The 144,179-nt window shown below is 41.0% G+C and overlaps 2 long non-coding RNA genes, 1 other non-coding gene and 1 pseudogene across 3 annotated transcripts in view; 1 reads left to right on the top strand and 3 right to left on the bottom strand.

The window, feature by feature from the left end:
• LOC132334397 (uncharacterized) overlaps positions 1 to 9,650 on the bottom strand; it is an 11,191-nt gene extending 1,541 nt beyond the window's left edge. The window contains exons 1-3 of the long non-coding RNA XR_009488411.1: positions 9,384 to 9,650; positions 3,094 to 3,246; positions 1 to 2,478 (exon numbers count right to left, since the gene is read on the bottom strand). The exon at positions 1 to 2,478 is cut by the window's left edge and continues 1,541 nt beyond it. This is a non-coding gene — a long non-coding RNA (uncharacterized LOC132334397). The remainder of the gene's footprint in view (positions 2,479 to 3,093; positions 3,247 to 9,383) is intronic.
• A 16,863-nt stretch (positions 9,651 to 26,513) lies between these two features.
• Positions 26,514 to 31,785, bottom strand: LOC132331259 (uncharacterized). The gene is made up of 2 exons (XR_009487534.1): positions 31,641 to 31,785; positions 26,514 to 27,314 (listed from the first exon to the last, which is right to left on the bottom strand). It is a non-coding gene; the product is annotated as an uncharacterized LOC132331259 (long non-coding RNA).
• A 33,245-nt stretch (positions 31,786 to 65,030) lies between these two features.
• Positions 65,031 to 141,955, bottom strand: LOC132326164 (chloride channel protein D-like; annotated as a pseudogene).
• TRNAA-AGC (transfer RNA alanine (anticodon AGC)) lies at positions 115,738 to 115,810 on the top strand. The gene has a single exon. It is a non-coding gene; the product is annotated as a tRNA-Ala (tRNA).
• Positions 141,956 to 144,179: the final 2,224 nt, after the last annotated feature.

The raw sequence follows: 144,179 nt of genomic DNA, 5'->3' as shown, positions 1-144,179 counted from the left end.
CTGTGGCCAAAATCTGAAGTCTTCCTTCAATTTTCATCACATTTTTTACATGGCAAACTACCTCTCAGCATACTTCCATGTAATAAGATACATACACGGAAGAGCAGAAATAAAAACAAGGCCAAGATGTCAGGACTGCTCTTTGGCATATTCAGGATGTACCAACTGGAAGCTGAAAATGAGAGCAGTTCAGGTAACAGACACTGTTGGACAGATGGGGTTTATTTACCCCAGGAGGGTAGAAATGCTCAGTAGGATCATTCAAAAGCAAAGGCAGATGGCAACATCATATAAATTCTACCCTGAATAAGGATTTCAGGTTCAGAGCCCTGATCTGAAGGAGCAAATATAGCTGGCTGCCATGACTCAATGTTTCAACTAGTTTTTAAAGCATTTTTATTTTTTAATATCTTCCTCACTGCTCAGTTTTGATATTCTGTGCTATGTCTCCTCTTCAGCCTTGAATATGGTTTGTAATTTCTTTGAGATCACAAAACTATAAAAGCAATGTTTACTCATACAAAATAAACACTTGACATTTTACAACCTCTAAATATACTTCTGAAAACATACAGTATCTTCTTCAGCCCAAAAAGACTTTAAAGGCTGTCTTCACTGAGCAATGAGAAAGGACTAAAAATTTTCAAGACACTGGCAGTGTTTTCAGTGTTAAAAAGCAAAACACATTTGAGCATGCATGTGAGCAAGGATCTGACTACTGACTGGTCTGCCTCTGTGTAAAGGGGCATAAAGCCCTACTGTTCTGATTATAAACAACTGCAAGTGACACTGCTAAGCAGAAGTACTGGAAAACTGGAAAACTGAGGCTATCAAGAAGGCAGTAAGCTATAACCAAGCTAGTAAGTCAAGCAGCTGTTTATCCATAGTCATATCTATATAAATACCAGAGACTTACAAATTCGAGAGCACAACAAAACCAGAGAACTGTCCTAATGCTTGACTTAAGAGAAAGAGACACTGTGAGATTAAAAACTGGTTAGGCTTTCTTCCCTTTGTCACTCCCCTAACAGTGTGGAGGTGCCTGTCCTCCATTTTGAGAATTTTTGTGTTCCCTGACATGAAGAGAGGTTTCATCTCCTTTCAGCTATCACGTTCACCTCTTTCAGAAGGTTTGCTTTGCCCAAATTCTTTGACAAGGAGTGAGTGAAATCTCAGCCTCACTGAAGGCAGTGGGAAATTTGCCATTCACTATAAGAGCCAATGTTTCAACAGAAAGTTTATATCCATAGAAGACCAGACTGAATCTAGTCCAGTGTTTGTGAAGTGCTTTGAAGTAGAGAGTGTTGCAGCACAGAAAGTATTGGTATTATTACTATTGCTATTGAGTGCATGACAGAGAAGAAAGGTAGAGACCTCAAAGTGAACTGGAAGGAAACACTGATTCTGGAGATCTTTCTCAGAGATCAGTTCATGGCATTTTTCTAAACAGTTTCCTTTAAAAGTGTCTAGTAAAATTTTCTTTCAACCTCAGTACCTTCTTGGCATGTTAATCAGAAGCAGATCTTCCTACCAAACCCAGCCATCCTTATGGAAAGCATCCTATCTTTTCCTTCACATACTTTTCCTGAGTTGTATAACTTGTCTCTAAAGATTAACAGAAATAAATACTCTACAGGGAGCTTTGGGGTTTTTGGTTTTTTTTTTTTTTTCAGAAGCACTGCAAAAGCCCACGCTGGAAGGGAAAATCTATGTTTTGCTTTCAGCCTGTTTGTTCTTCCTCTGAACTACAGTGTGGCCCATGCACTGCACTGGCCCATGGAAAAGAAAGCCTGGGATCCAGTATTGTTGGCAATTATAAACTCTTCCATTACTTGTGGTTATCGTGTATTTATTACTACCAGACAAGACAACGGTTGGTCATCAAGGAAAAAAAAGCCCTCTCCCATGATCTCATTAACTAGTTTATTCTGCCACAGACTCATTCAGAATTCTTTTCAAGTTACATGGACAACACTGCAGTCAGGAAATATGTTAGCTGCTACCAAAGGAACTATTATTTGGGTCTTGGCTGTTGCTTCCCCCCAGTATTCTCAGATCACAGTCCCTGCAGTTCCCTCAAACATCTTGTTCACTGGAAAAAAACCACTCCCTGTAGGGTTCAGACACCCAGAGGCTGATCTTCAGCTGGTGCAGACTGTCAGGGCTCCCTTAACCTCAGGCAACCCAAGGTTTTAGACTTCAGAGGAATTATCAGCAGCTCAGCAGCTGTGAGAAGAGCACAGTGTTAGGTCAGAGAAGGAACAGGCCAGCAGTTGTGAATCAGCCATTGGCACACTCAGCTCAGCTGAGAATTCCCAACCACAGCCTACAGAAGGGAGTTGTTACATCTTGATTAATTTCAAATCACACTGTCTTCTTTCAGTCTCTACCTTTTTTGGTTATCTCAGTACACAGCAATGGTCCCAGTGGTTGAGATCTGCACAGTTGTGTTCTTGACTCTGATCTTAATCATGTGGCCTGTGATGGAAACAGTGACAAATTACTTCCATCAGTCAACTAAAAAGAAAGGACAAGCTTGTATAGTCTTCTAAATTTAATCAACTACACTACAAGCCAAATAAAGGTGGTGCTACAAAATATGCTATTAAATACTTGACTATTCAGTAGGTTTAATTGCAGCTACAAAGAAATTTGAAATACCATAACCTAAGAATCTTCCAAAAACAGTTTCTTCTTCTGATTTTAAACCAGATGGCACTTACTAACAAGCAGCTGAGACACAAGATATTAGCACTGAATTAAGGCACCTATGCATCTTCTAGAATGGAATCTGGAATGGATCTGATTTCTACATGAACAACTGTGATCACATCTATCTACATGCAATCATGTCAACACTTCACTTGATGCTCATACAATTATTTTTCAAGAAGTCTCGTAGTCTCTCAGTGCTTTGGAAAATGAGACTACTTCTTTATAAACTGAAATATGGATCTAAATGCCCAAGTTTATACAGACACATTTTAAAACATTGGCAACAGTGAATAACTGCATTAACAAAAGCAAACCCAACTATAACCATCTATTTAAGTATTTGCTACAAGTATATATGTATTCCCTATTTAAACTTACCAGTAAAAAATGGAATCAGATGCAACATTTCAACCAATAAACACATTCCTAAGGGAAGATATGGCATGCTTTCCCACCACTTATCACAGTCAAACACACCAGCTGCATCTGTTCAGGGCAGTTCATATCTCACTTAGCACTACTTTTCATGGCCTGTGACATAGAAAAGAAGGTACCTGGGCTCACTCTCCATTCTTAGGAAGATCCACAACACTCTGCAAAACAGTATTTCCTTCATGCCACAGTGATTTTCAGCATCTATGGGTGATTCTAACACACACTGAGTTTTGACTCCAACAGAACAGGCAGACAAGGGGAGAATTTAGAAAAGGAGAAAGATGGACAGAGTATTGATCCCTTTCTGTGCCCTTAAAAACCACACAGGCAGCTTGGGCTAGAAAGACTTAGCAAAAGGGATAGGTTAGTGTTTTACCACTCTCTGAAATCAGCTGTAACATCCGTATGGATTAAAGGGGGTCAGGATTTCACTCACTCTGTTTTTTCCCGACAGAGTAAGCCTAGTGGTTTGCTAAATTAACTTTCAGTGGGGCTTCTTCTTCCTTTTCTGGAATTTGGGGCAGCAGAAGACCTGGTGCTGCTAAAGGCCTGTGACGTGCCAGCCCTCTAGAGCTTCCATGTCCGCTCTGCCTCTCGGGGTCACACCTGTTCACAGCCCCATGGCCGAGCAGTGCCTCACACACTCCTCCCTGCTGGTGCAAGCACACAGGCACCTCTAGCCATGCACCTCGCCTCCTCGGCAGCTCTGGAGGCCTGTGGTGGGTCAGCTCCACTGATCAGCTGGAGATTTTGTTTAGAAGGCTTCTTTATGCTGTTTATGCTGCTGTCAACACCACAAACCTAACACTGGCACCTTGTTGTTTACATACCTCCACTCCAGGACACCTTCTACTAACAGTGCCCAGTGTGTGAGGGTGCAGCTTCTCCTTTTTATTTTTATAAGGTTTGTTAACCACATCGCTATAAGATATTCATTCAGATTTCACCCAAACAGACCTCTTGCTGTCAGCATTTAATTATGCTTGCATTCCTATGTAAATAGAGCGTTAGCCAAAAAAGAGCTTTTTATAGAAGATAAGATCAGGCCCATCTTTACAAGAAAAGGAAACTTTGGAAGCTTCTGTACTTCTGACAAGAATAAATTTCTAAATGCAAGAGAAAAATGCATAGAACTGAGCATGTTCTGTTCGTGATAAATCACAGTATTGAAAGTAGTACTCTTTATATATCTTTATTTGGAGGCTTAAGAGTACATATTTAATGTGTGTATATAAAATATGTCCTTGTAGGACTGCAAAGTCTTTTCAGACTTCCATTGAAAAATACTGTGCACTTAAGATTACTCTTTTTAATGATTCACAGTTCAGTAGAGATTTCAAGAAAGTTTTTCTCCAGAGCTGGATATTAAATTATTTGACAATCTTTTTCTCAGTTTGGCTCATGTATGTAAACATCTGGAGAAACATTATGTTCTAAGCTTAACCATGGATTTTATATCATAAGATAAGCATACATTTTAAATACTAATTTAAATCTTAAAATACTGAAATCTCATAAATTCAAATAGGTCCCTAGTCTTCCAAGCATAAATGTCCATTACCATTTTCAAATAATTTTAAAATAATAACAGAATCCTTTGAAAAAAAATACCAGACCCCACTGTGTTTAGATTGATGGGAAATGCAGCAAGCCTCATACAATTTTTCCTCCCCAACATGAGTCTTAACTCAATTGTCAAGTTTGCTGTCACCTTCAATCTAGATTCCTGTGAAAGGTCATGCAGATCTAATGCATTGGCTCAACTTTTATTGTACTGGGACATTGTGGTTAACTTCAGATCTCCAGCTAGCATTCTCAGTAACCACACTGAGAGGCAGAACTGAAATCACATTGAACAGAGCTATTTCCATGATAACAGCATTTGAAGAACTTGTGCAAGTTTCTGGGTGATAAGAAACTGCATCAGCTATTTTGGCTCTTGATTTGGTCACATTTGATGCAGCTGAACAGAAATTAAATATCAGTTAACCTGATGCTGCTCCAGAAACCTATATAGAACACAATTCAGCATTCTCAAAATGAGACTTGACAAGCTATTTTCTGGTGGCAAATTTGCCTTGACAATACAATTTCAATTTGCCCAAAGGCTCCTATGTTTCTAGTATCTAGTAGTGTCAGAAGTAAGTATCACAATCATTTGGGGGCTGATAGTTCATATGGATAACTCAAGATCTTCTTTCTGAGACACCATTAGGAAATCAGAGCGGAATTTGGCTCACCATATTTTCACTTGCAAACCTTTAGGTACCCTAAAAATGCTTCATGAGGAAGACAATTAATGAAGCATTTGCAATTAACTTCTTTTATTGCTGAGTACCGCCCCAGTACTGTGATGTAATTCACCTGTGCTGTTTGACCTAAAGGGGAATTTGGCAGTTGAAGCTGAGATGTTCTCACGGATCTGCCCTATTACCTAACTTTACCTACTGCTGCATTAAAGAAGTGTAAAGTGATTTCCATATAAATACAAAATCAATTTTATACAAAGCACTCTGAACAAGTGTCTTCCACTATATGATTAAAAAAAAAAAAAAGATATTTTATTTGGCTGGAAATGCTTTGATAAACAACAGGTCTCATTGACTACGCCATTGAAATGCTCTAATGAATTTTTAATATCTTTAGTTGTTTAACTGGATCTTATTACAAAGAAGCTGAAGAGAGGAGCATGATGTTTCCTCCACTGGCACATTTAAGAAATCAGTAGAGGCATGCCAAGAGAATGTTCTGTTTTCAAAACAAGGCTCCAAAACTGAACTCAGGATCAAAAATAAAAAGCATTTTGTCGTTGTTTCTAGAATTAAACTACTGCTGCTGATTTGAAATGCATATATGACCCTTTCCTCAAACTTACTACACTTGGTTCTGTCCTTTACCTCCCTACAGGTACGATATTGCATCTGTGGCTGGCTGACAGAAATGGATCACATTTGAAAACAAATTAAAGGTGAGAGATCTCTTGCTGCACAGACAATAGGAGGGAAATTCTGCTATTATAATCTATGTGCCATTAACCCATGAAGTTAAAAACTTGATTTCCAAGATGCTGACATGCTTCACTTCTAGCTCCTATTGCACAGGCCTGCCAGCTGCAGAGATCCTCCCTGTCTGCTTAGTAACTCCATACTGATTAGCAAGATTGAACTGAGAAAGTTCACCTTACACACTTTTGTCAGGACCTTCCTTTACTACCAATGTTCTCACGTCTGCTGCAGGTTTTAAATCCTATATGCAGTCCTGAGCCATGGGAACTCAAGCACATTAAGATGATAAATCATTATAGACTCCTCTGGCATTCTGCTGTTTTTCTGGTGACCGACCTGCTGTGCCTTGAGAAGCCCCCCAGCTTGCATGGAGGCTTTCTTTGCTGTAAAAGCCAAAGTATTATCATCACCAACAAAACAAGGGAGTTGGCTGCACATGCAGTGGGAACCCAGTGCAGCACTGGACAGAAAAGCCTCTTGCAGATCTTGCAGAGCAGGGGTCATGAGGAGTGTAACACAATGAGGCCCACGGAGCACTAATGCACGTAGGGGTTGCTGTGCCAGGGCTCCACTCAACAGGTTGCATCTGCTGGCAAAGTGACAGGGGAGGATTAGTGCTGATCAGAAAGATGAGCTACTTGCTCAGTTTCCTCATGTAAGAAGGAGAGGAGTAATACAGCAGGGGTAGGAAGAGGTTCAAAGCCTGCAAGGACATGAAAACTGTTTCCACACTAAAAAAAATTTAAAAAAAAAAAAAAAAAAAAAAAAAAAAAGTAAAAGGTGTATTTTCCAGCAATTTTTCTGAGCATAGTGAAGAAGGTACCAAAGTTCACTCGCCCATAGATTACCCTGAATGAGAAAAAACATGTAGAAAGTGGGTGTCTTCTTCCCAGAACACACTCCAGAGTGTTTGAGAATGTATCTCATCCTCCCCCACATTTGTTTGTTTTATCCATCTGTTATTGCCCCATATTTGATTATGAATTGAAAGCATTCTCCTGGAGCTGCACTCTGAGCTTTTCAAGCTGAAGTGTTTGAATAAGGCTTGTCACTACAGGAAGGATACAGAGGGCATCACATTCCCCAGCTGCCTCCCATCACCCTTTCCCCCTCCCTGCACCTCATGGCCAGCAAGTAGCTCGGATGCAAAAGGGGAGAGCTCTAAGCAGCTGCTACCTCTTCCCTGTTTCTCCTGCTGAGCAGCTTCCACGCAGGAAAGTGGCTCTGTTGCTTGATTTCAAGTTGGAGGAGCCTGAGGGCAAACAGAATGGTTCATTGGGCTGTCTAAGCCTGCAGTGGCACATTAGTACAGGATGGATTCCCCCCAGTCCTACACAGCCACAAAGGACAGGCATATGAGAGAGAGGTCATGCGGCTCCCTGATTCTCCCTGCCCCAGCCACAATGCCTGATTAAAGAAATTATCCTAATTTTTCCCAGATGAGTGTCCCAAGGAAATGCAGTCTTACAAAGCATTTATTCTGGAAGAGTCTGCAGAAATAGGATTTTCTGGCAGTACTCTAAAGTTGGGAAGTTCCCCATCTTCCAGAGGACTTTCCAAAAAGGGGCATTTGAGTGTGATTTTCACTTCCTCTGCACTAGCTGAATTGACACATGAAATAACCTGTTTAAGTCTTGGGGTGTGGAGGAGCTTCTTTGCTCCAGCCAAGTGTCCTGCAGAACAGGTTAAAACTCTTCAGCTCAGCCTATCACAATGTCAGAGTGTGATAAAAACCATGGCAGAGCTGGGAGCATCCATATTGTTTGCACACTGTTCCTAAGTGAGAAGAATATAAATCTTTTAAAGGTATAGCCTGTTTCTTAGGAAATAGTTTTGGATTTTTTCCTGAATTACTCATATAAGCCATTTGCATTTGATAATTTAAATGATATGGGGGCTGTTTTAGGTAGCAAATTTGCTGCTTTGTTCTTCACAACACAAGGAAATTTATTTTAAAAACAAGTTTTCAACTTCAAAGCTTTATAAGCTGACACAAAACACAGCGTGCACACACACACACACACACACCACCCATGCTTCACATTAGCCGTTTGCAGAGCCCAAAAGCAGCGCGGAGACGGCTGACAGCGAGGGGATTGAAAGAGCTTTTCTGTGTGGGCTCCTACTGCAGCCAGATTGGATGATGGAATTAGAGGCAGGGTGCGGTTCCCACCTCCAATGCCTCTCCTGCAGTTCACAGACCTTCACACTGCGTTATTAACACGCACTTCCCTCTCTCCTTCCAAACATGCAAACTGCACCCTCTCCCAGGGCCCTCCTTAGCTTAAGGGTGCTGGCATGTTCTCCTCTGACTTTCTGGAACCCAGGGATTTCCAATTATTTCCACATCCTCCTCCTGTTTCTCTTCTGGCTGTGGTGCCTTTGGGCTGCCTGCTTGACTTCCCACTCCACAGGTCTGCAAGGCAGGGGCAGAAACGCCAAAATTAAGAGAGCGGAGTAATATTTGCACAAGGCAGAAGGGAAGAGGAGCAAATATAAATTGCCTGGGGCCAAATCTGCTTATTCTCTCTATCTTGCTCCTTTCTGAAAAGGCAGCCTTTGTGTCTCCTCAGGTTCTTGTTAATCTTCCCAGAGCATCCAGCTTTGTCTCTCTCAGTTCTTAGGAAGCAATGAGGAGTGTCTTCTTTGCTTTTAGGCGCAAAAGGCTGCATCAACAAGGTGAGGTACAGGCTCACTGTTTTATTCAAGTATGTGGCACCACGTTGCAGCAGATCTGAGAATCCTTGAACATACTATTGTAACATTTTAAATTCTTGCATTAGAAGACATCTTCTCAGAGCAAAAATTGACCCCAATCTGATAAGCAGCTGTTGCAGAGCCTGCACCTAAAGCTTGCCCAGCACTCAATCTAGCAATTCCCTGACAAAGTTTCCAGCTTGGCCAATCACACAGCCCTAAAACACTCCTGTGGCTTTCCAGTGCTTATTTAACTGCTCTTCTATTTTGCTGTGTGCCAGAGACACTCCTCACTCCACTCCTTCCCGACTGGAAAGCTGGTGGCTGTAAGCAGCTTCCTCCAAGCCCTTCCCTGGCCAAAGCTACAAAGGGCCTCCACCCTCTTGCTTGCTGGGGGTGCTACTACAAAAAGCCCCCTTTACCCTGTTCCCAGGCCAAGTATTGCAGGGAGAGAAGGGGGAGGAAGGAAAAGAAGATAGCAAATGGACTTATTGTTCACAAGAAGGGTGGGGGAAACAGAGAAAAGCTGACCTGAGATACAAGGCTCTGTCAGTTTCCTCCTTCTCCTGTAAGGATGATTTCTGCTGTTCCCATTCTTCCCCTCTCCACTTCCCCATGCTAATCCAGCTCCTACCCCTGAAGGGAGGGGAAGAACTGTGCCTGTCTTTTGCAGAAGTCCTGGCTTGATGCTCTTCTCTAGGAAGTAGTCAGTCCAAGCAGCTTTCCACACTGGCAGAGCTGGGCGTGCGGTGAAGGCTGAGGGCCAAGTTATCGATAGCGCTGCAGGTCTTCACGGGCCTGTCTGTAGGATGGCCAGAGTAAGACAGACACAAAGCATTTGTCTGGTTAATTACTCCCTTCATTTTCTGCATTATTCCTGTTTCAAAATCTGTATCCATATACTTGCAGCCCCTAACAATAGCATGTTTGTGTGATTCCAGCTGACCAAACAGCAGAAGTTATTTATAACTACAGATGAGCGGACTCTGCTGTATTTTCATTTATGTATTTTTCCTTAGATCATCCATTGGAAAGGGGTCATACTTTCATGTTTCTCACACGCAGAGGCCCTGTAGGTTAGCACGCAGGAGATGAACCTTGGCAGCCTGCACTGCTGGACTGCCTGAAGAAGAATGCTCACTGCAGCTGCCTGAACCAGGAACACACAGGGGCTGAGGGGGAGGAAATTGTTCTCAGTGCCACACCAGGCAGCAGGTGGCTGAAATGGCAGGACCAGTGTTTCTCAGATAGAAAGTTTTTTTAAATGACTGCTCATTTGTGGGTTTTTCCTTTGTCAAGGCTCTCCGGCATTTCAGAGGAACAGTCAGTGCCTGAAGAATTCCAAAATAAGTGAGTGGAATATTGAGAAGTGGCATTAAGTAAACAGGATAAGCAACCATAAGGTGAAACCTCTTATTCTTAGATGGGAAACAGAACCACAGCATGTCCATCCATGCTAACAGAGCATAATTTCCCATCCACATCAATGCACTGAATCAAAAAACACTTTTAATATTTTTAGATGCTTCTCTCAGTACAAGCTTAAATGGAGACAGGCTTGAATTTACTTTGGTAGTTAGGACATCAAAGGTTACCTCTTTGAGGCCCTTCTACCTACAATCTTTCCACATTATATGGAAGGCTTACAGTAGGTAAAGCACTTTCTGTAGTCACGTCACCATGCAACAATACTATCCAAGACAAATTATTCAAACAAACATGCTATGACAAAAAAAAAACCCCACAAGCTGCAAAATCCCTCATTTCTATCTAGTAAATAGGGCAGTTCTCCACAAGGCTTCTAGAAGAGGCAAGAGACACAAAGGGAACTGCTATGTCCAAGGTCTCCTTTTAGGGTTGCACACCAAGATTCAGAGCAGCCAGATGGAGACAGCAGCATATTTTACAGTATACTGATGTATGAAATAGGTCTCCCAAGTAATCCTAGCAGATACATACCCAGCCAGAGCATATCTATAAAATAAAGCTACAATATCTTTTCCTTAAAAGAGATAGTGTTAAGGAACTTGGTGATTAGAAATACACAATAAAACTCACAGATGGCAGTAAACAGGACAGAAATTAGTCATTGATGTTTCATTCCTTTATGTTAAAGCACCATAGGCATTTTTAATTGGTCCAGCCCAAATAACAGAGAAAAATGTATCTGAAGAAAAAACAGGGGACTTCTTTGGGGTCCTTAAAAATATTAAACTTCACTGAGGAGGCTGTGTCCACACAACTGAATAGTGGTGCTGTTCTCTAGTACAAAAACTTTTCCTGCTTACAGAGGGTTATCTTTCCCATTTGATTTTCTTCTTTATCTGTGGGAAATTTAGGCATTTGCTGAAGATTTCAGAAAAGGGAAGTCGCCTGGTATTGGGAATTCTGATATCACAGCCATGGAATGCCACACACTTATTAGGCAAGTGTTTCCATCCCTCTGTATACATGACTCTTTCCTCAAGCCAATAATTTTCATAACCTTTTGCCCTTTCCATGGCATCATAGCTATTTAGTAATATTTACTTTTTTCCCATCTTGTAAAATGTATGGCACCGTTGCCTTGCTGGTTCGTGACTGATCCCTGCATAGATCAACCCAAACTCAAGGAGTAGTTCACAGAGTTTGTGTTCCCAAGTATGTTAGTCAATAACCCCTAATTTATCTGAGGAGAAAGACATCCAAATGATTAAGGAGGAGGTACCACAGGTTTTTTAAGCTTCTGTCTGGTGCCATTAGTCTCAGGCACCAGTCTCACAACTGAATTTACTGGAAGAGCTTTTATCTTTTGGAAACCTGTGCCTTCTGGACTAATGCTGAGAATATGTACTTGGCAATATATCTAACATAGGGCTGTAATTAGCAGCCAGTATAGCACTTCTGTTCAGCAAATAACCAGTTTATTACTAAGGACCTATTTGTATTATCACTATCTACCAGAACGAGACATTATTGTAACTGCTACGTGGTCTAGGCCAGATAAAGATCCATTGTCATCCTTATGTCCACTTGCAAGAATCATGAAGACTAGCTAAAGTGCCAATTTGTAACCAAGTTACAGACTTTCTTTAGAGAAGCAAAGGAAAGATCCAGCTGCTGTACTTACATCAGAAAGAAGACTGAAGTTGCTTTTAGCCTAATTCCCAATGTAGAATGGATTGCGAATCATTTTTCTCAACATATGTATTAAAATGGACGAGTTTCATGAAGGACACTCAATTCATCAACTTAGGTGGCTACACCTTCAGTAAGAGAAAACTCTGCTGCCTACTGACTGTTGAGGAATCATCTTGTAGAGAATAGTGAAAATTTAAGAATGTAGTTATACATCTTCTCATCCTGGAAAGTTGGTACTGAAAGAAAAACTGATTTGAAACACGCACACCTAATTTTTACTGAGTCCAGAACATGTCCGCACTAATATGTGCTTTAAAATGCTTATTTTGCCAGGAAACTCCAGGAATACAGACCTTCTATATTGCAAATCAAAACAGAAGTGTCACAAATCTGCCAAGTTCCTCATGGTGCCCCGTGGGTACCCCAGAAGCTGTGTGCATTGCATCCTGTCTCCGCAGCATGAGGTCATCTGCAATCTCTGACTCTGAGAAAGGTCTTCCTCTCATTGCCTCTAGCAGACACATGTAAGATTCTGAAATACAAAAGCACAGTGTGTGAACAGAGTAAATCAGAGTACAACTATTATCTCTCTCCAGTGTATTGGATTTTCAAAAGTGTGAAAACTTTCTTAGAAATCTTGCAGACTAAAATAAATTTATAGAATGAAGTGTAATACTGACCCTCAGTCCTTCTTTTACCCTTGAGCAGAAAAAGTAAAGAAACAGTCCTCTATGGGGAGGAAGTTGTACAGACCAGGACCTGCATTTTCCTCCAGGATGCTCACACTGGATGACACACTGCTATGGTATTGCTGCTAGAGACATTCCTGAGAAGCCTGAAAGAACACAGCAAGTGTCTGGTAAAATATGCAGGGATCTCTGCAAGAGTCAGGCCAAGCACTGAACATTTTCTTCCTGCAACATTGCTGCCCTTTTTTAGTGTGATTGATAAAAACTGTAGTCATTCTTCTCTGTATGGTCAAAGAATAGAATCATAAAATCACAAAACCATTTAGATTTGAAATGACCTTTAAGATCATTGAGTCCAGCCATTATCCCAGCACTGCCAAGTCCACCACTAAACCAGCAAAGACTATTTAGGCTGCCCATCACATATGGGAAGCCTTGGGTAGGAAATCTGTCATACAGGTTTGTGTAGCACCTCTCCCCCAGCTCCAGATGTCAGAGGGGAAGCCATACAAGACACAGTTACAAACCTCAGAAGTATGCTTGGTCTTGTCTATCCCTCATCCGCCACCAGTACTAACACTGCAGATCTGTCCAGTGTGGAAATACGAGTTCAAAAGCCTTTCCACTCTCTCTGCTGACTTCAATACAGCTGCTAAGCTTATGCATGATATGTTTATGTTAAGGGTTTGGTGTAAACGGGGCTTGTTTTGCATAGCTGTCTGAAAATGTCCCATCCCCTCCTTTTCAAAAATGGGCAAAAGACCAAATATTTCTGAAAAGCTTTTAAAATCCTATAGTCTACAAAAGACATTAAATCTTCTAAAGCAAAATTGAAAATTTGCAGAGAGAGCAGGCATTTTTTCTGGGAGAATGTTACATTGTTAAAAAAGCTGAGTTTAAAAACTTTCAGATAATCCTAATCACCAAACTACACTAAAAAGTAGAAAGAATAATCCTGCATGAATTCTGCACCTTCCAAACAGTTTCTTTTTAAGATTCCTTTAAAGATTTGTCTAACACAGGCAGCATAGTGTGAATTCTTCGTAAAAATTAGGATTAGTAACAGCATTTCATGTAGTGAAGTCTTTGTAATGTGTCTCCTATTTATTTTGGTCTCAGAATCATCAGGAGAAGAGAAAGAGCTTGCAATTTCTTGATGAAGTAATTTAGTGAATGGGGGTCAGAGAAAGTAATTTAATTACTGGCTTAGATAATTTATGTGACAGCCATGCAGTTCTTTTATCTTCTGTTAGGCAATGTGTTCATTTTTTTATGTCCTAAGCTTTAACACAGTGTGTCACAGTGCTAAACTCAGAATGTGTGGAAAGCCCAGGGTCTCTGTGACAGAAAATCAGACTGCAAATTAATTAATTCCTCTGCTGCTTGGAATGGCACAGCTTTTTCCAAGTTGTTTCACCCTGAACTACATACATATACTTAAGACATTTTCCAGTGGGCAATACAGTATCACAGCAACCTTACACTGAACAGTACTGAGGAACTCCAGAGACAAGGTGGGGACTGGTGTGAGCTGGGCTCAGCACAACATTCTCATGCCTTTCTCTGGGCCAGGGAAAAGTCTGGTGAAGAGGGCCACATGCACAGCTCAATGAGACCTCATGGAAAGAAGCTAGATCACTGTAAGGAAATACCACAGGCTAATCCAAGGCCACAGGTGGCTGAAATCTCAGTTGGAATATCCCCCTGAATGTCATTAGGAATACTCATCACCAGCATCAGTGAATCTGGCTCTCTTTAGCTCCAAAACTTGCAGAGCCCTCTGCAGAAACAATTAATATCCAATTTAGGTAATTCTGGCCCATGGTTACTCTTATTCTGAAGTACACACACATTACATTCAGGAGGTCTTGTTGAAAAATCAAGGACAAGAAGCAATCCAGTGTTATTACCTCTGTATTCATCTTCTAGGAGGGAAAAAAAGGAAGCATGAGACATCAGTGAACCAAGCCCCTTTACCTCTCAGAAAAGATTACATGGGAATTCAAATGTCCTGGTATAATTCACAGATTCCTGAGTTCACATGAACAGCAGCAAAAGAGGAAAATTGCTCCATATCCTGTAGAGAGGAAATGAAAGGTATCTGGAAGAGAAGAATGTGCTGTGTGGTGCGAAAATGCTGTTTTGATTCCTGATGCTAAACATCTGCCATATTTTTGTGTGGAATCACTTGACTCAGTGAGAGAATAGCATCTTCAGGATCGTGAAAAGTCTATTCCAGGCTCGAGCTGTCTGAATTGGCAGCTGTGAGAACACCCACAGGAAGCATGGGACCCTGGAAGAAAAAGTGTAGGAGTACATCCTGTGGGGATAGATAAAAGTCAGAGCTGGGCTATGGGAACCTCTTCAGAACAAACATGCAAATACAGTTTCGCAAGTCAAAGTCCCAACTGTTTGTTTAGGGATTTTTCGGTTATTTGTTGCTTTTATTTGGCTTTCACAGAACAGAAACAGAGAAAGGTTCTTAGGGGGAAAAAAAAAAAAAAGATGAATGAAAGCAAACCTTAGATGTTTTCTTTACTGTTTGGTGTGGGTTTATGTGCTTCGTGTGCAGTGCCACAGCTTGCTCCATTTGCCTTGTGATAGGAGATTGCCATAATATACCAATTTCTGGTCCACTGAGTTTGATAGTTTGCACACATAGCCAATAAGAGCAATGCTAGGGAAGAGCTGCCTGCAATTCCTCACTGTTGCCCTTTCATGGACAAATGCCTCCTCTCAGCCATGTGAAATCTTACAGCTCATGAGGAAGTGCAACAACTGGAAAGAAGTTAATCAATTTCATAATTATTAAGTGCTCCCAGTCACCGAATTCAAACAGCAATCAGTGTCTTGGATAAAGACAGCTTCCCATGAATACTGACAGGTGACTGAGAGACCCCCTGCCATCCATAAGAACACTCACTCCCTGTGAGTGTTCCTGTCATTGTGGTAATATGCTTGTCTTTCTTCTACCTTTATGTGCCCTACTGAATAAAGTTAGATAGATTTGGTTTTATCTTGCCTACATGACATTTTCATTTAATATTTGTACAATATTTTTCTCAGTCTTTCAGGCAACTTTCTGCTCTTTGTACAAATGATACCCTGCAAAATCGATGCCCACAGATTGATTGCACATTGTATCAATTAATATTTCCTTTTCTTTCTGAACATTCCTAATTCCCATATCACTGAGAAGGTTGAAAAGGAGATTTAAATTGGCTTTCTGCATACTATCTATTATTCCTTTGTGTGACACATGCTGTATATTCTCTTGTTCTATTTACTTTCCTGCATAAATAATCTCAATATTTTCAATTTCTTCCTACAAGAAATATGTTCTATGTAGTCCTCTGCTATATTTGCTACCTGCCTGGAGTCTGTTTCTACTTCTGCATTTGCCTTTTTTTTTTTTTTTGGAATTGGGTTACTAAAACCAAATGAAATAATGAAAATGCGGACATGGCATATTAGATGCAGCATGTAATACTTTCAGTTTGATTGTCTACTTACTTCTAACATGAAGCTGAACAAGTTCTTTTTTCTGTCACACACCCAGAAGAGACACTGGCTGCGTTGTTCATGATAACTCCTTAAGCCTTGAAGTTACTACTACATTCAGGCATTCAGGACCCATTCATATGAAAAAATAATTAAAAAATTTAAAGTGTATTTTCCTGTCCTTCTGTTGTTAGTTTCATTAAAAAAAAAAAAAAAAAGAAAAAAAGAAACAACCAACCACCAGCTCAGTAGAAGTTTAAAGAAGTAAACATTTTACAAGTTATCATGCAGTGTAGAGAATTGGTGACCATCTCTCAAAGTGCCTTTTGATTCCCCAAATGCTGATGGGAAATATTCTGGAGGCACAAATAGACTGCAGATGTTGGAGAATACATCTTAGAATTCTGCTGAACATATTACCCTACTGGGAGGCTGTTTTGAGTCTCCAGGGACATTCCTCTGAGAGCCCAGCTGATTGTCTCATATTGAAAAAACATGTCCAAGATACATTCCAAGTAAAAGAAAATAGAACAGGGGTACTCTGACCAAATATAAATCATGGGGCTAAAGGGCAGTTTATCTTCCGTCCTTCTACCATTTCTTTTCTCCCCCAATGAATATTCCCCCCAGGGAAACAGACCAGTGGGTAAAGGACTGCCAAACAAGATGACTCAGACATTAGGCACTGTCCCCAAGTGCTTCACAGATGGTGTCTGGATGGGAAACCCAGATCTTTCGGCACCATGAGCCTTGCTACTTTTTTTTCCTCCTCTTTTTTTTTTTTTTTTAATTCACTGTAGTATTACTTCTGATCTCATGTCAAGCCCTTATAGCACTGTTGCCCCCCACAATGAATCCTGATCCTGACCTTGTAACAAGCAATGTCATTGGCACATAAAAAAGATAGGAGAGAAATCCTAGCAGACCTTGGGGAGTGGGAAAAACAAAGCTAAAATAAACACATTACTTAAAAGATTATCCTGTGTCCAATTGAAAAAAAATTAGGAAAGAGTCTGCTGCAAAATACAGGCACATTTGAAGTACAGTGCATTAGCACAATTGCATAATTGTAGGTACTATGAAAGAAAATGTTCTCTGCACAGATTTTATTGGTGTCTGTTTCTTTTTGTAGAATCCTGTTTGTTTCAGTAAAATCCTGTTCCTTTCAGTTTGCTTTATGTTTCCCAAAGCTAGCACATCTTGGGATGCACATCTGGACCTGGGCAAGCCTGAAAGCAATGGCATATTTCTGTGCTTCTCCAGTACTGTATGTTCACACTAGACACTGGAAAAGTCCTCTGTAGAAAAAAAAGAAAAAAAAATAAAAACTGCAGTTTTTCCTCCCAAGAAGACAAGCTGAAGAAATGCTCTGTAAAGCCTTACAGATTATGCACAGTGAATCCAGCTATCACAATCCCAAAGAAAACATATCATGAGAAATGTGAAATACCCCTTCCTCTCTGTCTCTCCATCTTGCACACACACACAAACCCAGTTGCAAAGGATAAAAGAAGAGGAATTGCACAATGAGAAGAACCAGATCCAGCAAGGTTTTGGTTTTTTTTCCTCTTCTTCCTCTCTTTCTGTTTTTAAGGTTTACCACCAGTATCATCCTAAGAAGCAAAGGAAGAATTGTTCACTCCAACTGGAAAGGATAAATATCTAGATGTTTTTGTAGGATTCATTCTGTTCCAAAGGTTATGCAGCAATTCATTGAAGTTCTCCAATTTACACAAATTCAGTGAGAAGTAATTCTATTTAAATCAATGGAGTTATTTTAGCATGTATAAAAAAGAAAGGGAACACAGGCATTTTGTTTCAATATTCAAATTATAGACTTGAAAGCAGTAACTCTTATGTCAGTTGATTTCTCTGTTTTATAAAAAGAAGTGTCTGATTAAAGTTGATAGCACTCTGCAGAGCCAATGTCCCTGAGCCAGGGATTTTACAAGCAGCAGGAACAGGGTCACAGACACTGGCCACTACGGGGTTCCTTATTTGGAGACAGTCACTTCAGAGTTACACCTGGAAAGATACACTTCTTAACAACCAGTTGTTGAACTGCTAAGGAACCGACAGCATAAATCAGCATAAAACAAGCCAGGTTTCCAAAATGTGCCTAGCAGGCAGTTTTCAAGCCCTGCCTGGTTTTGGAAGCAACTTTGTCAAAATTGGACCCTCTCCACAAAGTGCTTTGATGTTGATGAATCGGTAAATTCCAACGAAAACTTGTTTAGTCAGAATTTTTCTGACCAGCTCTACTTCCTCCTTCTGCCAAGCCTATTTACTCATTCCCAAACTTTCTGTGTGGCTTCAGGCTAAGGTTTTCTGCCACAGCCATCCCAGCTGCAGTGTTCAGGCACAGCTCAACGCAAGATCTTGCCCACCAGGATCCTCCCCTTCCATGTCCCTATGGGAGAGAAGCTCCATGCAGCAGCTCAGCTCCCAGCCTCCCTCACCATCCATAGCACGGCTCCATCCAGACCCATGATGCTCAGGAGGCTTTGTTGTGGGAACTAAAGCACCATCACTCAATTTTACTCCATTATCACCCCAGGGAAAGTGAAGCACAGAGAAATAACCAGTGTCACAGCAACATTAAAAGTATTGCTTGGTCAACATGATGCCTGGCTTCATACTGATCCCAGTGGTCCATAACACCCCACTGGCATGTTTTGAGTCACACAGAGGCTATTGAGAACCAGTGTCCACCACGAATGTGGGTGAACCTGTGCATAAAATGGGGAGGGAGGCTGGGAGACAATAGGCTAAGACTATATTAAAGCATTTCTATCCTGGGCTTGCAGGAACAATGCAGTGCATCGAGACGAGGTGTTATTGTCTGCTTTTAAGTGTACCCTCCCTTTCAAGTTAAAAAAACTTTCTTAATAAAGTATCTGAGGTCATGCTATTGTCATGAGAGCTTGGCGAGTGCTCAGCAGCTGTCACCGTGGCAGCAGGAGTGTGCCTGGTGCCAGTCCCCTTTGTCACGACAGCCACAGCAATGTAAGGAGAAGGGCCTTGCAGGATGCAGGACAATACTGGGAAGGAAAAGGAGGGAATCCTCGACCTTGGGCCAGGGCCTGGTGGCAGACTATTGAACCCCACACATCTCAGCAAAGCACAAGGAGTAAAAATTCTTGGAAGCTGCAAAGGTTGCAAGTGAAAACAAAAGATTCTATCATGTAGGAAATAGAACAAAACACAGAGAGATTTGTTTTGTTTTCAGAGATAAAATAAGCAAACTGCAAGGGTCAGGAGCACTGCACCCCGCATGCAGCACTCACGGAAGGGAGGAGGACAGAAAAGCTGGAGGGAATCTGGAAGCAGGTGGGCAAGTGCTCTCTGGAGCTTTCCAAATCTTGTGCTGTGAGCAAGGGACTCCCTCATGAGTAAAAGGGTGATGATGCTGTCCACTAGAATCTAGAACATAAAATTGTCTATCCAAACAAAAACCTGATTATGTAATAGAATCCAATAATTGTCTTTTGAGCCCATAGCCAAAACAAGTGATAGAAGCAAATAAATCACTGCTACTGAGTTTTGCCAGTTGGGTGCTTGGAAAAGACCAGAGCAGGATAACCAGCAGCAACTTCCTCATGCTTCTGTTAAAGCAAGACTAAAGCCTGTGCCCAGAAGTGGCCGCAGGAACAGACAGTGAGGATGGTGTTATTGGTCCTTGTAGGCTTGTTAACTTAATAAATGTTTCACAACTGACATGTTGGAGCATTTTGTCCCCTTTTTTATTTGTATATCAGCGACACCCTTGACTAGGAGCTGCTTAGCTATTTCTTTCCTGCTCACTTCTGTTCTGAAGAGCCACTCCAGAAATGCCAGCTATTACTAAGCTAACCCTCACCTAGCAATCAGTGCAGCCTCCCTGGCACTGTGTACTCTGTGCACAACTTTCACAACTTTGTGGGTGTTCCTTTAGGACAGGAAGTGAAGAAATAAATCATATCCCAGTGGAATCACTGGTGTAGCTCTGAACAGGCAGGATGCTACCCAAGCTGCAGTTTGGCTGGGATGCCTAAGCCAGCACCCCCGTATTTTGAAAAATACCTTGGCATTTTGAAAGACCACAAGCAGTCCGAACTTCAGCTTTATTCCTTATCCAAAAGAAAAACACCTCTTGAAGCAGAAAAGCCCCACAGTGGGTGAGCAGGACTCACAGTGCCACCTGCTGAAGCACCCAGGCTGCTCAGAGCCACAGCCAATGTCCTTCCAAGAGGCCCAGAAAGGCCCAGCTGCACGGTCACTGCAGTCAGCCTGGCACTGCAGCACCAGCTCATCCTGCCCAATTTCCTACATGTAAAAATCTCCTATTGGAAACAAAAAAAAATGCACCCCAGTGCATGAAGGGGACCGGGAGGTGGCACACACTGGGTGCTGTGACACTGTGGGAAGGCAGCAAAGGTTTGGGTTTTGTGACACGAGAAAGATGATCGCCTTTGGGTCACAGCAGTCTCTGCCAGCAGCCAGGCTGGTTATTACCCTGAGACAATACAAGTTGTTCTTTTCCTTTCTCTGTAATTTCTCAGTAATTTCACAGCTCCCAGCCCCTGCTGGAGTCCTTTGCTCCCATGTTCCCTGCACTCTGGTCTTTGGATCCACTCAAAAGATGGCAAAGCTCCCTCACACTTGAAGAGGGCTGGTTAATTTAAACAGACTAAGGACATATCTTTTAACCAGCTCCTTTTGTGGTTTTCCTGACCTCGCTCTTGTCAGTGTGGGACTGCAAAAAGCCAAGACCTGAAAAAGAAAGGGCACCTTTCTTTTTGTGAGGGAGTGCTCTCCCTCCCCTAACAGTGTTGTGTAGTCAATCACCAGCTCCCACAAGTTCAGCAGCAGCAGTAGGACCAACCCAACAGCAGGTGCATTATTCCCCTGAGCCATTTACTCCTAACAGCCCTCATGTAGACTGTCCCTCTCTAGTGCGATACCACTATCTGAAATGATACAAAACATCTGAAGAAGGGCAGAATGTCCTTGGTGCAGTCAGAAACAGACAGGAATGGACACCAGGACATGAATAAACAGGGCTGGTTTTGTCTAGACTCAGGTATTGCAGCCTCTCAAGACAGCATGATAAAACCTCAAAAATGAAGCAGAAAGGTAAACAAGCAGTATCTTCACTTTGAGGGTAAGCAAATTGCATGGACAGTCTACTGGATGAAATGGTGCAGGGAAAGGGGGGTCCAGTTGGTGGGTGATAGAGACAATTTGTTGTCCGAAATGACTTGGGAAACATGAGTGTGGCATGTATTTTTCCAGGCATGCTTACAGCAAAGAAGTTCACATGATATTCACAAATCAGCCACCCTTCCCCTTGCACCCTGCTGAACTTTGTTTATGCTTACCATCTTTCCCACTTTTTTTTTAAACATTACTAATAACCACAAAAAGAAAAAAAAAAAATATCATTTTCTTGGCTTCACATAAACTGTTCTACAACCTTTCTGTAGAGAAGAAACAGAAGGGGGAAGGGACGAGCAAATGTGGCATGGGCTCTGTGACTGTGGTTTTTGTTTCCATAAACCTTAGAGCACAAGAATCCATGAGATATTTACACAAATCTTTCCACAATTCCTGTGGCCTTTGGTAGCATTGCATTTGCATGACTTCACCACTGTGGCTGGTTTGTGCTTTCTCAGCAGCCTTTCCTACAACAGGGAGAAATCCTGGCTATTCCCAGTAGTTCTCTGTCTCCCACCCTCAGATACAGACACACCAGTGCATGTTAAATACAAGCTGTGTTAATGCAGGAGTTCCTGTCCTGCTTGTTGTCCAGTTTCCCAGGGATAGTACAGGAAGTTTCCCAATTCATCTCATAAATGCAAAAAGAGAAAAATGTTATACTTTAAGAAAATATTGGTAATTTAGATCTTGAGGGAATATCAAGGGATATGAAAGGGAGGAGAATGCTTCTGAAAGGTTACAGAAGTTGGGCAAATACATGAGGAAAAGTGCAAAACAAAGATTTTACATCAAGAACTCACCTTATACTTGCCTGTCCTCCTGCCATCGCAGGATGGTGGGAAGCTGTGTGAATGGAGAAAGTGTCTCCAAGTGAATAGGCTACTGAATAAGAGCTTGGCTACTGAATAAGAGCTTGGCTACTGGGGCTCCATCCTCTGCTGCCCTCATTGGGGACTTCCAGCAATCATTCTGTCTCAGTTTCTCAATCTAATAAAGGGATGTTGCTCAACCTTTGCAAAATGCTTTGAGTCAGTGCACAAAAAGTGTTATGTTAGGACCAAGGAATTTTTTCACTGAATGGGAGTATCTGGTCACTCAACAGACAGGCTGCCAGTTGAGGAAAAAAAGCCACGATGTCTTACAGGGCAAGGTGGTCTTGTCCCTTCTTATTATTGCAGCTGTGGCAGTCCTGGCTTCTCCAGTGTTAGGAGATGTCTTTAAAAGGGAGGTTACATCCTGGATGCTTGTTGTGTATGATTTGAGGAGGGAGACTAGTGAAGAAGAGGCACACACCACAATGCATAAGTCTCAGCTGTATTGCTGTGGACTGTGCAGGGCAGGTAGAAATTGCTTAAAATTGCTTTCAAGGCTGTGCCACACCTCTCTTCCCCACTCTGGCTGAGCCTGAGGGAGATACAGCCCAGAGGCAGAACTAAAAGCAGATTCCTTTGCAGGAGTTTAACACTTGATATCAGAACCAGTGTTCAATGACATAAGGCAGAAGCATAACCACAGACAGCTTGTAAAAATTCAGCTTTGTCCCTCACAAGTGAATCCATAATTAAAACTGCAACCCTAGTCCGCTGTATTTATCCAGCAGAAGGACTCACGCCTGCTACCACTTGAGTCAGCAAGTTTCTCTATTTGCAATAATCCTTTACTTTGACTTTCCTTCATTATTAATAAAACACTTTTAAACTCTTTAATGTCAGCCAAATGATGTTTCAAATTATATTTTCTAGGGAAAAGAAAAAAAGGATAGTTGAGTGCTCAGGAGAGAAAACTTAGTTGTGTTATAGTTCAGCCTGGGAGACTCTGGTGACTCTTAGAAAGTGTTGAAATTACAGGTTCATGACGTGCACAGTGTTGAAACACCATGTTTCTGCAACACTTGGTCCAACACGAACTTGCAATTTCAACACTTCCTAGGTCTTTTGTAAAACCTTATAACTGACCAGAACAAATGTAAATTCCCAAAAAGTCTAAAGCAATGTGCTGCACAATAGGCAGACTGGAAAACCCATTTAATTTCCAGTGCTGCTACCCTTACACAGGATAGTCATTCCCAAACGATGTTTAATTTGTAAAAAACCTGTCATCCAGGATTAGCTACTCTCACAGCAAAACAGTGGTCTCAAGGAACAGCTGGTCTGATCTGAAATGGTAATATCCTCAAACTTGCTAACTTTTCCCTTGGTGTCGCAGAAAAAAGAAAATCCATCAGGAAAGTACCTGCCTCAGCTTAAGCAAAGGATATTCACCAGCAACCGCCAAAATGTGCTGTCCTGGAGCTTAGCAGAGAACATAATAACAAAATGTTAAACACAGGGACAAAACCTTCTTGACCAAATGGAATCTGCAATTTCAAAACACAGCAAAATTTGATATTTAAAAATACACTATGGCATTATTTCAAAATACCATTTGTTAAACAAGCAGGAGGCAAGAGAGAAGGCAGAATCAGGGCTCACACAGTGCCTGTTTGGAAGATTAGAAGAGTACAGGATTTGTCATCAACAGGTTACACTTAGCTCACTCAATTTCATTAAAAAAAGGAAAATAATTGTCACTCAGGGGGGACACTGAGAAACAGCTTTATGCCCCAGCTCCTGTGAGCAGCTTGGATCGGGAGGCTCCTGCACCTGAAGCCATTGGAGATGCAGCCACCTGAAGTACTTGGCAGGTTGGGGATCCCCACATTCTGCTCCTGTGAGCAAACAGGGGACCATCCATGTGTGTCCCCACTCAGGCGTGGGAAAGAGGTCAAGTGAACCCTCAGGCTGAAAGTCCACAAAAAATCCAGGTCTTGTGTGGAGGCTAAGTGGGACTGGATGTGATATGTGCCTGCTAGAGGAGTCCAGGAGGAGCCCCAATACCAGCACAAACCCTTCTGAGCATTCACACAAATACCCTCCAATAATGAAGAGGAAATGGGAGTTTAACAATACATTTCTTTTTTCTTACCTGGCTGTGTTTTGAATATTTAATGCTAATTTTAGTACTTGGGCACTTGGAAAAGGGTAACACAGAATAAATATGTTGCATCCATTGGTCTGTAAATAGAGTCCCTTACATACCAGTCTGGGTCACTCTGCATCAATCAAACTTGGAAAGACAACTGAAACAGCAGTTTTGACGTTATATACAACTAAAGTTCTCATTTATTTTTAGAGAACATAATTTCTTAAGATAGCAGAGAGCTTATTTGTAAAATCATGATAAATTATTACAAAGGACTCTCTTCTCTGCAACTTCTTACAGAAGCTGCTTTTTTTTCTGGACCATTGCAGTGTGCTGCATACTAGGAAGAAGGTACTTATGACCGGATTTATTTGTAGCAGTGAGCCAAAATACATATTGCCTTAGACAAGAGTCAGTATTATCACAAAGAACCATGCTGGCTGGGGTTTAATGAAATTGGACCTGGGTGTCAGATTTTAGCTGGGTAAAGTCAGCAGCTGGGATGAATTGGACCAGAAATGTGCTGCGTAACAGGATTTCGCTGGAATTCTTGTGGGGGGAAAAAAAAAAAAAAAACAGAAAAAAAAAAGTATGTGGAATATGTCATGCAAACAGTTGACACTGTAGCTGCAACACCAAACATTAAATAAATAAATTCCATACGTAACACAGGCACAGAAAAACTTTTCAGGAAAGCGCCTCAGAGCTGCATAGCCTCGCGTCTATAAATCTCCATTAAATCAGTTTGAGTGGGGCGAGCGTTTGAGACAGAGCTGCCAGAAATAGCTCTTTTCCTGCAAGATGTAGAAAAGATTACAGCTGAGATTGAGACGGTGGGGTGGGGAGGGAAAGCAGGGGAGGGGTGGGGGAGAAAAGAGGCAAATGAGTTGAGCTGGAGGAGGCGGGGGAGCTGTGAAAGGCATCTCATAAAAGTCCCATTTGTTGGATGGCTGCAGGAAGTGGAGGCAGCTTTGGCACACGTGTCCGTGGTGCTAAATTAACTGTTAACACAAATAATCAAAGTGCAAGGCCCATCAAGCCGCTGGCGCCAGCGAAATGAGGGAGCGGCCAGGTCAGCGCTGCCTCTGGAGTGAGCCGGCTAGCAGGTGGAGACCAAGCAGGGACCCGACAGGATGGAAGTGCTTACAGAACACACTGACCCACTGACAGAGGAAAACAGGGCTGCGCTCCTGCTTTCCAGCTATTGTGTGCACAGCGTCTTATGCTTGTATTTTTATTTTGTATCTATTTGTTATATTTTATGTAATTTTTTCCCTATTTTATTTATTCTTTTTTTAAAAACTGTTGGTTTTTGTTGTTTTTTTTTTTTTTTTCACAGCCCGGGAGTGCTTGGACACCCCAGGCTGAGCTGTAGTACAGTTCAGCCTTTATTTGGCAGCATTGATGGAGGAACAGCTGAACAGGACAAAGGAATAGTTCAGGCACAAAAGCACTGATTGCCCTCCAGCCCTACCCTTTGGAAGGAAAAACTGCTCTTTAGAAAGAGATCTGAAAAACACCCCGGGCAGGGGTATTTCTACCTGGTTTGTTCTCTCTCACTATCAGAGAGTCCACAGCCCTACTATGTGCTGTAAGCATGATGCAGATACTTCGGGAGGTGCCAGGGCATTGCAGCTGCCCCAGCAGTGAAGCAGACAAACCCACCACAGCTCATGCTGCTCTGTGCAGAGCAGAGACAGACAGACAGACAACGTGGTGGTACTTGCTCCCTCTGAGTAGGATTAGACCTGTAATCAAGCAGGACTTCTCCAACAATCAATTTGAACACGCTGAGGTTACTGAAGGTCTCAAAGGATCTCACTGTTTTGTGCTGTGAAAACACAAATTGTTCCAACTATTGCATCTCAAGGAGATGCTCACTGGCAAGGATGTCTGGGGAACAGCTTCCCCCACACTGCAACAGCAGGAGTTCTGTGCTGAATTCATTGCCTGCTTCATTCAGCTCCCTGACACAAGGCAGCTGTAAACCCACTTTAACTGCCCAGTAAAGCCAGGTTTACAACTGCTTTGCCTGACCAAAGCAATCACAGTGCAATGGTGAATCAGACCCTGGAATTACTGGGATCTTTTGCCTCCCTGCCCAGGTAACAATACACAGAGCTACACACTATAATGAATCACACATATATCATGTACATGTGCTATGTACATGCATATTTACATCACACACTTTGGTCTGTTGTGGCTTTTATTGGCTATCCATGCATTCTCTACAGATACAGTTGTGGGCATTTATATTTTACAAAAAAAAAAAAAAAAAAAAATTGCAGTTATAAGGTGTTACAATAGAAAATGTGGATCATTCCTTAGCATAAAATTTGCTCCAGAAAACAAAACCCAGAAATGAACTCTCATGCTGAATCTAATTACTTTTATTTATAATTATTTACAATATATAATGAATAATCTGGTACAGAAAGGTATAATTTAATGGAATCACAGAATGGTTTAGGTTGGCAAGGACCTTAAAAACATCTAGTTCAAATCCCCCTGCCACAGGCAGGGACACCTTCCACTAGACCAAGTTGCTCAAACCCTCATCCAACCTGACCTTGAACAGTCCCAGGGATGAGGCATCCACAGCCTCTCCGGGCAACTTGTTCCAGACTTGGAACTTCACCCTCACAGTGAAGAAGAATTTAAGAATTATGAATTTTTTCTTAACATCCAATCTAAACTGATCCTCTTTCAGTTTCAAGCCATTCTCCCTTGTATCACTTGTAAAAAGTCGCTCTCCAGCTCACTTGGAAGGCTCCTTTAGGTACTGAAAGGCCACAATAAAGTCTCCCAGGAGCCTTCTCTTCTTGGCGCTGATCAACATCAATTCTTTTAGGCTTTCCTCATAGGAAAGGTGCTCCAGCCCTCTGATCATCTTCATGGCCCTTCTCTGGACTCACACAGATCCATGTCATTTCAGGGAGGAGACACATCTTCTGAGCATCTAAACCTTAATTATGTCTTTAATTCATACCTGAAAGTACAAAATTACCACTATCTTTAAAAAAATCTCATTATTTTTTTCTCAGCCCACAGAGAGTAAGATGCCCAAGAAAAATATGGAGAAGGTGGATATATAATAATCTCATCATAGGGCATAGTCATTGCTTTTAGTGAAGAATTTACTAATAACTAAAATAAAAACAAATATCATCAAATGTGGCAGAAATATTCACGCATCTCATAGAAACAATGTTTTAATGAGGTTTAAATCTAAAAAAAATCATATGTAATCATCCCTATATTCCACAGGGTCACTTTGACATTTACCAGATATGAACTCTGGTAAATCCAAAGATGTATCACAGTACTAACAGTAATTTAGACCAGCACCTTTAATATTAGAGGCCATCCTTAGTCAATGTTGTAAACTTTAACTGATCTATGGCCAACTGCATGATCTGTATGAAGAACATTCGGGAACGTCAGCAGCAGATGTCTGATGTGATCCAAGGAGCAGGTATAAAGATAATTTGCTCATAAGTCAGATTTGTGTAGACTTTTACAGGGCAGAAAATGTAAGATCTCTCAAGAAAATAATTTGTTTGAGACACAGAGACAGAAAAATAGACAGAGAAGGAAACAAAGCAGGAGGAAATAATACTGTCATAGGCCAAAATTACTTATTATTACCCTCTGCCCCCTTCTTGATAAGGGTTAAACCAACTTCAGTGAAACCTTCCATATGTAAAAGTCAACTTGACACAGGCAAAAGTTTTCTATAAGGGGAATGGACTAAGTTACAAAAAGACTGAGAGCTGTGATGTACACTAGAGGTTGGATGGCCTCTGTTTTAAGTTTATCAGATTTACCACTATGGAAACACTATGGACCCCTTTAAAGATCCCATTGTATGCGACTGGTTGATGGGTGGGTGAGTGCATGCATGTGTCATGGGAGAGTGCTATCACAGCCACCAAATTAATGGGAAAGTTACAATTACTCTGAAAAATGGAAGCCAAGCACTTCCTGAGTAGGCAGGAAAAGGGTACTTGAAAATTTTAAACACTACAGAATCTCTGTTAATTGAATAAGAAATTAAAAGAAAAAACCATTAAACAAAATGTGTATATTTTAAGAGCCCGTTTTCTGACCCTAAGCCAAATTAGAGGAAGAATGTCATTGTTAACAGTTTGATAAAAACTGTTGAAGATATGAAGAAACCAAGTCAGGAAAACAAAGTTCCAGACATATAAAGATGAGATTGCTCCAAACACATCAAGACTGAGTAAGAGCTAACTTGGCTCCTGTCCTATAACTCATAAATCCAGACAATTTGGTTTTGGAGTTTTCAGAGTATATTATAGATAGTGCTAGCTGTATAACGTTAGGCATTGCTGCCTGAATGGTTATCCCTTTTCCAATACACCCTTTTGTGAAGACACCCCAGCCTTGTTCCCTGTGGCGTAGGGCTCTCCGCAGCATTTGTCTCTCTTCTATGTCTTCTACTGCTTATGCCACCCATTGAAGCATGATACTGCTTCACTTTGGCCCAGGTTTTCTTCCAGTGAATACTCTGGCATGAGTAGACCAGTCCAACAAGAATTTGGGACATAACTGGGCCAAAATCCTGTGAGAAAAGATGGGCATGGAGGGAGGAAGATTTCCCGATAAGTGATGTGATGTACATTCCTTTGACCCTGCTGCTGATTTACACCACTGTGGTATAAGAATGACACTCCTTGCCTCCTTTAATGTTTATATTTCTAAGTTGTTTGTCCTTCCAACTGTCAGGAAGGAATTCTTCCTCCCCACTGCTCAAAGCAAAGACAACAAGAACTCACTTCTGTGTGAGAGAAGGGGAACAAAAATTTCTGCTTCTCTTTACAAGGACCTTAGACAAAATAACTCAGGAGATTGCTGTAGATCCAGACTGGGAAGAAAACAAATCACTCCTTAACACATAAGAAAGAATGTCTTCTAGTCTGAAAGAATAAAGGTTAGATAAAAGGGTAAAGTGAGCCAGGCCCCATTTGTAAATCTCAGCCTGGGATTCAGAGGGTTTCTTAATCATTATTATCTAAATATCAAGAAACCTCCACCAACATCTGTACAGAAAAATAATAGAAATTATCATTTGAACATTTCTTCTGTTCTTGACAAGACTCAAAATAATCAGAATAGGAAATATCAATGGAACAAGACATTCAAAACTATAAGAAACAAGGAAGAAAGAAGCAGTAAGAAGAAACAAAGAAGACACAAAGAAGTAGGTGGGAAGGCACAAAGTATTCTGTGCAGAAGTACGTTCTTTCCACTCCTAGTTGTTGATTGACATAATTTCTGTGTACCTTTTACAAAATCAGTTCTAAATTCTCAAGAATGCAGAGCTGTAACTGGAGAGCACACAGTGTAATGCAGCCAGTTCATTTGGGAACAATCTGTGATTTGGCCCTTATCTCCTACACCAGTAATGAATACCTAATCTGTGCAAGAAGAGTCTCAAGTTCCCTATGACACCAGCGTTGTGCAATGTCCATCCCCAGTGAAAGCTCTTAGGTCACTGGCAACCAAGTTCCTGAAGCATAGGGGTGCATGGACTGCAGAATTAGCATAATTTGGGATGAAGGCCATTTACCAACACACTTGCCAGAGAGCAAACAAAAAGTAGTAGCTTTCTGCTGATCATTTCTGTGTTTAATTTCCTTTAGTCATTCTCTAGACAGTATCACTGAAGCTTCTTCCTCTACAGGGTACTACAGGACCAGTGGCCTCCTGTTACGAATGAATGGATGCACCACCACACCCCCCAAAATTCATGTATGTTGAAACTGGAAGTTCTCACACTTACATTAAATCTTTTCACTCAACTCCTCCAAACAAATGTCAGTTCATACAACATACCATCCAAGGCAAGGAGATTTCCAGATCTAGTTCCAAGGAAATTTTTGCCAGTACACTTCTACCGTTCCAGAAATGGAGAAGCAGAGCAGTCAGAACCTTTAGCTGATACAGAGAGAAGCAAAAGCCAAAGGGAGATGGCTATTCAAAAGGCAGCTTCTGTTCCAGCACAGAGAGAGATGGATACACCCCATGGTACACTCACTGAAGTTCTTATTTTCCCAGGTCCTGCCAGACTGTAAACTGCATTTCCCAGTAAAGGTTTGAAAACTGTTTGCATTTGACACAGGAAAACACAGCAGAATGGATTTGATGAAGAAAGCTTTCCCCTTGTTCTGAAATGGTTTGACAAGAACAGGCTACAACTTTCAAAACATTACCATTTCCAGCTCAGCCCCATGTAAGTACACACATGAATAGAGAACTTGATTTAACTTTGACTGCTTGTATCTTCAGCAGAAGTCCAAATAAAAAATGATCACTGAGAATGGTCACTAAGACTTTGTTTTCCAGAGTTGAGAAACATGGCTATTCCTCTGGGAATTTCAGAAAGGCTGACTGCAAACCACCATTTTTTAATTTCTTTCTTCAAAACTGGCAATTCTTTAACTACTGACATGCAAATCCAAGAACTGCCTGTTTCATAACCTAGGTGTCCACCTACACTAACCTAATGTGGTTTGCTGTCTTTGGTTTCCAGGCTACATGTGATCTTAGACTAACACAATAGGCAGTACTTAATATTGCCCAAGTGGCCTTAAATAATCCTTTCATTTTCAGTTGCCATTAATCCATGAAAGAAAAGAAGAGGCTGGCTGAACTAGCACTTTCTCAGTTTGTTCTATCATGAACTGGTTTCTCTCAATGGAATTGTACACAAGCAGTAAAGATCAGTATGCCAGGAGACGAGGAGGGGAAAAGAAACAGGCTTTTTTCTCCTGAGGGGTTTTACTCTTTCCTCATCATTTTCTGCATGATATAGCTCCTCTTTTCATTGCTCAGCAGGGAATCCCAGAGGCCAGAGGAAAATTTTCCCTTTAGTCTTGGAGCATTCATGATGGATTCTTGTTTTAAGAAGAGGTTATTAGTTGTTTGCTCTTGAGTATTATATCATCACCATTACAGCAAAGCTGGTCTCATTCTAAATTTCGTTTATTCTTTGGCACTCACAAGATATCTTGGGTTACACAGCTAACATCCCTTTATGTGCCAAAGTCAATGAAACCCTTTCCATTGGCTCCAATGGTGGTAGATGAAAAGTTGCAAAGGTGCTGAAAAAATGATCTCTTTAGGGCTTAATTCTGTTTCCACTGGTAAAATTCCCTCTGACTTTGACAAGAGTTACTTCAAGTCCACTGACTTAAATAGCTTTTTAGAAATCATGAAACTATTCAGCTATCATGTAAACTTCTGCTTGATAAGGAAAGCTCACATACCTTGAGGTCTGTTTATACAGTACCTTGTTAATAGAAGCTATCACTTAAAAATGTCTTGGCTACTGTTTACATTTTCACTACTTGTACCGTAGTTCATATAAGTTCCTGTAGAAACAGCAAAAGAGGCAATATTTAGAAGAGATCTCCAGTTAGGAACAGTATCTAGTTCCATTTTTAAAATATCATTATGTTTCCATGTTCCTAATAAATAATGGAACATTGTTAGTCCTGATTAGAAAATTAACCAGTGAGGGCTTGTAGCTATATATCATCTTCTACAGCCATCTTTAGCCCCATTTTTATCTGCTTCACAGTTTGGGAAAATATAACCTTGTCTCCTCTCAGCACTTAACTTCTCAAGGCTCATACAGCAAGCAGAATATTCCTTTGATGCTTCTCCAGCTTTGTAATAACATTGATGTGCAGGAAAAGATCCATAATTTAAAAAGACACTGTAGTAGCCGTATGCATGGATTAAACATCATTTTCCTTTTTTCAGTAAGTCTTTGCTTAATAAATTAAGACATTTAATCACACACACAGAAAATCAATCTTCCATATACTTAAGATCTGGATAGGAGGAGCTTTCCTCCTTGTTTTAATTTTTTTGTTGTTGTTGTTGTGCCTAAAGGATTGTTCTCCCCATCCCAAAATAGTTTGTGTTATCTTGTATTAACTTCAGCAAGTTCAAGAAACTATAACCAGAAAACTCTCCATGTTCAAAGAAGAAAAAAGGCACCTTTTATCTTATCTATTCCACACATACTTTTAATTCTGAGTCTGACATCATTGCTGGCTAAACCTTCATAGCTGCCAGAGCACTAGCAAGTTCACTATGGTAATGAGCTTCAAAAAGTAAGTTACCAAATCTCTGCTTACAGATGTCAGTATCAAAGAGTTTGAAACTTCAGGCTGTTACCTGATATTTCTCAGAATACCAGTTTTAACATTTCCACTCTCCATTGCTTTGTCATCTCTATTAGCTCTTGAAATGGAGTGTAAGAATTCCAACTCAAATCATCAGGTTTAATTTGTGAAGAGTTTCAGATCCAAACACAATTAAAACCAACCTACCTGATTTCAAATTGTTTCAAAATTGCTCTGATAAAATTAACCCTCCCTTCAGTTCTAGTTCCACCACCACCCTCTGGGACTGGAGATTCTCACATTCCAATATTTTAATTTAGTTCTCTTCAAAGGAAGAGAAATGGAAAATACAACTTTACACAAATATTTCAACAGCTATTTTAAGGTGTTCTACACATCTCTAGGTTGGCCACTTGCAGCATAGATGGTCTTGCTATGCCAGTTACTTAGATAGATTGTTGAAATTTGTCACCCACCTAATTTTTGCAGGGAATGTCAAGTATTGATGCCTGATACTTGGGAATAAGTGTTTCCACAGAGAAAGGGTTTGCAGTGCCTTCAAAATTTCTCCTCAAGGTTAGCAGGATGAGGTCATTAAGGGAAATCTGTGCCTCGTTATGCACAACAGAGCACTTCCCTCTGCTTTCTCTGCTTTTGCACAGTATTCCTGTTCTTACACAGGTAATGCATACTGCAGGAGCCACCAGCCAAATATGCCTTGTGTGTTTACATCCCAGAGGATGTTTGGACAAAATTTTAAAGTGTGAGCACCTGCCACTACACACAGTTTTAAAAAAAAGTAATCAGCTTTTAAACACCTACTGAAGTGTTGGGATCATCAGAGCTGCCAGCAAGCAATCACAAGATTACTTATATCTGACACTCCTCCTTGGGCTGTGAGACAATCCCATGCTCTTGTGCTGTCTTCTACAAATGCTAAGGCAAAGCAGAAACACTGGCACAAAGGCCTGCAAAGGCAGAACTAACAGCAGCCTCCAGGGCAATTGGGATGGCACCACAGCAGAACAGCAGGTGTTCAGCTTTTCTTCTCCCACCCCGCCACAAAAGTTCAATTTCTGCCTTTATTAATTTTTATTTTTTCTGAGTTAGTCATGCTTCGTCTTGACTTTGTGTTTGTTTGTTTTGAGAAAGAACAAGGCAACAGCCTAGTCAGTGCTTCAAATACTGCTGTTATATGCCACAAGTGGGAAGAATCTGGTTAGCCTGTTGGAGAGAGAGCTGCCTGGGTGGAGGGGAGACAAGAGGGAATACAGACAGGAGAGAGAAGCAGGATGGTTGCCTCTGGGCCCCTCGAGGCTATTACACAAGCTCTCTTCTCTCTAAGCACCATGACCTTCTCTGGATATTAAAGAGGCTTGTTTTATTTTCTTCGAGCTAGGACGATTCCTGCCACGTATTTGATATTAGAATTTCTCTCTAGTGGTTTGCAAGTATTTGATCCCCTAGGGCTTGTGATGCTGGATCCACTAATGATTCACACAATGGCATTAATGTCATTCATGGATGAAACCACATTTCCTTACCCTACAGGGTGAGAGCAAGATGGGAAGACTGTGGCTAACATTAGGAAGGCACTGGGTGGGAAAGAAAAATTGAAGTATTCAGGTCAAAAGACAGTGGGTGGCTAAGTAAAAATCCATGATTTCTGATCATTCTGGAGGTGGGGTGAACAATAGAGATTTCACCCTCGAACGCCTGAGGACCCAGCACTAAAAAAGAAAAAAATAGACAATAAATGACCCCCCAAGTGAGCAATTTAAAACCATTCCCTTTGAAAACAGTTCTTGAAAACAAGTTGGCAGAACAGTTAGATCTCCCCACAGCAATGCATCATGAGATCACGTACAAGGAAACAGCAGAAGTATCAAAGCATGCTTTACTCAAGCATGCCCTTAGTTGCTCTGCTTTCTTAAGCTGGGCAGCCCAGACTAGTGCCTAACAGCAGAGGCTGCATGAGGGGCTGGGTAAACACTGCCAGTTAAATGGTGGCCAAATTCTTCTTGCCTTTGAATGGGAAATGGACTTTTAATTTTTAATTATTTAAAATCATCTCAGCAGACTGAAAGTAGGAACTTACATTTAATTGCTAATGTGCACACATAATTTGGAAGGAACATTTCACACACTCCTTTCCAGAGAAGCTTCCACCAACAAATGGTATGAGGAAGGTCAGAAATAACACAGGAATGTAGGAAACAACTTCCAGGAGGACAGAGGGACTGAGCCAGCCAATTGACGCTGGCATGCCAAATCACCTTTACCCAAAACACAAGAAAGTTTAAACAAAAGTAGAAGGAAAAAAAAAAAAGGAAAAAATAAATAAAAAAGGGTCCCTGAGTAAGAAGTACATCAGAATTATCTGCCTGTGGAGTGATGCTGAGCACCAGCAGAATCAGCTCAGAAAAACATGGCAGAGAAATTTCCAGCAGAAAGGCCCATTCCAAGGCTGGGACATAACTAGGTGACTCAGAAAGCCTTCCCAGCTCCAGGGGGGATGAAAGAGGAAAGATTTCCAGTTCCTCACAAGAGGAGAAAAAACACTTGGATCAGATACCAACCTAATAACCAAGGTGCACTTTTCATAATCTCAAAATGTCCAGACTAAGAAAATATACATTGTTCACTGGTTAACAAAACACAATAACTGTCAGAAAAGGGGTTTGCATCTTGATTTGTGGATATAATTTATACACAGGAGAGTCTCGGTTCTAGCTTCAGTTTTGTTGGTGCCAATCCTACCATTTAAGGATTTGATCTCGGAGACAGCTACTCCTCCAAGCCACGCCACTGACGTCATTTCCCAGTGAAGTCCCCTTACTCCCACAAATCAGGTGCTGAAGTCCCTTTGTGGGATAGTAAAAATGCTGGCACAACTAGCTGCCAATGTAAAATTATTTCTGAAAACGAGAGGGACAGGTCAAAGCCCCTTTAAAAAAACAAGTCTTGGTGGCTATGCAGAAAAGGATTATATTATGCTTAGCTAGTGTGTGGGTGTGGAGAACAAGGGACAGAGACAGTGTTCCTCAGCACGCCCTCCCCACAGCCCCTTGCAAGGCAAAATATATAGGCAACATTTCAACCTCAAATCCACAAACAGATCAGGATACACTGGAGGAGAGAGAGACAGATTCCTTGTTTTTTAATAAAAGGTAGGATTAGGAAAAGACGGAGGTGGGGAAGGTGTAAAACAAGCAGGCAGGCAGTCCTTACTCAGCTTCCTTCTTACATTCATTGCTCTGAAAAGTGGACAAGCTTTAGGAAGAAATAAGACACATGGCTGTGGGTAAAGGGGGGGAGGAATTAGAAACTGTAATTCAATCTAATATTTGAGGCTTGGCAAATGCACCTATGGGATTTCATGAAAACCCCCGAATCTTTTTCATTTCGGAGCAATTAACCAGATCCCAGCATCGCTGGCTCCAGTGAGCCGCTTAGCTCTCTGTTTTATTACCCATTTCCTTTCCCCCTCGCCAGCACTAGCTCCCATCCTCGCACTTGGGAAAAAAAAAAGGGGGGGGGAGGTAAAAACCCCACACACTGTTACAATGCCACAAAGGGGCCACCACAAACAAGTGCCAGCCAGTGCATTTCAGAGCAAACACAGAACACACATAAATGAGGCTCACATTTGGATTAAAACGCTGTTGTGTTCAGGCATTTATGTGTGGCATAATTAAAAACATCCAGCTGTAATTTAATAGTTCCCACCAAGCACAGACATAAAGTCTAGCAATTTTTTCCCCTCTGCATATTTAACCCTTAGAGACAGAAGGAAGAGGAGGCAGGGGGCAGGGGGAGGGAGCAGGAAGCTGGGGAGAGACAGAGGTCTTTTGAACACATTTTTTTCCCCTTCCTTTTTGTTATTCTAGTTTGCTTTTTACCTCCTCTGATCTTTAGCTTCTACAAAGAGAAAGTAACTGTCTTCTGGATGTCGTAGAAACAGGAATCACATTCTGAGAGCATTTCTGTAGTTCAACAGCAGTACAGCTGGGTACAGGATCCTTAGTTTCCAGAGGATAACATCGTAGCTGGATGCACTGATTCACGGTTTGTGAATATGCCAGATTTTTCAGGCTTAAAAATCAACTACTAAAAAGACAAATTTCACCACCATTACTCACCCTGAGTACAGTCTTTCTATTCAGAGCGGCCCTTCTAAATCAAAGGCAGCAGTGACAGGACTAAGTACAGTGTTAGGACAGGAAGGGTAAGCCAGCATTTGCAGCACTAGCTAAGCATCTGGGACACCAGGGCGGCTTCAGTCCCTGCTCTGCCACGTCGCTCATTTTCAGAAAGACATCTCTGGGGGCATTTTTAAAAAATGTTCAGCTACCTGAGTAAGGGCCCACCTGTACCACTGGAAACCTGAACGTTTTGAAGTTTTTCACTTCTCCCCATGTCAGTTCCCTGTAGGCAGACTTGGGAAGATAATATTTTCCTCCATCCAAAAGTATGTTGCAAAGTGAAATGTATTCAAGATTGGGATGTGCTGAAATCCCACAGCAAGGAAGAAAGCTAATAAAGAGGAGATAATCTTCTTGGCCCTCTATTTCTAAATGCATTCAGGCAACTGTCCATTACACTGACTCAGCTGAACAGCAGGACTTTACTACAGCAAGGAACACAGAATTCCACCCTTATTCTGGAAGAATGAAAATTGAATTAAATGCTCTGCATAAGTTCATAGTCATGGCCAACCGTGTCCTAATTTTCCAAGAGTGTACATAACAATTGGCCTAGGACCTTAAATCTATCAGTCTCCAGAGACAGAAGACTACCTTTGCACATAAAAGCCTACAGGATTACTATTGCCAGCTGTTCAGCTCTACCCTTTAAACATGTACCTGCCCTACAGAAGTCATGTTCAAAAATGCAGAGAGAAAGAACTTCCACAGGAGTGCTGTAAAGTAGAGAAAACTGGGAAAGAAGCCTCTTCTGTCCATATTATTTTGAATTTTAAGTTCATTCATACCTCTCTTCAGCTTTTTTCTGTCACATCCAGGTCAGTATCTACTGGTATGAAAACCTGCAAGAAAGCATATGTCATTCTTGCCATCCCGAGGAATAAGAGAAAGCATCCAACATATCCACACAGGATTATGGAAGCCAGCCATGCTGTGAACTTGTCCCAGCTCAGTCAGAAACATAACCTTGACAGGCCTCATACATAGCTGCAAATAAGTAATCAAGAAACCTGGTGATGCTTACAGAATGGTTCCTAATCAATGTCTAGAGAAAAGATCTGTGAAAGACACCTTTTTAAAAAGTAAAGAATGTGGAAAAAATATGATTAGTTCATGTCTCATTTGTATTATATGCCTATCAGTAAAAGATATTGCATCAGCTTTGCTCCGAACTCTTTGCTCACATGTATGAGCAGGTGAGCAGCACCACTGTCAGTATCAGCACTGTCCTACTGTGGGTGCAGCTGTGGGGTGAAGGAAGGGATTACCTAGGGCTGCAGCAACAGCTCTGCAGCTGTGAAATGTAGGATCCCAGGATCACAGAGTAATTCAGGCTGAAAGGGGCCTCAGAAGGTACAATCTGCTGCTGTGAGGCAAGTCACTTGGGCACGCCTGCTTTGTACATCAGAGCACCCAAAACACTCACAGCTCTGACCGCCCTGGATAGCACTTGGCTGTAGTACAGCACAGTGTGATGCCAAGACAAGAAAAATTCTCACTCACATCTGGTAACAAGAAAGCTTCCAGTCCCAGAACATCCCTGAGAAATCCAGGATTCTTCTTAGGAGGATCAGTTAATCTGGTTCACTGTGGCAGTGATGGAAATGCAACGCTCCTGAGTACTGAGTCATTACTGCTGTCTCTGTACCTGCAGTGCCCATATACCCTTACCTCTCAGCACTTCCCCTTCCCAACAATAAAGTATTCCAGACTGCTCTAAGAACTAAATTTAACCTTTTGACAGCCTTAAGCCCTCCAAAGAGATGACTCCTGTAGGTGCCTAAGATAGATAGATGTGTGGGAGTGGGTTAGGTAAATAAGTTCCAAATGAAATCCCACAAACTGTGGCTCAGGACTACTGAAGCATTGTTTTTGATTGCCACTTTATTACCTCCTTTATTGCCTCTCAAATAGATTGCAGAGCGCATGGCATGCCAAGAGAGAAGAATGAGCCTCCCTGTCCCAGTAAAATCGTGGGTTCCTTCCAACTAGAAATCCTAACCCAGATCTCTTTTTACATAAATAAAAGTCAGAGCAGGTCTTGCACTGTAGCAATTTCTTACAATGTCATTTTAAAAGTGCTCTGCTGCAAACTTCCCTGCAAATGAAAACAATCCGTCTTCCCAAGGCATCCTGCAGAGTGTGTGATTTTTCAGGCAAGGTGGGAGTGGGTGATATTGAAATGAAGACGGAACAGGGTGACACAGTACACCAGGACTTCATGAGATCTGTTTTCTGCATACTGACCCTTACTAATGAGAAAAAAGCTCCGCTGTGTCTTAAACATCATGAAATCACAGACAAAAACAACTAGCTGGTGATGGCTGCCAACAGCACTTCTGTTATGTCTCTGCACCTCCACACTTAGCAGTGAGTGCTGGGCTTCAGTAACACTTGTAACAGGGACTAACAACGTGGAGCACCCAGGCAGCTCAGCAGCCAATCTGCCAACCTGCTGTTTTTGGTGTTCTGCTATAAAGGTAAGTCCCAATCACACAATGTAGGACAATAATGTTTTATGTTGCAAGATATTGCTGTCATAAAGTTTCCCAGGTAAAAAGTACTTGAAGGGCACTAAAAGTGGGGAGAGTCACAGGATGAACAGTTTTCATGCTTGCCTGAGTCAGAGCTGATACCAAGGTTCTAATAAGTCCTAGTGAATAGAAAAAAAGATTTGTCCTGGTTTTAATAATACAGGCAAGCTGGAAAGGTGCTACTTTTGCACCACAGCTATTCTGCTTTACCCTTCATCCACCTTCACCTTCCACCATCACTTTAATGCAATATATTGGATCTATATATAGTACTATAAAGGTGCTAAGACTGTTACAAATAAAATAAAATAAAATAAAATAAAATAAAATAAAATAAAATAAAATAAAATAAAATAAAATAATAAAATAAAATAAAATAAAATAAAATAAAATAAAATAAAATAAAATAAAATAAAATAAAATAATAAAATAAAATAATATAAAATTTTAAAAAACCAAACCCAGCAATCATATCTGTTCTATACATCTTATGTCACCTCCACATGACTATGATGAGAAGCATTTCTATCATACAAGCCAAACCAGTGAGTCCTAATGACATCAGTGTCAGGGTTTCACCACGTAACTCAGCCAGTGCCCCAGAAATCTCCATCACCACCAAAATGCAACCACTGGAAGTCAAGGACTGATTCGAATCTTGCTGCACCATAGTTACTGTGGGACTTAATTATAGCCAAGCACTCTGCAGCTACTCCTAGGAAAGAGCATAGCGGCATCTTTAATGTCAGCACAGAGCAGATGGGGACTGGGTGTTGGGCCCTGCAAGGTTGACTGAGCATGTGGGTAAGGCTGTGAGCCACGACATGAAGCTTCCTGGCATAGTGGGGGCAGAAAGGATGACGGTGAGTTGTGAGGAGATGAATTCAGAGTATGGCCCTCTGGCACTGTGAGCCTGTAGGTACAACCATCATTCACACTCCACTGGAAGGCCCTTTCCCTTTGCCAAACTGGTAACAGTATAAATAGGACTCAGGATACAGGGCTTCAAAGAATGAACCATTGTTTTTCTAAAGGCCATGTTAAAAAAAAGATATAATAATCCCCCTAAGTTTTCTTCTACACTTTGCATGCTAGTCAGAATGCACTTTCCTGGGAAATGCATTATAATAACAGGCAATGTTTAGCATCACATTTGAAGTGAGCACATCCCAGTGATTAAAATCCAGGCAACGGAAATAAACACATCAGCAGGACATGCTGCACAGTACTGAATTGGGACTTCTTTGTTTTATGACTTTCTTGAGCGTTAAATACTGTGTGAGAAAAACATTGTTCAAACTTAACCATCTGTATTTGGTTTCTTTTGAGTGCATTACAATCATCAGTAAACATTTTAAGCCTAGAATCAGAAAACCTGCTTGTACTTGTGGGAGAATAATTGTGACAGTAAAAGGTGTCTTTGTAGCAATAGAATTGTTTTATTTCTTTTTAAAGTGAATTTATTAGAAAATTGTTGTTTTTAAATGGGGCTAGTTCATGTTAAAGTGACATAGTCCATTATGTTAAGCTGAGAGAGAAACAATTTCCCTGTAAACAGTTTTCTGCATATCAATATCCCACTTCAAAGTGGGAGGAAAGTTTTAAATTATTGCAATTTTGCAAGCTAAAGACCTGGAGCAAAGGAAAAAACCATGGAGTTCAAGGTCAGAATTTCGCTTTGATAATTTCAAAACATATCTTTTAATGCAACTTCTTAAATATGTTATTAGGTTTAATTTTCAAAACAAAAAGTATTTTTAAATGACAAAGCCATTCAGTTAGAAACTACCAAAACATTCTGATGGTTCCAAAATTTTATTTCCACAAGAGTTTTCAAGTTAAGATATTTGTGAAAGCCAACTCTTTCCCACAAACAGTCTCAGTTTCTGTGAATCAGCATGTTCTGTCTCTGAAGACTTTATTACCAGCATGACACAAAGGCTCCCACCTCACAAGACCTCTTCTCCAAGAGCCTGTTACTCTCCACCCTCCTGGGAGCTGCCACTGCAGCAAGAGCACTGGGTTTGGCTTCCACCCCTCGCTGAGAGACAACATCCTGCTGCCAGCTGTGGTTCTCACGTCTCTGCTGAAGTCTGCTCTCCCTCCAGCCAAACGCCAGAAGATAACAGGAAGAGCACAGGGTAAGAGAAACACTGCACCTGCAAGCATCTCCTCATACCTACCTCTTGGGTAAAGCTTCAGATCCTTGGAAGCTCACTTGGAAAAGATGAGCATGAAGAAGAAGCTGGCCACCTCACCCACAGCTCCTTGAATTCTCACAGCCCCCTGTACAGAAGTACAACACTAGCCACCAGGACACAGGGTGGTATCAGATTCATATTTTAATCATCCACGTTGAAAAGCACTGAAATGGTCTCACTCATTATTTGTTCTGCCTCACTGGAAAATGCAACTCTGGCTTCCAACTCATCCTCTGGATTGCTCTGGCCAAGCCCATGGTCACAGAATGTCTGTTACCCCAGATACATCACCTCAAGGCTCCCCAGCCTAAGCCTCAGCACTGACCCCCTCAGCAGTCCAGCTTACAGCACCCCAGGGATCCTCTTGTTCTCCCAGTTCCCCGTTCTCCATATCACAGTTAGCAGCTGCTGTCGCTGCTGTTGAGCTCTGCTCATGGAAATCCTGGCCCAGGCACAGGGGCTGGAAAAAACTGCCTTAATCCAGGGTTAGACTTTCTGCTCCACACATTAGAGGTACTTGGGTGCTGAATTAGCTGATTGCATGTGCCAGCATCATTCTCCAGTCCTAGCAGGTTGACCAGCTGAGGCCAGAAGAGGCATACAAGAGATACAGGCAGTTCCATACCCCCTAAACAGCATAAAATCAAAGTTTGGTTTCTAAACTATATGCAGAAAGACTGCCCACACCATCCCACTCTTCCTTTCTCTAGCACTGTCAGCATCAGGGGCTTTCTGTGCCTCTTGGATGATTAAAGCCATGCAACCTTTGGCCTCATGCCTTACAACTCCACCCAAGGCATGCTGTAATTCCCTAGAAATGCACTGTTTGTCATGTTTTATTATTTAATTACACTCTGGCTTTATTTGATTTGAGACATGTCTGTTTTTTCACTAGCTATGTGAATTTTAAGCCCTTGAAGGCAAGACTGCAAGCACAGATGCACTGCAAACCTTGCTGATACCAGAACTGCTGTGCTCAGCACCTGTCCTCTTCCATTTGCCTTGCTCATGCTCCCACTAGGAGAAGCACGGCCCTCCCAACTAGCACAGTGCCAGCAGCAAAATTGTTTGCATACATACATTGTTTGTATCTCAGAGTGGACAAGGTCCTCATGTCACATTGTACATCCCCAGACACTCCCAATTAGGAGTTAACCTTTACAACACCTTGGTAATTCCTTAAATAAACAGCAATTAACAACGGGAGAAAATGAGCACTTACTGGAAAAAGTATCAAGTAGGGAGGTATTTTTCTTCATAGATTTTTATCCTAAGAAGTGACAAAAGCAGATGCCAAGAACTAATTAACAACATGCCTAGGATGTTAATCAGAAAAAGAAGAGGGGAAAAAAGAAGAAGAAAGGTGAGTGACTTGGTCATTCCCAGGTCTAGGCATGAATGTGCTTTCTAGAAGTATACAGTCCTTAGGATGAAGGAAAAGCAAAGCACCTTGATGTAGCTTCATTTCTCGAGGTTTGGCCTAGCTTAGCACATGCAAAAATCTGTGGTAGTACTAGACAGGCTGACAAGCTATCCAGTACAACAATAATTATTACCATATCATGAATGTCAAGGTCATTATTTGCATGAGTTCCCATGGAAGTTAGTTGAGCAAAAGTTTGGAAAATTCCCCCCAACATATGAAAATACCATAATGGTATTTACAGTAAATTGCAAAATATAATTAAAGTTGGCTGGTATGCTCTAGGACCCTTCTCATTCTCACTAGCCTCCCTGATCTTATTCCTCTCTTTTTTTCCTCTGTTTTAAACACTTGCTAGAAATATAAGTCCTACCTAGCTAAGAAATTCTCTCAAATAGGAAACTGCATATTTAGAAATGTGTAAGGAGGAAGGAATAACAAGTATTCTCTGTAAATATCCCTTACCTCCTTCCATTTTGCCCTTTCAGAGAAAGGGAATTTGCCATTTGGAGCCAGTGAAGTCTTTTCGTTGCCTGTTTCTGGGTCCCAGTTGATCAGTATTTCCCAAAACACAGCACTGCTGTTTGAGAGTTGCATGTTAGGCATCTAGAGTTCAACAATAACAGAATTCTTTTTGTTTTGGCAGAGCTTGCCTCAGTTTGGAAACTTTCTGCCTGAGTTTGATGTCAGTCAAACTGAGCAGTCAATATGGCCATCCAAAAAAGTAATGCTAAGTAAACAGAGTTACTGCAACTTCTGCTACGGCAACAGACATCATAAAGGGTTCCCAAATTTTTTGTAGGCCAGGGTTAACAAACAAGGGATACAGATTTCATTACTTCTATATGCATTTAGTTAGTTAGTTAGTTAGTTAGTTAGTTAGTTAGTTAGTTAGTTAGTTAGTTAGTTAACTGATGGATACTCCTAAATTTGTGTAACAGTCAGATCTGAAGCACAGGGAAGGCCAATTGTCCTCACCATTTCTGCCAGAGCTGATGGAATCTATGCTGACATTAAGAATTGCTTATAATAATCTAATCCTTCTGACTAACTCAAATCCTTCAAGTCTGAAACCACCAAATATCATCCAGGATACATTTGTGAATCTTAGAAGGAGATGCTGAAATAATAATCGACACAATGTCTCTTCTATGTTAACTCAAAGGACATCCCCAGGACAGGAAAATATTCATGTTCTTAACTATTTATTGCACAGGAAGGGGAGGGAGACATGAACATACTTCAAATCCCCAAAAGCATGGGAATGAGAAAAGAAAGCTAAGGTAACTGTGATAAAATTCTGGCTAATATGCATGACATTTGCATGACTATACGTCTCCGTTCCCTCACAAGAAAACCTTACTGCCATTTTTCACCTTGCATCTTTCTTTATCTTTCATCCTTAATAAAAATTAGCATTGAAATTCACTGTATTTAAACTAATGATTTGCACATGAAGTGTCATTTGCCACAAATCAATTTTTAGAGTTAGCTTGTAACCTGTAACATAAATAATTTTTAAACATCACTCCATACCATTATGTGTCAAAAAATACAGGGATGTCTGCCTGTTTGGCGGATCACAGATTATTTTAGGTGCTGAGAGATACTGAAATGGCTCTGTAAGGATTATGGACTGCTCACTAGACTATTTTCCCAAAAGCTTGATGTTTCTTGGTAGTTATGGTATGACACATCAATAACAATTCTTTTTTAAGTAGGAGGCTGTGAATCCCACAGCTGCAAGAGTTTGGAGAAACAACTTGCAATGTGACCTCAAAAAACTTCATTTTTGAGGGGGAAAAGTTTCATTTAGACATTTTGACACTTGTGTCATTCTTTGGGTCTGCTGTTTTTAAAGTGTATTGGCTTACTGTGAAAACACTCAATACATAACTGCAAAGTAACCCTTAGTACAACATCTATTTACCTGCCTTGTTACAAAGAACAAGAAATCTGCCCTTCACTTAAGCAAAGTCAGGGATGTTTTCTGTTTACTTGTCTGTCCCCTTTCTATCCATTCCTAAAATTTACTTGGTTTTATGACTGGCTGTGAGCTAAGGTTTGCATAGACTTGCCTGCAACTATTTCAAGGTGACTTCCCAAACAGCAACAGCTTATGTGGAGTCTAGCACTGCATAACATACCATCACAGCTGGCTTTCCATCCTGAGTGGATTATTTTGCATTTATTAACATAGAATTTCGTCTACCACTTTATAGCTCAGTCTTTAAGTGTTATGAGCTTTTTTCTGCTGACCTGTAAAGGACCTTCTTCTTGAACAAGCCTACCTTGTCCTTCATCCTCTCATAAATACAGCAATAGGCCCATGTATGCAGACTAAACTAGTAAGACTTTAGCGGAAAAACCCTTTACTCTGCAAAGTTACATTTTTACTTCTCACATCATTCCAAGAAGGGAACTTTCCCACTTACTGAACAACATCATAATTTTATAAGAGGAATGGTGATGACTTTGGATCATGTTTCTTGGAGCAGCTCACAGCATCCAACCAGTCTACATTAACTCCTTCCAAAAAAATGGCAGAACAGCGAGGCAGTGCTACAAAACCACAATGTAAATTTTTCATAATGCATATGCCTGTGCCTTCTCACCTAATCTTTATTACTTAGCTTCTAAAACTCTGCCTACCACAAAACCAAAGACTGTAGACTGGCAGCACAACAGCCACTTTCCACCCTCAAACTGCTAGGATGCATAGTCCAGTTAAAAATCTGGCAATTTCACATTTGTGTCATTTAAACTACTCTGTAAGCAGTGCTTTTCTTTAGAATAATATTAAAATTATGCTATACTTAGCCTAAAGCTATTTTAACTCAATTTGAATATATTTTCTTTCCTTCCCTCCTGAAAACTGTTACAATAAACTCTCCTACAATAAAAGCTCCTCCATAGTGAATATCAGTAACTGCTATCACACTGTTATCATATTCTATAGATTTAAAAGTAGACTTTCAACTTCTAATGTGTTTGAGATAGAAAAGTGAGTTTATTTATTTTTTTGTCTTTCATAATTTTCTTTAAAATCCTTTTGGTGTACCTTGCTATGTTTTGGCATGTATCTTGTGAAAGTTAACTCTCCTTTGTATGCTCCTTATTCGCAATGACTTCCACATATTCAATTATGTCTTTTATTTCTTTTATTCTTTTTAGGTCTGTTTAAAAGCTAATTTTGCTAGGGAAAAAAAGCACATTACCTCTCAAAAAGACCCTAGGATGATGCTAGGTCCTTCCCAGCTGAAAGGGAAGCAAAATCCCATACTAACATCATTGGCATAATCTGGAAGGGCCCTTATTCCTGCTTCCTGAACTGACAGCAGGAGCAAAGAAAGGGCGAACTCTTTAGTTTCTTAACAGTAAGAACTGAGGTCAGGACCTGGACAATTTAAAGAAAAGAGAGGGAAGGAGCTTTCCTCTCCTACACTACAACCTAAGCAAAGTCTTCCAACAGTGCTAACCAGCACATTTTAACAATTAGACATCATTATCATGTTTTTCCTGAAGAGAGCCTAGTTAAGAATTAAATATGGCAAAAAGCCCATAAAGTTTAAGCATTTATTATTCTTGTCAAGTTGCAACCCATATTTGGCCTATTTGACAGAAAAGTCAGAAGATATTAGTCACTTAAAAAGAAAAAACTTCCCTTTTTCCTTACTGCTTCCCTGTGGTACAACCTAGAAATTCGACAGAAATCCCCATCTCCATTTGGACCAGCCTCCTGATCACACAGACTGTAACTTCTGGTTGATTTACAGTTCATGTCTTTTAGATATCTTGTTTTAAAGGCATCCTTATAGACAGTCTATACACCTTAGCAATTTTCCACTAACTACTTACCCTTGCATAACTTATTTTTCAGTTTATTCCTAGGTTAAACCTGATTAGCTTTAAATATCCAGTACTTAGATTTTGTAAAACCATTTTACCGAAGAGCCCTAAAGTATCACCTCTTTCTCCTCATATACATACTTAAAAAATGGAGATCAAGCCATTTTTAGCATTTCTTTTTTTTTCTGCACAGACTGAATTATGATGGTCTCCTGCTGCTGCATTGAGGAAAAGAAGTGAGAAGCTAAAAGAAACCAGAACAGAATCAAAGTGGGAGTGAAGATGAACACTGATGATTCCAGTGTTGATTTTCTCTTGCTTCCCTGAAGCAACTACTGTCCCAGTGTCCCACGACACTGTGAGATGTGGAACACAACCAAACCCTCCAGCTGCTTCACTAAGTCCTTTAGGTATCAAAGCCAAAAACAACATCATGGGTGTGTCAACTTCATTAGCAATGATTAGAACAATCACACAATTGAAGCATTTTGTATGGCTCAGCAAAGGACTCTTCAACGACTTAAATCCAAATCAAAAACATCTTGTTTTACTGTTAACTGTTTGGCTATTATCAATTGCTTATGCGATTACACCAGTGAATGTAGGATTTAAAAAATACAAACAGGATAAGACCTGTTCTTTACAATGAAACATAATTTTAGCAAAACACCTGCAAAACAGAAATGTTTCCACATTCAAGGAAACTAGTAATGAACCTGGTGACTTAACAGCAGATTCTGGAAATAAAAACAAACACAGGATCTCATCTCCCCCAACCCTACAGCGCATGCATTATGTGTACGTGTGCAAAGGACAGTTCTATGTTACATCATTTGATTAAAGAAGGCACCTTTCATCTGCTGATGCAACACAAAAGAAAAAAAAACAATAGCAGACTTGTTTGACTCTGTCCCAAATTACCTTGATGTGCCTCCTTCTTTGGCCTCTCAAAAGAGGGCACAGACTTTGCAGTCTCCCTTTACTGCTCTTCTCATCATGCACATAGTTCAATGAGACTTCAGTAACAGAGCAAACTCAAAGAGTGGTTCTGGAATCCTGATTGGTGATAAAGATTTTGATGTACAATTTTCATGTTGTACCTGGACAAAGAAGCTCAGTGATTTCAGCTTCAGTTCTCTAAAAGACAGCATACTCAATCTGGCAAAACCCAAGAGGTAGTTCCAGGAGACCACCTGTTGAAATTATGAAAGATTTTTCCAAATAAGGACTGAATAGGAACTGCAAGATTGACCCAAAGTAGTGGGGGGAACTAAGAAGAACTGATGACTATAAAATCTGCAGATTTGGGAGGAAAAAAGTAAAGTAAGGTGGGAGAAAGTGTTGAGTATATAAGCAACATGACAGAAATGTACCACAATAAACAAAATAATGTTACACATGTTCTCAGTAGCAAGTGTGTCTCCTTCTCTATCAGTCATGCAACAGCAACCAACAAAACAAAGCAGATAAAATAAAATCTGTACTGATTTATGTCTTTGATTTATTGTTTTTTATAAAATAAGAATCCACAAATAAACCCAAATCAAGTCTGTTATTGCTCTTCAGCAGCAGGAGGGCAGACTGTAGGATTGGGAATTTTCAGATGTTATTTCCCTGCAATGCCGGTGGTCTTAGGTTCCTGGCCTTTTTAAACTCTTTGCGCAAGCCAGACCAGCAAAACAGAGACTGGGAAGAATTAACACCATTACAATAGTAAGAGTCCAGAGCATTATTAGCTACACTTCAAGAAATGGATCATATTTCCAAGCTACATTGACATATAAGAATATTTCAAGGCAATGTGTAGAATCAGTTTAAATAAAAATCACCAGTCACCATAAAGCATGCTGTTTTTTTCAAAAACTGTAAACTCAGTTTAAAAAAAAAAACACATAAGAACATGTAATTTTGCTAAAAAGAAAAGAAGAAAACATAACCAGGGCTTCTGAAACCACTCTTTAAGAACAACATCTAATTTACAAAACATAGAGATAATATATTTATCTGTTAATTATTTGCTCATGAAGACTTAACTCTGCTTGACTTCTGCATATACAATTCCCAACAACAACAGTGGAGAGCTGTGACAATATATTGAGAGGACATTAGTGTAAATAAAATGTTGATACAAATGTTTGTTTTTCCAATAATTTCTGCTGTCAAGAAACTAAGTTTTACAAAATTCTTTAATTGACTATACTCCTTCTTGGATATATGGCTGATTTTAACAACTGCAAAAATATAAAACTAAGAAAATTAAATTCTTGGGCATAAACCATGTGTGTCAAGGTTGTAAGAATGATCTAAAAGACAACCAGTGTACACCAATGCTTTACGATTCCACCATAACTTCAGGGCTGTCATTTACTTTCTAAGTACATACCTCTTTCTAACAATTCATGCAAGTTGTGCTGAAGCAGCACTGCTTATCTTGTTACGTGCACTCTGCAACCTCTAAAACTGTCATTTTATCCTGATGAAAATGCAACATAAGAAAAACTTATTTTCTCACTCTCTACTCCTAGACCTAAAATTATGTGCACTGAAACAAGGACATGCCTTATTACTTCTACATGCATGGATGTCTTTGAGAAAAGATGAACAAATATTGAAATTACATTGCAAATTCCTGGAATCTTAAACTGTAGTTTCCTTCTCTGCATTTAACAGGTTTATGTTTTAGGCAGATGGCATTCTGGCCTTCCTATTTCACTTCATGAGAACTGCATATTCTACCAGATCTTCAGGTACTTAAGCAAAGATTTGATAAAATGTAAGTTATTTAACTTTTTTAATTATTCAAAAGTATTCTAATGAAATTTCATACAGATGACTACTGTTAGAAAATAATCATCTGACATTTCTCTCATTTAAGATGTAGTTCAAAATTAAAACACCAGTTCACTAACAATAACCATAATTTACCTCACGCTTATATTTTCAAAGGCTATTTAGAGCATATGGCCCAAACAGGTTTGATTTGGTTTTCCCACCATGCTCAGAGAGTATCAGTAACTGATTCACTTTTGGGGTTAGTTCACTCAGAAATGTAAGGCTCAGCAAGCCTTCTCAGAATTTTTCTGCTATCCTTATCCTACATAAACATCTTAATCATGATATATCACTACTAAAAGCTAGACAATACTGAATTATTTTCTGCCCAACATGCAAAACATAGATGATAGACTAATAGTTAAGGCACTCTTAAGTCCTCTCTAAATCAATGCCTGTTTTAAACACAGATTTCCACAGTCAAACTGGGGATCATTTTTTATGTCTGTGGAAAACTTCTGTCCGTCCACTGTAGGGAGAGTCCAGACAAGTGAGATAAAATCAAAAATAGTGAACTCCCCTGTGGAAGCTGAGAGAATAAAAACTGTGTTTTGCCATATCAGCCAGAAAACATTGCTGAATCTGGATCTGTGTAATGCTACTTTCTCCAAATAAGGTAGTTTCCTCAAAGGGGAGGTTAAGCAGCAAATGCAGAAAGTTGATACAGGAATCAGAATCCTGCGGTCTTCTCTTACATCATCAGTCCCAGAGAAAGGGCTTCACAACTGTCCTGTCAGGAATATGAACGAACTTTATCTGTACAATCACTAGAGGTGAGTTGAGCCACAAAAGTGTCAGCATAATAAGACAGATTCAGTGGAAAGCTTTATTTTTATAATTTTCCTCAAAACATTTGTGCTTTTTGGAAGTTTCTTGGGTTTTGCTTCTTTTAAACACAAAGAGAAACACACATCTCTTAGAACTGCTTATTTCTGTGATAATAAGAAACCACTGAATTCAAACAACTTATAATATGCAATTTTAGTGACCACCTGCATCTAAGCAGGTGTTATCACAGAATCACAGAATATCCTGAGTCAGAAGAGAAGCACAAGAATCATGGAATCCAACTCCTGCCCTTGAACAGGACAAGCCCAAGAATCAGATCGAGTGCCTGGGAGCATTGTCCAAACACTTCTTGAACTCTGTCAGGCTTGGTGCTGAGACCACTTCCCCTGGGGAGCCTGTTAAAGTGCCCAACCACTTGGGCAGAAGAACCTTTTCCTGATAGCCAAACTACCTGCCCCTGACTCAGCTTACAGCCATGTCCTCAAGTCCTGTCACTGGGCACACAGAGAGAAGAGATCAGCACCTGCCCCTCTGCTTTTTCTCACAAGGAAGTTTCAGACTGCAGTGAGGTCTCCCCTCCTCTCCTCCATGCTGAGCAGACCAAGTCACCTTCCCCTCCAGACCCTTCACTATCCTCACAGACCTCCATTTGATGTCTCCAATAGCTTTAAATCTTTTTTTACATTGTGGCACCTAAAACTGCCCCCAGAACTCAAGGTGAGGCCATCCCAGGGCAGAGAAGAGCAGGACAATCCCCTCCCTTGCCTGGCTGGCCATGCTGTGCCGAATGCCTGCAGGACAGGGTTGACCCTCTGGGCTGTCAGAGCACTGCTGGTTCACATTTAACTTTCCACCAACCAGGACCCCCAGGTCCCTTTCTGGAGTGCTGCTCTCCAGCATCTCATTCTCCATCCAGGTTTGCCTACTCCCAGGTGCACAATCTGTCACTTATCTTTGGTAAAATTCATACAGTTGCTGATAATCTACTAATTTAGATACATATAAATAATGCTACTCTTATCTTGTTCTCATTTCTTGGTCAGATGACTAATAACAGACTCCAGTCCCACAAGGGATGGGACTGCCTTTTAGTTTTTCCTTCAGTGTTTACAGCACAGAATATTCATTAGAAACGACAATAAAAATTTCATTAAAATCACCTAACATACTTCTGAGACACCTCAAGGGGGGAATAATAAAAATATGGAAATTCAGCATCAGACAAATGACATGTTTTCTTGTTCACATGGAAAGGTTCACTAGCTCTCTAAAAAAAAGTGCATCTGTCATAGGTCCTAAGCAGCAGCAGAACCACCACAAAACACACCAAACATCCATCAACACAACACAACCATCTGCCAAAGTCCTTGAAGAAGACATGAAAGCAAGAAGCTCCCTGTTCTGCCTTTCATAGTCAAACTTTCTCCTCCTCGCTGTTCTGGATACCCAGAATTGTTCTTTTCTGCATTACAGCTGGTGAGACAGAGCAGATCTCCCTGAGCTGCCCTGCTCACTGCAGCTGGGGAGCAGCCCTGTGTCTCTGTGGTGGGCTGGTGGAGGGCTCACCCAGGGACCAAGGTCTCCCGGGCTGCTGGCCCCTGCCAGTTCAGACGGGCTGCTAAGGCCAGCAGGGCAGACCACACAGGCTGCTGCAAGCACTGCCACAGAAAACGTCGCCACTCTTGCAACACACAAGATTCCCATGCCTGGGAGTTGCTGGTGTAAATAGGCAGTTGCTTTTCATCCCTGCACCCTACCTCAGCACAACATTTACTATACATAAAGAAGTGCACACTTAAATAAATTGCTATGCTGCAAAGCAACATATTAAAAATTTTCTCAATCAAAGATTTACTTAGATCAGTTAAAGTTTCAAGCTGTTCGATTTTTTTTTTTTTTCAGGAAAGATTAAAACAGTAAAAACAGTGAAAACATCACAAGGAAGAAAAAAATCCATAAAACTGCAACCAGAATCTTGCAGTAATTATTTCAATAGTGATCAAAATACTACACTGGATACTGGGAAATGGGGTGAATATGCAGTTGTATGCAGCTGGTCCCATAAGCTTGTCCATCTAAATTAAGCTTTAATTTGTAAAAATTTGGCCTTTAGGATGAATATCCTAAAAAGTTCTGGATATTTTGCAGTCTCTGAATTAATTAGCTCTTCATCTGCCCCAAGTACTCCTTGAACAGCTTGGGTGAGCTGAAGGCATGCCTCTTATTTGTTTTTTATTCTGAGCAATTATAAAAGGAGACAAAAATCAAAGTACTGATGTTACTTGGCACTTTATCATTTTAGTTATCAGAGACTTGAAAGCATCTTATATTTGCTATGTGAACTCTTTCATTCTTATATTTTTTGTCTTATCATACACCACACATCATTTCATGCCTACAACTGTGCATGGAATCCACAAATATCATAAACCATTGCTCTTTGTCTGCAAACTGCTGTGTGCCAACTACAGTGTATAAGATAATGAAACACTTCACATATTATTGGCAAAGTATATGAGCTGTTAAATATGGGACCTCACAGTCTTACAGCCAAACACCTGGCAAAGCTGAAATGAATTCCACAGGTTTGGTAAAAGCTTGGGGTTTTTGTCACTTATTCCGTGTCTACTCACAGGAATTTTGGTTGTATAAAAGTCAAATATTTATGGTTCAGTGCCTGGGGAGGAGCATCTTTCCCATCAGCCTCCCCAAATAAAAAGCAGTCCAAAAAGCATTGCTTAACATTCTGCCAAAATAAGCCTTCCTTGGAGGCTGAAAAGGTTTGGCAAGAATGGCATCCCACAACCAGCATTTTCTCTCCTGTTTTTGCCCAGTCACTGAACTCAACTTGGATCAGCAGAATATGAAAAAGGTCTTTCTAAACTCCTTCTGTTCAAGGCAAGACAGGAAGCTCTGCCATATTTTAACCTGCTCATTGCTTCCTTTTTTCAATTGAGAAGTTCAGACAGCCTGGATGAGTCACAGAAGTTAACAATGCCTTCTGGGGTATTCAACCAAATAAATTTCAAATTTCATGTCCTGAAGCCTAACCATCTGAATGAGGATCTCTTCAACAAGGCTGTTTCTCTAACTTCAGCATGAACATTCCTAGGCTCCTTGATATAGATGGATAATTTGCAGGATCAAGTGTTTTGAAATTCTCATTTAACTTCAGAAGGCCTGGAGAGTGCTAAATGCATACTAACATTAGCAAAAAGCACTCTTTTTCCAAGTCTATAGTACCCTTCATTGCACAGGTATCCTCAGTCACACCCTACTGTCACTTTGAAAGCAACACACATGTCCATGACAATAGAAAAAAATTTTCAGAGATCTCAGCTAATTTGCCACAACAGTTACTTGTACTGCCGTCTTGAAAATCCTCTTTTCATAGTTTTATGGCTTTCAGACAAAATCTTGAACAGCATAATGCATCCTGTCAAAACTAGTATCACAAAGTCGCGAAGAGATGGGACTCTACTGGTTAGGAGAACTGAGTGGATCCGCAGTGATCCAATGAACTCAATGCTCCTGTCTAATCTACTTGAGCTCTGTAGAAAAATTACATCCAGCACATTCTTGGGGATTACTTAGAGGTCTGCTAAGGGACTGAAAACATATAGCTCAGAAGGATCTAGTCAAAAAACAGGTAAGTCAGGCAAGGATAAAGGCATTCAGAACCTGTTGAATCTAGAACATTGGTTAAGACATGGGACAACCCAAGTCATTCCCATCTGACAGCTGTTCAGCAGCCCACACAAAATGAACACAGTGGCTACAGTCAGTTGGCAGACAGATGTTTACAGTGTAGCTGGAACTACGTGGCAAGCTCAGCAGAGTAGCCAGGCAGTTTTGCTAGGTTTAACACACCAGCAATAACGGAAGAAAGCATCCAAGCCCAACACTGCTCACCCTGACTTGCTGTTCATGGGGGTCAGTCCAGGTCGCAGCCAAGAAGCTGTGCAGGAAGTGCTTGTGCTTCTGCTATCTGCTCTGATTGCAAATACAGCAGTCCAGACAATGCGGCAATCCACGCAGATGCTAAATTAGCAATTGTAAGCAATTTTTAAGTAATACAAACCTCTCTCATAAAAAAATCCCCAATAACTACATGTGACTATTGTTTACATTCCTTCAGCCTCAAAACAATTTTGTATTTCAAACTGGCTTTGAAATATGAATAATCCCAAAATCTCAATGGCCTTGGCCTCCTTGAGAGCCATCCTGGAAGTGTGGTCTAACTGCTCTCGACTTTTTCCCTAATGAATGCACACAGTTAGTGGCTGTTAAAGCACAGGGCTGTGTTCTTCAGACAGTTTTGCTCCCAAAAACCATGCAATCAATGTACTAGTTCTTTTAAGGAGAATGCTCAATGAGGAAAAACCAAAACACACAAGGTTCAAAAGGGCAACACAGTCAACTGCTACTGAAATTCAACATCCAAGTTACTTGCTGTTTTGTTTTGGTTCGTCTTGAAAAAAATCATTTGAGATCATCACCTTTAATGAAAAGAGTGCTTGGGTTTCAGTTACGAGCACCTATCCCTCTGTCACCATAAAATAAGGTCAGTGCCGGTGGCTCTGCTCTCCCTGAAGAAGGCTGCTGAATCCTGGCCAGTGTCAGGGTCCTGAGTGCTTGAATTTAGTGGCCTCACCCAGCTCACTAGCAGTCACCCCCAACCTGCCTGCAGCCCAATAGAACCGTTTCACCAAGATGATGAGGTGTCTGGTGCATCTCTCTTATGAGGAGAGCTGTGGGAGCTGGTCTGTTCAGTCCAGAGAAGACTGAGAGGGGAACTCATTAATGCATATAAATATCTCAAAAATGCACATAAATATCTCAAAGGCAGATGCAAAGACAATGGTGCCAGACTCTTTTCGGTGGTGCGCAGCGACAGGATGAGGAACAAGGGCCATAAACTGCAACAGAGTGTTTGGGCATTGGAATAGCCTCCTCGGGGGAGCAGTCACAGTCAGCCTGTCAGAGTTCAAGAAGCAACTGGACAACACTTTTAGGCACATGGTGTAACTCCTGGGCATGGTGCTGTGCAAGGACAGGGATTGGACTCGATGGTCCTTCTGGGTCCCTTCCAATTCAAGCATATTCTGTGATTCTGTGAACTTCTTTACATTTAGGGCAGCAGAGCACTGAACAGGCTGCCCAGGGAGGTCATGGAGTCTGCCCCTCTGGCTCATCCAAAACCCACCTGGACGCCTTCCTGTGTCACCTGCTCTAGGGGACGCTGCCTTGGCAGGGGGGTTTCTACTGGATGCCCTCCAGAGGCCCCTTCCAACCCTAACAATTCCCAGGTTCTGAGAGTTGAGCTGGACACGGCGCCTCCTGCGGAACACGGCGGGGGGCGGCGCGCCGCGGCGCACTGCGCCCCGGGAAGGCGGCACGGCGGCGGCCGGGTCCGGCCCAGGCGGCGGGGAGGGCGCTCCGCGGGCGGCCGCGCAAGGCCCGGGGCGGCAGCCGCGGCCGCCAAGGCGTTGGGCAGGGCGGCATCTTGCGGCCGCTGCCGGCGCTGCTGCTCCCGCCTCCGCCGGAGGGGCCCGCCCGGCGCCGCCGCGGGCGGCCGGCTGCAGCTCCGGGCCCAGCGGGGGCCGCGGCCCAGGCGCCGGGAGGCGGCGGGCGGGCGTCTGCCGGAGCGGGGGGGCGGGAGCAGGTGGCGCCTTTCCGCCCCGTCGGCGCGGTTCGCTCGGGGGTCTCCCGCCAGCCCCGGCTGCCATCAGGCTCCTCTGGGCCGTAATTCGGTACAAAGCGTAACCCCGTCCTGTCAGTTCACAGCGGCGAGTTGAGAGGTGCGAGCGCGGCGCGCATTCCAGCTGAGGTGCCTGTTCCCAGCTGCGATCTGACCGGCGGCCTCAGCCTTGCTGCTGCCTGCCCGCCCCCAGAATCACACGGTCACAGAAGGGATCAACTTGGAAGGGACCAGATCTGGTCCAAACTCCTTGCTCATGCATGGTCTTCCTAGAACACATGGCACAGAATTACATCCAGATGGTTCTGGAATATCTCCAGTGATGCAGACTCCACAGCCTTTCTGGGAAATCTGTTCCAGTGCTTGGTCACTGCACAGTAAAGTTCTTCCTCACATTCAGGTGGAACTTCCTGCGTCTCAGTTGCTGCCCTTTGCCTCTTGTCCTATTGCCTGGCACCATCAAGAAGAGCGTGGCTCCATCTGCTTGGCCCCCCTCTTTAGATACTTACAGATATTGACAAAGGAATTCACCTCACATACCCTTCTAGTGAGCACCCCTGCAACCACCAAATACTACCATTGGCCCCCTAACAGACAGTTCTTCTGCTTCTGGTAAGCCAATCGAGTGTTACAGAGTAATGTGTATTTAGCAGAAAAATACAGCTATTTAGCTGCCGTGCAAGACACCCCTGGGCCACCAGCCATGCAGTGACTTTGACAAGAAGCAAGGTGGGTGCATAAGAGGCTTGCAGCACCAGGAGAGAGAGCCAGGCCAGGCAAGGAGGCATGGAGTATCTGCCACTGCAGAGAGGGACAGCTACGGAGCACAGGCAGCCACCCATGCTAGGGATCAGAGCAGATGGGGGAGCTGAAATCCATACTCTTGAGGAGAAACCGCACGTAACACTTGACAACACCAAATGGTCATGACCCAAGTTTGAAATCTCTTCTGAAGGAACAGCCTCTCTACTAATCCAGTTCCCACTCTGAGCACACTAGGGCAGTGGTTCAAGGATGACTCGCAGGGAAGGCTGCCATTTCCTGACTCACCATCCCCATTTCCTGTAGCCTGGCCTTTCAAGTCTCCATCCCGTTACCAGCTCCTGAAGTGAACCTTCTTATCGTGTGAAGTGTGATGAAGTCACATCCCCCCCCCCAGACTGTGTCTATACATATTCTCCCTCTTCCATGTTTTTGTCTGGAAATTTGTTGCTCATACTGTTAATAAGAACATTTTTCTCACTGAGATCCAAGTGAAATTATTCATAAATGAATCAGGTTTGCCAGTAACTGCATGGATTATGAGACTTGATTAAAATATTTTGTACTTACTGATGCACTGATGCTGTAAAAAGCATTCCTACTGAGCTTTATTCATAAAAAGTTGAAAAGTCACCTGTTAGGGCTCCTCCTGTCGAAAACACAAGTAAAATGAAGACAGGTGTAAGTCACCTAGTAGTGCTCCTCCTGTCAAAAATAGAAGTGGAATGAAGACAGGTATTCAGTTAAGAAACCTCCCATTAACGACAGCAGATTTGAGATAGGGATAATACTCCCCAAAGTATTCCTCACTATCTCAGTGATATGGTGCAGTTTTATCTGCCTCCTCCAAAAAAACCACAGAAGAACAGACCTAAACAAGAACATACATTGAGAGATTTCACTGTGAGAGGTCACAATCTTATAGCTATAATCTCAGCCAATTAGTTGTGTCTGTTTTGGTCAGTTCAGGCAAACCTAATTAACAAGTTCAAACAGCATTTTGTAAAATGCCAGGCCTAATCTTAAAATATATAAATCACATGGGAAAACTGCACTCAGCCCCTGATCTGCTCTGTTTATTTCTGCAGAGATCTTTTATGCAGTTTTACTCAGTTTAATTCGTCTACAAAACTCTAATAAAAAAGGTGACATTCGCTGGGGTACATGTCACCCCCAGCAAACTATGAGCTTGCCTTGAGTAGCCTTAACAAGATGTATTCTGAGCCCAGTGAATGAGCAAGAAATTCAGCCCCTCTGACTATGCCTGCAGTGCCAGGCAATGGCAGTTCAGAACCCTCTGTTTTAAAAAGAAAAACAGAAGCACTCAAAGCTTCACACTAGTGTGGAAAAATTACCTTCAAACAAGGGAAAACAAGGGGAGATAAAAAGTGATTCATTTTCTATTCAAAAATCTTAGCTGTGAAGTAAAGCAAGCAAAATTTCCAGAATTTCTGTAAATAAATGTATTTGTATGCAAAGCAGTCAGTAGCAAAAGTGAAGAAATAATGTCCAGCAGAAAACAAAAGGAAAAGGGGAAGGGAGCAGAAATATGGAGAGAAAATAACGTGGAAAAATGCTGTTAATGCAACTGCATTGCAACTAATACACAACTAATAGGAAATAAAAAGGTGCTGTATGAGAGAGAAAGAGCAAATGTTCACAATACTGAAGAGAGAGCCACAAATGAACTATGAACCAATAGGAAATCAAAGGCATCTGGCCTGCAGTATGCAAGAATAGTAGTTTTAGCAGGCTGGTCCATGCACCTATCTTAGCAATATCCCAAATCCATGCCTTGGGAAACTTTAGTGACCACCAATCCTAGACAATAATTTGGACTCATAGGAAGGAAATGCAGACACAGGGGTCAAAAGGGCACTGCAGATTGCCTAGATCTGGCCTCCCCCTATGCCAGTAGCTTCTTTTCAGAGGAAGAGCCTTACCAAATGCAGATGGAGACATAGATCTGCTTCCTCTTGAGGTGCTCTGTAAACTCTTCTGACTTGCAGTGCTGCAGTCACCCAACTGGAGATCTCCCTAGTGGTGTTGCAGCCTTATTTTCCATGCCACACACTGGATGGATCCCATTTTCAACATTTACTGTGGATCATTTCTTTATTTTCTTTGGTCTTCCATCTCTGTTGCCACCAACATGCAAACAATTTAAGAAGAATTCTTTCTGGCTGAGGGAAGCAACATAAAAAAGCAGGGAATAATAGATACAAAATGAGCTTCTGTGCTGAGAAGGGTTCCATGTTGGGCAGACATAATAAAAGCAGCAAGCAAATACAAAATCAATTAACCCATACCACAAAAATTACCAGAGACTACATGGGAAACAAGTTGCAGAGGTACAAAGCTCAGTCTGTCCTAAGAAAGCCAGAAAGGCTGTTGACAAGTAAGTTTATCATTTTGTGTCCTGCCAACCTCCTCTTACAGCATCCAGCAGCCATCTGCCCACCCAAGTCCTACTGTCAAAAGAGCTGTATGTTCTTGCTGACAAATGTAAGGAGTCGTGGAAAAATATGTCCAAACCCCAAAGCCTCACACACAGCACCTTACGGGTTTTAACTGTTATAAAACCACCCTGAGTAATTTCCAAAATCGCAGCCAGACCCTAATGAATAACTTTTCATAACAATGTTGTGGATGTTTCTGTTAACATGTTGAGTGTATAATTCTTAATTTCTTCATTTGAAGCTACTCTGTGCTAATAGACATTATGTTCCTTTCAGGAGACAGCAGACAACAATGTGGCTGTACTCAGGGGGCATCTTCGGGAAGGAGGAGGAAATTGTGCTTTTCCAAGAGCCATTGAGCAACTTCTTGGGGAAAAAATTTCTGGAGTGAAGAACAAATCTTGACAGAGTGGTGAAACACACAAGGAGTAGGAGCCTTCAGCAGAAACAGAAAGGAGAGGTCTGAGAAACAGAGAAGACATCAAAACCAAGGGCCCAAGTTGACATAAATATTTTTTCTCAGGATGCTGAGAGGGGATTGTGAAGACTTCCTGTCAGTGCAGAAAGCCACTGAAAGTTGTGGGCTGAGAAAAAGACCAGAACATAAGAACACATTGCTTGCTAGAGGGGAAGGTAGCAATAGGTTAAAAACCTTACAGTTCCACTGTCCCCATGTTTCTTCCTTTAAAAATAATGAATGTTCTGGCTTAACTTATATTGAAATCATGTTTTTGTTGGCAGAATATATGCTAAAACTTGAATGATGGGGAAGATTAGGATGATGACTGCACAAGTCAGTTTGTGGATGAAGAGAAGTCTCCAGTACAGCAAAAATATTGACATACTGGAGGAAATCCAGCAGCAGGCCACTAGACTGGTCAGGGGGCTGGAGCACAGGCATTAGGAGATGCTTAGAGAGATAATTCAATTCAGCTTGGACAAGAGGAGGCTCAGAGAAGACCTGATTGCAGAAACTACCTGTCCTTAGGCTACCGATAAGACAGAGTCAGATTCTCCTGCATGTGTCCAATGATAGGCAATGGACTTGAGATGTAGCATGAGAAATTCAAATTAAGTATAAGCAAAAAATTTTACCATAAAGATGGTCAAATACTGGAAGAGGGGATGTGGGTTTTCTATCTTTGAGGGTGTAAACGGCTTGAATAACCTGAGTTTCCTGATCTAGCTAGACCTCTTTGGAGCAGGGGGATGGAGTAAATGACCCCAGAGGACCCTTCTAATGTAAATTCTTCTGTGATTCTGTGAAACCCAGCTTTCTAGGTTCAAAGAGCTGATGTTTTCAGATATTCATCACCTTAAAGACAAGAAAGATCCTTGTCAGAGACACAACCTGCCCAGGCTGATTAAAAAATATCGTGTCATTTTTGTGAACAATGTTTATATTCTATGCTGTGGTTGTCATATGAGAGAAGTAATACTTTTTATTTGTATATCCTGCAAGACAGTGCTCTCTTGGACCCTTGATTCTGTCTGTTATACCCCCTTAACTTGCACCAACACTAATCTCTATCCTACTGTTTACCCTTGAAGGATTAAAAAGGTTTCTATAGGTAGTAGCCTGTATAATTGTAGGATAAACAAGCTCCAGATACACATAATTTATTTACTCCTCTTTTTTTTTTTTTTTTTCCCCAAAGGAAATGTGAATCCTCATCCTTTGAGACAATGCTTTGCCTGTCTCCTGAATTAAAAATGTTAGTTTAAAAAGGGTTACGTTTTTTTACCTGCATATACATATATGTACATTTTCACATCTAAACATATACACACATGGCAGAGATATCAACTCTTGTTTATTTATTTTTTTACATCTCATGCTTTCACAGAAAGGCATCCTTTGCTGTGCTGACCCAGCATGTCTCAGGGAGACTTCCAAGATGCTTTCTCAATGAGAGAGAAAGAACTTTGACAGGACTTCAGTGTCTGCTCTGCAGGGGCAATACTTACAGTCCTCCCTGCTGCATGGGTGGCTTTGCTCTATTTACCAGGGACAGCCCTATCGCACTAGAAACACTTCTGTGTGGCAAAACTGCCAAGATGTGAGAGGACATGGGAGTTGCACAGCTTGCCATGCCTTCTATTGGTGCTAGCTTTGGGGTTCACTTTGCAAGAAAGACATTAATACTGAGAAGAAAAGAACTCAGGAGTCTGAGGTTCTTTTAGCTCTGCCACAGACTCACTTTCCAGTCCTCAGTAGGCTACTTCATATCCCACATCTCAGCTCCAGCATAGATAAGAGGGGCAATTATAGCAACACCACAGCAGAAGCTGTGGTACTTCATATCTACAGAAATCTTTGCAAGTATGAACTGCACAAAAATATAAATTACTTTCTGTAACTCTTCAAAATAAAATGTGCAGAAGCTGGTAGTTTTTTCCCCATTTCTCTGCTGTCAGGGAGTAAGGAGTAGCCTCAGTGGCAGAATGTTGAGTCTATGATCTATGATCTCAGCTGAGCAAAATTTACCAGTTTAATGAGATACTGCAAATTACTGAACCATTTCACTGCTTTGGCTCCTCAGAAGTGTCTAGGCATTGATTACAATCATGCAGTGTAAATAATTCTGGTTTGTAACTCCTCATGTGTTTGAACTCTGATGCTGGCATTCCCATGCCATACCGTGTTAGACATTCAGACAACTGTGCTGATCACATATTTCCTCTTACTTTAATAGGCCTTTCAGGAATGAACAAGCATTCCCTTGTATACTACTATGGTTCCCATCACTTGATGGTCACACTTAATTAAGCACTATTTTAGTAGAGAGCTGGTTACACTTCATTTCATTAAGTGATTTCATGATCACCAGTGGTACACTGACAGCTCTGTTAGCTGAAGCTATGTGAAAAGGGGCAGCAGAGACAACAGTAACATTTTGCAGCACTTCCTCATCAGTGATTTTCCAGGCGCTACCCTTGCAGAGCACAGCTACATTTCCATTAGCATTTAGATTTTTGGCTCAAGGCTATCTGAGCCTTGAGGTATGATAGACCATATCATATTACCAGTACCTTTAGCAAAGCTAGTCCCTGAATCCTTTAAGTCATCATTTTTATATAAAGTAGATACAAAGAATTTCTTCATCTGTTTTCCCTCCTTTAGGTTTTTCTATTCATAGTCAGCAAATATTTGTAATTAAAGGACAAAATCCCATTTAAAAAATGTGAGAAGGAATCAGTTGTGAAACAATGTTGAAAGGTTCTCCAGTGTGATAAACCAGGCTCTTTAAAAACACTGGGCAATTAACTCTAAAGTATGTAAGTATTACATGACAGGAAAAACACAATGTCACATAATGGACATTGCAGGATACCTGTAAAGCCATACATTAAAGCTGAATGCTAGAAAAAGCTTCTCACAACAGTTTATGTTCACTCATAGGGATATGTAATGCATATGTAATGATGTAGTGTTTCTAATGTGCAGGCAATTTTCCTAATTGAATTGGGAATTCTGCACAACTGTACTTCAATCCTAGATCTAAAGTTCAGTCTGCCTGTGCTTTAAGACACATTTCAGTTTAAGAGGGAAAGAATTGTTAGGAAAACATCATCATAATGGAGAGCGAGATGAAAGATAGATACAGGTACGTAGTAAAAGCCAAAAATAATGCCAAAGACTTGAATTTTGTTGTGAAGCCCTTTGGCATTGAAGTTTGGGTTAAAAAATTGTGAAAATTGATAAACTGTATCTTATATAAAATAGCATATTTGCTGTATCTAGCTTTTAGTTCAAAATATATTAAGAAATAGCAGAACATTTACCATACACTAAGGCAGACAAAAAGAAAAAAGTATCTTGTGCCCAAGAGTCAAATGATATGACTACACATTACTGTGATTCCTTAGATACCTGTTCTATAGAAAGATCATGAGAATGACATATCAGTGGAAAAATTCCTACCATTTTCATCTGTTTTCACTTTCCTGTATGTATTAGGCTATTGTCATTTGTGATGAGTTTGTCACTGGAGTCCAGAATATAAAGGAGTGACTCCTTTCAGTCCTGGAGGAATTCTCTTTTGAGTCTCTTCACAAACACATATACATTACAAAAAACCAAAACTAAACCCAAAACAAACCAACCAAACAAAGAAACCCTCATCTAGCAATGAAACTAGATGCATAATGTATGGAAAAATGCAGCATGCCATGCCCCACCCAACACAGTTGCAAGTTCCATGTAAATTGTGTGAACTTTAGCTTAGAAATTACACTTGGACTAAAAGGGGGAAGGAAAAAAAAGGCAACCCTGCTATGATTTTTACAACTGGTCAGCCCAAAATATTCTTATTAATAGTTTATATTCTTATTATATCTTTTGCACATATACTCGTCACAGTACCTGTGGTGGATTCACTTCACCTTTCCAAATTTAAAGGCAGAGTAAATGATGTGCTAAGCATTTAAGTGACCAGTTCAAAGTGGTGTAACAAGTTACTGTTATCCTAGCTATCTGAAGCTCTCATATTCTGCAAACTACACCCCAGCTACAATTTGTACTGAGTCATTTCGCCACAGACAGGGTAAGCAAAAAAAAATTACATTACTCAGGACTTAGAAAGGTGATACTCTGTGTACTCAATAAATCAAGGAGAAGGAAATCAGCAATGGGCTTTGAACCAAAAATGCAAATTCATGGCAAGGTTTCTCGGATTTCAGAATCCCAGAGTCACACAGAGTAAGTTCAGTTGGAAGGTGCCCACAATATTCTTCAAGTCCAGCTCCCAGCCCTGCACAGGTCACACCATGTTCCCAAGAGTAGATTTGGTTATCAAGAGAAGACATTCTCACTGCCTTAAGAGGAAATCACCAGGGATTTCTAGATAATTCTGCTATCACATAAACCCTAATTCATTCAAGAAGAATTTGGCTTTTTCCAGGTAGGTGAGGCGTGTCTCAGTAGTGACAATGACCCTGCTAGTGTACTAATTAGCAAAAGATTATAGATAGGATCTAAATAAACATCCATGTCCATATCTCTTAGATGGATGATTTGCAGAGCATTTCCTTTCCTGCATATGACATATTTTAAATGACCATTTAAAGAGCCTGTCTCTTGTGGCTTCAAGCATTTCTGGGCTGCCAGTATTATGCATTGACTGGACTCTTCAATTTAAGAGTGCTGTGCTTTCTCTGTGGTGCTACAGAAACAAAATTATTAATATTAGAGGCAAATTCCTAAAGGGAAAACTAGATAACATCCAACAAATCTTTGACTTATAGGAAAGTCAGAGCTGCATGATTCAAATACCAGAAATTCACTTTCAGGAGTTTTGGCAGTTTTTATAACCAATAAATTATTACTAGTTTTCCTTTGTATTCATTATAACATTAATAGTGGTGGATTCCTTCATACATGTTTGGTTTTAATGTCCAAAAATGTGGGAATCCCTCTGGTATTTAACAGAACAAAATTAAACATCAAAATCATTGGAGGAAATCTAAAACATTTTCCTTTTTAATAGGCAGATACTCAGGGACTGAAGATTTAGTCTTCACTGAAAGGCTTGGCCAACACAGCTGCTGCTGATAGTTATGATATTTTCTGAGACATAGACACAGCATGACAAAAGCGTTCTTGACATCCATCTTTCACATCTTATTTTATATGTCTTCCATAAACATGTGGATTCTCATGTGGTTGTCTCACAAGCATTTAAATTAGTGAATTTTGCGTTCACCAAGCAGCTAAAGGGACACACCTCTGGGGCTACAATCTCTCATGTCAAGATACTACACCTTTTAAGCGTGTCTTCTCTGGAAGGAATCAAGTGGAAAAGCTCTGATTATGTTTTCCTGAAGAAGAACATGGGCTCCAAAACAAGTGACAAAGCCTAAGAAGGCATGCATGGCCTTGAATCCAAGGGCTTGGCATCAGAGCTCTGTGGTGCCAGCTGGAGCCTGAGCCTCTCCTCTAGGAGGAAAGGCATCAAGTCCTTCCTGCTGATCATTCCAAACACCTGGTTCTGCAGGTTCTACAGGATGCAATAAGAACATGGATTCTCTCCCTGCTCCATATCTTCAATTATACCTAAAACATCAGGAAATGCCATAGTAAAAGAACGCTTTAGCTTTTGGTAAACCATAAGGTTCAACCTAAATAAATTTTTATGACTGGAATGCACTCAAATTTCACAGACTGGAAAAGCAAAGTTGAGGTCTACTTTCTAAGTCTAAGACTTTTCTGGTCTAAGATTTGCTTGAAAATAGTCAGTGACCCCGATGTTTATTGAGTTTTAATTTTTTTTTATTGCTGCTATCTCATTACAAAGCCATTTATGACATTCTATAATATTTTGTAGTACATGCTTATAAAAATCAATTCACATAGAAACATAGGCTGCAAGGAAGAGAAACAATCACGTGGGTGTAAGAAGTGGGCCTACCAGTACTAAACTCTGGTGACTGAAAGCTGTGAGGGCTTTGGTTGTTTCTTGAGAGGAACAGAGCTAAAGATCATTTTATTGTCGACCAAGCTGGTCTATACAGAGTATGTAGTTGTTTGCTAAGACTTTATTTTCCCCATAATTCTACAGCATAATTCCTGTGACTTGGCCAGTTCTGTCAAAGAAGGTGTATTGTGCCTACCAATCCTATGCTTCCTCAGACAGAGGAAGATTGGAACAAAGACATGAAAAAGCAACATAAATAAATGCACAGCATAGAAGGGCACATGTCTTCTCCCTCTCTCATTTACAGAACAGACCAGGCATTCAAAGACATAAGGAAGAAAACAAATTAAAAGTAAAGAGGTTTCCTCTTTCTATACCACATGTAATTTTGCTGTGGAAATCACTGCTGCAGAAAATCATTGCACCCAGGTAATTTACAATGGATATTTATGTGGATATCAGAAAAAGAGCTTTCATGAGTGATAATAACAAGTTGTTGAAAGGGATCACAAACTTTGTTTCTTCAGGGATCACATCAGTATGAAATGTAATTGAGTTCTATAGGTTTCCCATAATAAAGAAGTTGTGTGGCCCAAAGGCACAAGCACTGGACTGGGCCTCAGTTTGAGCTGGCTTCTACTTCCATGTCTGACCTCCTCTTGAACTCTGGAAAATCATGTGTCCTCCCTCCACCTCAGTTTTCCCATCTATTAAACAAAAACTCTCAAACTAAACTAGATAACGCATATTAGGAGTATTGCAAGTTTTGTAAATTTTCTGTCCTTCTAGCTATTCTCAAAGCAAGGGATTTTGACCAGATAGATCTCAAATGAAGTCTCATCATCTTTACACATGAATTAACAGGAGCAGATTTTATATCTTTTTAAAGAAAATCCAACTGAATTAGGCCTCTGACCTGGATTTCTCAGTGTCGCCCATCTCAGTTTCAATGATGGAAATTCACTGAAGCAGAAACTGCATTTATTTTGTTTATAATATATTTATTTTAGGCCCTACTCTGTATACCAAACTTATTATTGCTTTTGGACGCAGTATTTTAGTACAGTATTTAGGAAATAAATGTGGCGATGTCATAGCAGGGATTAAAAAAAAAGGAAAGGGAAAAGAAATATAGTTTTATTTATAAGTTGATGTATAGGCACTGTACTGTAATGGAGTTTAAATCTCAAAAGCGTTGCTTTATATTTGCTTTATAGGACTATAAGAGCCAAATAATGACATTTAAATGATCTATTCCATTAACATTGTATCATTTTGTCAATCTGGAATGTATTTTAATCAAAAGCCCCCTTGAAATGGGCTCCTTTGTTGTATTTTCTTTTTGGCTCATTTTATCAACATCTGTTATGTTTATACAATATGAATTAAAACTTCGGAATTCTGTTTGTACTCAGCTACTTTTGTTGAGAATGTAACGTCCCAGGATTGGCAGTGTTTATGTAAATCAGTGCGGCTGACACAGCCATCATAAACAAATGAGAAAATATAACAAACATATTGTTCATGGAGGAAATGTTTGTTTTTAGAGTTGGCTTCAGTCTTACCAGATTGATGAAGAGTTGCTGATACCAGGGATCTGTAGTGCAGCGATTCAGCAGCATGGCTGGGCGCGACAGACTGGGCAGCTTCTCCACCGTTATCTGGAAAAGGCAAGAACGCATTTCTCTTTCCTTCTGTCCTGCACATTAGAGGTTCAAAAGACTCCTAGTTTGACTCCTAACAAAAAGACTTCTAGCACAACTACACCAGCAGAACTTGTCCAAGCTTTATAAATTCTTTTGCCAGTAAGACTTAAATTAGCAACTGAAATTAGAGAACTCTTTGGTTATAAATTTTTGTTTTCCTTTACTGTAACTGTATCTCTGTTAAGACAATGTCATTTGTAGTGGCTTAGGGGTGAGGTTTTTTATGCTGTTAAATTTCACACACTAAGTGGTAATTACATGATAGTATAGTGCAGAAATATGCAGCAAAACTGGTATCAGCCATCAGCTGAGCTTCAGCCATTTTCCATTAGGAATATCTATTGGAGTGCTGGCACCTCATCATACATAACTGCCCTGATCCTTCTTAACATTATGTTGCCAGCCACAATCCCATGTGCAGACCAAGTTTCAGTAACGCATGATGACTTTCCAGTTGGGTCTGTATAAATTCCTTAAACTACATTACTAATCTTGCCTTAGAAACTCACAATTTTCTTCCACTATGCTTAACATTTACTATTCCTAAAAATCCTTTGGTTATCTGTCAAGGGGAAGAATGCTAGATGCTTTTCAAGTTTGAAAGCTTTTATAAACACTCATCCCATAGTGAATTAAATATTATAGCAATTCTGCTATCCATAGAGAAGTCAAGAAAGAGAAGAGTAGAATGGCCTATCTGAGTAGAGAAATTCTTTACCAGCAGTCTTGCCCAACTTCCAGACTCTGAGTGGCATTATAGTTTATGAGATATGTCCCTGGTCAGTAAGTTCTCTAGTCATCCTTCTTTATCTCAACCACATATGTTACATAATCTCTTCATGGAGTACTCATCCTAAATCACCCAAATATGCTTATTAAACAAGGAAAGAACTGAAAGAAGAGAGGTTACCTTCTAATAGGAGAGCAGAGATGGGGTGAAAGACTCATCATTTGTCTCCAGTTCAGAGATACGCTTTTTCTCCAGCAGTATGCACAGCCTTAACCCGAAGTTAGAGCAGACAGCTACATTCATTATAATGGGCAAATTTTAAACAGCAAGTACACAATGCCTTAGCATCATGATGACACCACAAATCCTGTGTGTAGGTTTGGGTTGTTGATGTAAGAAGGACATCAAACTATTAGAGTGTGTCAGGGGAAGGTAACCAGTATGGTAAAAGGCCTCAAGGACAACACATAGGGCAGTGGCTGAGGCTGCTTCTGTTCTCAGCTTGGAGAACAGAAGGCTAAGGGATAGCTTGTAGACTATGGACCCATCATAGTCTACAAGTTCCCCAAAGACAGCAGCGGAGTGGGAGGTGCTGATCTGCTCTCTGGTGACCAGCGGTAGGACACAGAGAAATGGAATGAAGCTGCATCAGGAGCGTTATTTATGGGTCCCTTCCAACTTGAGATATTCTCTGATTCTAAAGTTTTAGTGGGCTGACCACACATTTGGCTTTCCTAAACATCCATTAGCAATAGCAGCATCACACACAATATTTGCTGATTTAGGTTTGGCATATTAGCTTAAAAGACATCACCTATCCTACATGTTTTTTGACCTTTCCTTGACCTTGTCCTTGGCATTTCCAGCTCATGAACTGTGTAGTTAGCATTCAACAAGACAATACCTGTAATAAGCAAATACAATTACCTAGATGTAAGTAGGTAGACTGTTGTTGCTTCCTTCATCCTTCTTAAGTAATAGCTACATTAAAATAAGATCTGCCAAAATGTTATGTCCTGTTTTAAATCATCTGTGAAACCTTTGCTCTCAGTACTGCACTCTAGAGTTCATTAAGACATCTAATATTATTGCTGACTTAGTAATGTTAAAATTGATATTTTTATAAATTAATTTATAATTTCAAACCTTTCTTCAGAGTTCTGCCTTTCTGCATTACACGGCTAAGGCCTTGAAAAGCAAGATACATAAAATTGTTATTTTTATCTTAATGTTTGTTTGCTACACTCACACACAGACACACACACACACTCTCCATTCATACTATCCACTTCTCAGCTTTGAACTTACATTTTGATAACAGATACCTTGGGGACCACCACAGATCTTTTTGGTTTGTAGCATACTTAACATCGTGCTAGCCTTATTCTGTGATTACAGCTAGGAGCTAGGAGTTAATACAGTAGTACAAAGTTGTGCAACATACTGCTAAATTATGTGCTTGATGAACTCAGAGGAGAGCAGACACCTAATCTTCATTAGGGCATCAGAAGAAATATAAACAACATACCAAGTGCCTTTTGTGACTGGAACACCAAGTATAAGCTGGGAATTTTTAAACTGAGTATTTCTGTGTCCAAAAATACTGTTTTATTCAAACCAAAACATGTTATAGGGATTTACTAGTTTTAACATAAATGTTTCCTAGGAAAGATTAGTCTGCTTCAAGGTGTTATTAGCACTCCATAGCAGAGGGCTTACACTGAGGTCTTCAGCCATTTTAAAGATTCCATGACTCCATGATTCTAGGAAAACATGCCTGCCTGATCCAAAAGATCCTAGAGACTGCATATGGAAGAACTAGGTTCAAGTCCTTTATTATGAAATGCCATTTAAAGGAAGATATTTTGTGAGAAGCTACCTCTGCATTTTTGTAAAGATCTGGAACACATATTTGAAGAAAACTATCACTTCCACCTCCTGCAAGTTAATATTGGAGATAAGATCCCTTTCTCCTGAAATGGTCAGTTGTTTCCCTATGTAATCTTGAAATCCGCATTTTTTCAATGGCTTTGGTCTCTCATCTAAGGTTCTCAAAGGGATTTTTATAAATAAGTATGCCTGTGTGAGTATAACTTGTGGAAAAACATTCGCTCTGAAGGAAATAAGTGGCACAGCCAGAAATACTAGGAGTCTGTCACCTGCTCCCACCTTTAAAGCACATCCCATTCACAGGAAAGAGAAGGAATTGGGTATTCTTCGTAACTATTGAAACTTTATTTGTCTCAATTTAATATCTGACTGGCTTTGGTTTTAATAAAATCTCTTTCAGATTACTAAAATAATCTGCAGCAGAGCTAATGGCTGAGCAAATACTTTGCCCTGGGCTCACATCTCTCCTCCTGGGAAAATCACTGATCTTCCCTAAGCCTCCTGCCACATGCATGCCATCATACGGACATGCAGCATAGACAATTAATGAACTTGGTTTTGAGGACAATGTTGAGAACACTCTACTAAGGCATGCTACAACAGGCAGGACCTCTTCCACTCAGACTACGTTTGGAGGAGTAAATGGAGAAAAACACAATATATTCAGAGTACATTCACTGCAGCAGGGGGTATGGAGAAGAAACTAATCCATTCATTCCCTATGAATTACCTTTTGTGCATTACATACTTCATTCTGCAAGACTCTCTAAAGGTTCACATTCTACAGTATTTCACAAAAAAAGGTCTGTAATCATTCTAAGAGACATAAATACACAGATCAAAATTGTGCTCCGAGATCATCATGCACAGCTCCAAGAAGTCTACTTCAAGAAAGATCACTGGGCCAGAAATACTCCCAAGACTTTAATCCTAACATGTATAGACAGCAAGTGTGAAAGTTATGATCCACCCTGATCCTCAGCCAGACTCTGTTTGCTCAGGTCAAAAACACTGTTCAGGTCTGTAATCCAGACTGCACCATTTTCCACTTGAACATGATGCTGGAATTAAGGAAACAGTAACATTCACCATGAGCTGAAAGAGCAGAAACATTTGTTCGTCACCAGTGGTTTGCTGGCTGGTTTTGGCAGCTTGCAATTTGCTCAGCACCACTCTTAACTAAACCCAGCAGGGAGTCACTTAACAAAACTTTGAAAAGTGTGAGAGAAATTTGGATAGTCAAAAAAAAAGCACACACAAACACAATGAAGGAAATCGTTGGAACATTTCTGATAAGAATCCAAGCCTATTAAAAACTGCCATATTATGGAGAAAAATGAGCATATATTATTTCACTTGGACTTCCAGAAGTCAGGCTTCAGAGGTATAACAACATCATTCTTTGATGTTACATACAACATCCTTCCTATCACATCATCAAGCCTTAGAAAGCAGACCAAACATGTTTCTTGCACTATTTTGTGAGGTTTAACAGGAAGTGCTAAGATTCAGACTTGGACTCTGCAATTGTTCGTTTACTCTTTATTTATTTAAGAAGGAAGAAAACTCTTAAGTAGGGAATCTCATTTCATAGATATCCTGGCAAGGCATTGCAGTAGTTTCATATGCTCTATCTGTTATAAAGCATGTATCATGAAGATACACCTAATTAAGATAACACATTATTATTCCAATATCCACATGTCAGTTTTGGCATGGAAGTCAGGAATGAAAAGTATCTGACAGCTGATTCTGTCACTCTTCTTGTCAAGATGGCCAATTATGTGAGGAAACTACAAATTCTAAATATTGGGTGAGTGACATAAAAGCAACTACAGCTCCAAAGTAGCTGCAAATGAACAGAAGGAACATTAAAAGGTGATGCAACTGGCAAAAGCATTCAGGGCAGGACTCTCCTAAACAAACGGATAAAATAGCTACACAAAGGGACAAGGGGAGGAGGGAGGATTAAAGAACATGAAGCATAATTTTTTCATTTATTTTAGAAAGCTTTAGGCTTATTTCTCCTGCCTTAATCCACCAAAAGTATCTGGTTTTTGGATTTTTTAAAGCTGATTTTATCTGTTGTTTTGGCCAATATTCAATGCAATCATTTGCCTGACTTGAAATAGTGTTGCGCTTTTTTAAACGTGTAAAAAATACTATTCTGCATATAGTGAGCTAGACAGCAGATAAGGACTAGGTTATCACATATCAGGAACTGTTTTAAATCAACCAAGTCTTCATCTTACACAATAAAATCTCAGGGTTACAGGGTTGTTTCAGGTTAGGCAGACTAAATCATTACTGTTTACTTAATATTTCGTTCTTCAAATGAAAAGGGAGCATTGCATGAATTTTTGGCATCTTACCTAAAAGATGATAAACAGGTCACTATCAAGTACTAGGCTGAGGTTTTCCAGAGCAAAGATCAAATTCTGTCTATGCTACAGCTTTTCAAAGGATACTGAGCAAGTATTTAATCTCTGTACCTCAGTTTTCAAATCTACAATACAGAGATTTCATCTACATCAGGGCTGTGTTTTGAAGGTAATACTCATTACTTAAGTTGCCACTTGTCAGGTTTTATAGGCAACATCATAAGGGTGAATGAGCAGACAGCAAGTCCACAGCCTCAACATGAAAATGCAAAGGCCGCTGTTGATAAATTGTGAATGCAAACTTTATTTTTCAGACCTGCAGAAAGGCTAGATTTTAGAAATGCGTGAGGACTTAAAATCAGATTTGTATTTCCCTACAAGCTGGCTTGCTGCTAGGCAGACTTTGAATGTCAGAGGAGCCTACCACACATTTAAACGGCAGGACAAGCATGTGATCAGTCTTTCCATTCACACACCAGTTTTCCCCATGCCTATATTTGATTTCGACATTTAACAACCCTCTGCACTTGCCTAAAAGCCACCCACATGCTGCAGTGTGGCTGCATACGTTTTTAATTTGGCTTTTTGGGTTAGCACACAGCTTCTGCAACACTCCAGTTCTCCCTGCAAAGGGCTCCATCACAAAGTCCTACAGCACCTGCACAATTATTTGTAAGGCCAAGCAGGCCTACTTATTTTATAAGTATCACATAATGTTGTTCTTTGGAAGAAACTTTTCGCACTTTGGATATGAAATAAAACCACTGCCACAGACTCTATAAACCTTCCTCCATCTGTGTTATTCAAGAGCTACAGTGCCCCAGGACCCTGACAGTGCATGGGAGGATCGTAATGTCCAGGGCTTTTGTTGAAAGCACTGAATTCCATTTATTTAAGTAGGCAAGATTACTGTATAGTGTATCGTTGAAATTAACTAGAGCAGCTCTTCAAAAGCAGGAGGCTGGACAGTAAAAACAATCAATGTGCTGACAGACTCTACCCTCTAACATGAAACCAAGTAATCACACAGGCACTTTGGTATTGCCATCAGATATTACTGTCAGCTCCCTTGTCTGCACACCTAAAAATAGTTTTCAAGTCCTTAATGTACTTCCCCTCCCCTTTTTTCTTCTTTGCTGGCTGAGTTCAGATGAAGCCTTCAAACCACTGCCAAAGGTGTTTCGAGCTTTGATCAGACCTGGTAGAATCACCGTTGCCCAGAATGTACAGCAAGGGCACAGTGAAAAGGAAGGGGGGAAGTTGACCATGATCCTCTGGTAAGGAAAAAAACCCATTTTTATCTCCATTTATTGCATGAACTTAGCAGACTTCTGCGTTTGATTGAGTAACTTTGCATTCTTGTGATCTAAACTTAGCAATCTCTCCACAACAGTGCCAGAAGGAAAAGGCTCTCCAACGATCTTTCAAACCCATATCAGTTATTTTGAAAGTGCCAGCAGCAAGGCTGTCACAATATTAAGGTAGATATCACTAGTTCAGTAATTAATTTATGAATTAAATGTTTCAGGTCTCCATTCATCTTTAACTTTCTCTAAGCTGTTGCACCGCATCACTACTGAAGGCAAGTACCTCTTCTTTTACTAACGAAAATAAAAGTATTACCTTATTAAAACAGTGTGTGAGGACTCTATGAACACATGTGCATGCACAAGCCTTGAGAGCAGTGTTTCATTAGTCCCAGCTGGGAGTGCAGATTAAAGAAAAATGCCAGAAACCATACCTACAGTCTGACATATCTATGATATGTTGCAATGCCTGATATGTTCTGTGGGAAAGGAGATCTATATGCTATACTCAGTTTCACTGAAGTGCTTGGCAGAAAGCATTCCTGACTCACAACAGTGTCTGTTCACTGGACTGGCCAGAGGGGAGTCATACCTAATAAACTGCCATAAAATACACATGCACACACCACTTTGGATCATTGATTTCACTGCTAAAGGATGTTACTGTGTATTACAGCTTTAAGTTTTCAACTTTGTCATATTTTCTAAACTCTGATCTCTTCAATTTACTTTCAGTTATGTGACATTCCCCTTTAGCAGAGCAAAAGCATGCATTAGCTAAACAATGTGGTTTGGATTTAGCGTTCCCATGCATCATTGTGAAAATGTTTGTCTCAGCAATAGTGTCATTATTGTTACTGGGAACAGCTGCTCTACTATGTCTTCTGATTGAGGAGAGCGAAGTATCTCCCTTCCCATACCACCTCACAAGCAGGGAATCTAAAGCAAAACCATTGAGTAGAAGTAGTTCATGAGCACACACTGTTCTGTGCCTGGCTTCCTCCTACCACAAAGGAAGCAGAAAGTGCAGGAGCACAGCAAAGAACAGCAGCAAAATAAATATTGCCAATATTTAGAAATAAAAATAAATACAGAAATGAAGTTTGGCTCCCTCCTCTGGCAGTTCTTCTGGATCTGGACTGGGACTAACCTGAGGCAGAAATCCTCCTCACTCAGGTGCAGCTTTCTGGCAGCTCAGCTCCATTAGACATGACATCCTTTGAGCGAGAATTGGAGCAGGGAGTTTGCTGCTGATCAGGCGGATGTTTAATATCTCCCTTGAGTTTCTGAAGTGGAAAGATGTAACTCTCAGCATTCTTGCCAGCGCTCCCAGCCCCACTGAAGTCAGTTTCCACATCCAGATCTACAAGAGCGCTGGAGTCCCGCTGGGTTTGCTGGGAGCATCCCAGCAGCAATGCTGTGCTCTGCAGGCCTGTGCAGCTCGGCTCGGGCCAGCTGGACATTTTTAAGGAAAGCTTACAAAACATATTTGTGTGATTACACAGAGCAGCAGGCTTTAACTCACCTTTCAGAACAAGACCTTCAGAGGTAATTAAGTTTTATTTTAAGATGGATTGAATCTGGTTTCCAGGGTATTAGACCTTTTGAAATGTCTTTGGATGGGAGGCCATGTTTTCAGTCAGTAGGCGTTTCTGCAAGTCTGGCCTCTAATAACATTTTAGCTATATAAAGGCCAGAGCTTTTTGATGTATTTTATCTTTTGAAAGGATCTTAGATTCCCAACTTTGTCCTGAAAATTAAGTACTGTAAACACTTAATTTGTATCAAACAAACTTAAGTAAGCTAATCATACAGTCAATACACTCTTGCATAGCATATCCATAACATACAATCATAAAACCATAGAATAGTATGGATTGCAAGGGATCTTAGAGATAATCTAGTTCCAGCCCTGCATAGGCATGGACATCTCCCATAGACCAAGGTGGTCAATGACCCATCCAGCCCGACCTTCAATGCTTCCAGGGATGGAACATCCAACTGTGATAAAACAGTTTGAACAAGCATGGTAAAGTACAAGGATTTTTGACAACTTTACCTTCAATATTTTATTTAAATTTCTTTTTGGCTTCAAAGTACCTATTTCAATCAGCCACAAATGCTGAAGTTCCTGTGAACTTGATGGGTGAGAAGAGATGGGGTTTCCTAGGTGAAAGAATACACACAAAAATGCAGACACAATGCCAAAAAGTGTCCCACCCCCCTACAGAAGTAGCATAAAACCATAAAACCAAATTTTACCCATTTCTGCTTAGACAGTTATATTCTGTACAATCTGCTTACCATCAGAGATATTGTGGTTTCTGCATAATTACTTTATCCCAGTCAAATTAAATCAAGCAAAAAAAAAACTTTTCCTTCATCTAAAAGATAGACAAACAGAATGCAGAGTAATGGCTAACAGCTGTGTAGGTAAGAGTACAGAGGCAAGCACAGGGAATCCAGCCCTCAGCCTGACAGGAGGAGAGGTACGCATGGTACAGATCTGAGAGCCTCAGGCGTGAACAAAATGGCTTATTTGTTATGGTAAAATTCCCAAACAGGCTACTCAGTGGTATTTGTCAACCTCGTATTTTCTCCAGGAAAATTGTCTCGCAGCTGTGTTCGAGGCAGAAATTAAGATTGCTGGGCAGCATTCCAGCTCTTGACTCTCTTCACCATTTTTCCTCAAGGACACAGAGGGGACAGCTCCTGGTCTAACAAGACTCCAGCATGCACCTGCTTTACTTCAACGGACACCAGGAGGATTTAACCACAATACAGAAAAGCTGCTCCCTAATTTTCCTTGGCAAAAGTGAAGGCACAGGCAAAAAAGGCCACCAACATCAGAACAGTCCCTAGGAGGAACATGGTATTCATCAGTCACAAATATGCAGGAAACCTACATAAAACAAGGAATAAACAGCATCCCAGGAAAAAAAGCATCTAGGTAGAGAACACATTGTCATCCATTACACATGCCTGTAGAGGGAAGCAATCAGAGGATGCAAATCATGGCAGCAATGGTGTTGCTGCTGACCATGGAGTATCATCACCCCCCATGTTATATCCCAGACGTGTCCACAGACAAGGAAAAGAAATTCATTACCTACATCTTTTCTCCTTAAATCCTCCATGTCTTCTGGTTTTACTGTGCTTTACGTTATGAAGTAACCTCTGGCAAAGAAGATGGAGCAGCAAAACACAAGTGATGATATGTCTAATCTCTTCATCATGTCAAAAAACCACTTCATTGCCCCACAATGGCCCTACACCAGTACATTGTAACATATGTGGAAATGAAAAAATAGCTCTTTTTTCAGATTCGGTCTCACAGAAATTAGGCAGAAGCATAACTCTATCTTTTCCCACTGGAGGAGGATCTGGAGCCACAATCTAGAGCAGCCAAGACAAAAGAGAGCCAAGGGACCTCCCAACAACTCCTCAAAATGCATTTACAGCCTCATGCTGTTTCTCTGGCAGAAACGGCCTGGGAAGGAAGGCAGTGGTCCTATCCTCAGGTCACGCTGAAGAATGAATTCCACCTAGCCAGGAGGGCATGTCATTGAGGGCATGACATTTATAGCTCTCAGGAGACTCAGGGCTAACACATTCATAAACAGCTCAGCTCAGCTGCAGTCACTGGGGGGCAACAGGGGAGGCATTTCAGCTGCAGTGCGAAAGAATAGCCTGTTTTGTTCTGATGTACAAGTATCATCACTACTGTGGGAGAAACGAAGGGGGCCAGCCAGTTCCTCAACCCTCTGTGCTGCACACAGTAAATCGATCAACCATCAATGCATCAAGTCCACCACCAAGCTCTGTGCATGCCTGGGAAACCCTTGCCGGGTTCAGTTTGAGGAACGTGAAGCCACACGTTCCTCAAACTGAACTCTGCAAGGGTTTCCCAGGCATGCACAGAGCTCTTACTGTGGCAAAGTGTCAAATGTATTACTCTAAGGAGATCTGTGTTTTGGAAACTTGCTTCTCAGCTACAGCTTGCTTCCTCTTTAACAATTTTAAGGCCAAGAAGTTTTCTTTAGTAGTTGCTTTTGTTTTTATTTTCCACTGCTTGCTCAGCTGGGGAAGATAACAGTTTCAGATTTAGGTCACCCATGGAAAAATGTGTTTGGTGATCTCATGTCGATCCCCGGTGAGTAACCATCCTGATCACAAAGAGTAGGAGAAAAATCTAGCCCCACTAGGCAGATCTGGAAGATTTGGGGGAGAGGGGGAGGCACGTCTGTGTTTTTCTTTAATAAAATTGGAATATCTACATGTTTGCTACAGGCCAACACTAAGGTGCATTTGTAGGCTCATGCAAATTCCAGCCAGCATTGCTTGGCCACCATCCTTGCTTTTGTAGGAACTGGCATTGACCTTTTTTCTTCAAAGGGTCAGAATCACTCATATGTATTATGAAACATAACAACACTTCATCTGTATACAGCAACTCTCATTGCTACAGTTTCCAAGTGTGGCCAGGTACAGAATAACTTTTACATTTGGACCAAATTTACAGTGTTTTGTCCATGCTTATTTCATGAGAAAAAAATGGTACAAAAAAACATATAAATGAGAAACATTATTAAAAAATTATGAGCTGCCCCTGCCTTCATGCAAGCTTGGCAGACTGTTTGTTTCTTTCCCTTCATTAGCTTGTTACTCCATTCTTTTCAACCTAATAACAACATTTTTGTTCAAGAGAGAAAAAAACCCAACAACCATATTTGAGAATCAATAATTACATCCAAGACAACTCTCAGCAAAAACATCATGGCAATTATTTTTTACATCTTCCCCAAGCCACCTTTTTAAGATAGCAAGCCACACATCCTCCACTTTAACATTATTGATATACAAGATGGGTAAATAACTTATATACAGATGGGTAAATAACTTATCACTTTTCTGCTGTGGTCACATCACATCTGTACAGGATTTCCTTGGGTTGCATAGGGTAAGAAGTTGAACAGCACTCTTCTCTTTTAAGAAGTTCACAGCATTTGTCATCTTGGTCTTGAGAGTTACGTGCTGCAAGAGCTATAATTCTATGAGTAAGATGGAAAACCTAAACCCTAACTGCTCCTGGTCATGAATACACAAATTCCATGACACAAGACATTACTGGAGATTTCTTTCAGAGGATGACTGCAGAGCATTCCCTTCCCAGCACTGGTGAGAACAGCAGAACAGCAAAGTCACCTGTGGTCCCTGCTGGGGACAAGGCATTCAAAATTCATCATGAAAGTCCTCAAGCCACTGGACAAACACTGGGACAAGAAGGGGTATTGTCACAGCACCCCAGAACACAATTCTTGCACCCAGACAACCTCTCTGAATGTGTTTCACTGGAGGTACCAACTAGCCAAAAAAGCTATTTGATTCTTCTTTGTCGACCATTTATAATATTATCTTGGTTTTATTCAAAACAGTCTAGCAACAGCTCATTTATGCTGAAAGTGACAGGGAAACAAACTTCTTCCTTCATCCCTTTGAAAAAGCTCCAACAGAATGTATCACCAAAGAGCTCTGAAGATTGAGAAAACCACAACCCTACCAGAATTTTCAGGGAGCATCAGCCTTTCTCTGCAGGCACCTCTCTTTGGAGTGTCCTAGTATCAGCCTTCCTTTCCACCTTTTTGCATCCTCTGACACCAATTTGCTCTGCATTATAAAGCACGACAGTATTTACATGAACTCTGCATATGCCTCAGCAGCCTGGGCCTGTAAATTGAATTTTAAAGGAACTTCAGCTGTAGCTGTTGCTAGTGTGCTTTCTAGTTTTATTGCTGTCAACAGCTGAGAACTAAAAAAGCACACTAGTTTATGCTCTATAATATCTTCAGACTGGTACATACTGCAGACTACCACTCAGAAATTTAGGTTTTAGGGCCTTAGCACGTTTTTTAATTGTGTTTATGATAACATCATTGTGAGGAAACAAGTATATATATCACACACAAGTATACAAGACTGGACTTATTGATGTCATTACTCCTCTAGGCCACTGAAACTCAAAGAATTCCCACTGTACAATTCTCATTGCAAGAAGATATTTGTCTTCCTAAAAGGTTTATACATACTCTTTCACTTGTCACTGAAGCAAGTTTAAATTTTTTTTTAAATATTCATTCAGCTGCTTTTAGTTCATCCTTGAAAATTTGTTAGAAAGTAGGCAAATGGGCAAGGACTAATCAAATCTTCACCAATGATGCACAGATAGTTTTTTTCCACAATCCACATTGACAGAAAAAAAATACTTCTATCCTTGTATGCTCACAGGTAGCTCCAAGTACCATGCAGTTAAGGAGATAAAACAGAAGTGGATAAAAAAGGAACTCTGTACAAGAAAAGATTTGGAATACTACAGCCATTCAGGACAAAAGAAGCCATGAAAATGATGAAAAATTATAATATTGCTAAACAAAACCGGCCATCTGTTTTTATTACATGTGTCCACTTTTATTGTTGTTGGAAGCAGAATTCATAGGGCTTTGCTGTGTGAACTCTGATGCAGTAGGAGGTGCATATGCATCTTCTCCTTTTCTCTAGGATACTCAAAGTGGAAATTAAGTCACTGCCTCTCCCACTCATGACCCACCACTCAAAGGACAGTCTTAATATCCCTTCCTAAAAGGATGAATTCACTCTTGCTGTCATATGAAATACAGTACCACAAATACTTCATTTATCAGGAGATTTTATATGCCTTTTGAGAGTGCCCCATATGGCAAGGATTCCTTTAGTCTGATTCTTGTTTACCCTAGCATGTTACTTCCAGTGACTTTGTTGCTTATCTTGTCGGCAATATGATTTATGTTAACTCATTTCCTGTAAAAGCATACACTAATAAAATGAAAAAAAAAAAAAAAAGTGAAGAGCGGGCCAGCTTTGAATTGGCATGGGAAATGTCATGAGTAACTGGATTCAAATCCTTTAAAATTACTGTTTCAGTGAACCTTTAAGTCTCCAAAGGGCATTTTTCCCTTTTTGTGCTGTTCCCATAAGATCATTTCATTGTTGCTGTTTCCATAAATTCCTGATGCAATAGATGACTTTGTGCTAGAAAGGACCTGGGTCCTTTCTTTAAATGACACCTGCTTTTCATGCTAAAGGAAGTAAGAACAAGTTTCATATACATCCCAAATAATCTTCACAAACAGATGCTTAAAGAAAAAAAAAATCATCTGATGAGCAGCCAGAAACATCGCATGACATCAATTTGATACCATTTTTACCTTTTACTAGTTCCCTGGAACACCTCTGCACGTTCTGGCTTGGGCCTGCAAACCTCTGGGGTTCGGCCATGGCTTGTATTTGCAAGAAGCCAAGCCAAGGAGGCAATGTTTTCCTTCAGGTGGAGCGCTCTGACTCCAGGCTCCATGACGTCCCTGGCAGAGAACTCCAGGTTCAACCTGAAAGACACAAAGCAGACGGCCAAAGGATTACTTAGTAAACAGGAAATGGCATACTGCACCACGTTAGCATTTGACGAGTTTATAATGTGTTAGTAAATTACTTCAAGATGGAAATCAATCTGCTTTATTTGCAAATGTAAAAAACAAAAAAATGTAATTACCCAATAAAAGTGCTTATCAAGCGTTGCATTGCTTTGTGTGAGATACGTGATAAAATCTACCATATGCATGGCTTGGTCATCCTAGGCAGGATGTTGTAAGTCCCACTTATCAATTTGCATGACTTTTCATGGTAAAAAAAGATTTTTAATCTGAGCTGAAATCCTCTGGAATTCTGGATGATATCAAATAGATTAAAGTTAAGCACTTTGGAGAAATTCATGCTTACGCTTATCATTGCAATAGGGTTGGATTCTTGCAGCAGTAGCAGCAGCTAGAAAAATTACCCTTTCAAAGATAGTTCACAAATCATATACTGATTCTTCCAGTATGTCCTAATAATTTTCAGGTTCTAGGCAAAGTTTCAGGAAATATGAACGTACAAAATTGAAAAACATGTGTACCCCCTATTTCTGACAGTTGGGTGAAATGGAAAATAAAGATACTTTCTGCAAAATTTAAGAATAATTTCTATGGAATTATAGTAGGCCAGAATCTTACAACTGAAATAAATTAACTGCTCTAGTTATAAGCTTGTTTCATAGTTTCTATTTTCAAAAAAAAAACCAAAAAATTATTCTGACTGTCATCTGGACACACCATAAGCCAGAACCTCCTGGTCAGGAACAGGCTGACACAAACCACAGACAGAGACAACTAGAGCATACATTTGCCCACATCCTGTTTTACCATGGTACCTTTCATCCCTGTGGTAAAAGTAACTCTTTCCATATGCTATTAATTATTGTCCTCCCTCCTGACAGACATGAGGCTGTTTTTTCAAGCCAGTTATTCTGATAGCTTGTTATATGACAACCTGTCTAAGAGTAAATGAGCTGAGAAGACAATGCACTTCATACATGGCACCTACAAAGCTGAGGTAAGTTTCTTCTTCTAAACTGGGATGGATTTAAATGAATCCCCCAAAAAATAGTCTTATGTGCATCAAAACACATCATACCCATCCCCAGTTATATGAAACAGACTGCAGGCAATATAAATTTGGAACATCATCTTATTATAGAGCCACATTTCAAGGGACCAAGAACACCAATTTATGGAAAAAATGAACCTTTCTGAACTGCATTTTGTTTCTGAGTTAAAATGAGAAGTAATTTACCTTACAAATCAAAGTGGCTGGGTGGAGAATAAACAAAATTTTTAAATCCCCAAGAGATGGGTTTTTTCATTCTTAACCTCATTGAGTTCTACCAATTAATGAAGTACAAGTGGTGAAACTCAAAGGGAACCATAGATGCTGACAAGCTGCTGTCAGAATTGTGCCACTGTGGCTGCTTGTTGTGTAAAACACTCCACCAAAGGAATTTCATTGTTCCTAAATGAGTAGATTCCTGCTCATCCTCTGCCTCTTTTTTATTTCCATAGGCCAGATAAAAATCTGTATTTGTCTGCCTTAAGCTTTGTCTAGGAATATGATAGACCTAGCACAGTGAACACAATGTGAAAACGTGATTCGTGATTATAGCTACTTCCTGAATCATGTGAACTATGTACAAACACCAAATGGTTTTTAAATAAGAGTAGTGTGAATACTGTTTCCTTCTAGCAATTTCTAGAGTGTACTTCTTAGCAGAGTGTAGACTTTCAGTCTTCACAACTTCACAGTTTTTCTCTGTTGCATAGAAAGCAAATATTCCACATTATTGCAGAAACCTATGAAATATCCTTCTGTTCTGTCAAATCAGCCACTTCTAAAAATCTGAGGGATATCTCATTATATGCTTCTGTGGTCTTGGTTTTGTCTGGTATTATGAAGTGTGTCAATTTCCTACATCTACTACACCCCTTGCATTATCATCAGTGAGCTTTTGCAGAGGTAAGAACACACTAAGGACTGTGCTGATTCACTGCTCATCATCAGTGACATTTCTTTCATGAAGTCTCCTGTCTGTAGGTGTAAGGAATAACTTTGCTTTGGGGGTGTAGGAAACAAGCAGGCAAAATAATTGTTTTATGAAAGACTGTTACAAGGCCAAGGCATCTTTTAAAAGAATTGGCTAAAGAAAGCCTATACCAATACATCGCTTCTCAAGTGAACACCAAGCCAAACTGTAGTTGCACCTGTAGGATCATAAGAATCAGGGATTGTTCAAGTCAGAAGGGATCTCAGCAGTTCTCTGGACCAGCCTCCTGCTGAAGATGGACTCCACCATGAGCTCAAATGATGTGCATTTCTCCTGTCAGGTCTTAAAGACTTCCAAAGGATGAAGCCTGTGCAGCCACCTCGAGCAGCCTGCCCCACTACCCCACTGTCCTCATGGTGGGAAGGTATTTCCTCATATCCAGTATGAACACCTCATTTCAGCTTGTGCCATTTTTCCTTGTCCACCATGCCCTGTTGTGGAGATAGATCACGGCTCCACGTCCCCCATGGCCCCCCATAACTCTGGGGGTGAGGAGGAGGGCACACACGGTTAGGGGCCTCCAAAGCCACCTTGTCTCCAGGATGAACAAGCCCCGTTTGTGCAGCCTCACAGCATGAGCAGTCCAGCCCTGGCCATTCCAGTTTGTCAACACCTGCAGTTCTGCTGAAAGCACACTCCACTGTCTCCTCCAAGTCATTTACAGAACTGTTAAACATTTCTGGTGACAGACTCTGCAGTACTCCCCTTGTTAGGCCTCCAGGCAGTGCATGTCCCATTAATCAGCACCCTCTAAGGCAAACCACCCCACCAGGTATTTTACCATCTGGTTGTTCAGCCTCTAGACTGAAGACATTGGATACAAGAATATGGTGCAGAACAGTGTCAAAAACCTTGCTAACCTTCACAACCACAAGCTTGCCCAAATGCCTCCCAAAGGACACTTTGCTCAGCTGGGGAGTGCCACTGCTGCTGCACGCTTGTGTTGATGCATCAAAGGCCTTGGTTTTGAAATGCAGTTTCAAGCAAGGACATTTCATTTACCATGCTGAAAATGCCTTTTTATGGAATAATGCAGGGTACTTACATTCGGATTTTATCAAGTAGGCCTGTCTTACTTTAATAAATTTACCTCAAAGAGAGACAGAGAGCTGTAGCCACACTACAAAAATAGATCCAGTAAATTTTTCTTTAATAGGACTTGTGAGAACATTTTCTCCCAAAACGTAGCTCACTATAGTAGCATAATGTGTTAAAGTACTAAGGCTACTTCACCAAAGTTATGATATCCAAGTTTCAGGTTGCTTTCAAGACCACATCCATGGGACTGGCTATACCATGGAATGAAGACAATCTGCCTTATGATCTAACTAAAAAAGTCATTTGGTAAGAAGCCAATATTCCTGAATGGCAAACTGTCTTGAAATGATTCATGAAAATGTAGTTCAGACCCTGTTGCTATTAAATCCAATGGAAGTTTTCCCAGTGAAATAAATTGTTAAGGATCTAACCATAACAGATCTAATCCTAACACGGAGGTTTCCTTAGACAACATGCAGTACAAGAGAACTTTTCTTCAAATAGGTTTATTCCATGTTTTATGTAAATTTCAGATTATTAAAAGGATTTACAGGTGGGTGGGAGAGAAGCATAATCCCAATTCAAACACATGACAAGGACTGAGGTGCATGAGAACACAGGCAATACTGCTTGCTTGGATTTATTCACAGACTTTCCTTCATCTGTTTTAGGCTGTTTCTCCCCTTTCTTTCTTTCTGCACTGAGAATGTTTACCCATTGACTTGCCACAGGCCATCCTGCTCAGGACAGCTCTAGGTTTTATTTGGGCTTCTTGTAAACCACTGTTTTACTGCCCTGACTGACCACTGCATCTTGTATAAATAGTCCTCAGGAGGATGTTTTGGAGGTTGCTTAATACTTGTGGTGCTTTTTTGTCTGAGTATGGTCAAAAGTTTGAGCAATCAAGAGGACAGGCTCATTAGCTAAGGGGAACTTCTCAGGTTGGAGAATGTTAAAATTACTTACCCATGTTATGAACATTGGCAAGTATTAGAGTTATTCTGTTCTAGTCTCCACTATCCATGTCTTTTCTGAGACTAAAAAGTTCTTTTCTTTTATTAATACATTTCATTTTGCTGGAAAAACAGAATATTCGTTCTAGTATTGAATAAGCCACACTGCTATGATGACCTGTAGCTGCTACTACATTATAAATACAGTTTATTTATTTATAGTAGCTTTCTTACTATCTATCACCTTTAAGGTTATCCCATTATGAACAAACTCGCAACATCACAGGAAATTGCTTACATTTAAATACAAATGCTTTTTTCCCTTGTCTTAAAAGTCATAAAAAAGATTTCTACATACTTGTCACAGGCCCACCAATTTTCTTTTCAACAAGACATTTAGTGAAAACAAGCTATGAAAAAGCTTATCCAAAAATTACATGCCAATATGGATCTTACTATGTAACAGAATAGTACATATGCACTGCAAAAATGTTAATCATGTGCAGATGACTGAATTCAGTAGTTTTTCAAGTAAGGTGTGTGAAAAATAAAGGTTTTTTTTAGCATGTTCATAGAATACCATTGAGATCAATAAAGGGAAACAGAAAGGCCTATAAGACCTCCTTCCACTGAAAAAGAGCACCACTTTAATTAAATTTAAAATTGATTTGCTCCACTCAGTGCTAGCCCATGAAATAGACACATTTAAGCTGATTTAAAGTTAAATTAAACCTATAAAATCTCTGTGTGCTTTGATGTAAGTGCATGCATGCTATGATGGGCTTTTGTTTAATTAGCTCTATTGAAAATCACTCTTCAGTGGAACTTTGCACGGCAGACCAGGCCTTCGGCTACTTGCTGTCTCCAGTTTAGTTGAGCACTAAACTAAGTGAGAAATCCTTATGGCTAATTCAGGAGCCAGAAGTCTTGCACGGTTCAGACTCCCTTCAGAATATCTACAAATATTTACATTGACTGTAAGACAACAAGCTTCCCAGCATCCCCTGATCCTGGCTCCCTCAATATCCTTAAATGAGGGGACATTTAGCTATTCAGTCTAAAGGCTTTTTGGTAGAACAGCACTTAGTGTGAAATGTGTTGTTTGGGTTAGCTGAATGTCTCCCTGTCACTTATTTTCCAGAGAGGATTTGAAAGTTATGTATGTTTAACAACTACTGTACACTAAAGAAAAATGGATTTCCACAAGGTCTCATAATCTGCTGGTAAATTCTCTCTCTCTAATGCTTGCAAAATTGCAGAACAAAAAAGAAACAGAGGTCAGAGATAAAAAAGGTTTCTGTGTTTTGGAAAAGAGATGGAATGGTACAAGGAAGATGAGGGATGGGAAAGATTGGGAAAATGTTGAATGTTTGGAGATTTCCTTCCAAAAGTTTGCTTTTCTGTTTCTTTACCTTTTTTTTCCTTCATTCTTATGAAGCTTTTCCCACCAGCACCCTCAGTATCAAAAACTACTCAGTTAGAAGAACAGCAGCTTCTACCCACTTTGTATATATGCAGTTGTTTATGCAAGGGCATTTAGCTACAAATAAATTAATTAGGATGTGCATGTGACCTTGGGATAAACAGGTCATGGATCATGGAAGTGGATCCACATGCCTGAACTAGACAAACAGCAACTTAACCACTACAGCCTCAACTTACTGCATGCAAAATCATAGGCAAAAATATAAAAGTCATAGTTCTTGACTAAGTTTTCACCCTACAGTCCAAAAACAAATTACAAATTGTAATTCACATCCTTCATTAGCCGTGTCAGTATTTAGGGGAGTACAGGCATCTAAATACTCAGAGCTATTGACAATGCCTGCTCACTGCTTCCACCCAAACTTGAAGGCACCTAAACTCAGTTGGTGTTTCTGTCCAGAATTGGGCATTTCTCCATGTGATTAGTAGCAGCTGTGGAAATGTCTCATTTCCAACAAGCAGCTGTCTGGCACACATCTGGTCTCAACAGCTCTGCAAGTCCAACAAAAGATGCTGCACTGTGGCCACTGAAGAGTGGCATCCAGCAGACATGACCTGTAAAAGCCCGCTTCCGGCAGAAACATCAGAGAATCCAAAACGGGTTCTCACCTCACCTGTGGGGATTATGAGCCCTCACCTGGGATCTCCAAGACACGGGGGATGATGCAGCACCCAGGCTCTCAGGGGGCCAGGAGCAAACACCCTCCTGCCAAGACTGCTCAGCTGAGTGGCCAGGAGAGAAGGAGCCCTGCAAGTAATGCAGAGCCAGCTCCAGAGAGAACATATAAGAATGTGTGTAAGTGTCCACAGACAGAAGGATCCAGTGTCAGATTAGCTGTCTTGATGTCTAATGGGCTAACCCTAGAACACATTGCTGATTATTACTGTGTTAAGAATGGCAGTGATTCAGCTATTCTTGCATTTTCCAAGTTATTATCTAAGCCTGTACAAATCTTTTCCAAAACTAAAAGGGTTAAGCTTGTGTTAAATCCATCTGTCCTGGTATTATAACCAACAAGAGGTAAATAAAGTAATTTCTCAAAAAGACACCAGTACAAGCTATCAAAACTAAAAGAAATATTTCAAACAAACTTCCATAGAAATGGAGAAGAGAGAAGTGAGAGAAGCAAGTAAATTGAGCACTAAAATAAATGCCTTGTGAGCTTGCTTATAACCAAACAAACAGGGAAATGCATCTTCTCTGGATGGAGCACTGCAGAGCAATTTCCAAGGGAAATTCACAAAGTAGCTGGCTTTTGCAGTTTGAATGCAAAGACATGATGAGTTTCTTGCAAGTGTATGCCAAAAAACCTAATCCAAACTGGAAAGAAGAGAGGAAATCTCCTATGAGACAGTTTTTATAAAAGCTTCATTCAGGGCCTCCACCCTCATGTACTGCACCAGCCACCTTAGTTTTTCCACTCTCCCTGGTCCAAGAAAGCACCGACTAGTATATTAAAAATTCTGGCTTTAAAATGTTTGGGAATAGACAGTGACAGCTGTATCTGTTTTAATAATCAGGCACAGATTATCAGCTGATATTTTAGTCAAAATGGGTATCGAGATTTAGGTTTAATAGATTACAAAACAAGTAAACTAAAGTAACACGAATGGGAAAAAAAAAATATAACAAATATTTCAAATTTCTCAATCCCTCCAAAAATCAGACACTTTGTAGTGGAAAAGTGTGGTCAGGTTATTAAAACACAACATTAGTTACCTAGAGATACAGATTACACTCTGTTCCCAGTCCAGTAAATATAGGGTTTTGACATTTTTAACCAGAATTTCAAGCAAAAGCACTTCTCCTTCCAGCTGTACAATCAACTTCCTTGGGAAAGTCATTTAACCCCTCCAACTTCAGCATTCCCTTTTCTAAAAGACATATATCCCTCTTATAGCTCTTTCACTTTAGGAACCGTAAATAATTTTTCATAAAAATACTTTGAGCTACAAATTTCTACAAACTTTCATCCCTTAAAAATAAAATTCCTTTAACTAATCCCCCTGCTTTTTACATACCATTCACATGCAAGTTTTTACATCAGTTTACCTCAGTTATGACTTACAGCAAGTAAGTCATTCTACTACAAGTGATTCTCTACTACAAGTGCAGAATGTGTTAAAAATAGTGCCCTGGATGCTGGTATTACTTTCTGCTCTTCCGGGAAATAAGTGGCTGTCTCTGCACCTGGCAGTTTATTTATAGTGAAATGTGGTCAATATATGCACCTACAATTCTGGGAACTGAATTTTTGTGTGCATGACTTGCTTTCTCTTTCTCCTTTCTTCTTTCTCCCCAGCACCAGGATTCTGCTTCCTGAGGCTTTTTCTGTCTAACATGGCTTTTGTGTCCCCTTCCCCTACTGTCAGAACTCCATGTATTGAATGGCAGCAGCTAATAAAATTATGCTCATCTCTTTATGGCTTTTCATAAAACTACTCCATTCTATGTCTTTTTATTTTTGCCTTACTTTTGTTGTTGCTCTGTGTAGGCGCTGTGTACTCGCAATTGTGTGAGATAGCATTTGACACCTTCACAAAACTGGCATTTCTGAAACAGGTTTCTCAAACATGCTGAAATTCATTGAAGTATTTTGTGCCAACTGTTTCTTCTTTTTTAATAAATAAGTCTTTTCATCATGGCAACCATTATGACAAGCTACCAATATTTATGAGGACGTAGCAACACTCACAGGAACAGAAAAAGTGACATATGAACAGGAAAGAGACTCTGTTTCAGCTTAAGGTGTACTTGGAAGGAGTCCCTGGTGCCAGAATGAAGATGATATCCTTACATGCAACTCAGGAACACTGAGATGTAACTATCACATCAATGGATGTCTGTGTTCCCACATCCAGCAAAGACCCCCAGGGGATTCCAGCCTGCCTCGAATCAGACCCACCATTTCTTGAAGGAGTTCAAAGGGTTGTTCAATGACATCTTCATGAGATCAGCCACACAGCTGGCTTTCTGGCGAGGTTGGCTGGCTTTAAGTGGAAACTGTCAGTAACTGCCAAATGGTGGCCAGACACCAGAACAGAGTTTCCAATTAGTGGAATACCCCATTTGATGGCTGGATGTGATTTTTCCTCTGTGTGTGTGTGTATGTGCATGCTCCACCTGCGTGCTGCCACATCTGAAGGCTGCGGTGTTGCCCTTGCAGGGAGCCTGTCGTCCCAGGTGAACCAACAGGGAGTCAGGCAGTCTCCTCCTCACTGGGCCAGCAGAAGCAGTTTCAGATTTCCCACAGCCGAAAATCACTGTGTGCAGGTTTTACGTAAGGGCCTGTTGGAGCCGGAGCAGCTCCCTTGCTGCCCACCAGTGAGCTGTGAAACACAGGTTATTAGTTCCAGATGCTGCTTCAGCGCCTTTCCTTCTGCAGAAAGTGTGCAGAAGTCACTTCTTTTGGTTTCTCAGGACTCCACAGAAATAGAAAACACCACCAAAAGTCACTGTGGATTTGTTATCCCTCTCTCAACATCAGGCAGAAAGTCTTGTCCATGAGCCAAAAGGGATCTGTGTTACACTCACTATGGACCTTACAGGCAATTCACAATGGACCTCACAGCAAGAGCCAGAGCCTCATATTAAGTACCAATCCATTGTCACTGCTTGTCTAATACATGCAGCAGGTGTGCCAGCTCCATGACAGTTCCATTCACACTCTAACAGGAACCTTGTTTTGGACAGAAAAGAGAAGCGCCTTGTGACAGAAACCAGAGGAACACTCAGCTGCTGCAAAATTCCCTACACTTGATCTATGTCTTCATGCCTCCAAACTTTCACCCTGAGGTTTTAAAGAACTGCCTCAAACCTTTCAAACTTCTTATAGGTTTGTTTCTCTCAAAAATCTCTCTACAGAAAAGTTATTTTTCTTATCACTTCTTAATGATAATAGAGGCAAATACTGCAGATGCATCTTTTTGCCCAATTTATGGTACAACATTCCCTTGTAAATTCTAACAATTTTCTTCTTACTACACTGTGATCATAATCAATACATAACTTTAGTAGAACTCACCATTTACATTCTGCATATTTGGGGGTAAAAAGGAATCCAGCTTTAATTGTTCATGAGAAAAAATGGGCCAATAGAGAAGCTGAGCCTGCAGTTTTCAGACGTATCAGAAAATATAACTTCTTAAAGCCTGAAAACATTCCAGTGTTAAAACATTTTGGGCTCATGGAAAGGTAATTGTGAAAATATACAGGCCCTGTGTAAACATTAAAGTATTTATGAGGTCCTTCAAGGATTTCAATCCGACGGATTGTTGGCTCGTCTTCACTATCCCTGTATTTGTAACTTCTATTGTATATCCTTGGTTATGAGGACTGCAGTAACTACCAGTGCACTTCCAAGGGCAGTAGGTCAGCACTGTGCTCTAACTCAGCCTCCAGCCCTTCCAATCAAATCCCTCCAGCCCTTCCAATCCCTGACTTCAGCCAGCTCCTCACCCACCGCCCTGTGGAAGCCTGCAGCTCCAAACCTGAGGGCATAGTGCCAGCTCTCATCCTGGACTTTTTAGGAAAGGGAATGGCTAAGACTGGGAAAGGTTTGTTTTAGATTAGAGGAAAAGTTATATCTGTTGGTATTTACTCTAGCATGGGAAAGGCAATTTGTTTCATTTGTTCAGAGTCTGCTCTAAAAATAAACAGTAATGCAACTGGAATCTTGGGCTTGTTTTTATGGTTTCACCAACCTAAATAGATAAAAGCATTTTGAGTCATGTACTACCTTTAGGTAGTAGCTTAATTAAATAGTCAAAATGAGGCCAGGTGAAAAATCATCTCCTAGAGTTCACAAGAAATTTTGCCTTCACATAAGGCCAATTTCTTAAACAAAATTCTTTGTTTAAGAAATTGACAATACTTGGCAAAGACAATGGACACTGAAAGCCACATGAGACATGGAGGCATTGTTTTCCCCTCTGTAACTGAGAATTTGGAAAAATGAATTGGTTGGACCAAAGCAAAGAAAGAAAATGGGGCAGGCCTGAAAACAGAACTCCCTCCATATAGCCTTCTTCTCCCTGTCTCCTTTGAATAGGCACATAATACAATTAAACTGTTTCCATGTGACTTTTTCCTAATGGATTTAGACACTGAAATCACTTCATGAAAAATTTGAAATTTGGGGTGAAATGTAACAGTAGAAAACAGTGTCTCTGTTCTCTGAGGATTAAAGCTGAAAAGGCCCATTAGTTCATCTTTGTAGCTCATTCAGTGTCACTGACTTTTGGGTTTTTTTCCAAAACTCCTATGAAGAGAGAAAATCAGGTTTCCAGAAAACTACAGAGCAAAGTAGCCTTGTTTACCACCACCTATCAGAAAAGCATGCCTCCATAACATAAATATTTGGTGTTAATATACACCAGTAACTCTGCCCAGCTGGAAGTTTTCCTTCCATTCATGTTCAGATTAACTTTCTTCACACAGATGCATGTGCATCAACTCCTCACTTTGTTTTGTTGCTTTTAAGAGCAGTTCTGGATAACCTGGTGTCTTGGTTTGGAAAGACAGGTGTCTGATAAGGAAGGCAGGAGCCTCCCCTGAAATGGAAAAATGTAAACCCCCTGCCTCAAAATTGTTATAAATTTTAAATTAAGGGGCTCTCAGGCAAAAATATGAGAGCAGGAATAACAGTTCTTTATTAGGGAAGAAAATAAAAAGAAAAAATAAACAATGCAGTAAATAAAACAACACTGACAGAGTCAGAATTCAACCTGACTCCCTGTTGGTCAGGGGGTTGGTAGCAGTCCAGGTGGAATTGTGTGCACTCCTCCTGGAGTGTCGGGTGTGGTTCTGTTGGAGCAGGGATCCTGTAGAAAGGTGTAGTCTTCCTCTGAAGATCCAGTGGAAGAGGCAGCTTTTCCTCTGGGAAATCCAGTGGAGAAGCCGTGCTGGTGTTCCAGAATCTCAAGTTTATATCCAGGCAGGAATGCTTGGCTCCTCCCTCTGGGCGGAGCATCTCCCAATGGGATGCTATAGTTCTTATCAGTCATGCAGTGACATTCAACAGCCTGTTATCAGCAGATGTCTCCCCAGAGGGAAGAGTAGTTGTGGAAAAGATAAGGAAAACTGCCCACTTAACAGAAGACAACTGCCATACAGATGTCAAAGAGAATAGGCAATACAGGACACCTGGTTGTGAGCACAGTCTGAAAGCTGGTGTGCAGTGAAGCAAGCTGGCACCAACCCCTGGCCAGGTTAAGAGGATCATGAAGGGAGACACGCTAGACTGTCCCACAGAGAGCAGCTGTAGGTACAGGAGGCAGCAATGACTCCTTTCACCCGTCCCACATGGGCACCACCAACTGCACCACTCTGAAACCAAGGCAAGGCTGCACTGCTGCTCTGCCGTGCACATAAAGCAGCACCTGGCTCTGCCATAGGATTTTTGTCAGGGGTTCAATTCCACTGTTTATGGCTCATACAGCTGCTTTTCAGGTAATGGAATCACACCAAACTCAAAACCAGCACAGGAGAATAGGCAAAAAAAAAGGAATAAAAATGGTTCCTTGCCATGTTTTCTTAAACCTGACATAGGCTTAAAGCCCAAACATAAATTTAACAAATCTCACCCACATCTCAACACATTCTCTCCATCTTTTCTGTGGTAGCCAGGATTCTCCCAAGACAAAGCATGGCCTTGTTACAGCAGCTCCCTTTTTCCTTTGTGCAGCCAGAAAAGGATCCAGCTTCCCACACAAACACTCTAGAAAAGATGGGCTGGATGCCCTCTGATGCGAAAACTTTGCCAAGTCCACCACCTAATGATGTCTGTCAGTAAGAAAGCACCAAGCAGTCATAAAACACACATCTTCTCAGAGAGGCAAGACAGGATGCACCACATGTTGCACCATGTTGGCAAGCTGTCTTTGAGTGAATACTTATGTCAGCAAGACGAGAAAGGAATCTTTTCGGGTAGTAGTTGCTAATGCAGGCTCAAACCAAAAGCACCCTCCCAAAAGTCTGGTGATTTTCAAAATCTAAGGTATCATCTAAAAAAAAATCACTAATTACCCAAATTTTATTACAGGCCAAACCAAGACCTTGGATCCCAAATAACCCTCAGACTTGGGTTGGCTCACATTCTGCATCCAATGTCTGCAGTGTGGGCTAAGGCAAAACCAGAAGGGGGAAAGAAAAAAAAATTCAGCCTTGCTCCATGGATCTTTAATATAGGGCCACCTCTGATACACTTAAGAAAAATATAATGAGACCACTATAATATATATTCCAGCCAAAATTCTTGGCTCCTAAAACCAGCTTTATATGGTATGCAATACAGAAACACCCAGGAGACGCTATAAGAACTTTGACAAGGCTAATATTAAGCTAGAACAAAACAGAACTACTGGCACCAACTCCACTCAGCTCTTAAGTAAACTTGTCCCATTAAAAAGTAGCCTCTAAGATATTTTCTCTCTGAAGTGTATAGTAGCTTATAAAAAGCAGGAAGGGTTGCCAAGTCATAGATGTGTTCAAGTACTCCTTACCCTCATTAAGGAACATTCCCTGGCAGCCAGCAGCTTTGAGTGTTCCAGTGAACCAGATTTTATAAGGGGGGGGGCCCGGGGGAGGGGGGGTGTTTACAGTGGTGTGCAATGTAGCTGGAAATCATAGTGCACTGTAGCAGCCCTGCACTAGATATAGCTGTGTTTGGAGCCTTATCACCCAGAGCACAGAATAAAACAGGCAGGGTGATCAATGAGGTTCCAAAAATATAATGAGTATTAAGAAAACAAATCTTAAGCTTCCCTACTCCTTAGGAAGCAGAGCATCCAGATGACAATGCCTAAATACAAATTAGGTAGTGAAATACCACTGAAGATCCAGGTCTCACTTCCACCAGTTTTGTACAAAGCAGTATTTAGAGATGTCTTCACAGTCAGCATGCAGATAATGTAGCTTCTCAATGAACCCACTGACTTCTGCAGCAGTTAGGAGTCACATTCCTTTGTGGAGCTGGACCTTAATGCTGCCCCCCACCTTGCTCATCTAAGGGCTGATTTTGCTTCTCCATTCAGTGTGTAACATATTTTCTGCCTGGGGATTTAGTCCAGACCTGTAAGAGGAATCAACAAGATGATCAAACACAGAAGGTCTTATCATCCTTAACACCGACGAAGAACTAAGTAAGAGAAGATCCACACTTTGTCAGTACCAGTGCTGAGGACCTAAAATCGTGTGCTCTCTTGAGTCTGTCACTTTTCCTCTCTGCTACCAACCAGGTGCTGTTTACCAAAGGTTTTTCAGTTTCCTTCCTTGAAGAAGGATCCAAATTTATGTGGCATTTAAACAAGATGTTAGTTATCTGAATCTTTCACTCTGCATACACAAATATAACTTATCACCTGTTTATAAATACATGCTAGCTACCAGTTCCTACATAGCTGACCCCTGTCCCTGTTTTGATTTGGGGAATCCAGCAATGCACAGTTTATACATCTTGTGATCTTTCAGAATAATACTGAACAAAGAAGATGGAGAATCTGGCACAAATGTAACTGTGTCACCCACACTTTCACAGAGCAGCAAACCCCCAACCAAGCTGACACAACCAGAGGAAGAGGACAGTCTCTGCAAAATTACATCTGGGCATTTGAAGATTAAAATACTACTAAAGTGTAGCAAATAAGTGGAACTTAAAAACAGCAGAGTCTTATATAAACTCTGTGGTCACTGTGATAAAAGACTAAAAAAGCAAATAGGCAGGCTCCAAAAGCACCTTGTTAGATGCAGGATCAGTCAGAGAGAAAAAAGAAAGGGAAAACTTGGTCCACAGGGAAAACACATGGAAAGAAAAGTTTATTACCAGACACCTTTCTGTAGAATTTCTGCTCCAGAACTTCTGCTAAACTTGCAAGGATGCTCAGAAGCATTGAGGAAAGAGATATAAGGTAACATGTAAAGAGACTAATTTTTTTTACTGTCTTATCTTAATATGTGGTTATCCCATATTAGGTGAAGTAACAAGATCTAAGGCTTGGAATTCTTACAAAGACTTAATGGTAGGCCTCATAATGTGTTTCAATTATTATACTTTTTACTTTAAGAGGCAGACCAGAAATCCCTTGAGTCACTATTCAGGGTTTGGGATGCCCAAGCTACAAGAGAGCTGGGGATCAATCCAAATCCCAGAGGTCCAAGGTGGCTGAATGGTGAAGCATCATTTGTTTGAGAGGATAACAAGGTAACAGAGCATCCACGAAGTATGCTGGGGAGACCAGGGACATAGAATGGTATACTTATAGAATGGTTTGGGCTAGAAGAGCCCTTAAAGATAATCTAGTTCCAACCCCAGGCCATGGGCAGGGACACCTTCCACTAGACCAAGTTGCTCCATCTAACCTGGGCTTGGATACTGCCAGGAATGAGACATTCTCATCATAATAAATATCTTCCTTATGTCCAATCTAAACCTACTCTCTTTTAGTTTAAAACTGTTGACTCTTCTCTTATCACTACAGGGCCTGATAAAAAGTCTTTCTCCATTTTTCCTATAAGCCCCTTTAAGCATTAAAAAGCTGCTATAAGGTGTCCCCAAAACATTCTTTTTTCCAAGCTGAACAACCACCACTGTTTCAGCCTTTCTTCACAAGAGAGGCATACCAGCCATCTGATCATTTTTGTGGACCTTCTCTGGACCTGCTCCAAGAGAGCCATGTCCTGAGGATTCCTGAGCTGGATGCAATGTGCCAGGTGGGGTCTCACAAGAGCAGAGTAAACCTGCTGGTTTACATTTCTTTTTACACAGTCCAGGTTACAATTGGCTTTCTGGGCTGCAATTACACATTGCCAGGTCATATCTGATTTTTTGTCAACCAGTATCCTCTGGTTTAGTCTGCAGGGCTGCTCTCAGTCCATTCATTACCTTGTCTGTGCTGGTGCCAGAGATTGCCCCAGCACAGGTGCAGGACTTTATTGAACTTCATGAGGTCCACAGTGGCCCACTCCTCAAGCCTGACAAGGCACCCATGGATGGCATCCTTTCCCTCAAGCAGATGGACAGCACTACTCAGCTTTTTGTCATCCACAAACTTGCTGAGGTTACAATCCCTCTGTCTATGACAGTTGCTGGGGTCTGCCTTTATATCCTTCTTCAAAACGGGTATGAAGTTTCCCTTTTTCCAGTCACTGAAGACTTCACCTGGCTGTCATGACTTTTTAAATATGATGGAGAACAGCTTAGCAACTACATCTGCTATTTGAGATATATATCAGCCTATTCAGACTATGTCTAAGAGGATTTAGGCTGAAACTTGGCAGTCTGTAAAATGTCTAGCTATAAAATCCTTACCAAGTTGTGATGCTATGTATTTTGCTTTAGAGTATTGGTATAGTCTGTGATCAGGTTGTCCAGAAACCTTCTTTAATGTGCTTGGAGAGGAAAAAAAAAGAAGGAGTGGGAGTTAAATGAAATTTTATATATATATATAAATGTATATATATGTGTCCTTCAAGTGAATAGGACCTCATTCTGAACCAGGAAAGCAGTTATAATTCTTTCCATGGGCTTGTCATCTAATTGGAATACCATGGGAAACTTTATGGCTTCTTCCCCTCTGTTTTATCTGCCGTGGTACATATAGAAGTCATCCATAATGTCACAGATTGTTTTTATTTCCTCCTACTGCATTGCTGGCAATTTTTCCTCTCATGATAAACACAGTTAGATTATACCCAGCATTCAATGTGCTTGTTAAAACCTTTCAGACATGGCTACATTTGGAAGAAAATGGGAACAGAGTGAGTCACCAACATTTTATTTTTCTAGAGGGTCATTTGAAGCTAAAAGATTGTCCAGTAGACCTCAGTACTGGGAGAAAAGTGAAGTGTCCTGCAAATAGCTTTGGCTGTGGATATATACCTAATTAATTCCTAGAGAACATCTCAAAGAATCACCATTTCTGCTAATTATTTTATAGAAGACAGTAGTACAGAGTTGTCACTAGCTAGGATAAATACAGACCCAGCACCTACACCTAGGAGAGGAAAGGTACTTATTACCTGGCATCAATGCCATGAAAAAATGAAGAGCTGGGTACTGGTTCATACACTGAAAGATACACAGGACTTAATGGATTTATGTAGATTAAAAAAATAAAGGATGCAACTTTTTTTCCAAGTTATTCATTTAGTCTTTAGTTAATGCAAGCACTTCCAAAAAACAATTCTTACCTCCCTTTAATTGCTGTCCTTGGATGGCAGGAATCACCACCTGAAAAGGTACATCTTATGGTACCCAACATACAGGAAGCGCAGACCAGTCATCCAGAAGTCAAACCACACTCCACCATACTCTGTTGTTGTTCCTCTGTTCTACAGCTTTTGCTCACAAGAAACTGTGACAATGGTCTGTGAAAACCTCCACTGGATTCTCAGTTGGACCATTAATAAACAGCATCCAACTGGGCACTGTGGAGCATTTACTGCTCTCAGGACCCCAGGGGCAGTGGTAATTCAAAACCTACCACAAGCCTGAAGAGAAAAGGAGTCTTTCATTCTCTTTGTACAGCACATCACACCATGGAGACCTTGTTCAGGATCAGGGTCTCCATTTTCCCCTTTTTCTCTCTAAGCTCCAGGTCTCAGAGAAGCCACAGAGCCGCTGTGGAAAACATGACACAGAAAAATTACACATCAGCAACATGAGAAACCTCACCATTTCCTCCTGTAACGAACAAAAGTTTCCACATCCAAGTAGGGAATGCATTCACCTTCATGAGGGAACCCTACAGAGACATGTTGAACAAGTCACCAACTTGTTCAGAAACACCCAGGAGACACTATAAGAACTTTGACAAGTTCTTTGACTCCACCATGCTCTGTTGTTGTTCCTCTGTTCTACAGATTTGCTCACAAGAAACAGTGACAATGACATCTTGGCCGGCATGACAGCCAGTACTACCAGTGGGGAGGGCTGGATCATTTCTGAGCTCTACCTAAAAAAAAATGGAGCAAAGGACTTTGCATTTTTTTCATGTATCTGGAGATGAAGGCAATGGTTACACAGGACTACCTACTTCTTTCACAAGGGAATGGAAAGCAACTCAGTCCACTGAAAGGGGAAGGGTGCTCCCCTCCTTTGCCAGGTATAGGTTATCAATCAACACTTCCACAAGAGAATCTTGGCTGATGCAGTGACAGCTCCCCCTCCCATCCCTGTCAGCTTGAAGCATGACTCTTACATAAAAATTCACATCTGATTCCCATATTTCAGGTGGCTTGTGATAATTCAGATGTAGAAGAGAATAGTAAGTAGAGATGAAGTAGCCAGATTGCTTAAAATAGCTTGGCATTGTGACAAATATTTTAAAAAGCAAACAAATTCAAATATTTTTTCTTTCTTGCTGAGCTCAGGAGACATAAGCTTGTTTTCCCTTACTCCTGCTTCCTGACAGAACAAGCTCCTTGTACAAACGTTGTCTTGAAGGATGCCAGAAAAGGGATGAAGCTGCTTCCAACAGAAGTCCAGCTCAGGAGATCAAGCAGCAGGAACATCAGTTACCACACAGAACAATGTTGGTCAGTACAAGGCATCCCTGTCCCCACAATCACAAACCTGTGAATTGGCATGAAGTTCTGCTTGTAGGAAATCATGTGCACAAATTATGGTATCTCACCCAAAACACCTCTTCTAAGTGTACTTGTCCTTTTTCCCTATGACTGTATGCTCAGAAGAGTGGTGAGGTATGTAGTATGTTTTTATACTTTATTACCCTCGAGCTGGTTGGTTTTGCCTCCATGGTTGCATACAAGCACTATAACTAAGCACAAAGGTAGACCAAGTTCACCTGACCTGCTCCTGCAAATGTCTCACAGCTGTGGGGGAAGAGACTTAAGGCACACCAGTACAACTGCCTTTGAATAAAGGATTCAGAGTGAATTCTCCCACACAAAATAGAGAGTAATGTGAATGTAATTAATGCTGTTTAGACCCACAATGAAGTGGGTCTCACACTCAAAATTGTCAAACACTTTTCATGGTGAAAACCACAGCACAGAAATATTGTCCTTACGATACCTTACTAAGGTTTTTTAGTAACAATTGCCATCTCCTTTCACATCCCACTATTTCCCCTATCATTGCATCCCGTTAAACAGGTGTATTTATCAGCAATTACCCTGGAACTAAATATGCAACCTTTCCTCATAAGACTAAGAGGCTTTTGCCCAGGAACTTTTCTCCAATTCAGACAAAATGAATTACAGCACATGGCTATTTAATAGACCTCATCAGTTAGAGATTGTTAAGCACTTCAAATATCTACATTCAAAGAATGCCAATAAACACATTTCTGCATGATAAGCTGTAGGAAATTTATCCAGACTTAAATTTTCACCCTCCTTCTGTCTCTGTTCTGGGTTTGAAAAGATAACATTCAGGATGATTTACAGCATATCCCAACAAAGGACTCATATGGCATGGTCAGCCATGTACAACAGAGTCATGCAACTGTCCTTTCTGCTTGGACATAGCCAGAGATTTCCAATAACACCACAGCATTCTTTGAATTTCTCTTTAAACCTAGCAGTCAACTGTTTTATTTAAAAACAGGAACATGTCAGTTGAAAGGAAAACAGCAACTGTGGGATTTTAAGAATTGCTTCATCGTATCCGCTGCAACTCATTCACACAAATGGAGTATCCTAATTGTGAATTCCTTTTAAGGTTTTTTTTTATGTATCATGCTACAGGAAACTCTTTTGGAATAAAACCAACAGTAAAAATTACTATAAAAAGAAGCTATAAAAGCACTCTGAAACTCTAAATATAAAAACTCTTGAAACTCAAACTCTAAAAAAATACTTTCAAGTGATTGTTTTAACCTATACAGAATATCTTCAGAACAACAAGAACCAGAGCCTGGCTCACCAGCCACCTCTTCTTGTTTTTCATCCCATTTTATGCCTTCCTCCTACCCTTCTATCCTCTAGGAGGAACAGTCAAGCTGACCTGGCCCAAACCCTCCTCCTTTGCTGTCGGAAACATTCAGCAGCGCCTTACATCTGTGACTGAGAAACCCTGAGGCTTGGGCTGATTTTCCCCTGTAGCCCTGCAGCCTTCCTGTGCGCTGGGATCTGCAGGGAGGACGGCTCCTCTCTACAGCAGCACTCGGAATGCTCAGAGCAAGTGCCTCTGCATTCAGCGTTGGACTTCACTTCCTCCAAGGGTTAACGCCTGCCGAGCAGAAATGCTGTTTATCTTTGGCAAGCTAGGATGGCTGAGGTCATTTCTAAAAAGACATGTTAAAAGCATTTTGAGCAATATCTTTTGTACGTAAGTAAATTTAAACTTTGGCCACAATAGTGCTGGTGGAGTTGTTCAGAACTCTCACTACAGATGGAAGTTGGAGAGGCAATTTCTGTGATACAAAATTTTCTTGGATATAGGCAATACTGGAGTAAAAACATAAAGAAAACATGCAGATGACTTATAAATCAGTGATATATTTGAAGCATAAGCATAAAAAACAGATAAAATAATTTATAAAATTTCAAGAAAACTTTGCACAAAAATTTAACCCATTATGTGATCTTAAGATAAAGTGAAGTTGTACAGTAATTGTAGATCAACTTATTTATGAATCCCAGCCTAAAGGAAAGTTTTATCTAAAAATTGACTTGATTTCCCATCCTAGTACTTAGAGACCTAGAGAAAGCCATTAATTGGAGTTCAAATAAATTCTGGGAAAGGGAATTGCAAAGAAAATTCAAGAATTTGAATTCAAGAAAGATTCACACCCGAAAGACGCAGTCATTCGTATAACAAAAAGTATGCTGTCTTGGTGCTGATGAAGAAGGAAGAAATCAAAACCTGCAGCTAAAAGTGTCTACTAATGACAAGGATGATGGCAATTCAGCAGAAAAGTTCACCTTAAACTATCTTAACAAAAATCACGGGCACAAAAGTTAACCCGAGAACTGTGATAAATCCAAGTCATCTCATATAAGCGCATGGACAGGCACGAATCTTCATGCACACAATATCTGTGCTCTTCATAAGGCTTTATTGGTATTCCCTGTTTAGAGAAGGGCCATCTGCTCCCTGCTGAGAGAGACAAAGTGCAGAGCCTTGGGATTCGGCTGCATGAGGAAGTTCATGCTCAGTGAGCTTGGGTGTGAATTTACTGCATATTAGCTACTCGGCACTGACTGCCCATTTGGGTACCCTTGGTGCTTGGGAAGTGAAAAACAGCGTATTTCACCTTCAAAAAAGAGCCTGCCTAACTCACACAAAAGCACTCTTGAAACTAACCTGCACAAAAGCACTCTTAGTAGGTACTAGAGTCATCCACCCAAGGGAATTAGTGCCAAGTAACTAGCAGGCTGTAAATCCACACTGGAGTTCCCTGCATGCTAATTCTCCCAGCAGACAGACCCTTGTGAGCCCAGAGCAGCAGCCAAGCAAGCCCAGCCACAGCCCAGCACCATCACGAGCCCATGTGGTCCAGGGCTGCAAGCTTTTACACCCTCTCCTTTAAAAATACCTATGTGTACAAACCAGTTCCTAAAAATTCTCTGAAAGGAACAAGTTAAACAGATTTTTACAGAGGGAGAGAGAAAATGTTGGTGACAAAAGCAGAGAAAAGAGGGCTGGAAGTTGGGGGCAGTCACAAAACACCTACAACTCTTCAGCCATAAAGCAGAATGTTTCATTTATCAATATTCATTCCAAGACTGCATTCTAGGGGCTGCTCTTTAGGATGCAATTTACTCTCTGTGCATATTGCCAGATTTTTTTTTAATTTTTTTTTTTTTTTGGTTCCTTTTGATCCTACGGGTGAGACAGGCTGTGCCAAAAATGTCTTTGCCTAGGGCACCCGTCTGTGCAAAGCCAGCAGCTCTAATAGGCACTGGAAGCACTCGGTGCTGACACTTCATACATCAGCAGCCTAGTAAATTGTACTTTTTTTTTCAATAATCTCTCTATATACAAAATCCTGAAAAATGTCATTTACACACAAAGAGACCACAATTAATTTATCAGCACAGTTATTCAAACCTCTTTAGACATCATCTTTGTCACCAGAGGAACTTTTCAACAACCCCCAATAGTCTTTAGTTTCTCAGGCCTCCACATCATTATAATCTATTAGGCACCTTCATGTTAGCTCTGTTTTATTATGTAACACATAATTATGCATTTCATTAACAGCATCACCAGGCACGGTACATCAAAGAGAGAAAAGCAGCTGCCCAGGAAATTCAAAAAGATGCAGTTTACTTAAAGCCCACTGTTAAAAACCTCCCTCAGTTTCAGTTAAATTGTGACTAACATGTTTCAAAGATTTTACTCTGGCTCAGAGAGCAGAGTCCAAACAACCTCATTAGATGCAAGGCTGCTGACACAGTGAATACTCCCTGAACCCTTGATATTTCCAATAATATAAAAGGAAAAAAATCATCAGCTAGCTACACAGTGCAAATCAATTTTCTTCTACTGAAAACCCACTTAGCTGGAGATCTCTCTTGCTACTTGCAGCTTACAAGGACAAATGCAGAAGTGAGGGCTCATCAAAAAGAGAAAAATATATATATTCATTTTGTATTTTAATTAATTTTTCAAGATTTGCTCAAACAGAAGAGCTATCTGGCCAACTGAACAGAGAAAAGGCAAAATCGTCTTCCTTCAGATAATATAAAAATCATCATCCTTGGAAGAAGCAAATAATCCAGAAGAAATTATTTTGTCATTTTTCACAAGGTTACACTAAACCAAAAAGGCTTGGAATTGAGAAAACATTTAGGGAAAAAAAAAAAGCAAGTAGCTGCAGGACAAAGGTACAAGACAGTACGTATGGGAGCAAGTTTAAAAAGGGGGTGGATGGGAAGGGACTTGAAGTCTCGGTAGTATCAGCCAAACCAAATAGTTCTGGAGTTGAGGCTGCAGCTGGCACAATATTCTACTCTGGGCACAGTTTCCCAGTCTTCTCCCAGGTTTTGTGGAAGAGTACACACTCCCCCTGGAAAGCACCTTTCAGTTCTCACGTGTAGAACCAGAACTTCCCTCCTTGGAAATTTTTGCTCCTATTTTTAAAAGACACCAAGAAAAAATGGTTCACGGTCAAGAGAACATTTCCAAAGGGTGGAGGGCTTGTAGCCAGCAGAAAACTTTTGATCTTTCTTCTCTTGGAGCAAATACGAGCAAGGCTGCAAGCTAATCATTTGGTGTAAAGAATGGAAGGAGGCTACAATTCCCTAGTCACAGAAGTAAAAGAGCTATACATGGAGCTTTCTTGAGAATAGGAGTTTATGGAAGTAACATCAAACAGGATTAAGTTACTTGTATTTTCACAACCATTTCATAGACAATGTAGATCTGCATTTCAATTTCTTTAATCTTGGTCTTATCATCTGCTGGCCCTCAGCAACCTGTGAGCTGGAACACTTGAGTCACTTTAATTGCCACTTAATAATGTCCTGACAAACCATGAATTAAAATGCTGTTATCATGATCCACTATTTCCATCTGGGATTATGCCAAAAGAGGCACCTTCTTCACATATCGATACAACTGAATACTCCCTTCCTGAACTTGCATTAATCTCTCTTTAAAACAAAGTGAAAAATATTCCTTTCCTGTGCACTTCACCTTTAAAGAAATCCTTTATAGTCTTAGGACTACATTCATTAACTCAATTTGCTTTACTGTCTCCTTATCACTCACCACCATCGCCGCTAAAAATTTTTGGAAAAGTGGGATGCTGCATTACAGTAAGCATAAATCTCCCGAAAAGTCACGATTGTCATGCTAGCCCTGAAAAGTTATGCACTAAAGTTCCCTCACCCTGCTGAAAATGATTATTTCTTGCAGCCTGAGGCACACGAAGCTGTGCATCACGCTCTACAAAGGGCGGCACGCCCAGCGTAGGTTCACTGTGAGGACGTCCTGCCAAACCCTGGTGCCAGGAGGATTGCACAATTAGTGGGATTCTTCCTCTTCCAGAACTCAACGCCATTAACTATTCCAAGCCATTACAAGGAGTAGGCAGCCTCTAGTACCCTAGAGCTTAACTGCTGCCAAGACAGAGCACGAAAAAATATCTCAGTGCAAGGCACATACTTTTTAAGCAAAGTAGTTCTAATTAATCACACTAGCACACTACTTCTTAATTTAACTTAATTGGTAGTGTTAAGTAAGCTCTCATGCCAGTTTTCTCTGATGTGAATTTAAATGTTTTTGTGAGTTTTTCTGAAGCCAACCAGCATTTTGTTGATGATTTCGTTGGTAGAAGAGAGAATTTTTTTTTTCTAAGACCTAGAAGTGGGACATTGACTGCAAAAGAGAACGTAGAAATAGTCAGCACAGCTAAGTAATCCCTGGAAACAGATCAAAATCCTTTGAGTCTCAGTCCTTGGGAACTTGATGGAAAATGCTATGCAAATGTTTGATTTCTTGTTTCAGTCCCTCAAGGCCTATAAATACACCTGTTTTTACAGGTTGTGGCAATGGATGCAAGTGATACCAGAAACAGTATTGGTGATAGCAGTGACTCTTGCCAAGATCCTCTGGAAAGACATCTATCAGTGATTTTTTCTGTAAGCTGGCTCTTCACCTTATGTACACAGCAGACCTGAAACCCTGAGAGGAGGCTTCAAAGCCATCTAAATCTGTGTCAGAAAGGTAACACTGGTGTCTGTTGTGTCAAGTGAACTTTCTATTAATAAAAAGAGCAGCATTGTGTATGTGTGTTGCTGAATATGCCCAAACATTCAGCAGGCTCACAATTAAATCTTTTCAAAACAACCTCTGTACTGTATAATAACCCAGCTAAGCAACCTGGTACCTTTTAAACTCACTGTATTGCAGAATGCTTTTAATTATGATTCATAAGCATTTTTTAAAATAAAGTAGACAACTGCAGTGAGTCTCTGTCAAATTTAAGTGAAGCTGAAAGCAACATCTTCAGAATGCCAGAATTCTGAATGTTCCCAGCTCCTGAGGTGTAGAAAAGGCTGGAGAAGAAAGAGACACTTAACTACAGACACTGCAGACTACACAAGGTTTTTACCAAGGCTTTTTGATAAACTCTGTACACCCCAGGCTGAGAAACTCATTTCAACTTTAACTTCAGTGGGAGATTAGACCTCAAATAACAGAAAACTTACAAAATCCTGCTGTTGTCTAAAACGAGCCTAGATATTCATTCACTGCCAGCTTCCTAAAGAACTGCATTACAAAATCTGAAGTCCTGAAACCATTCCCCATCCCCTTCTCTGTGAGAATAGTTTCACTTATTTCATTTTCCAGAGAAGCTACTGCCAAAAAACACACAGTGCTCTTCCCCTAGTTGGAGTAAATTCAACAGAAAATAGTAGGACCTAGTGCATTGAACACTAGGTGTTTGCTGATTACGCCGGGTTACTCCAATTATTTTGGGATTATTTTGAATAAGGCTAGAGTCTGTACCACACTATTCTGCCTCTCCTCTTCTTCGTAAAAAGGTTGAAATCTGAAAAAGTGTAAAACATACCATTTGAACACACTGGGCTCCTCACCACAGGCAGTGGAAGGAGAACAAATGCTTACCCTATTAGGAGTATCTGCAGGCTTGAAGATTTTGAAAAATGGTTTTACTAGGGTTTAATCTCTTCATTAGAAAAAAATATCAGGCAGGTCAGTAACAGAAAGTTAGGTCCTGTCAAAACAACTTCTGTGAGCCATCCTAGGTGTAACCAAAAAATGGTAAGTGATCCCTAAACTGTTTAAGTGTGACGGGCTGATGCATTAAACAGCCTAGCACTGGGAAGAACCTGCCAAATTATTTTCCAAATAATTATGCACTTCCTCTGCCTTCTTTAAGGAAACACAATGTGAAAAATCTTGAATACTACTCATTTGTCCCAGCTTCTGCAAAAGATTTTCCTTTCCCCACCAAAATCAGATGGAAAAGCAGCCTTGTGGCATTCTTTCATGAGGAGTTAAAATGAAGACTGTGGCCATGGAGAGAATCCAAAGCTAAATTCACTATTGAGTAATCCTGCTGGAGTAACAGCATTTAAGGCATCTATTTTTGAACTGTTTTTAAGCAACTAAGGAGGAGACAATTTGAACTTGCCTGTTAGGTGGGCACATATGCCTTCCTGCCCTTTCAGTGAGGACTCTGTAGCACATGCCTTGTTAGCCAGCAGTGCAAAAAAATGCTCCCTGATCCAGGGCATGCACATGTGTACTCATTCTAAAACAAGGGTCAAAATCTTCTCTCATCTACCCCTACGTAGCACAACATGACCTGTCATGAGCCTCTACTGCATTCTCACACAGCAATGCCTCCCCTGACAAAAAGTGTGCTCCCTATCATTTTCTCTCCACGTCTGCTCCAGGAACACAATGTCCCTTTCACGCCCTTCCATCTTGAGCAAGTCACAGGAAGGCACAATCAGAAATCTCCCAGGGTCTGTGCTGCCAAAGTGTGCTGTGAGGATGCAGTCATTTGTTACAGCCAGTTCTCCCTTGTCTTTGTCTCTTGCCTCCTGAGTATTGCATACACTCTGCTAAACAAGTGGGAGAAAGGGAAAAATATGACTCAAGCCTTCCAAATAAATTATCTTTTCTTTAAACAAGGGTCAGACTGAGGAACAGGGTGAAATGGGAGCAGTATAACTTGAGTGACCTGATGTCAACCATTTGCTACATGATCTGAAGCACCAGACAACATAACTCCAATTATCTCCACAGTCTGTACAACTTTGTCCTTTCTGAAATCAGGCCCTGCTGCTTCACACATTGAACCAGGCACTGCAGAAATCACCTGCTGCTGCACAACTCACCAATGGATAACAACCTGGTTGGCCACTGCCAGTTTGGGGTGTTAGTGGGGTTTTGTTTGAGAGATATAAGAAAAGAGTCTGCCTCTGCCAGCTCTGCTCTGCCACATCTGTCAGGCACTCGAGCATCACTCTTTGGTATTTCACAATGAGAGAAGAGCTATCATCAGGGCAGGTCCCACTGAATACCATTCATGCTCCTCTTTTCCTCAATGCTTCCACTTTTCCACGTGCCTTCACAGCTTCCCCTTGTTGCCCATCTCCATTCAGTCTTGCTCATGATAGCAGCACACCTTTCACCCACGTTCACTGCCACCACCATGTGTGTCCTGAACCCAGTCTTATTCCTCTTCCAAAACCACAGAGGACATGTAGAAACAGTAGCTACAAACCATGTTGCCCTGCCCAAGTGAGGACCAGGGTCCTTCCTTAGGGATTTGACTCTCTCAGGACCTACAGTAGGAGCCTCCATGCCACTGACACACCGTGTCCAGCCCAGCAGCTGCTGTGTTCTGTAACCACTTGCTCCTGTTTCAGCAGGGCCCAAAAATCAAATGGGGATCTCTGGCCCCAAGCCTCCATTCATCAGAGCACCCAGTTACATGGGGAGTTTCATTCAAAATTATTATGAACCCCTCAGGCCAGGGGAAAAAAAAAAAAAAAAAAAATTTATTAAGGTAGCTTTTGTCCCAGAGAAAAAGAATTTTCTCAAAATTTGCAAAAAACCAGTCTTGGCAGCATTATGAAAGTTTTACAGTTAAAAATATAACATAATTTAATGGTTTCAGATGCTTTTCATGTCAGTGTAACTGGGAAATACCTCTAATATGGAAACAAATTAAATTTGGCAAAGAATTAATACTTAAGACATCCCAAATGCATTTTGTAATTCAAAAGAACTGAAAACAGATAAGATACTGTGAATTAAAAATAACTCCTGCATGTTAAATTCTTGTGAACTTTCATTAAGGTTTGTGTTGCATGTCCCAAATGTACCATAGCATGTTATAATACACTTCAGCCCTTTATTTATAAAATACTTTTAAAGCTACTGATAGCTAGAGCCAGAAAAATGACTATATAAAAATGTTATCTTCTCAAATTACAACTTCATTTCCAATGTGTCTATTTAAAAGAGAGATGCAATCTCAATTTCAATATTTCAGATGCACAACAGAACTTTCAGTGCCAATTGAATCCATGAACAATTCAGTCATGTCTGTTTATTTTACTGATAAAACCTGGTACCAAAGCTGACACAGCTATATTAGAGATAAAGCTGGACTCTGTTCTAGTTTGGGAATTACCTGCAGGCTAACCAACTGTCCCATAGGTGCAGTTCTTCTATACAGATGATGAATGAAGGATTCAGAGGGGACTTGTTCTGACCTTCTTGGGCTGGGTTCACAAGGCTACCATCCAGAAAGAAAAAAAGAGTTCATTTCATTTTCCCTGCAAGCATACATCTTTTATCAAATGTTCCAGTGACCTGACAAATTGTTTATCATCCCTACAGAGCAGTATTTTTCAGGTTAGAACCCAAGAAGTTTTCATTTGGAATGCTATACTGTCATCTCTTGAGAATTTTAAAATTGGATTTGGCTTGGCCTCTAAGATTAAACTACATCTCCCACGATGCACCATGTATTGGGCCTCCTTCTTGAATGTACCGAGAAAGTTTCTTCGGTGTTTCAAGGCAAATGTTTCATTCCTTAAAGAAAAATGTTAATGAGGAACAACCAAGTTTATAGCAAGACAAGTAAATTTTTTTTAATTTTTCTTTTAGTTTGGGTTTTTCAGATGTTCAGCTTTCTGATGGAATGTCCAAGGTTTTTGTAAATAAAAAAAATCTGAAGTCCTCATTTTAGGTCAAAAATAGAGGAGAAGCAAACTTTTTGAAATCATTCTAAACCGGGTGATGGGGAAAAAACAAGCTCTTGCAGACTTCAGTGTCCACCATCACTCCAACCACAGAGCTATTTTACCATATCTGACCATAAAATCATACTACTCTTACTTCAAATCAGCCTGTTCTGCTGCTTCCTGGTATGCCAAAAGCATATTCATCTCTCAGAGAATTTTTCTCCTCACACTTCAGCCAACTACAATCCTTATCAAGGAAAGGATGGCACTTTGAATGGCTCCATGACTTTGGAAGGGAAGTCCCTCCTCTGCAACTAGCCAGATGTGACACCACGTTTTGTGTGCTGCAAACAAGACTGGTTTCTTTTATTACCAAAAGGACCAATTAAAACAAAATTTAATTTGACATCTTGCAAAATATCCTGCTTCCTGCAATTCCTCATGCCGTAAGACCTGCCCTGGAAACCTGTCCAAGATTGAATTGTCTCCATTTTCTGAATCTCAGAGCACAGCTGTGCCACAGCTCCTGAGCCCCATCACTGCAGGGTCAGCTGCTGCTCCATTTGCAACACAAGGGCACTGACACAGAGGCCCAGCTTTGTGCCAGCACTCACTTTGACCATTGAATAATTTACAAAAAAACAAAAAAAAACAAAAAAAAAAAAAAAAAAACTTAAGACAAAGTTGGTGGAAACTATATATTACAGAAAGGCACCTGCACTCTAGTTGACTCTAAAGTCTGCTGTTTGAAGAGTATTTTTATTGTTTCCTTCATGGAATCATAGAATGATTTGGGTTAGAAGGGATCTTAAAGATCCTCCAGTTCCAAACCCCCTGCCATGGACAGGGACACCTTCAACTAGACCAGGTTGCTCAGAGCCCCATCCAACCTGGCCTTGGCCTTTCTCTTACCACAGCAGGTTCTAAGGCAGCCAGTGCATGAACAAGTGTCACATAAGACATAGTTTGCACTGAAAACCTTCTGCACCTCCAAGTCCAGCCAGCTTTGCAGAGCAGAGCACCTCCTGGAGTAACCCCCAGCTCCCTTTGCAGGCTCTCCTCGTTGCCTACACAGCACAGCAAGCACCAGCAGGCACTTATAGACCAGGGAGGGACAAACCATTCCACACTGTGAGCTGCTTTCATCCCTACTTGCCAGCTCAAGGAGCAGACAGGAAGAGGGAAAAACTGGAGGTCAAGGTGGCAGAAACAGCCCTCACCCAAATGGAGGTGGGGGCTGCCCAAGGCTAACAGGCACTTCTGTTCACTTCTGTTTCACTGCAGTGAGGAATCACTGAATATCCCGAGTTGGAAGGGACCCACAACAAAGCTCAAAGGCACAGCTCTACAGGCCTTTTCTAGCATCCCATTTGTCAAGAAGAAACCAGAGAATTTACACCCAATTAATATTCACATTTAATCCAAGCCTGATACATATCACTATTTCCTTGCCCAGTTAATGTACAATTTATCCATCTTTGCCTGTAGAATAGAGCTCTCCTCCATTAGAGCTGGACTCCCTCAAGAGAAATTTAAGTCTATGAGGATTGTTGACCTCCTGATGGTCTCTTTAGCAGCCAGAGATTGTTTTCACTGTTGGTCTTCAAACATCAGCTATGAACTATTACCTTACTCAGTTCAAAAAGGAAAGACTCAGAACTTATATTTGTGCTAGCATTTTCAAAAACATCCCTCCTGCTTGCATCATCATCACTGCAAAGGGTTTCAAATGCAACATCTTGCATCCTACAACCACTGAGCAGCTCTGTGGTGAAAAACCTGCGCTGGTACCAGGCAGATTTGACATGCATTTTAGAAGTTTTGTGCTTATTTTTCTAACATCCTATATCACCATTCTGATTTTGTTATAACTTCCCTCTAGTTACCTGGTTTGGGTGGCTGTCTGTGCTGTATCCTCATGTCACATCCATAAAACAATGTCCCACTTAAATTTCTTGTGAAAGGAGGACTAAAGCTTCTTGAGAGTCTCTCTCAGAGGAACTGGGAAGAGTAACCTCAGAAATTCCAAAAATCCATCCGGCCTATAATTTCAGGTAAGTACATTTTTCCTAAATTAGAAGGACTGAAGGAATACACAGAGAGGGGAGAGGTAAAGATTTAGTTGTTACCACATGCTGTCCGAGCTATTTCATCACACTTAGTCCAGATGACCTGTGGCAATACTGTGGAACATGTCAGAAGTACACATTACAAGTGGGGTATTCAAATTACAAAAAAAGAAAAGTTCATTTCCATGACTAATGGAATGTGTATAACAAAGACATATCAAATTTCTTAACTACAGGACAGTGGTCACTTACAGCAACACTGTTTATTATATACAGCATGTTTTAATGTAGGTGTGAAACAAAAGAAAGCATGGACAAACCTCATTTCTGAGCCTTCATTACTGTCTTAAGAACCAGATAATTTTACATAAAGCTTTTTATTTCTGCCATATTACAGACTCAGACATTAACTAGTAACTTGTCATAATGGTCTGAACCCCCATCAGATGGCCATTTTTCAGTACCAACATCATGCCCATGAGCACAGCCCATTCATTGACAGCAGCCACACCCACCATTCCCAGAGGAGACTCTGGGACAGAGCCTCTCTTGGGAGAGTTAATCCCCTGAGGAGATTTCCCTTTGATTTATATAACGACATTGCACTTCCACTTCCAAATCCTAAGAAATAGTCTCTTTTCTCCTTTAGTCTGCATCTGCCAAAAGCCTGATATTCCAGTGTTTCACACTCAGAGAAGGGTTTGGAGTCTTAACCTTTTCAGAATTAATTGCATTTCCCATATCCATCAGAAGAGATTTATTGGAGAAATAAATTTGGCCAATAAAGTGATATGCTGCTTTAATTCTGTTTGAACAGAATAGGCAGGAAAGGGGGGAGAGTCAGGGTTGTTTTCTATCATGTGCAATAGAAGGAAAAACAGCTCATAGGAGAAAGGATCCAAATTGGTACAAGTGAAACTTCTCTCAGCTTGCACATAGGCACATCAACAGCACTGGACACAGACACTAATACTAGGCTAGCCCAGAGCCACCTTTCCTCTTTAACGCTTGTGAGACGTTTTTATTGAGAAGTAAAAATAAAAGGAATGGTAAAAACACAGAATTAGCCAGAGAGCAAACACGCTGTAGAGAGATGCTGTTCCTCTTCCACGTCTAGAGCACCCTGAGGCCTGCAAGCCCAGGACACATGACACTCAAAAAGACATGGGAAACAGAAGGCTGTGGGAAGGCAAGTCATAAGGCTGTTCCTTGTACTTGCCAAAAAAAATGTCACCACATCTACCCTTTACCACAAAAAGCTGAGGATGAGGGTCAAGTGTCAGCATGGGGGGTAGAAACAGGCAGCCAAGAAAGAAGAGGTGGGCAGATGCCTGTGGGGTCTGCCATGAGGGAAAAAAAGGAAAAAGGCATCTTACAAACCTGTTCACTACAAGTCCCACATTCATAACTGTTTCCAAATGGAAGGCTGTGAAAAGCCAAAACAAACATTTCCAATTCTTTTTGAACCCATCAGACAATATAGGAAAAATATGTGCATTTTATGGTTTGAGGGCACAACCTTTTAATTATGTGTTTGCATTGTCATGTCCAAGACCTTTTTTCTCCTCAAAAATTAATATTTCCTCAAGCAATGCAGCTATTTATCTTGGATGAACATAAATTGAAACAGAATCTGCCTGTGCAGAGAGAGGCTCAGAAGGGTTAGAACATGACACCTAGGGGAATTCAGAATGCACTGCAATGCAATCCTCATCATTTTTCTAGGGCCTTTCAACTCGGTTCCCTACAGTTCTTAAGAGTTTCCAGATATTGCTTTGCATATGCTGTATGTGCAGAGGCACTTAGAGAACAAGTACAGGTAGTGGGGAAGGTAGGGGGAACTGAAGAAAAGAAAATGTAGGAATTTCCTCTGTACCAGAGCTGAATGAACAGCAGTTCCTTCTAAGAGCAGCAAGTGTTCTGGCATATAATCACCTCTCGTTTCTCTGTGTTAGAGCCTCATGAGCTGAGGAAAATGTCAATCAACTGCTTTTGCCCCTAAAGACTTACACCTGCAGAAAGACTGCAAAGTAATGGTTTACAAATTATACTTAAATTGTATTGAGGCATTACAAGAAAATCCAGGCCTGCTTGGGAAAAGACATCACATTTATTCATAATTTGGGCTCTCAGAAAACTTACGTTCAGTAGGTTGTTGTACAGGCACCAACTTTCCCCCTTCAAGTCTTACAGACTTAGTTGGCCAAGAATTCACCCAGTAACTTCCAAGATATGCATAACAGCAATTACAGAAGCAGAAATAGCAGAGGTCATTTTTACTTAATTACTTGATGGATCAGTAAGTGCTAAAGCACCGAGAGGACACTGAAGGAGGACTTTTTCCATAATCAAGCTAATTATTATTTCACAATAGAGAGGGTTTCTTGCACACACAACACCATTCAAGCTAGAATTTAAGTAAAAGAAATTCTTCCTACAGAATTTACACAACCTGTCACTAACATGGACCCAGCTTGGTGTGAGTGCCAATGAACAGCCACTTTATCAAACACTGTGCAACAGTGCACTAGGAGGGAAAATCCAGGCTTAGTCACTCCCTGTGAATTCTGACATCTACAAAGATTTCAGTGAGATTCTTTTGGACAAAACCAGCTGGGCAGCCAAGTCTGGGTTTAGTCATGGGTGAAATTTCCACACACACTAACACTCACAGGCCTTGAATGTCCTGCCCTGGAAGGGTGAAAAGTTCCCCCTGGTGACCTCAGCTTCATTTCTCTGTTGATTAAGCTGAATTTCAGCTGCGCCTTACAACTCACTGTCCCCAGGTGTTGCAATCAGGGAGAGCAGAGAACACCCTCTCTAAGTAAAAGATTATTATTTGCAAATACTTCAGCTTTCAGAAGTTTGCCTGGAAAGTATTGTAGTGTGGACTCAAGATGTTCTGTTACGAAAGGAGGGGGAAACAGAAATGTGAAATGTGTTCCAAATGAATCCCAAAATTTTGAAATCTATGAGGCACAACTTGACCAGAGAGACCTGTGAAGTTTCCCATTAGATCAGTTGCCTGTACTGTAAATCCTTACTCCATCCAGGAGGCCATTCTCAACCCCAGCATTAAAAGGTGAATTGTACAAGGCCCTCATCCCCCACAGAATTCACAAGGCAAGCAGTGTGACCTACAACTGTTTTGTAAGCCAGCAGAAACCCCTTTTCTTCTTTGTAAACCACTGATGGCACTACCATTAAAAATTAAAAACAGGAAAAGAGATGGTCAGATTCCTCAGTCAAAGTGTTACTTCCAAACTTACAATCCACAAGTAAAAGTTCCCAGATAAAACTAAGCAAAACAAAAAACCCTCTTTGGGCAAACCAGAAACAGACAGGCCAATACTTTATTTCTCCCTGGTTCAATGTGCACAGGATACCCACAGTGATTTATTTAGCTGCAGCAGCAAAAGCTGAACTCAACCATGGCCACAAAAATACTTGAAAACTCTACATACTTACCATTATCACAGTGAGGGGGATGGTCAGTCTTAAAAGACCTCTGACAAATGAGGCAGCTCCAATGGTATCAATCCATTCTCCATATTCACTAGTTTGAACACCAGTTAAGGAAACAAGGATCAAGCCCATCATCCTGACACACAGAGCTCCTCTGCACCTGTATGCAAGAAGAAAAAAACAATCTTTTTGCCAGTGGTGGTGTTTTCTAGAAATGCTTTAACATTCTATTTATCCCAGGTTAATTTTGTCAGATTCTGTAGCAACTACTTTCCCACAAAAAGCTCTAGCAACCTTCCTTAGTATGACTATTTACTTTATGCCAATCTCAAGCACGAAGCTGCCAGATTTACCACACTCTGAAGAAATAGGACTAACACCATGTCTGTCTTCATGTCCTTCCAAGGACAATAAGAATTAACCTTATAGCAAAAGTCAAAAGTATAGGTCACAGAATGACACACTGAGATATTTCAGATTAAAAGGTCACACTTCTAGAATGGTAGTCTTATGTAATTTCTCAAAATTAAGGCTGCATTTGCTCCCTAAACCTGGCAAGTAAAATATTTCAGTCATGTTATAAATGGGCAAAAAGGAGTAATAGGTATTAATGTCTTGGCCAAAACTAAGAATAAAGCTGTGAAGAGAACCCAGGAGTCCTCAAACCAACCTACACTGAAGAGCTAAACCAAAATGTAGCACAGTTGTGCAGGTAATTGCTGATGTGATACACAACATTCCATTCCAAATGCAAGGAATTAGATATACAGACTCAAGAGTCAGACAATGAACGGGATTTGTACATTCACTTCCCAGAAATCATGAATTAATATTATTATTCATACAATATTCCTTTTTATGATATATAGTTTATGATTTATAGTTATTTCTTTTGTGCCTGTGCACAGGGGGAATTAGCTCAAATGGTAGAGCGCTCGCTTAGCATGCGAGAGGTAGCGGGATCGATGCCCGCATTCTCCAGCATCCTGTTTTGCTGAGCAAGGGGCTGGAGAGCAGCACTGCAGGAAGGGCCCCAGGGGTTGATGGCAAGCTGAACACGAGCCAGCAGTGCCCTGGCAGCCAGGAGGGCCAACCCCGTCCTAGGGGCCAGCAGGCACAGCGTGGCCAGCCAGGCAAGGGAGGGGATGGTCCTGCTCTGCTCTGCAGCCTCACCTCCAGTGCTGTGAGAAGTTTGGGGCACCACAATATAAAAAAGGCATTACGCTCTTACAGAGCATCCAAAGGAGGTCACGAGGGTGGAGAAGGGTCTGAAGAGAAAGCCTGGTGAGGAGTGGCTGAGGTCACTTGGTCTGCTCAGCCTGGAGAAGAGGAGACTGAGGGGAGACCTCATTGCAGTCTGCAACTTCCTCGTGAGGGGAAGAGGAGGGATGGACACTGATGTCTCCTCTCTGTGTGTCCAGTGACAGGACTCAAGGGAATGGCTTGAAGCTGTCAGGGGAGGTTTAGGTTGGATGTTAGGAAAATGTTTTTCATCCAGTGGGTGGTTGGGCACTGGAACAGTCTCTCCAGGGAAGTGGTCAGAGCACCAAACATGACAGAGTCCAAGAAGCATTTGGAAAATGTTCTCAGGCCCATGGTATGATTCTTGGAGTGTCCTGACCAGGGCCAGGAGGGGGACTTTGATGATCTTAGTGGGTCCCTTCCAGATCAGGATATTCTATGATTCTGTGATTCAAGGAGCATCATCTTGCACCGTTACACAACTTTTTCCCATTTATTCATACAACTGATCTATTTTATTGATGGATAAAGTTCTGGAATGGTTTTTAAAACTCTACATAGTTCTAGACTGGTTGTAAAAATTAGGTTACCAGGTCAAAAACACGAGTGCTGACTGATAGACTTAACTGTCTATATCTATTCAGCCAAGTACACCAAGTTTCAGCAAAGACTGCATATTAAGAATTGATTTAGACAATATTTTTGGAGAAGGCTGGAGGTGAATACACAGGGGTAGGGCAAAGGTAGGAGGTTTTGCACACAACTAATTCTTTTTTATATTTTTTCAATATTTTTGAATGGCATTATGCATTCTCCAGCCATGACCCCTTGCTTGCTGAACATTAGGCCTCTCAGCATTACTGCAAGAACCTTGCTCTAGTCAACAATAGCTTTCTAAAAACTATGACAGACCCAGCTGCAGTTTTCTCCAAAGTTCAGGGTGTTACGTCCAAGATTAAGGTTCAGGCTATTACATACATAAGAAACAGATGAAAAGTCTGGATCTGAACCCATAGTCCTACAGTTACAGAGGTGGAGCCAGAAGCTGAGACTCTTTCTGGATCCCCAGAGGATTCAAATGATCTAAACTTGGAAAGTCCACAATTTTGGCTATGGTCCTTCCACAGCTATTCTCAGATGATATTTCTTCATTCTTTTCCCCAATTTTAGCATCTCTTTCCAAGCAACCCATCCTGTTCTACCTATACAGCTTCCTCCATGCACTTGGTGCTTTGCTGTTGCCAAGTTTCAACCTACAATTCAGATTGCTGCTACTTGACCCAAGCCTTTCATACAGAGAGCACAAACCAGGACTGAAGTGAAGTATAGGAATAACCAGGCCACTGGCAAGCTCAGAACCTGCTGTTCAACAGCCAGGGATGAAATAAAATGCCAAAGCAATGCAGAGGGACATGCATCCAGATTCTTCATGAGTCCCACATTTAAAAAGCGATGGGATCCCTTGCTTCCCACCCTCAACTGGAAGCACAGCATCTGAAACACAGAGGAAGAGACATGCAGAGATACAAAACATTAAAAGGTCCTTTTAGAAAAATGCAGTTTTTTAGTAGTTTTCATTTGCCTTAACCTTATTTTTAAAAAGCAATGAGTATACATGACAGCTTCAGCATCTGGGACACTTCCAGGAAAACAAGGAATATATGTTCTCTCCAGTCTGGTCTGTGTGATGTTAATCCTGACATAAACAAGGAGAAACTGCAGTGATTTAAACCAAAGAAAGGCAACTGGACTATTTGAGAAGGACTCCTTTCCTGCTTCCTTTCAGAGGTAGCAACTCAGAATTTTCCCAGCATATTTGTTTCAATTAGTTCTGATATGTCAGAAGGGAGCACTACATCACTTTGAAGAAAACCTGCCTTATGAGTGAATAAGCTTTAATACACCCTCAAGTTATTTGAGTTTCTTCTCAAGTATCAATCACATAACTCCCCCTGATTGAAGGCTTGATTAGAATATCTGACTCCATCTGGACCAATCCATACACTTGATGAACTGCTTGTTTCTGAAATTTCCCTCTTGAGCTGATTTATGCTTAAATATTAAAAGCAAAACAACAAAAAACAATTATTAAATGGATGAATATAACTTGCCTTGCTTCCTGTACAGAATGTGTTGATCTACACAAAAAGCCAACTTTCCCTTAAATATCCCAATTAAGTTGTTTTTTTAACTAACAAATCTAGTTTACTAGATCAGATTGTTATTTATTGTGCTAATCTATCATCTGGTTTATTAATGCTTATATTCCTCTACAAAAACTTCTGCCTGCTGAAACTCCAGATTCTCAAAACCAGGAATTACTTTATGCTGTCTAAACACAGAAAACAGGAGAAAAATAAATTAAATGCATAGAGCCTGGCCTTGGCTGCTCTCCCCACACAACACTGGGGACTCTATCAACTCTATCAAACAGGATTAGCTGACCAAGAATTATCATTCCTGAGGAGCACTTCAGTGGATAAGAACAGCACTCAGAGCTGATGGATGCATTGGCAATTAGAAGGCTTTGCACTGGAGAGCACCATGGAGAGCTGGGAGGACGCAGAGGTTTCCTTTTCCACAGCAGCACGGGCTGTACTCAAACCACACCTCAAAGACATCTGTCCCACGCTTCTTGAAACTCTCCTTTGGTAAACAGTGGCACCAGTTATTTCAACATTTTGCAGCTTAGACTGCCGGTTATCAGGCTGGCCACAAGCAGCCTTCCTCCACAGCTCTGCTATTCCTGGACGCTTTCTCAATCTCTGCCATCTGGAACAAGTGAACTCTCCAAGCAGGTACAGCTTCCTTCTTCCAGTCTGGAAAGCAGCCGGTGTGTTCTGGGCATCACCACGAGCTACACGGTAACAATATGAACTCTGTTCCTGGAACAAAGAGCAGGAGATCTGTGCTATTTGACCCCCCTGATCCCTGCTCAGAACTACAAGGAAAAATTAAAATGCAGCCAACATCTAGTGCAAGAAAATTTCTTCCAGACCCCAGATTGGCAACCAAAGGGACACAAGATGCTTCCCAGTCTTGTATTTGCTTTTTACATTATTCCAACCTCTCAAACAAGAATATATTCCAAATTCATAATGGTCAATAAAAGAAGAAAAACCTGATTACTCTGCCCTGGTTTTGAAGCCATATGATACTCACTTGTATCAAAGCCTCAAGTTCTACACATATGTCTTTGCTACCAGTACAGGAATGCACACTCAAAACCCAGCACATCTGAGAAGCAATTTGAAGCTTGCAGCAATGCCAAAATAACTGAGAGAGAAACAACAGAGGAAAGTGGGTTTTTACAAATAAAGGACCAATGGTTGAGCAAGAAGAACAAAGCACAGAGGGTGGAGATGTAGGGCTTGCTTACACCCAGGGTTTTGTACCGCTAACTCTTCCTGTTTGAAGTCAGTGCATTTAGTAAAGACAGATTTCTCCCTGGTGGCAACAGGAGACTGCACCGCCACACTGCAGGAACACATGTGCAGTACTGAGACTTGCTGGTGGAAAAAACCCATTGCTTCTTAACGCCCTTCTGTTTCCTTCCCATGACTTCCTATTCCTCCTTCTCCAAGGAATATCAATGCCTGACGGAAAAGCTACAAAACACTACTGAAAGCACTGTTCAGTGTAAATGTGTGAGGAGAAGCTTTGGTAGATGAAGTGCTGTCATGCTGGCATAGCCACATCCAGCCCCTCCTGGAGCTGCAATCTTTCACTATCACAGTTTAAAAGCAAAACCATACACTTGACTGAGTTTGATCAGCACACAAGACAAAATTCAGCATCTTACAATTTCTTTGTAACTTGGTTCTTATTGCATCTCCTAAAGTGGCAAGAGTGCTTCTTTGAGATACACTGGATCTCAAAAGGCTAATTGTATTTATCTGCTTCTGGAGCACTGACTGACAATCTCACATTATGCTGAGATGAGCCAAATTTAAATGGTCCTAACTAAAGTCTTACAGCTGCAATCATAATTCCCTTTTTCAATTCCTCAGAAAAAGAGAAGAGTGAACAAGCTTCTTTTCCACATTTAGTCTTATTACAAGCTCATTAGAGACATCATCACTACCTTCAGCGTGTGCATGACCTTTCAAAGTCCAGAACAATTTGATGCTTAATTCCTTTCAGATCTATCCAGTTCCCAAATGATGTACACTTTATAACTTGTAGCCCCACCAAATGAAAAATTGACACTAAGCCCATCCAGCCTCTAGGTTGGATCAGCCTGACTATTTTTGATTCAGAGACAGACAAATAATTAACGTGATTTCAGATATTTTTCTTTAACAGCAAAAAATAGTTTTGTTTTGAAAAATAACACTTTGCAAGCATTTAGTCCTTAAAAAAAAAAGGGGGGGGGGGGGGAAGTATGTCAGAGTGAAGGAAAAGACTTTTCCTGTAGCAACCCAAATAGCCAGAGGTAGCAAATCCTGGTACCAAAGGACAAAGCCTGCTTTTATAAAGAAAATGTAAATGCATGTTATAGCAAACAATGCTGAATCAAGTATTACAAGTCAAATAACAGACTAGAATTGGTGGCAAGCACGGGAAAGCATGTGTCCTTTCTATACAAGTATATATAAGTTTATATAAGTTTTTTTATATAAAGTTTATATAAGTATATATAAGCAGTTTAGAATTGTCCTGGTTCTGGCCCAGATCAGTGGGATGGGGTGTGGCAAAGACCTTGTGGAATTCCTTACCACTTTACATCAGGGACATCTGAAAGCCAGGGACAGGGGAAAGGGCCTCTTTTTCTTCCAAGAAATAGTAAGCATGGAAGGCATAGGGTCTGTCCACCTTTGTTTTCCTTGACTTGGGTTTCATGAGCATTTGACATGTAAATCACCCTCTCTTTGTATATTTTTGTTATTACTATAGTTGCTATAGTTGCTATTTTGTTATTACTATCTCAGTTCTATTTCCAGTAAATTGCTCTTATCTCAATGCGTGATTTCTGCTTTTTTCTCCCACCAGAGAGGGAAGGGGAGCAGCTCATGGTTTTTAATGGGAGTACTGAATTGGGGAATACCATTCCTAAACCATTAAATTAGTCCAGTCACTAATGGCAAGCTAGTCAGTATTTACAGTTTGTTTTATGCAATGTGTATATGATGCTGCCCACATGGAAGGATGAATAAATACATTTTACAAATTTGTGAATTTGCAAAACTAGGAGATGGCAGTGGCCATTTGCAATGGCTGTGAAATCAAGCTGAAATTTAACCTAAGTATTTTTCTACTTCCTCTGAGTTCCTCACCTGTATTTCTTAAGAAATATACTTGTACTGCAAAGCCTGTATCAGATTCAAGGATCTCTTCAGCTGTTTACCCATGAAATCTCAAGGCATTCAGCCACATATTCCCTGCCTGTTTATTAACACAATAGTTGCCATTTAAAATTCCTGGATTACGGTTTGTACTGGGTTACCTATTCATGTCCTCACAGAGAGGACTGATCAAATCATGTCCTTCAGCCAACTGGAGCTGAGAATAACAAAGATTTTTCATCAGTTTCCAGTTCCAGATTTCCAGCTCAATCACAGCCTGTCTGCTATAGATTTATATACCTATCTACAAGGTCTTTACGTTTTGTAAAGCAGAATTAGGATTCCAAATTGAAGAAGAATTTTTGTGATACATACAGCCATGTTTCATGCTCTTTTACATGTTTAGCTCCCTTTTCTTTCTTTCTTTCTTTCTCCTTCTCCCCCCCCCCCCTTATTTTGACATGTCAGCAAATGCCTCTTACTGGAAAAGTTTAAGTGTGATTAAATTTCAGTGATTAAAAGATTAAGTGTTACTTTCGTCTCTACATGAATTCATTTTAAATACTCAGGTCTGACACACCTCTGAATTTTTTCCATCTGAAATCTTTGTAACAGCTAAGTGGAAGAAATGGTTAATAACTGTATTCACATAGATATGCTCATGGTGATCCTGCCCACTTATGTTTCTGAGTTGTTTCCCATGTGGCAATTTCTCACACTCAAGACAAGAGTGCGAGGAAGGAAATGCAGTAAATATCCTGTAATAGTTGTCATGCATACCTGCAGGCATTAAGTAAACAGTCCATTCTGAGATGTAAGGATGGACAAAACAAAGAAAGAAAAGTGGCTAAACCCACTAATGCCACCACTTCGCACAGGAAAATTGCCCTTTTGTCCTGCCCATGTATCCCACATTTGCCCATTAGCAATGAGTAAGGCTGAGACTCATCCAATCTAACTTCAGGGGTGCGACTGCTGCAACCCGGGAACTGGCCTCTGGCTCTGTGGCCAGCAGAGAGCACTGGTCCCTCCAGGAAGATTTGGAGCCCATGGAATGTTCTACACACGGCCAGCCTGCCCACCCTGCACCCTGGCAGATGGTGGAGATGCAGCCATAAGTTTTTTTCGTTGATACTTAAAAGGATGCTGTGAGTCAGAAAGGGTCCATTATTTCAATTCAAATTCCTCCCCATGTAAGCAAATCTGAAGTCCCTGGTCAGTATGAACAGTTAGAGACTTGTTTCTAACTTGCAAACTTATTGCTTCCCTTCTCTCGTGAGGATGTTATGACTCCAGACTCAGATTAATACTCAGTTAATACTCAGTTAATCAACAGAAAATGTTCCTAGACATCCTAGCAAGACTAGACAGCTATAAAGCCTGGAGCTAATTATATGCTGTGTTGTGGAGACACAGACTTGCAACCCAAATGGTTGAAGATACTTTATCAGGTCCTTCTCATTTTCCACATGCGCATTTTGAAGTAAACATGAATGAAAGCAAAAATGTTTGAAACAGAACACAGCACAGCAGAAGTGGTTTTCACTGGCTGCTTTGCATTCACCAAAAGCCAAGGGAGTTTTTATATGAGATGACTGCACTGCATTTCAGTGCTGCATTTTTCATCATAATATAGTTCAGTATAACAGTTATATTTCAAAAGTAATGTTCAGGGTTTTATCTTAATTGCGATTAATTTACATTTCTATACAAATTGAAGATCCACCCAAAATAAAATGACATTTGGAAAATATTTCAGTAGATGTCTGGAGAAAAATTACAGGAACACACAACCAGAGTAATAATATATTTTCCAAGCACAAGATTTCATCCCCTCTGTGGATAGGTATTAAACAGCTCAGATAGCACATTTATGGAAACCTTCAAGCCAGATTCAGCTGTGTGCAGCTGTGACAAGTTGTCAGACGATTGTATCTCAAGCCTTTGTTCCCCTGTATCTCAAAGATTACAAGCCTATGGGCAGAACACATCTACAATAGATAGATGAAGCTGGGAGTAGTTCAGCCTTCACAAAGCTTAGGTCAGGTTTTGTATTTGAAAACTTGACTCCGGGACAGTTCAAACCCAGGTCAACTTTTTGCCAAAACTCTAAAGTCTGAAGAGAGCTAGAAGGACAGCTAGCCTGGAACCAGTGGCTACATATTTAAAGCAGTAGCCTATCTTCACAGCTAGGTAGAGAGGAAAATAATCCTCTCAAGTATCCCTTTAAAGTTTTGACAGCTTATATATTAAGTATGTGTGCATATATCCCTAAATTGTCCACCCTGCCCATGGAAACCCTGAGCTTTTGGAACAGAAGCATTAGTCAATGTGATTAAAAAAAAAAAAAAAGAAAAAGAAAGATAGCTCTGCCAGATTCTTGGCAAAACATTATCTACATTGTGATTTCCTCACAGAGAGAAAGGTGATGAATTGAGGAGAAGCAAATGCAGGCCAAGGGGCAGCAGGGCTCTTAGAAGACAGTTTCTTCTAATCTATGGGCTGAAGATTAGATATTCAATTCCAGTCAGAGGAATGGTACTCTGGGTTATGTTGTGGGTGTGGAAGATACTGTGATGGGTTCTTTCCAAGTTTAAATGCAAACTGGTTTATACAAAATTATTTTTGGTTAAAGTCACTGTGACATAGTCTCTTTCAGCTGCCTCATTATGTGAGTTTATTAAAAAAAAAGAAAAAGTTGCATGGTTCTCTCTCAGATCAAACAGTTCCTTTCCTGCCTTTTTCTGCCAAGTTATAATAAAATAAGGACTGTGACCTGAGCAGGATCTTCTACAGCTAACAGAAAAGGAAAAACAGTCTGAATAAGAGTTCATGCTACAAAGTTAAAGAAAAAAAAAAAAAAGCAGAATTTAAAAAAATTCAGGATTAAGGCAAAAATATATATATGGAAAAGCTTTATAAGCACCACAGCCCTACAAAACACATCCTGTTCTCCCATTTTCAGGTATGAGCTGGCAAGGTGCTAACCACTCCGTGAACTTTTAGAGTCAGCAAGGCACGGCTTCTTGAACATCATAAAATAACTCTGAGGAGTTTTCTTAGTGTTTTCTTTTTGATTGGCACTAAATCTTTGCTAGATGGTCTTACTTTCAATTCTGTAGTGTCTTCTAACACACTGGCTCTGACTGGCTTGTGTTGATGCATGTTTTGGTTTTTATTCCAGAGAGTAAAAAGCAGTGGTTTTTATGTGCTCAAGCAGTTTGTGCAAGGTTTCTGAAAGGCACCATGAGAAAGCCAAAGGCTTCCCAATGGAATCTCCTAGGGAAAATGGCTGTCAAGCACAGCACTCCAGCTCTAAATTGTTAGAACAGTAATGGTTACAAGCCCAGCCTCTTGCAAACAGAGGTCCTTGGGAAACCATGGTGTTTCCACAGGACTAATGGGAGTCACACATGGGACTCTGCTCCTCGCCCTGCTGGACTGAAAACTGGATTTTGGCTAAGACATCTCATTGCAGTGCTCAACAGCACAAAGCCACAAACCTGTAGAGAGACAGGGAGCAAAGCTGTAGCACAACGTGAGAAGGCTGGGCTTCTCTGGGGGAAGGCTCTCCCTAAAGCTGAGAATTCCTGTTTTCCTTACTGACCTCACTCACTCTTTCAAACGTGGAAGCAAAAAGCTGGAAGTGAGCTTCATTGGGCTGTGTTCCCTCGGTAGATGGTGAGCAAACACAGCTGCCAAAAGAAATGCCAGCATTCTGCCACTAAGAGGAGCTGAAATTCAGCTGTCATCATCAGCACGGGCATGCTCCAGCACAGCCCTTTCACTGGGATCCCTCCTCCTCCTCTTCCTCCTAGCCAGGTCAGATTTCACCTCTGATGAGCCAACAGAGAACCCAAAAGCAGATTGCTGCTCTGACCAGGAGCAGGAGTAGGCAGAGGAGGTGGTGGACTGCCAGAGCACACACAGAACTTCCAAGAACTAAATGAAATGCACTCTTCTGACCCTATGGAGAGGTAAACCATTGGGCAACATGCATCTGTACCAGTCTGTGGAGAGCTTGCAGAGACCTGGCTATGTGCCTCAACCTACAGTTGAGCTCTAAAAGTTTCCTCTCTCATATTCAAAATATTGTTTTCCTCCCAGCATCATGCAGGCTGTCAATGCAAGTCAAGGTGATTGCCTTTCCCTGAAACTTATGTATTTTTGCTGGCTCGGACTGGAAGCTGCTGAAGGGATGTCTGGGCTGATGGGAGGAGAGCATCTCTATAACCAACTCACTGGTCTTATGTTGAGCAATACTCTCTCCAGCAGGGAGAGAAGAGAAAGCAAGATATACAAAAAACCAGATATGGCATACATTAAACATACTGGAAAGTCTGCCTGTAAGAGGGCAGAAGAAAGGAGCTTCAGTGTGCCCCAGTTTTCCTAAAGATAGGTTATCTCAACACTTAAAAACACTGGAAAACCCCTCAAAAACAATGGAAATAAAGAAAACTTTTGACAAGTAGGTATTTTCTAAAGAGACTTCCAGAGAATCTCAAATATGCTCCATTCACTAAAAGTGCAGTAGAAAAGTTCTGAAGATTTTCTGTCTTCACATTTAATCATAGAATGGTTTGCAATGAAAGGGACCTGAAAGATCATTTAGTTCCAATACCCCTGCCATGAGCAGGGACACCTTCCACTTGACCAACCTGGCCTTGAGCACTTCCAGGGATGGGGAGTACACAACTTCCCTGAGTAACCTTGCCCAGTGTCTCCCCACCTTCACAGCCAAGAATTTCTCCTAATGTTGAATTTAAACCTGCCCTTTTTAAGTTTGAAGCCATTCCCCCCATTCCATCACTATGTGTTCTTGTGAAAAGTCCCTCTCCAGCCTTTCTGCAGCCCTCTTAAGGTATTGGAAACTGCTCTAAGGCCTCACCAGAGCCTTTTCTGCTCCAGGCTGAACAACCTCAACTCTCTCAACCTGTCTTCATAGGATTGTTAAGGTCATAATGTTCTCCATAACAACATGCTTAAGCTATAACCAAAGCATAAAACTGAAAAGCGTTAAAATACGGGACCCCTTTGCCTATACCCTTTCTTTTCCCATGACATGACTCTCCCCAAAAATGTATGATGCCAAATGGAAATTCCAAAGCCTAGATGCTAATCGGCCCCATCATGCCTTATCAGGACATTCAAGCTTTCCACAGATGGCAAATAAATGCAAAAGCACACCAACACAACTGCTATGTGCCACTAAGCTGAAAAAGTGTCAGCAGAGGAGAAGAGCAGCAGGAGAATGACTCTACAGGTAAAATACTTCAAGCATAAAAACCAAATCAAACCAAACCAAATAAAGAAAAAAACATCTTCTCTATTCTCATATGCCTACCAACATTAAATACATCGATGCATTTTGAAAATCCATGTTTTCTTTAGCCTGTTGCACATTGTTAAGTACCAGCAGGTCAGATTCATTTTCCCATCCAGCAGTTTTTGACCTGCCCTCATTGGTCTCTGTAAATGTTATATAATTAGGAGAACCATATTATTTTTTTACAAAGATAACCACAGTCTCCAAAAGGTTGCTTCTTTTTCTAAGGGATGATTTTGGAATTGAATTAAAGAATTGCATATGTATTTGATTCATCTTTAAATTTAGGGGTAAAAAGGAAGCTCCTAGAAGACCTCTAAACACTCCAAGGAGGATGGTTGAAATGAAGGCCAAGATGTTCATGTCCAGCAAGGTCTTAATCTGAGTCAAAGAAAGGAGAAAACTGTCCTGAGCATCCTGCCAGTGACATGAATTATTGCATCCTCCTTCATAAAACCTGACTCCTCTAAGTAATTTCCCTGGAAGAAATAAATCTTTCCTTTTGATTTAGAGAACTCAGCTAATTCATTTAAAGCTGATCTCTTCTTGCACACCTCACAGAGGTGGAACCAAGCAGGTAGACACTGGTGTTGGCACACATAGGAGTAAACTATGATGTACTGCACTTGCTGCTGGCACTCAGCACTTCAGGTTACATCTAAATAACACAATATAATGGCTTTAATGAGCACTTCAAAAGACTTTGCTGAATCAGAGCTTTGCTGAATGTTCATTTCTTAAGTGTCAATCTGCATCCATGCGCATTGAGATAATTTATAAGTAAATTTATTTAAGTGAAACTGTGGAAATTCATGCTGAGCTAGAACAACTCACAAAACAACAAATCACAGGCACGGAACATAATCTGGCAGCTGTAATAGTAATTGAATTTTCTGCTTGACTCCTCAAGAAGCAGCAAGGATGAAATCACATTTTAATTTTATCTTCCAGGCAACAAAATGGGGTCAAGAGGTCAGTGATAATCTATTAAAAACTGTGAGGATATTATTTCCCTAGCCCAGGTTTAGAGTTACACAGATTTTTGTCATGATATGAACAAGGATATGAACAAGGTAAGCTGTATAAAAAGCTACCTGCCAGGATGTGGGAAGATCACATGTCAAATTTGCCTGCAAAAAACCCTAAACTGGTCTAATCTTGGGGTTAGTGGATGGGACAAACTGTCAGCTGTCAGCCTGACTTAAACTGCTTGAGGGTGAGGTCCTCTTATTGTTCAAATTATTTTTTCTCCTTCCTTTTCTTCTTGCCACTAATCTTGGTCTTGTTCTTGCTACAAATAGCCTAGAGTTTAACAAATGGACCAGGTGGCTGCACTCAACACGGGTGGTATTTCCTGAAAAGGGAAATGCCAGGGTTGAAATCCATTCAGGCTTCAAGAGATGGTCCACAGGGTGCTGCAGACAGAAAAGCTGGGTCTGGAAGAGGGAGAATCCCACCAGCCATTCCCAAGCACCAGGAGCTCAACACCTGCATGTACAGTCACAGGGAGTAGGGACAGACTCAAGGTTTATCATGCCTTAGAACCAGGATTACAACAATCACCTACACAGGTACTCTGTGTACTAAGCAAAACTTTAATAATGCTATTTTTACCAATAGCTGTAACAATATCCATCTTTTTCCAAAGGATTTAAAGAGATCTAATATTTAAGGTATTGGAATACAGAGGGAACAAGCTTTATTTGAAGTAGAAAAAAGATCTGGTTTATTTACTTCAGGATCCAAATATCTTGCATTATATTCTACTTAATTCCAAACCTGCACTAAAACTAAAAATAGGCATACATTATTTTATTGGTTTTTCTCCCTACCTCCATTTTTGCTAAGGAAAAGACATTTGCTTTCAAGTAAAATATGCATATTACACTGTGTGTGTGTGTGGCAGTAAAGGTGAAGTCAAGAGAGTATTCCACAGGCTGTAAATGAAAGGTGCCACAGTATACTCTTTGGTTTTGTTGTAATACAAACCACAAGCTTTGGCCAGTCATCAAGAAAAAATGGTACCTACAGAGTAAGTTTCGCCTTTTGAATTAATCCTATGGTGTTTGTAAAAATAAAGTGAAGTTTCCTGAAAACCTCGTGCTCTGGAGTACAATAAATTCCCCTGGTAACATTATGCTAGGTAGAATGAAACAAAAAAAACCCAAATAATTTCTTGAGAAACATAACCCACAAGCTTTCAACTCAGTTTATTCACTGTAAACTGTCTTTTGTTAATGCCACAAAATATACAAGAAACAAAATTTCCCCTGAGCCTCATGTTCAGCGAAATGAAAATGTTTCTGCTTATCTGTACCACATTAAGAGCCAAAAACTTATTGAACCCTGCCAGAAGTTATGTCAATAATAATTTTAGCTAACTTTTCCCTCTAGTAACACTAAGAGAAGATAGAAGGAGACAGAATCCACTGCTCTTTTCAGAAAACATCCTCAGCTGAGTGTTAAAAGAGCAAAGCTTATTGTAAAACAGCCACAGAAGTGAATCCACTTTTCCCCTCTGCACGCAGCTGTTCATTACACAATACTTTGGTGTCAACAATCAATCTGGCTTCAGGAGGCTTGACCTCTTCCCTGCCCACGTGGCCTCACCTTTCTGCCACAAACTCTTATCTTCTTGGTGTGTAGCTGCAGCTGTTTGGGCACCTGCACTATGTACTAATCCACAGTAAGGATTTGGGTGGAAGCCCAGTGTCTTCTCCACTTTCCCCTGCTAAACCTGTGGCAAAGCAAATACATCAGGGAGCATGTGTGCAAGAAACATGGCCCATTTTCCCAACCGAGGTACAGCTACATGTGGAAAATGCCATGATCTTTAGTTTCTGCATTGCCAGAGGGATCCAAGCCAGAAGAAATTCAGAGATCAATGAAAGAGATTCAGAAATTACTTTAGGAAAAATTCACCTACGGTAAAAAGTAGCAAAAAGTGGATTGGGATTCAGAATACAAGGCATTTATTTCTAGCTCACTAATTGATCTCCAAGTCAAATACAAAGAAGGGTATTTAGGCTGGAAGAATGAAGATCCTGACACTTGCATATCACTATTGGATCATCATCATCAGGAGCAATAAAAATGAAAAGAAAATAAAGAATAAAAATAATAAAAAGAAAATAAAGAAAATAAAAGCAACTACTTTTAGGTGGATGTAAGGTAAAAGGTTGTGTCATGCTGGAAGGAATAAAGCAAAGGTGGCTGAGGCTAAAGGTCACCTCCATTTTGGATCTGGGAACAAACAGTGATTGCATCTTTTCAAATGTTTAATCTGTAAGCACCAAGGCACAGGGGCACAGTACAGCAATGCCTGCAACAACAACAGAGTGCTTGAGCCAGCTACAGAAGGGGAGGACAGTTTATTTAAGAGCTTCTCTGCTTTTTCCTCTACTTCAAAGTGTCTTCTTCTGTCCAGCACCAACACAGAAAATTATCTTATGAATAGCTACTAAGCAAACAGTAGATGTTCTGTCTGTTCACTGTAATTTAGAACAAAACACTCTGTTGTATTTAAGTGATTTCCAGACGTAAAGTGGGAAGGCTTCCAAAACCCACTGATCTGATAACTGTCCATATCCCAGCTTTCCCCCTTCTCAGTCCCCCTTCTCTGATACTCCCCCAGCAAAAACACTGAAAGAAACAAGCCTAAACCCCTGCATCTATTTCCTCCCACACCCACACAGTACATACTCTTTACAGAACTCTTTTCTCAGCTTCAAAAATCAAAAATGACTCCTCTAAATGAGGAGAGGGAGAGGGAGAGGGAGAGGGAGAGGGAGAGGGAGAGGGAGAGGGAGAGGGAGAGGGAGAGGGAGAGGGAGAGGGAGAGGGAGAGGGAGAGGGAGAGGGAGAGGGAGAGGAGTAAATGCATGGTGAAAGTGGCCCCCAAGCAGCAGCAGCAGGTTTGCCAGGCCAGCATGATGTCCCACTTCTTCTACGAAGAGTCTGCTGATGACAGCACAAAATACTGAAGCTATACTTGCTCATGCACCAGCTGTAATGAAACTGTGCCTGCAACAGGTAGAAGAGACAAAAGGTGGGTAACAAGGGTAAAAAAGAGAAACAAAAACCACCATAATTTCCTCTCAAAGCCTGCTGGTATATTATGAGGTTATTACAGTGCCTTGCATCTCTGGGATGTGAGACCAGATATGTTTGCCTTGACAAAATCCCCAGCCCCTTAGCACTGTTTGGGTACCACGGGTATCATGGGACAGTGAGCTGCTGAATTAGCACCCAACAGCCCAAGGCAGATGTGCCACTTCCCATCCTGGAATAGTGCACTCACAGGAGTGAGTACTGCAGTGACAAAATGCTGAGGCAGCTTGGGATTCACTGGAGAATGAGAGTGCAGTCCTGCAGCCTGAAGGCTCAGCATGCTGCCTCAGTCTGTACAGGTCTGAGAAACCCATATGGAATATGTATGCCTCGTCCCCTCCCTGTAAAGGTGTGGAGCCCACATGTGCCCCAAGGCGCAACTCCATTGCTGCAAGCAGCACCAGGAGCTCACGTAGCAGAGATCTGCACTGTGAGCCAGGCCCAGTAAAGGAACAAAATAAAAAGGGGAGAAAAAAGAGGAAGGAAAATAATTATAATATTATAAAAAAGGCATTATTGGGCAGTCTTCCTTAAAAATTTATATTATGTATTTTCACACACACAAGATAATTTTCTTTCCAAAACACCCATTTTGTTCTATTAAATAAAACATCCTGCATGAGACAAATGTTACATTTTTAAGGGAGGCCACAGTGTGCAAAACAGAGACTTTAGAAGGAGGAAATAAAATTATGCTTGAATTCTGTCTTAGAAAAACAGACTCAAGTCCAGCCTTTGCAGGGGTTACTGGAGTGATGCAGATACATCTAATGAAGAAATCAATAGTGCTCAAAGCTTATAAAACTTGCATCCTCTGGATGTGCTACCTGACACCTCAGGGGTAATTTGTAGACGTGCTGAGCAGTCGGTACCAGCTGAAGTCAATGAGTGTAAAAAACACTTGAGTATTTTAAATAGTAACAAACAGCAAATTCTCAGAATAAAGAAAAAAAAACCAATCAGAGTCATCTCTAAACATCTGGAGGCCCTTTTTTAACTCCTCTGTAGTGTTCACAAGTTTTATCAGTACAAGGACAAGTAGCAGTGAGGATAATAGAGAGAAAGTAAAGGAAAAAAATTAATGAGGTTGTGTCAAAGCCCTTAACAAAGCTCAGCAGGAAAGTCACACAGGGAACCTCATGACTGATTTCCCAACTCACAAATGTTAAGGCACTTTTGTGCATGGATTTTTAATTACACGTGGTGCTTCCCCAGTGACATTGTTTCCAGCAGAAGGGAACTCTAGAGGTACTGCATGCCTCAGCACCAGCTGGGAAAGCTTTCCTTGGACATCCCCAACTCCTTGCTCCAGCCAGCTGTACATGCTATGAGTCCCACCAGTGGTAGCAACAACAAAATTGGAGCCTGCCAGCACATCCAGTTCAGCTCTCCAATGGAGAAAGGCCTTAAGTGCCTTCAACAGCCTAATGCTTGCTGAGTGACTGCTCTGCCTGTGACTGTACCTGAACTGGGTACATCTCTTGAGCCTGTTCAGCACCAGAAGGCACCAGGAGAGTGGGAATTTGTCATCCTGGTCATTGTGGAGAAGTGGAGTCTCACTTAGACTGACATTTGTCTCTGCTGCTCACCATCAACCCTCTCTGTGAAGGGAGGAGCCCTCTCTTCCACACAACCTGCTTCCCCCAGGATGGTTCCTGACTGCAAGCTAGTGCTTCTTTCTCATTAACTGGATCCTGAGCAGAAAAACAAACATTTTCTCCACTTTTCTTACCACAGTTGCTGATTTCTCCTATGAGTAATATTTTGTTTAACCAGCACATCTCAGATTTATTTAAATTACTGTTCTTAAGGTGCTAAAGGTAAAGGACATCCCATATCTTCCCTTTGATGCTTTTTGATATACTTCTAAGCTACAGACAGCTCACAAGTGACTGTTCATTAGAATTCTATTTTTTGAGGAAATTAACACAGGATTCTTTTTTTTGTATCCTTACTTAAAAAAAAAAACAAACAAGGTTTTGTAAGTTAACATGGCAATAAATATCATCCAGAAGTCATAAAGTGTTTGCAATTTCTTTTCCTGGAAGCTAATGTAATTAATTTCAGTAGAACTGTTCAAAAGAGAGAGTTTACCAGCATTATCTCACAGAGACACATGAGCAGAGAAGAGCCAGACTAAAAAAGTGTCACAAACAATTTACTTTTTCAAAACTCAAAAAATAAAACAAAGACCCCCTGTGAACATTGGGCAATCCCCATAATCTCTTCTTTCCCAGGACAGCATCATTAATTTAAGGATGAAGTCCATGTGTCAAAATGCTGCTGTTTCTCCCTCCTTATATAGCCCAGAAAGCAATGGGAAAATGTCTTCTGTATTAAACACTTGTGAACTTTCTTTTAATTAAACAACTTTAAAGCTGTATAATTAAACAACTTTCTTCTAATTAGAGTGGGTGGCTTTTCCCCAAACAGCAGGAATGCTGAAAGAATGCTGGTTCAGCATCTCTGTTTCCCTTCCAGATGCAATGGACTCACCAGTGACTCACCAGACACCGCAGGGGCATCGAGGGCAGTGGCAGGGTGACCCTCACAGAGCCCCACATCTCTGCCCATCACTTACTTATCAGCTGGTGAAGATCAGGAGGTGGATGCCAATGGTGTCCAACTGCAGCCGGCTCAGGCCACAACCCAGGGGAGCACTAAAAGTGATGTTGCATAATTGAGAGCACTCTTTGGTAAATTATTCATAAATCAGTTAGAGGCAGAGGAGGACAGAGCCTTAGCTGGCATGCAGCAGCAAAGACAGGTTGGTTTCAACAGATTTAAACATGGAAAATGCTGAACATGTCTTTTAAATATGCAAAGTCCCATTGACATAAAGGAGGAAGCTACTAGAGACTATCAGAGACTTCAATGTCTCTTTTTCAGAGATTATGGTAGTCCATGCAGTGCCTTTGAAGAATTGCATGTTAATATCTGCCCAGGTGTGGTGGCACATCAGACTAGAGCCCATCATTTCAATCATCTGTTCCCAGGTTAACAACCACGGCAGCCAGAACAGCCCCACTTCTAACAGAAGACGTGTGATGATTTAAATTATTACAGTGTGTTCCCAGGCAGCACTTCAAATTACATTTAAATGGGGGAAAAAAAATCCAAACCCTTAGTGGAATGAAAAATCTATTCATTGTATAATCTTGGAAGACTTTTCTACAAGACTTAAATTAGGAGCCTTAATAAATCTCTCAGAGGCTTTTAGCAACTTACGTTGTGTTTATGTTTAATAAAAATGGTGGAGGGTTCCAACTAAATTAAATTAAACTAGCTCTTAATTCCTGTGTTTTGAAAAGGCATCACGTTGATACTGTGATGACTTTATTCATGGAAATATGATTCAGCTCTCTGGCTCACAAATCACGGTTACCAACCCCGCACGAAGGAAAAAAAGAAATCCCAGCTGCAGTCTCTGAGCTCCTGGAGACAAATGTCTGAAAGCAAAGAAAACAAAAGAAACCAAAAGGGAGAGCTAGCCCTTGGGAAGCATTGTCTAGGTTTGTGGCCACCTCTGACTAACCATGCACTCCTATTTTTGAACATCTGAGTCATCCCCCAGGGTGCTGCACCTCTGTGCAAATAAATAAATAAGGATAAACCAACAGAGCAACAGAAAATGTGGATGGCTGGTGGGGAGAAACATGTTTGGTCAGGGTGGTGAAGAGGAGAGAACCAACCTCAAGGATAAATACTTTCCAGCCCCAAAGTGGATCAGAAATAAAACAGCAAAACAGCCAACAAACAATCTATATCCTTTTAGCAGAGACCAATTTTACCATCTCTACTCAAGATCTGTTTCCAGATAGATAATAAAATGCAGCAGGATTCTCCTCTGAATGATGAATAAAGGAAATTATGTCACTTTCCAAAACAAACAAAAAACCCCCATATCTGGCCCACAGTTACCAAGTTTGATTGTGTTGCAACACAGCAAATTTTAAGATCCTCTCTGACCTACACAGAAGGACCAGGCAAGCCTCCTCTATCCCCCTCACAAGGCCAAGGACGACAGCAGGGTGATGGGGATTCTCTTCCTTTGCACATAAGAAAACAGCATAAAAACATTATCCTTTAGAAGGACTATAAACTCTACTTTTTCCTACTTCACCTAGAAACATGGTGTAACACCACTGCATGAAAAACAAGCAGCTCCAACTCAACTTGCAATCTGCAGAGCAGCACCTGGTTCCTGTGGCTGCCCTCAGCTGGCACTGGTGGCTGTTCCCAAGCTGGACACATAGATTACATCAGTCTGCACCTTGCACAGCCACTTAGGGCACTTCTTTAAAATTACTGTCCCTGTTGTGTGAAGTCACTTGACACCAGCTTTATTTTTATACAGCCTTTGCACAGGTAAAAACATGAGATGTAAAGCAGCCAGCAGGCCATGGCTGTGTGGCAGGTTTTTTGCAGAAACAAAACTGACTGCAGTTATCCAGATAACTGCTTGCTGAGCATCACTCGGGGAATCATACTAGGGAACCAAGCCAGCATTTAAAACACACAGCAAACAAATCCTTTCCTTCACTACAAGGCACGAATAGTTGTGCTAATGAAAAAGGGATGGGGAACAGCAGAGGTGAAAAGAGCTCCTGGTGCAGGTTATTTTCTAAGCCAGTGCTGCTACTAAGACAGATGTTGCAAAGCCATACCCTCAGCCTGGTAGCTTTAACATTGAGAATTGCTATTTCTCACCCCAAATGGATCATGGGACCTCCTGGCTCACAGAGGAGCCTGCAGGCCACAGCCATCATGCATGAGAGAAATGTCCCTAAAAATGCCTTGATGTTAAAATGATGTTGAATAGAAGTGCCATTCAAAATACCCAATGATTTCTGGCAAGCCAGACAGCAAAGCTGCTGGCAAAAGAACTGCAAAGGGAAAAATAGACAGAAACAGAGTCAACAATCGTTAGATGTTGATGTGTTAGATGTGTCTATGGACAATTTTTCAGTGTGACCCTCACCTTGCTCTGTTCACAAACAAACTTTCCTAGAATTAGCAGCCAACACAGATGCCCATATAGGTTCTGGTGATGCACAACAGTTCAAGCTCCTTACAGTGTTGCCATACACATACTGGGGCCAACAAGAGAGGAAAACAATGGACAAGGGCCCCTGTCCCAAGCCCCAGCCTCCATCCTCATGCCTGAAGCTCATCAGCCTCTCATCTTTGCACAGATGAGGCAAGGTGGACATGTGAACCTTTGTAATTTGTCCAGTCAGTTCAGTCTTTAGAAAGTTTAAACCTGCTCTGTCATTGTATGCATAATAACACTTAACTCCCTTTTCCTACTGTTGGTGGATTTCGGGGTAAGTCTAGTAAAATACTCACTTTTTCTCTCACCTATGCTGTTAATTGCCTGTCTACAATTAAATTGAACACAGCAGGATGGTAAATGACAGAAAGGCTCAATGTTTTAGCTTTGGTGCCTCATAAAGTACTAACCTGGGCCACACGCAATACCCACACAGCACTGCTAAATGATCAATCTAAAACCAACAGGAACTCTTATATGGACTGATGGTCTTTGGCTTAGACCCCTTCCAAACACTGAGTTTTCATGAGTTATACCAGCTGCCACTTGTATTTATTTTATAAACACCACATGCTAAGTGTAAATTGCATTGCCACCACCACTGATTTCACCCCAGACACTTCTACACAAGTTACGGGTGGTGGAATCCAGGTTTAGGCTGAAGGCCAAGAAAGACCTCTCCAGTGGGGTTGTATAATTGAGGTCTTTTTTATTATTATTTAAATAAAATAGTGAAACAACAAGCATATGGAAGAGTAAGAGATTTGATTTATTGCAGTGTTATTGACTTGTTGCATAGGAGACCTAACACTTGCCAGCACAGAACCCAGAGAGAGAGCCACTAGCCCAGACAGATGCACTCACAGCCAGGTCATCAGCACCCACGGACCAGGTCCTGCTTTTCAGTCATCTTTTGTACCACACATTTCTGCAGGCAGAAGATACACAGCAGGGGAAAACCAAAACAAGCAATGCAGGCTCTTCAGAAGGAAGGGAGTGAATAAAGGTAAGGTGAATCATGACTTTCAGTGTCAAGTCGTGGGTTTTTTTCCAGGACTTCCTGCCCATCTCTAAAAACATTATAAGTGAAACATGGTCACTCCTCAAGGCCCTTTTCAGGTCAGAAGCAGGGTTCAAGTACCTTAAGAGTAAGCACAAAACAACACTCTTCTAGAGTCTCCAGGCATTTTACCTGAATGGAGCCTTCAAAGTCTTAGATCAGTAATTACCTTAACGAATTTCCAGCTATTATTAGTAGGCAGAATATAAGTGAGCTAGCTGTTTCCTGCTTTCTTTTAACCAGCAGGCCATCTCTCAAACAGGGCTTTCTCACATTCAAAACACATGTTTTGGTCACCCCAGGTTTTTAGTTGGTGTGTTTATTTGTGTTTGGTCTGACCACAGCCATGCTGCCTGCAGACCTCCTGAGCTCCCCCGTGCTTTGCTGCCTTCCGCAGGGCTCAGCTGTGACACACCGTGGGTGTAGGTCAAGCACATCCCTGGTGTTTCTGAGGTCACAGAGTTACAGCCTTCCCAGCAGCACATCCCATCATGTGTTTTGTAAAACATCGTGCAGCACGGCCAAACAGCAAAGCAAAGTGCACAAAAAAGGAGTTTTGCTCATCTGCAGCTGAAGGAGGCATTCTGATGGGGAGATCTTCCAGGGCAGGAATTACATGTTTGTACCGATGTCAGAGCTTACCTCCTGCCCTTCTGTATTAATAGTACAATAGGACAGATTTTATAACAGAACAGGACCAAGAGTGTGTGTAACAGTTGTTGTGATGACCTGGAGTCAAAGTGTGGTTTCTTTCTATGTATTATTTACTTATACTTTAGTGTGTATATATACACACATGCTTGTATATACATACAAATGCATATATACACGTTTGCATGTGTATTTATCCACTGTTTATATATTTTATAAACTTACACATAGTTTGTGTATTAAAAAAATTGAAATAACTTTCTAAGAGGATTATATACGCTTTCCTCATGGAAAACTTAAACTTGTTCATTTTTTTAAATATTTCCTCTGATAAATTCAGCTTCCATCTGTTCTGCACAATAACTCTTCCCTTGCATTTCTGTGAAGTGATTGAGATCTGTCCTTCAGCAGTTGATGGTATGATTCCATTATCTTGAGTCCACAGAATCCATGTCTCCATTGCACTGGAGAGCCCAGAACTGGGCCCAGTACTCCAGATGTGGCCTCACCAGTACTGAAGAGGCAAGAAGGATCACTTCCCTCAGCCTCCTCTGAATATGGCTCTGAATGCAGCCCAGGAGGCTGTCAGTTGGCTTCAGTCGTGGTCTATCAAGCACTGCTTCATTTCATTTTATATTTGTCTGCAAGTTTGCTGAGGGTGCACCAAAATATTATCCCATCATCCAGGTCATTAGTGAAAATATCCAACAGCATTTGACCCCAGGACTGATCCCTGGGCTACACCCTTGTGGACCAGCCTCTGGCTGGACTTCCTACCACTGGTTATAATGCTTTGAGCCCAGCAGTTCTGCCAGGTAAATCCGTCTCACTGTCCAAACACCTAATCCATAGACCATTAGTTTGTCTATGAGAGTGTTATGGGAGACAGTGATGAAAGCCTTGCTAATGCTGAAATAAAGAACAGACACTATTCCAGCCATTTCATGGTAGAAAGTTGTTGTCCACTGTAAAACCATGCTTGATTTTGCTTGATTTGCTCATTGGAATGGACAGCTCATCACCACGGATGAGAACCAATCAGGCCTCTTGGATCCCAGTTCTCTCCAGGATGATCTCCTCTGGAATTCTTCCATGCAAATCCCTGAACAGACCAAAGTGCTCTCCTGAAGTCCAGTCCTTCACCTTTTCCCCCTTATCTCAGGATCCCATACACTCCAATCTCATGGTTACTGCTGCCCTCAGCCCTCACATCCCTGATCAGTCTTTCCTTCTCTGCAAGCACAAGGTCCAGCAGAGTATGTCCCCTCATTTGCTTCTTGATCACCTTATCAGGAAGTTGTTATCAATGCACTCCAGAAACCTCGTGGATTGCTTGCCCCCTGATGTGTTGTCCTTCCAGCACATGTTGGGATATTTGGCTAGACTCCCACAAGGATCTGGGCCAGTGACCACAAGACTTCTTCCAAACATCTGATGACAGCTTTGTCTAATTCCTCACAGTCTACAGCAGACATCCATAACACCACCCCACGTGTTGGTGTGCCCTCCAACACTGATCTGCAAGCTCTCAGCTGACTCATCTCTTCCCAAAGCAGAGCTCCAACCATTCCCATTTTTAACTATGGTGTGGCCTTCCTACAGAGCCTCTCTCCAGCCACTGCAATGCCACAGCACTGTCAGCTATCCCACCACATCTGTGCAGACAAGGAGCTCATCTGCCTTGCTCCAGCCTCAGTGAGAGACCTCCAGCCCCAAATCTGCAGAGCTGCACCCTCCTCAGCAGCCTGCTCCGGGCTGTGGCCTCTGCTGAGTCAGGGGTAATTTCTCTGGGAGTGCTGGGGACCAGCTCTGGCAACTCCCTGCCACTGCTGCTGAGCACAAAAGCACTGCCAGCCCAGACCCTGGCCTCCTCCTGCACAAAGTACTGCTGGCTGCATGCCGTGACTGGTGGTTTTTCAGGCTCCCCCAGCATCAGCTGCCAGGATTCCTTACCCTGCCCGGTCAGGATTCAGCTGGAACGAAAGCTCAAAAGCCCCTTCTCACAAGAAACTCTTCAATATTTATACCATCTACCATAGATATCACAAGCCAAGTGAAAATTTTACCATGTGCTTCTTTCTACAGGTGAGGAAAACCACTTACATTGGTTTTATCCATTCAGTGATTTTTACCACCACCATTCCAATTATCACAGAGATAATGATAGCCATCAAGGCAAATTAATAATTCCACAGTAATCTGCTACTGAAAATAAAGCTGACTCAGACATAGAGTGAAATAATATGTCTGATACCAGGTCCACACTCACTAAGTACCTTAAAGTTAATCCCTTCCCTTGGATATCACCCAGACCTAAAGCAGCACATGCCTCTGGCGCACACAGAGGAAGAGGAAGGTGACAGTATACCAAAGACTGTCTTCATCAATCCCATAAGAAGAACAAAATCAGATATTATACTCTACTATAGGCCAAGCTGTAGCAAAGGACACCAACGTGTGTGTACACAAAGGACCACGAGGGGATCTGATCTCCACACTCACCTCCACAGGCAGCACCTTCAGGCTGTTAAAACTGACGCTGTGCATATTCTAATAAACACAGAAAATGTCACTCTGACTTTCTCTTGCTCACCTGCAGGTAGTTTTCCACCAGATTCCATTTCAATTTGATGAGAGACTTAATTATCTGATGAATCAAAAACCCCAGCACCCCCATTGCTGTTCTGATTAGCCCCATCAGCAGCCATCATCCCCCTCTTTTCTAGAAACAGGAAGACACAGTTACCTCTCAGACCATAAAACAGGATTATTTGCCATGCTACCTCTCACAAAGACACAAATTCCATTTTTAGAGCATTTGAATATTACCTGTGACTGCCTGAACAACAGGCTTCCCTTGCCAATACCTCTTTTAAAAGGGTACACTCAACAAAGATTTACCTTCAGGTGCAAGCCATTTTCATTTGGGTAAGGAATCCAGTTGGATTTTTTGGTTTTGGATTTGTTTGGGTTTTTTTAATAGAGAATTACCAATGCAGTCTGATCTCTGATGTTGAATGCTTGATGTCATATCAAAATCAATGATATGACCCAGTAATTAAACATTTGGTAGAGCACTTGGAACACATTTCAAAGTAATCCGTTTCCTTCAACTGCAATAATGCACTGAGCACTCATCATGTAAATGTGCAAACTTTTACCTCCAGATTCTGTCTTTCCTAAACTTACACTTCTAATAATAATGTGCACCAGTAATAATGACAGATTTATTTTAAGTATCACCTAGGACTAGAGCAGGCCTACTGAGATTCAAACACCATGGTTCCTGCAGATTATGCTGTGAGAAAAAAAAGAATTAAAATTAATTACTTTGAATAATAATTTTAGAAGTTAATTGTAATTTAAAAATTAATTATAATTCATTTCAAGAAGTCTCAGTAAGAGAACATTTACCTAAACTTCTGCAAAGTCTCTTTCTTTTAAGTTGTATACATTTAAAAGTTAATAAAGTAATTATGTTTTGCATTTTCAGTAAATTGTGAAGAGCAAAGACATAAACACCTACAAAATATGCTTTAATCCCTTGGCCCCCTTCTACATTCAAAATATTTTCTTGTACACAAAAACAATAAATAACTTTTTCTTAATTCCTTCTGCTGTCAGTCATCTCCCTGGAGTGTCCAAATTACACACAGTTTTAGAAGCAATTCAACACTATTTGAGCTAAGTTTACCTGTATGTTTTCTCTTGTAGCCATTTCTTTTAAACCTTTATGTGTGAAGACAAATAATCCAGAATTTCATGGGCTAGCAGGTGTTCTCTCTACCAAAGGTACTAACTACAGCTTGGATGCTTTACTCAAGGCAGTTTGCAAGTTGGCAGCTTGGAGAGGAACAAAAGACTCAATGAATGTGAAGTGTTCACTGTAAATCAAAATCAGCAGCATGCTGTGGGTTTGCCATTGCCAAGGTGTGACCTCAGTAAACCAAAGAGTACAAAAGGATTTCTGCTGTTTTCCACCAGCTGGAATTTGGACCAATTTGGCAAGGTCTCATCTCAAATAATCGTAGAATCACAGAACAATAGAATAGCTTGTGTTGGAAGGAACATTTAAGATCATCTAGTGCCAACCCCTCTGCCTTGGACAGGGATACCTTCCACTAGACCAGGTTGCTCAGAGCCCCATCCAGCCTGGCCTTGAGCACTTCCATGAGTGGGGCATCTACAGCTTCTCTGGATAACATGTAACAGTGCCTTACCACCCTCACAGTGAAAAATGTCATCCTAATATCCAACCTAAACCTACCCTCTGACAATTTCAAGCCATTCCCCCTTGTCATGTCACTACATGCCCATCTTTCCTATAGGCTCCCATCAGGTACTGGGTCACCTCAAAGCTTTCTCTTTTCCAGGCAATGAAGAAACATGAATAGCTCATTGTTGTGAATCAGTGAGTACTAAAGGGCAAGAGAGAAGAAAAAAAACCACATGCAAATTACCCAAAATAGTCTTTTGGACCTATGGTTTTGTAACGCTGAAAGTTTGCCCGCTACTCACACTTCGCAAATGTAACAACACACAGACATGAAGGAAATGCTGCCCAGGGCAGAAGGCACATCCATGTCAGCATATAGCAATGGCCTAAGCCAAATTTCCTACACCATGGCTGGGGTTTTTTGCCAGCTCAATCAGGCATTTCATTCTAGAGATTTCAAAAGTACTATGCAAATTGCAGACTTGGCAACAATCAATCTGACAAAAAAGAGAACGGGTTGAAGAGAATTGATCTAGGTGGAAATCAAAGACTGCAGAAAATAATTGTTGCTGGAATCTGTGTGAATAGTTACAAGCAACAGTAAATGCATTAGAAAAGTTACCTTCCTTCAGATACAGAGAAATAAATGTATCTGCCACCAGTACCTCCACAGCAAACTTATGTGAAAACAAATACACTTTGTGTGATCAATCAAATCCCTCCAGTCAAAGGTGAATTAAGTAACAGCAGGTGTCTGCCTGATTATGTACACTAATCATGTAAAAAGTGGTACTTCACAAACAGAAGCTCAGATCTTAGTTTTGTGTGTAAGCACAAAAATGAGATTAGATTGCTAACTTCTTCTTGCACAAAAACTGGGTTTAACTACTCCTATTCCATGTTTAAAATGGAGCAAAAGAAAGCAGAAGCCAGGCAAGAAAAGCAGGCACCTGAGCAGAGCTCCTGGCTGGGATCCCATCACCGTTTCATTCTCGTATGCTAGACTGGTTGCCCCAAGGCCTCCATTTAGCCCATTTATTTCTGGAACATGGGAATTTGTCTGATGTCACTTCCTAGTTGTGTTAGACCAAATGTGAATAAATCTGGGTATTATAAAGATTGCAACACAAACAAAAATACAAAATCCACTGAACAATACAGACAGGGGATGGGAGAGGAACACTGAAACTAAAGGTACATTTCTAGGGGAAATAGATGAGGCCAAGTCACACTGCTCACAAATGCAGATATTCCTCATTCCACGTCCCAATGACTTGTTACATAAACAGGATGGCTGCTTTTACCCAAACAGGAATATCATTCCCATCTCTAAGAGCACACCTGAGCATTTGCCTTTGCTGTCCCCAGTTGCCAGAAAACCAAAGCTGACAACTCCTCTTCCACCAGACCCAGTCCCTGCAGCTGTGGCTCAGCTGTACTGCAAATTCTCACAAACACCCTCTCGTGCATTCAAATTTTACAAAACAAAATTGAGTAAAAATGTCTTTTCGAATTTTGACCCCAAGTTATTTGTTCTTCATGGGCTCCTCTGCAGTCAACTTAAACCCACCAGTACACCTACTTATCTGAAATATATTTCATGAACCTGTGAGAAGCAGTGCACAAGTGGCCATGGTTAAAAAGCTAGATGGTGAAAAACAAAGCAAGATTTGAGGTTGCAGGGGGGCACTGCTGCATCCCTAAGATGCAGGAGTTGAGAAAACTCTCCAGAGGACAGACAAGGCCTTACAAAACACATACACATATGGAGCTTTGTTCATTTATGATGAAACCTGAAGACTGAGAGACATGAAGGCAAATGCAGACTGGGGTTGTAAAAGCTTCTGCACCAGACATTCCTCAGAATACATACTGCTTAATTAGCTGGTAAGAATTTAACCCAAAACCTATGTATTTTGGCTGTCACTGTTACATACACTAACACCTCCCAGTGCAGAACATGAACCTTCATCTTTCTTTTGAAAAGTATTTCAGATCACATATTCTCAGTTCTGTGAATTTTGCATAAGGACTGTCCTACTTTCTGCAATGTTTTTATCTCCAAACATCACACAAGGATCTTTCTGCTTATTGAAGAGTTTCCAAAACTCAGGTTTTGCCATGGATAAAGAAAATCAGAGGTAATGATGAAAAATACCTTCTCAATACTGGAACATAAAATGTCCCCTCCTATGTAAGGAGACCAGAGAATCCAGGCTGCAACCAGTTCCCAGATTTTTTACTAATTTCTGACTTCTGCAAGGTGTGCTACTTGACTTAAAAGTGTTCTTACCTCATCACAGCCTAATTGGGAATGGCTGCTTTGGAGACAACGCGGGGAGGAAGGAATCTGTGATCATCACCACTAAAAGGTACCTACACACTTCTATGCATAAATGCTTTGAGG

This window comes from Haemorhous mexicanus, chromosome 1 (genome assembly GCF_027477595.1).
Source record: "Haemorhous mexicanus isolate bHaeMex1 chromosome 1, bHaeMex1.pri, whole genome shotgun sequence".
NCBI classification, from domain to species: domain Eukaryota; kingdom Metazoa; phylum Chordata; class Aves; order Passeriformes; family Fringillidae; genus Haemorhous; species Haemorhous mexicanus.
The sequence above is the reverse complement of the archived record's forward strand: the minus strand, read 5'-3'. Positions and strand labels throughout refer to the sequence as shown.